General features: G+C 41.6%; 1 protein-coding gene across 4 annotated transcripts; it reads left to right on the top strand.

Moving 5' to 3' along the window:
• Positions 1-36,219: 36,219 nt before the first annotated feature.
• WDTC1 (WD and tetratricopeptide repeats 1) lies at positions 36,220-95,381 on the top strand. 4 transcript variants are annotated; one of them, XM_074377076.1, is made up of 17 exons: positions 36,222-36,548; positions 37,091-37,393; positions 50,547-50,694; positions 52,145-52,228; positions 75,510-75,556; positions 76,009-76,120; positions 78,810-78,997; positions 81,329-81,511; positions 82,257-82,351; positions 82,764-82,879; positions 84,154-84,229; positions 84,845-84,953; positions 85,725-85,898; positions 88,991-89,226; positions 90,656-90,884; positions 91,821-92,013; positions 93,388-95,381. In XM_074377076.1, the coding sequence occupies exons 3-17, from the start codon at positions 50,647-50,649 to the stop codon at positions 93,583-93,585; spliced, it is 2,088 nt and encodes a 695-aa protein (XP_074233177.1). In that variant the 5' UTR covers positions 36,222-36,548; positions 37,091-37,393; positions 50,547-50,646; the 3' UTR covers positions 93,586-95,381. The 4 variants fall into 4 exon arrangements, with proteins under 4 accessions (XP_074233178.1, XP_074233177.1, XP_074233176.1 ...); XM_074377075.1 differs by having other exon boundaries at positions 37,086-37,393; XM_074377077.1 differs by lacking the exon at positions 37,091-37,393 and having other exon boundaries at positions 36,220-36,548; positions 84,848-84,953.
• The last annotated feature ends 6,504 nt before the right edge of the window (positions 95,382-101,885 follow it).

The following is a 101,885-nucleotide window of genomic DNA, read 5'->3' as shown; positions in this document are numbered from 1 at the left end:
CATTAAAAATAAATAAACCTAATCCCCACCCCCTCCAAAATTAAAAAACTACCATTGCCTGAGACCTTCAGAGGTTTGTATCCACTTCCTCCAGATCAGTGCCCAAGCACTATGGATAGTTTTTTAGAAGGCCCCCCGCCCCCAGTGATTCTAATGTATAGCGAGGGTTGAGAACTATTGAAATTACTGAAATGCCATCTCTGTTTTGCAGAAGAGTAAATCAAGGCCAAGAAAGTCAAAGTGACTAGTTCAAGGTCACAAAATGATTTCAAAGGGGTTCAGTTCAGTTTAGCAACTCTTGACAAGGCTTTGTACTGGGCTCTGGCAACACAGACATAGGCATAGGTAGGAAGGAGGTGGTGGTGATTGGGAGGGGCCACAAAGTGGGTACAACAAGGGATTCTAGGGTGTGATAATGTTTTATTTCTTTACTGGGTGGTGACTACAAAGGTTACACAGATGTACTTGTTTTGTGATAACTCACTGAGCACTTTTTTGTGCATAATCTGTGCACTTTTCAGGAGATATACTCTCCTTTCACCCGGAAGCAGATGAAAAGAGAACATCAGCTACAATGGAAATAGCCAAAGAGAGGAAACCATTTAGGGCAAGGATCAGAATAACAACAATATGCCTCACAATGGTTCAGTCCTTTATAGTTTACAACCAAATGCCCCAGGTTTATTGATGATCCAAGTCCTGGTGTTCAATAGTAGCTCTGATTCTCATTTTTATTTTACTGATGAAAAAAACTAAGGCTCAGAGACATGAAGCCATTTGGCCAAGGTCATACAGCTCTTAGATAGCAGATCCAGGACTTAAGTCAGTTTTCTAATGTCTTAATCCAGAGCCCTTTCAAAATACCACAGGTTCAGTGTAGAAGAAAGGTAGGGGAAGACTGGGGCTAGTGGAGGGACTTTGCACAGGTGGCATGGGTGCAGGACTCTGAGACCTATAGTCCTTTCCTGTCTTGAAGGCAAGATTCCCTGGTGTTCTCTGATCCTCTGTCCTGTCTGACTCTTCCTCACTCCAGTCCGCAGTCAGTCCTTGAGTACCAGCCTGGGAGGTAGCAGATCCCACATAGACCAGACCATGGAAATATCAGCCCTGAGATCCTCCACCACCTGGAGAAGGTTATAACAACATGACAGTGTCAGGAAAGAGCCATTGAGAGAAACAACCTGGAACAGCCCATGGCCATGGCCCAGCCTGGACCAGACGGTATAGCCTAAGAGTTGAGATTAAGAATTTAGCCACATTGTCTATGTTCAAATCCCAGCACCATTACTCACTATAGAAGACCTTAGGTAAATCAGTTAACCTCCCTGTTCCACAGTTTCTTCCTCCATCATATGGGGGCAACAGTAACACCAGTCTCAGGGGGCTCTTATGAGGGTCTTAGCCAATAGAACTCAGGGCAGCACCCAGCAAGTACCACATATATTCACCATCTATATCTTTATTGACATGTACTGAGGGCCTCAAATGCAGACTTTTGGTGTTAGGGCCACATGGAGTTATACATTCAGTCGCAGAGGCACAGGCTAGAAAGAAGTCCCTCCCATCTGTGAAACTGGTCCCACCATCAGCCCGCACCACCTGTGTGCTATGAATTTAATCATTTTAGATAAATTATATTGCTGTGTATTATGCATTTTAAAAGCACAATCTTGGTAAAGGCAATCAGTTAAAATATGCTGCAATATTTGTAACCCTGTTATGGCAAGTCCTTATTTTTTAACTATTGCAGGCCCACACTGCTCCTGACTCAGAGGGCCCAGGGCTCTGCAGACTCTCCTCTCTGTAGATCCCATGATGCCTGGGTCTGGGTGGCATCTCCCTCTGCTTGGGCCATGTCTGCTCCTCTGTCCCCCTCACTGAATCCTTTTGCTAAAAGTAATGGGAATTTTATGGAATAAAATAGCTATATCTATGGCTGATACATAGTAAACAATGTGTGGTACTTGGAAAGGATCCCCTGGGCCTCTTCCTAGCTGTACACCCTAAGCAAGTCATATTTTGTTTCTGTCACTCAATTTGTTCATGTGTATGAAAGATGGATGAAGTCGTAGTACCTGCCTTTGAGGTTATGGCAAGAATTAAGTGGCTGATGTAGGTCAAGCTCAGTTTCTTACACATTGTTGTTCATTTCCTTCCTTCCTTTGTTATATAATGTCACCCACTGCGAGGCCCTCTTCTTCCAATCTCCCCATCACTCCACTTCAAGCATGCTGCCTCCTCGCTATTTCTCAAACACTGCCAGCCACAATTCTGCCTCAGAGCCTTAGCACTTGCTGTTTCTTCTGCCTAGAACACTCTTCCCCAGATATCCACTTAACTCACTCCCTCACATCCCTTAAGCCTTCCTGCAAATCTCCCTTCTCAATATGGCCTACTACGTGGTAACTTTAATAACGATGCTTTCCCCACCTGACCACCATGACCACTACCACTCAGTCCCAGCCCTCTCTCTGCTCCTTTTTTTTCTTTTCTCTATAGCAGTTTTTACCTTCTCACATATGGTATAATAAACCTATTTACCATATTTATTATTTAAGGCCATCTCCTCCTTAGGATGTGAGCTCCAGGAGAGCAGGAGAACCCAAATGAATGAATGAATGAATGAATGAATGAATGAATCAGAGGGTACATTATTGGAAAACCAAGACTCCAAGAGCAGAGTCAGTTGTGGCCAGAGAGCTGGAAGAAGGGGAGCCAGGTGTGGACCTAAGTCAGTCTGACTCTGAAGTCCAGGCTTTTCTCACCTTTCGGAGCTGATAATCACCATGAAAACGCATGCACGCCCTAGGCAAAAGGAGAGAACTGGTAAGGAGGTAGAATTTGGGATTCAGTGAATGGCTTTTAAGCTAAAATCATGATTCAGTCAATAATTCATTCATTTAATACCCACTATGTGCAAGTGTCTGTGCTTCCTCTGCAGTGGGAGACTCTATGATAAATCTGATAAACACCCAGCAGTGAACTTGAAACTCTTGTGTCCATTCACAGGCTGGAAGTCCTATGGGCACCTCCATCTCCACAGGTACTAAACATAGCCTCCCACCCCCCACCTTCCCCTGAACTTGCTACCACCCCACGTTGTCAGATTCAGACTTGCTTGGCCCTAACAGAGACATTAGGACTTAGTAGGCTGGAGAGGAAGGGCCCAGGGTTTGAATTTTATTAAGTGTACTTGGGAGATTTTGATGCAGGTGGTCCTGTCTACACTTTGGAAGGCTCTGGCCTGGACTATTAAAGTAAATTTTTTATTGTTCCCACCTCCAGTCTGCCCTACACACAGCTTTCAGGGAGAACTTTCTGAGCCACGGTCACCCCCTGTTTAGACAGCTGCATGCCCCATTCCTGACACAGCACTTCACACATTCAGGCCTACAAACTTTTTCCCCCTAATTATAAGAAAAATTTAAAGTATTAAGTTAATATAACAAACACCAGAATTTTTACCTTTGTGAATTATCAGCTGTTACAGTTTGTTATATTTGCTTTAAATTTTTTTTGTATTTGATGCTTTTATTTTTTTCTTATAGATACCTGGCCTGTTTTATCAAATTTTAAAGTCTCTTTGAACCTTCATTAACATCAACTCTTATCATGAATGGAATGTACATCAACCTCTGTCAATGACAGCAACTTCTATCATGAATGTAGTACATTATTTTGACACTTTAACACACATCTCTTCACCCTACACTTGCTTCCAGCTACTGCCAAAAACTTGAGAGAGCTGACTGTACTGCCAGCACCATTTATCTCCCAATCTTTCAAATCTGGTTCAATTAGATTTTCACCCTCATATGCTGTACCTAAACTGCTCTTGTCAGTGTCACTAATGACCTCCTTAGGGGAGGAAAACTTTCACCCTCTACTCACCTTAGTTTCTCCAGCTGGGGCCTGCTATATTAGACTGACCAAAGACAGATTATCAAGAGAGAAACAAACAGAAGTTCATAAACATGTGCATTGTAGACCCAGAGATGAGTGACTCAAAGGTTTAGTCAGAACTCAGGTTTACTTAGCATCTCAGCAAAGGAAAAATAAACTTTTAGAGAACTGACAAGACAAAGGAAAAGGACCCAACTCTAGGGGAGGCAAATTGAGGGATGGCAAATATATGGGTAATGATGGTAGATAAAGGTTAGTTAGTAAAGTTTGTTATATAGATTCCTCCAGTGGGGACTCCAGGCTGATACGGGTCTAAAGTTGTCTCTGTGATTAACTTTGTCCTTCCGGGTAGATGTTTATAAACATCTGGGTAGGCGTTTATAAAACATTATAAACATTGTGTCCTGCTTTTATGCAAATTAGAGAAGAGCAGAGAGCACTTTCTTGTATTTCCTTCTTCTCAGTTGCCTTTAGCTCAACATAATTCTTATGCCAAAGTGGTATCTTTGGGGATGGCACATTCTGCCACCCTACACTTCCATGTTGCTCAATCAAATGGTCATTTCTCGGTCCTCATCTTTACCTATCAACAGCCTTCAACATCTTTGATCACTTGATCCTTCTTGAAACACTTTCTTCAGTTAGCTGGCTCTCTCTCCTGGCTTTCCTCCCACTTCACAGGCAGTTCTTTCTCAGTCTCCTGTTGCTGAATCCTTCCCCTTATCCTCTTCCTCCTCCTCAGCAGCAAACTCTGAATGCTGGGGCCCCCGGGTTCAGTTCTCACCTTTTCACTGCTATATGTCTGTATTCATTTCTCTGGTGATCACGCCCTTTCTTGTGGTTTCAAATAACATGTATATGCAGATAATACATAGATTTTTATTTACTCTGCTCGAAACTCCAGACTACTACGTCCAACTGAACACTCAACGTGTCCACCTGGTTGTCCAACAGAGATCTCAAACTCAGCATGTCCAAAACAGAACTCCAGGCCTCCCCACACCCTCCCCAGACCTGCTTGTCCCACTGGCTTCCCCATCCAGGAAACAGTCCCTCCGTTTTTCCACTTACACAGGCCGAAAACCTGAGTCATCCTTGACTCCTCTCTCTCTGTCATATCAACCCTCAGCAAACACAGCCAATTTGATCTTCAAGATACATTCCAGAATCCAACTGCTTCTTACCACCTCCAAGCCATCACCATTTCTTGTCCAGATTATTATAATAGCTTCTGAGCAGTCTTGTCTCAACAAAATAGCTGGAAGGATCACTTTAAAGGCTGCATCAGATATTATCACCCCCTGCTCAGATCCCTTCAAGGTCTGTATGACTTATAAGGCCCCACCTAATTTAGCCCCCACATCTCTCTGGCCTCATCTCTCTTTGCCTTATTTCCTCTTATTCCCTCTGCTTCAGCCACCTTGGCTTCCTTGCTATTTATTTTTCAAACACTCCAGGTTTACTGCTTCCTCTGAGCTTTTGACCATGCAGTTTCCTCTCTCTGGAATGCAGTTACCCCAGATATCTGCATGGTTTCCTCGTTCATTTCCTTGGGATCTTTGCTCAGACGTTATCTCTCAATGAGGCCTTTTCTGACCCCTACATCCTCTCTCTAATTTGAAAGGATACATGCATCCAATGTTCACAGCAGCACTATTTACAATAGCCAAGACATGGAAGCAATCTAAATGTCCATCGACAGATAAACAGATAAAGAAGATGTATATAATGGAATACTACTCAGCCATAAAAAGAATGAAATAATGCCATTTGCAGCAATATGGATAGATCTAGAGATTTTCATACTAAGTGAAGCAAGTCACACAGAGAAAGACAAATGTCATGTGATATCACCTATATGTGGAATCTAAAAAAATGATACAAAGGAACTTATTTACAAAGCAGAGATAGACTCCCAGACATAGAAAACAAACTTATGGTTACCAAAGGGGAAAGGGAGGGAGAGATAAATTAGGGATATAGGGTTAATAGATACACACTATTACATATAAAATAGATAAACAACAAGGACCTTCTGTATAGCACAGGGAACTATATTCAGTATCTTGTAATAATCTATAATGGAAAATAATCTAAAAAAGAATATATATACAGTATATATAACTGAATCACTTTGCTGTACACATGAAACATTGAAAATCAACTATACTTAAAAATTTTTTTAATTTTAAAAGGTAATACCCTGACCCAATGTTCCCTCTTTCCTTCTCTTCTTTATTTTTCTCCACAGCTCTTTCACTGTCTGACATACTACACATTTATATGGCCTATCTTGTCCTCATTAGAATGTAAGCTCCATGACAGCAGGGATTCGAGGCAGAGACCATAATGGCTAGTAGGACAGTCTTGGAGCCAGGCTGCCTGGATTTGATTGCTATCTCTACCACTGTCTCACTATGTGACCCTAGGCAAGTTACTTAACTTCACTGCACCTCAGTGTCTTCATCTGTAAGTTGAGTCATAAGGTGACTATGAGGATTAAATGAGTCAATGCATGTAAAGTGCTTAGAATCATATCTCTATATAGTAAATGCTACTTAAGTATTTGCTACTGTTATTTTCTTTAATTGAAATAAACTCAGTTATAATGTGTCAATTTCTGGTGTACAGCACAATGTCCCAGTCATGCATATACATACATATGTTCATTTTCATATTCTTTTTATTAAAAGTTATTACAAGATATTGAATATAGTTCCCTGTGCTATACAGAAGAAATTTTTAAATCTATTTTTATATATAGTGGCTAACATTTGCAAATCTCAAACTCCCAGATTTATCCCTTCCCACCACCCCCTTTCCTCTGGTAACCATAAGATTGTTTACTATGTCTGTTTCTGTTTTGTAGATGAGTCCATCAGTGTCCTCTTTTTTTCTTTTTTTTAGATTCCACATCTAAGTCATATCATACGATATTTTTCTTTCTCTTTCTGGCTTACTTCACTTAGAATGATGATCTCTAGGTCCATCCATGTTGCTGCAAATGGCATTTTTTATGGCTGAGTAGTATTCCATGCTATTCTTATAATTACTGCTATTATTACAGAAATGCTTGGCTCCTAGTAAGTCCTATATAGTTGTTAGCTATTGTTTTTCACTGCTGTATCCTCAGAAGTGAGACTAGCATTTGGCACACAATAATGTATTCAGGAAAGATCTGTTAGATAAATGAATCAGGGTATGTGTACGCATAAACAATATACAGTATCTTGGGGTGTCTTTTAAATTTATATCAATGGCATCATATATATATATTCTTCATCTTTACTTTTTCACTCAATATTACATTTTTAACATCTAGCCATACTGATATATACAGACCTCATTCTTTCCTTTTAGCTGCTATATAGTAAATATTCCATCATACTAATATATCTCAATCATTATATCTGCTCCCTAATTGATAGATATTCAGGTTGTTCCAATTTTATGTTATTGTGGACAATTTGTATCAAATGCTCTTATAAATATCTCTTGGTGTACATGTGTGAGAATTTCTCTCCCTATATATGGATATTCAGGAATTTCTAAATTTTTATTTTTACTTATTTATTTTTTATTTTATTAGAAATTTCTGGATTGTAGGGTTTGAACATTCTCTGCTTTCCTAGACTAAATTGTTTTCCTAAAGTACCTTTGGCCCTTCTACCTGCAAGCATGAGAGAACCATTTTTCCCATATCCTCCTCAACACTTGTTTGAGTCAGATTTTTTATTCTTTATTAATTACATGGGTAGAAAATAGCATCTTATCATTTTTTAAAATAAACTTTTTACTTTGGAATATCTTTAGATCTACAGAAAAGTGACAAAGATAGTCAAGAGAGTTCCCATACACCCCTTACTCAATTTCCCCTAATGTTAGCATTTGTCATTACCATGACAGATTTGTCAAAATTGAGAAGCCAATATTGTCTTATTGTTATTAATCAAAGTCCAGAATTTATTCAGATTTCACCAATGTCCTTTTTCTGTTCCAGGATCCCCTCCAGGATACTAAACTGCATTTAGTCCTCAAGCCTTGTTAGTCTCCTCTGGTCTGTAACAGCTTCTCAGTCTTTCCTTGTTCCTATGACCTTGAAAGTCTTAAGGAACACCAGTCAGATATTTTTGCAGAATGTCCCTCAATTTAGACTTATCTGATGCTTTCCTCATGGCTAGACCGAAGTTACGGGTTTTGGAGGAGAGATGAAGTGCCTTTCTCATCATATCTTGTCAGGGGTCACATGTTACCCACATGACTTCTTACTGGTGATGTTATTACCTTGAATCACTCAGTGGAGGTGATGTTTCCACGTTTCTCCACTACGAAGTTATTGTTTTTACCCTTTCCATATTCTTTGTACGTGGTATCTAATCATTTTAATTTGTGTTTCCCTCTGCAGTTGGGAGTTCTTCTTATGAGAATTGCCTCTTTGTCCCTTGCCTGTGTTTCAACTTGTTTGCTTGGCTTTAGTTCTTACCAATTTCTAGGTGTTATTTATATGTAAATTGCAATTATCTTCTCCCAGGGAGTCATTTAGTATTTCAGTTTTGTTTATGGTGTCTTTTGCCATTTATAAGTTTTTAATTTGAACTTAATCATATTTACAAATGGTTTCCTTTATTCTTGGTGCTTTCTGAACTACCTTTTGAATACCCAGCCATGACTCAGCAACTCCCTAACAACCATCAGCTCTCCTGACTTGATTCACGTTGCTCCTTTGCCTCAAATGCCCTTCCTCCTTTTCACTGCCAAGCAAGCTCCTACTTATCTTCAGTGCCGTGAACCAAATGAAACTTTCTGTAGGAAGCCCCTCCCAATTCCCCCAGGTAGAGAGTTGGCTGCTCTCTCCACAATGCTCCCACAACTTGTCTACATCTTTATTAAAGTACATATCACATTGTTGTCTTGCTCTTTGCTTCATTGTGTGTCTTCTTTCCCACTGGATTATTACTTGAGGAGCGGGACCCCATGTAATTCATCTTTCTTTTCTTTTTTTAAAATTGTGTTAAAATATATATATAACATTTACCATCTTGTTTTGTTTTGTTTTTGGAGAGGAGGGGAGGTAATTAGGTTTATTCATTCATTCATTATTATTACTTTTTTAGTGGAGGTGCTGGGGATTGAACCCAGGACCTTGTGCATGCTAAACTCAGACTCTACCACTGATCTATAACCTCCCCACTGAACCATTTTTAAGTGCATATAGTTCAGTGGTATTAAAAACACTCACACAAAAAGAATAGAAAAAGAAAAAAAAATTTTTTAAGAAAAAACATTTACAGTGTTGTGCAGCCATCACCACCATCCATCCAGTAACTCTTTTCATCTTGTAAATCTGAAACTCTATATTTATTAAACAATAGCTGACCCTTCTCCCTTCCTCCCAGCCCCTGGCAACCCCTATTCTACTTTTTGTCTTTAAAGCACCTTATGTAAGTGGAAACATTTGTTCTTTTGCAACTGTCTTATTTCACTTAGCATACTATCTTAAGGGTTCATTCATGTTGCAGCATGTGTCAGAATTTTATTTTTTAAGGCTAAATAATATTTCACTGTACGAATATGCTACACTTTGATAATCCATTCATCAGTTAATAGACACCTGAGTTGCTTCCATATTTTAGCTATTGTGAATAATGCTTTTGTGAACATGGGTATACAAATATCTCTTTGAGACCCAACTTTCAATTTTGGGGGGTGTATACTAGAAGTGGAGTTGCTGGGTCACATGGTAATTCTATGTTTAATTTTTTGAGGAACTTCCATACTACTTCCCACATCTTCTGCATCATTTTACATTCCCACCAACAGTGCACAGGGGTCTCAGTTTCTCCACATCCTTGCCAACATTTGTTGTTTTCTGTGTTTTTGATAGTAGCCATCCTAATGGGTATGAGGTGGCCATTTAATTTATCTTTGGTATCAAACACTGGGCATGATGCAATGTTTATTGAATGACTGAATGAGGCTATAATCGGAAACAGCGGTCTTCAGACTTTTTGCTCTTGTGCCCCAGTGAAAGAATTTTTTCAAATTCTGTATTTGTGAGGATTTCAACATGAAACAAACAGTGCACTCAAAGTAAGACAATTCATGAAGGTCATATATACCAAAGGGCTAATTTAGAAGGTGTAGTCAAGGTGTAGGGAAATCACAAGGAATTAGGCACGAAGCTGGGAAGGTCAGCAGCCAGGCTGTTACCACCTAAGGCTAAAGCGGCAATTTCTCTGCCTTAAGAGGATCACTAACTTTCTGCCCAGGACCAGGGCCAGACTGACTAGGCTTCCAGGGGTGGGGACAAGGGGAACAAAGACCTTAACCTCACTTTCTTCCCTCCCTCCTGTCTCCTGGCAGGACTTCCCATTGACCAAACCCAAGCCAAAGCTAGAAAGCACAGAGTCATTGATGTTCTCCATCCAAGCCAGCCAATCAGGGGAGAGGAAGGGAGGAGCAGAGCAGAGAATAGATCTGCTGGTCCACATGCATGTTATCGGGCATGTTTTTAAATTGACAACTAAAATGTTCATCTTAAGTGTAAACCACTGCAAAGGATATGCTTGCTAGCACACTGAAAATATTTTAAGTAAAACTGTTCCATCCACTGAATGTAAGTACCATCATGATTTGATACACGCTAGCACTCAAGAAAATAGCAGAACAAGCTCTACTTTAACAGGCAGAAATGCTACATCACTATTTTTTAATCCTTGAATGTATGGCTACATTTTCCTTCCTTTCACAGAATGTTGTCCTGGGGTAATATACTTTATACTGAAACGTCTGTTATTGATTATGTAATTCATACTCCAACAGAAATTTACATATAAAATTGCAATTTAAGAAACTTTGAAATTTTAATAATTTAAAATTTCCTTTGATACTAAGGGTCTATGTTTTTAAATTTCTTCTGATCAAAGTATCACCATTATTATTATATAGTACACAATTGACCAAAGCAACACAACATTTATCTTTTGAAAAATGATTATTAAACAAAGAGTAAAATAATATTGGAAATGCATCTCCTACTGAAATAGATTTTTTCAATTTTTTTCATGTATTTATGGGTAAATGTTACTTATTGCTGAGTGAAGCTGGGTTCAGCATCAATTTTATATCTATTTATAATTTTTATAAATAGAATCTCTGAGGAGCCATGTTCAAACAAATAAGTAGATAAAAATGGAGGGAGTTTTGTTACAACAATGTCACCTAATTATTTGAATTCTTTTGGAGTTACACGCCAAAAAATTACATAATGACCTGTCATCAAAAGTTATTTTCAATGACAACAAAATCAGAACCTCCTTTAACTCTATTGAAAGTAAAGAACTGGCAACTGCCCCACTTGCAAAATGCCTTATTAACTAGTCATTAGAGTTCTTCACATTTGGTTGGTGCCCTGGGGGTGTCTGCCCACCCAGGTAATGCTGTAGGTAAAATTCTGGGCTGAGAGACTTTTGCAGAGTGTGAGCAGGGGAAGTGGGAAAGGAGAAGACAGACCTGGACCTCACAGCATCTTCTCCAGAAGATGGGTCTTAGGAAAGAACACAAATAGAGTCTGAAGATCTGGATGTCAGTTCTTGGAAGTATCTGTGCCACAAACCCTTGCCCTCAAGGCACTTCCCATTTGGTAGGGGAGAGAAGTCAGCAAATTGCCAAAGGACAAAGTGTACTTAGAGTAGTGCTGTAAGTGTTTAGGGAGTTTATGTCCAGCTGGGGGGGGGGGGGGGGGCGGGCGGGCAGGAAAGGCTTCACGGATGAGGTGTCATGCCAGTTGCTTTTCAGGTTGGGAAGGATTTTGACAGAAGAGATAGTGGAGAGGACATTCCAGATGGAGCACACTGAATGAACAGAGGCTCAGAGACAAGAAGCCACAGGGCATGTTTATGGAGTGAGAAGAGTGTAGACATATGTAAAGAATGGGAGAAAAGGCAGAGCCATAGAAATGTAAAATCTCAAGGCTAAAATCTTAAGAATCACCTAATCCAACCTCCACTGTTACCACCACCACTCCACCAAAATCCACTCAGTGCTCAAAAACATCTAGTCGCCACCATGAAAATACAATGTAGGTCACATACATAATTTAAATTCTTCTGATAACTACTAAAGAAAAAAAAACAAGTGAAGAGAAATGGGTGAAATTAAAGTTTTTTTGTCTTCTCAGAATTGTTAAATCCCCATTATTAATTTACATGCAGTAAAATTAACCAATTTTAAGTGTATAAGTTTTGTCACATGTATAAAATTAATTTCAATAATGTTTTATTTAACATATCTAAAATACTATCTTAACACGTAATCAATATAAAAAACAGTTATTGAGAAATTTTGCATTTTTTTTGTACTAAATCATCTCAATTCGGACTAGCTACATTTCATGTGCTCAATGGCCCTATGTGGCTAATAATGAAACACAGATCTAGAGGGAACCCATTATGTCCTTTGACAGCTCTTGGTAGTTATAAAGTTTTTCCTTAGATGGTAGAATAATGCTGGCTTGGCTTCTTCTTTAAACATCTGTATCTTCAACTTGTTTATCAGGAACACATATTAATACAGAATCAGGACAGAAATAAGCACTAGGTGTTACGGTTGTTCCTGTGAGGGGCATCCCGTCCTGACCTTGCAGTTCAGGGGAAGGTTTCAGGAGGAAGATACACAGGAATGGACATAATTAATGCTAAAAACAGATTTGATTATGTTCAGCTTATAATTATCCTTTAAACTGTACTTACATGTTTGATGTACTCTTCTGTATATATTTCACAATTTAAAAACATAGGTCTACTCCCCAGTAGCAACGAGCAATGATCCAGCATCCAGATTTTGGCTTCTAAAAACTATTCTCTGATAGAAGAAACCAGGGATCTTTGGAGAAATAGATGATGTTAGAGATGGGACAGAGAAAAGACAAGATGAGCTCAGAGCACCCTGCAGTGCCAGAAAGTAAGGAAGTGTTCAAAAAACAAAAAGGTGGGGCATGGCAAAGGCTTGGGAGTCAATCTGAAAGAACTCCCAATGTCCAAAGATGGGAAAACTTGAACAACCAAAGAAATAACATAGTGTTGGATTATAAGCCAAAGTACAAAATGTGAGTCTATACTGATAAAAAAAAAATAAATGATTGACTAAATAAATAAATAGGGGAGAAGAGACAATTTTTAAAATTCATCTTATTTAATCCAAGTAATTTATATATCTTCTTCCCCTTCCAGGAGGTGGAGCTTAATCCCACTCCCTAGCCCTTGAATGTCAGCTGGATTTAGTGACTTGCTAAAGAGTAGAGTATGGAAAACAAGGGTGGGGAGTAAGGAGTGGGAGTGGGTAGACTAACTTTACAGTGGCGAAACCTGGCAAATATCACCAAGTGATGGAGGTTAACATCACCAGTAAGAAGTCATGTGGATAACATGTGACCCCTGACAGGGTGTGATGAGAAAAGCACTTCCTTTCCATGCTATTCTTCTCCAAAATGCATAACCTCAGGCTAGTTATGAGGAAAGCATCAAATAAGTCCAAATTGAGGGCCCTCCTGGAAAATACCTGACCTGTGTTCCTCAAGACTTTCAAGGTCACAGACCAGAGGAGACTAAGGAGGCATGAGGACTAAATGTGATGCAGGAAAATGGATGTGGGGCATGAGGAGGGCCATGTCCCAGGTCTTGGTGGAGCCCCTGGGACATGCCCCACCAGGTGTGGGTCCTTGGCTTCGTGCAGGAAAGAATTCAAGTGTGAGCCACAGTTGAGTAAAGGTACATTTATTTAGAGAGATACATACTGCATAGAGTGTAAGGCAAGAGAAAGGCAAGGAAAAAGGTGTGAAATTGGGTGCTCAGGTTAAAGTAAAAGTAGGTACACACTCCATAGACAGAGTGTGGGCCATCTCCATGGAGAAGGGAGTGGGAAGAAAAAGGGCCACTAGGCGTGGTGTTGCCAGTTTTTATGGGCTCAGTAGCTTCACACGCCTACAGGTGGGACCATTCCAACTACCCTGGGGAAGGGGCTGGGATTCTCAGGAATTGGGCCACCACCCATTTGGTCTTTTGCAGTTAGCCCTGGGACTATCATGGCGCCTGCAGTCATATTATCTATCATGCTGTTAAAACGAGCATATAATGAAGCTCAAGGTCTGCTAGAAGTCAAACCTCCTGCCAACTTAATCCTCAAGGCCAACTGAGAGTTGAATCTTCCACCATTTTGGTGTTAAACTGCTGTCATTCCTTGAATGGCTGTGCCCTGCCCCCTTCCCTCCTGTCTCAAATGCAGTGTAGTATCCTGGAGGGGATCCTGGAACAGAAAAAGGACATTGGTGAAATCTGATTGAAGTCTCGGGTTTTGCTAATGATAATGTGTGTATTAATGTTGATTCCTCAGTTTTGACAAATGCACCTTGGTCATAAAAGGCATTAGCATTAGGGGAAACTGGAAGAGGAGTGTGTGGGAAGCCTCTTGATTATTTTTGCATCTTTTCTGTAAATCTAAAACTATTCTAAAGAAAAAGCTTAATTAAAAAAATATATCACATATATACATGATATATGTGTATGTATATCTTATATGAAATCCAGGGGAGAAAGGCACCAGAAAAAAGAAAAGTCTTGCTTACTGGAAGCAGAGGCTGCATTGCAGGGAGCGCGGGGATAGGGGGTGGGTGGAGCTGCAGACCCAACTGAAACTATAGGTTGGGTCAGCGTTAAGACTTTGGGACTTTATCCCATGGCAGTGAGGAACCATTGAAAGCTATTAAGCAAGGGTGTGGCTGATTACATAGTGACTCAGCCAAGGCCACACAGTTTAGCTTCCTCTGGCCCCTTTCTACCCTCCCCTACCCAATGCCCCTTCCTTCCATGTGCTCTTTATTCTTGGCCTTCAGACGCCAAGCTGTGGCATGAATCTAAGTCCCTTGCACAGAGATGATCCTCCACTGCCTACCCTCCCACCCCAACCCTATCCTGGTTTAGCGGTCTTTAAAGGTTCATCATTTAGAATCTCCACATGCCACATCTGGTAAGGGGCAGAGCCACCTTTCAACCTACCCAGCCCAGAGACCCCTGGGCAGGGAGGGCAGGGCGGAGCCCTTTGTAAAATCCCACAAGCTCTAGGTGGAGTCATTTCCACCACACCTTCTCTGCTCTCTCTTCTGTCTCCTCTGGTAGTGATATGAAACCAGTCCCTCGGTGGGGGAAGGGAGCTCAGGGGCAGAAGGAGCTTTGAGACTGAAACCAAGATATCGTGTCACCAGGAAAATTGTCCTTTGTCCATCTTTCTTAGTTGGCCTACTTGAAGGAACAAGTATGTCCAGGTCAGCAGCTAGGGGGAAGAAAAGGGGAGAGAAGAAGTATCTGTGTACAGTCTGCCCTCCATATCCGTGGATTTAACCAACTGCAGATCAAAAATATTCAGAAAAAGAAGATTCCAAAAATCAAAATTTAAATTTGTTGAGCACTGGCAACCATTTAGATTGTATTTATAGTTATTTACATGGCATTTGCATTGTATTAGGTATTATAAATAAACTAGAGATGATTTAAAGTATACAGGAGAGTGCAGGTAGGTTATATGCAAATACTATGCCTTTTTATATGAGGGACTTGAGCTTCTGCGGATTTTGGTATCAGCAGGAGGTCCTGGAACCAATCCTGCACGGATACCGAGGGACAACTACACACTTTTCCTGACAGCAGTTGTAGCAGTGAGAGTTCAATGCTAGAATTTCCACACCTTAATTAAGCCAGTTTTCTCCATCCTGCATCTTTTATCCCTCCATGGACAAAAGAAAACAAAAGGCTAACACTATTGAGCAATCTGTCCTATGCTAGGCACTCTGCATAACTTCATTTGGTCCTCACAGCAATTCTATTAATATACTCATTTTATAGATGAGAAAACTAGGTGCAGAGAAGCTGCTCAAGGTTGTGCAGCTGAGAGGTGGCAGAGGTGGGAGAGAGCAAAACCAGTTGAAGTCTTTAGAAACATGGGCTTGAAAATGATCTAGGGAAGGAAAGGAGAGGAGCTTGAGAGAATGCCCCAGAAGCATTCTTCACTGACTTAGGCTCCAGTGCAGTGTTATCATCTTGATCAGGAAAATAGGTTTATGACATTAAAAGTGGTTAATTTCACCTGTAAAATAGATTCCAGGCCCAGCATACTGAGGGCGAAGGAGGGAATCATTATAGGGAGATGGAAATCAAATTTGACAAACTTCACCAGGAATATTGCTAAAGTCCCAGGAAGTAGCTGTGTCTGACAGCCCTCCCACTCCTCAGCTGTGGATGTGTACAAAGGGGGTCCAGCAAGCTGTTGTAGCCCCTGGGGCTTAGAAGCTCACAGGCCGAGTAGCCCTCTCTTCAGAGCAAAAGCTAAGAGGCTAAGCAAGGCTTTCGAAAACTTTGGCAAAAGATCTATCAAAGCGGGTAGCTGCCTGCCAGAGACGGATTCCATCCCCTCCCTTTCGAAGACCGACCCCACACATAGCCTGGGCCGCTGGCTCAGAGCAGACCTCTGCTGTATTTGTCAAGAAAATGATCTGGGAGGATTGAGGAAGTCAGTATCACTCAGTAAAGCCACTTCAGTACCAAGGATACAACCTCCAGGCTCTGCAAGGGGTTGTTACAACGATATTAAAGAAAAATTTGACAAGCTTCATCAAAAGTATTGCCAAAAATTGCCTCAGCGGACGCAAGCGCCTTCACATACTGGATCATCTCCGGATAAAACTTCGGGACTTCGATGTCAAAAAGAAGACTTAGGAAAATTAAATTCAGACTCTGGCTTCCACGGCACCCCAAAGTTGTCATCATCATCCCCGTGGAGTTTAAAAGAAGTCACCTGGGCTCAACCACAATTGAGGCCCCTCCAACCACTGGTTTTGCTTTGGTTGCCAGGGGTGCCATCAGTTCCCTGCAAAACAAAGCCGACTGTCAAACCTGCAGGTGTGCAGACAGTGGCCCAGACCCTGGGATTTCTCCCCTGTGGGCAGTCCCATCCCAAGGTCGGGGAAGAGATCAGCTCTTTGCAGCCCAACTGGGAAGGGAAAAACAGGAAAGAAAAACATATCTTTCTGGATGGAAGAGAAAAGTGATTTTGTGTTAGAAAAACTCAAAGCTGAAAATCTATAGCCAAGTTAGTTTACAATATATCCCTCTTTCCCCTCTTTGTTTTTGTGTATTTTTTTTAATTCTCAAGAATATGTGAGAACTTGCTTCACTTATCCGCCCTTCAAAGCAAATTTCAATGAAATTGGTTCCATAGAGATGACTCTGAGTTCTTAGTATAGAAACTATTTTAATAAAGTTGCTCACTTAATAACAACAACAAAAAATCCTCGTCTTCTGGAGAGGAAGAAGAAGGCTGCCTCTGAGTTAGGATGCCCCTAGCTCAGGTCCCACCTTTGCCACTTCCTAGTGTGTCACTTTGCTCCTGAGAGATTCAGTTCCCTCTGTAAGATGGAGGTAACAGTAATGTCCACCTCATGGTTGTTGTAAGTAAAATTATAGATGTTCAAAAACAGTGTAAACACTGAAGTGTTATGTAGACATGAGGATGATTATTATCTTTCTTGGCACTGTGCTGCTGCAGCACTCACAGGCCATGACCCACCATTTTGCACTTAATTATACCCTGCCTCCAATTATCTGCTCTTGCTCCTCTGTGGTAGCCTGCTGTTTACAACCAGGGCAGAAGCCAACTGCGATCACATCTCTCACAGCTCTTCTGCATCCCCTAGAGTTCAGAGATCAGTGCTGAGCAACTAGAAGGTGTATTTTATTACTGTGATTGTAACCAACTACTCACTTTATTGATCACCTATTATGCACTAAGTACATATTATTGCTCAGAACTAACCGAATGATAGTTTCATTTTTTTATTTCCACTATGCAAACCAAGGCTCAGAAAAATTAAATAACTTATCCAAGGTCACAGAGCTGTTTTGACCATGGAGGCAGGGCCTTGAGAGTCTTTCTGGAACTGTCCCCAGCTTGATGTTAGGAGGCTCATGCCTTTCTACCTACTGGCTCTTCCCTTGGCCATCAGCTGAGCTCTATCCAGAGAAAGAGAAAACAAAATCAAACTGGAGGCTTGTCAGAGCAGGTGGCTGCCATGTCATAGGCCAGGCATAGGGACAGGAGACTTCTGACACGTAAGTTAGGTATGGCTCCACCAAGAGCAGTCACAAAGCCTTGGTCCTGTGGGTGCAGGGGGTGAGAAGCCATCAGGAAAAGCCCTGGGACATATAGCTGTATCAGCACTGAACAGCTGCCCATGTCTACATGAAGAGAGTAGATAGGAGTGGGATCTGATGGCCAAATTACTCACAGTGAGGGAGAGATCAACTCACAAGGGTTTCTTTCCATCCTCCTTGTCTAAGAATTTGATCCAGGAGGAGGAAATGCAGAGTTCACAGTGCACCACTAGGTGGCACTGTGTGAGGAGGGCACAAAAAACACACAATTAGAACCTTTCAACATGAGTAATTAGAAGGTATTTTAGAGCAAGCAAACGGTAAATACTTCATTTTACAGAAGACATTTGAGGCCCAGAGAAGTTATCCAAATTGCCCAGTTTTGTGGCTGAGCCAGTACCAGAGACCCAAGTTTGTCTGTTTCTAAGTTCAGTGCGCTTCATCTTTAACGCTCATCAAATCACATCTAGATGCCTATTTTATCATGGTGTGCTCCTACTCAAGTCACTGATGTTCTTCTGAGCCTCAGTCTTCCTGTGCATAGAAAGATTAGTCTAGATCCATGATGCCAATATGGCACCTACTAGCTATATGTGGCTATTTAAATTAAAATTAATTAAAACTGACTAAAATTTAAAATTTGGTTATCAGTCACACTAGCCATATTTCAAGTGTTCAATAGACAGTTGTGGACAGTGGCTGTCATATTGGACAGCACAGATATACAGAATTTTCATTATTGCAGATAATTTTAATAGACAGCACTGGCTGGTATTTAAGGTTCTAAGCTTTAGCATCCTACGGATCCTCTGTGAGAGCATTGGCAGATGTAGGATTAAATGCATAAGGTTTCCCGGGTCTCAGCCTGAGTTTTTAACCACATGCCAGCACTGAAGGATACAGAAAAGAATAAGATGGATAAAAATCCTCCCTTAATGGAGATGACATTCTAATGGGCCTAAAGTACTGAGTCCAAAAACCATAGCTCCTGCAATCAAGGTACCTCAGAAACCTGTGTCTTAAACTTGAATATGTATACATATCTAGTTAAAATGCAGTTTCTGACTCAGTAGGTCTGAGGTGGAGCCTATGAACTTGCATTTCTAACAAGTTCTTTGGTGATACCAATGTTGCTGGTCCCAGAGCACATTTTAAGTAGCAGAGATTTGGAGAATTTTGTGCAGGACAAAGTTGGTATGTGTGAGTCAATTAAAATAATGTGTTTATATTGTGGATCTTCCTGGGAGATCTGGGTTCAAACCTCACTCCTGGGTAGCCCTTTCTTCCTGGTTCTCAAAACTAGGTTAGGAAGGCTCTTCTGGGCCTCTGGCATTCCTCACACTTCCCCTAGCCTTGTGCTGTTCCTGCTACATTACTTTTCATTTCAAATCTTTGTCTCAGTCGCCCCCATGGAGCATCAGTCTCCTTCACTTCTATACCCCCAGCATCTAGAACACTGTATGGCAAATAGGAATAGGAATACCAATTTGAGTGCCGAGGGTTATTTACATATCTTCTTTACATATTCTAAATACAAGTCCTTTATCATATATGTGAATAGCAAATATTTTCTCCATCTGTTACTTCTCTGTCCAGTCTTTCATACTATCTTGTGAAGAACAGAGGTCCTTAATTTTAATGAAGTCCAATTTATCAGTGTTTTTAATTATAGATCACGCTTTTGTTGTCATATCTAAGAAATCTTTGCCCAACTCAGGGTCATAAAGCTTTTCTCATCAATTTTCTCCTGGAAGTTTATAGTTTCAGGAATTACATTTAAGTTTATGATCCATTTTGAGTTAATTCTTATATCTGGTATAAGGTATAGATCAGGGATTCATATTTTTGAAAATGGACATTCAATTGTTCCAGCACCATTTGTTGGAAAGACTATCCTGTTTCCATTGAATTGCCTCTGTAACTTGGTTGAAAATCAATTGACCATATGTATTTGGGTCTATTTCTAGATTCTCTGTTCTCTTATATTGATTTTAATAACTATCTGTTTACCTATACCACACCATCTTTATTGCTGTAGCTGTAAAGTAAGTCTTAAAACCAGGTAATGTAACTCCTTCATCTTTGTTCTTTTTCAAGCTATTCTGGTTCCTTTGCCTTTCAATATAAATTCTAGAATCAGCTTATCATATTCTATTTTAAAATCCTGCTGAGATTTTAGTTGGAATTGCAGTGAATGTACTGATCAGTTTAGGGAGAATTGACATCTTAACAAGTCTTCTGATCCATTAACATGGTATATAAATCTCTAGTTATTATCTCTTCTTTTGTTTCTCTCATGATCGTTTTTTAACTTTCTGCATATAAGTATTTCACATAGTTTGTTAGATTTGCCTTTAAGTATTGCCCATTTGTTTATGCTATTTCAAATAATACTTTAAACATTTTCAATCTCCAGTGATTCTATTACTAGTATATTAGAAATACAATTGATTTTTTAGATATTGACTTTATACCTTGCAACCTTATTAAACTCATTTAATAGTTCTAGAAGCTTTTTAATAGGTTTTTAGTGATTTTCTAGTAGACTATTATGTCAGCTATGAATAAAGACAGTTGTATTTTTTCCTTTCCAATCTACATGCCTTGCATTTCTTTTTCTTGCTTTATTGCACTAGTTAAGACCTCCAATATAAGATTGAATAGAAGTGGTAAGAGCAGACATCCTTGTGATATTTCTGCTTATAGAGGGAAAGCAGTCAGTGTTTCACTATTAAGTATATGATATTAGCTGTGGGGTTTTTTTTTTTTAATGCCCACTGTTGGTTAAATAAATCTCCTTCTATTCCTAGTTTGCTAAGAATTGTCATTATTATCATTGTCATTATTGTTAATGGACATTGAATTTAGACAGATGCTTCTGCTGCACCAATTAAGATGATTGTATGGTTTTCCTTAGTCTGTTGATATGGTGAATTACATTGATTGGCTTTCAAGTGTTGAATGAACTTTGTATTCCTAGGATAAATCTCATTTGGTTATGATCTGTATCCTTTCATATGTTGCTAGATTTTATTGTTAATGTATATTTTAACGTTTCTCGCAACTATGTTCATGAAAAATATTGGTCTGTGATTTCTCTTCTTGTAATATCTATCGTTTTTAGTATTAGGATAATGCTGGTCTCATAAAATGAGTTGGGAAGTGATTTCTCATTTTCTATTTTTCAGGAAAAGTTTGTTAAAATTTATGTTATATCTTCCTTAAAAGCAAGGTAAAATTTTTCAGTGAAGCCATCTAGTTCTGGAGAGGGTTTTTTTGTTGTTGGAAGGTTTTAAATACAATTTCTTTAATAGACTATTCTCAGGTGAATTTTGGTAGTTTGTGTCATTCAAGGATCTGTCCATCTTATCTAAGTAAGCAAATTTAGTGGCATTAAATTATTCATAACATTCTCTTTTTTAAATAAAATATTTGTAAGCTATGTAGCTAAGCCCCCTTTTTCATTCCTGATTTTGGTAGTGTCTTTTCTCTTTTTTGCCCTTATCAGTCTGTCTATAAGCTCATCAATTTTACTGGTCTTTTCAAAGAACCAATTTAGGTTTCACTGATTTTCTTTATCCATTTACTTTCAATTTCATTGATACCTATTCCTTTTCTTTTTAGGATTTAATTTGCTCTTCTTTTCCAGTTTCTTAAGGTGGAAAGTTAGGTTATTTATTTAGAACCTTTCTTCTTTTCTAAATTTGATGCTATAAATTTTCCCCTAAGCATTACTTTAAGCTGTGTTCTACAGATTTTGCTACAATGTTTTCATTATCATTCAATTCAGAATCTTTTCTAGTTTCTTTTGTGACATCCTCTTTGATCCATGGGTTATTTAGAAGTGTGTTATTTATCTTATGGCCCCATGTTCCATGAGCATTTGAACTGAACGTACATTTTGCTATTGGTGAGTGAAAAATTGAAATGTTCTATAAATGCCAGTTAGGTCAAGTTGTTTGATAGTGTTGTTCTAATGATTACTCAGAGAGGAATGTTGAAGTCTGCAGCTATAATTGTGGATTTGTCTGTTTCTCCTTTTTGTTCTATCAGTTATTATGTCATGCATTTTGAAGCACTATTGTCAGGACATACATATTTAAGATTGTTGTGTCTTCTTGATAAATTAACCCCTTTATGATTATGTACTGTCTCTCTTTATCCCTGTTAATACTACTTGTTTTGAAGTCTATTTATCTAATATTAGTATAAATATTTCAGTTTCTTTTGATTAGCATTGGAAATAGTAGAAAACAATATTGTTTTCTTTCCTTTAACTTAAAAAAAAAACTTTTAACTACCTAGATCTTTATATTTAAAATGGTTTTACAGTAGACAGAACACAGTTGGATCTTGCTTTCTGAATCTAATATGACAACTTCTGCCTTTCTATTGGGCTGTTTAGGTGTCACTTTTTTAAACGTAATTTTTCGTATGGTTTGATTTAATGTCTTACCACTTGTTTTCTGTGTCTCATCTGTTTTTTGTCCTATTTTTCTCTTTTCCTGCCTTATATATCAGTTTTTTTTTAATGATTCCATTTTATCTCCATTATTGGTTTATTAGTTATACCTCTTTAAAATTTTTAGAGATTACCCCAAGATTTATAATATACATATTCAATTCATCACAATCTACCTTCAAATAATATTCTACCATTTCTCTTACACAGTAAGAATCATTTTTTTTGACATTTTTTATTGGGTTATAATCATTTTACAATGTTGTGTCAAATTCCAGTGAAGAGCACAATTTTTCAGTTATACATGAACATATTTATATTCATTGTCACATTTTTTTCTCCGTGAGCTACTATAATATCTTGTATATCTTTCCCTGTGCAATACATTATAATCTTGTTTATCTATTCTACATTTTGAAATCCCAGTCTGTCCCTTCCCACCCCCCACCCCCTTGGCAACCACAAGTTTGTATTCTATGTCTATGAGTCTGTTTCTGATTTGTATTTATGTTTTGTTTTGTTTTGTTTTGTTTTAGATTCCACATATGAGTGATCTCATATTGTATTTTTCTTTCTCTTTCTGACTTACTTCACTTAGAATGACATTCTCTAGGAGCATCCATGTTTCTGCAAATGGCGTTATGTTGTCAGGTTTTATGGCTGAATAGTATTCTATTGTATAAATATACCACATCTTCTTTATCCAGTCATCTGTCGATGGACATTTAGGCTGTTTCCATGTCTTGGCTATTGTAAATAGTGCTGTTATGAACACTGGGATACAGGTGTCTTTTTGAAGTAGGGTTCCTTCTGGATATATGCCCAGGAGTGGGATTCCTGGGTCATACAATAAGTCTATTCCTAGTCTTTTGAGGAATCTCCATACTGTTTTCCACAGTGGCTGCACCAACCTGAATTCTCACCAGCAGTGTAGGAGGGTTCCCTTTTCTCCACAGTCTCTCCAGCATTTGTCATTTGTGGATTTTTGAATGACGACCATTTTGACTGGTGTGAGGTGATACCTCATTGTAGTTTGATTTGCATTTCTCTGATAATTAGTGATATTGAACATTTTTTCATGTGCCTATTGATCATTTGTATTTCTTCCTTGGAGAATTTCTTGTTTAGGTCTTCTGCCCATTTTTGGATTGGGTTGTTTGTTTTTTTCTTATTAAGTCGTGTGAGCTGCTTATATATTCTGGAGATCAAGCCTTTGTTGGTTTCATTTGCAAAAATTTTCTCCCATTCCGTAGGTTGTCTTTTTGTTTTACTTATGGTTTCCTTTGCTGTGCAGAAGCTTGTAATTTTCATTATGTCCCATTTGTTTATTCTTGCTTTTATTTCTATTGCTTGGGTAAATTTTTCTAGGAGAACATTTTTGAGATGTATGTCAGATAATGTTTTGCCTATATTTTCTTCTGGGAGGTTTATTGTATCTTGTCTTATGTTTAAGTCTTTGATCCATTTTGAGTTTATTTTTGTGTATGGTATAAGGGAGTGTTCTAGCTTCATTGATTTACATGCTGCTGTCCAGTTTTCCCAACATCATTTGCCGAAGAGACTGTCTTTATTCCATTGTATATTCTTGCCTCCTTTGTCGAAGATTAGTTGACCAACACAGTAAGAATCTTACAACAGTATACTCTCAGTGCCTTCCAAGCACCTTTTACACTATCATCATGCATTTTACTTTCAAAGGTGTTATAAATGCCACACAATACATTATTGACTATTTTTGCTTTAGTCAGCCAATTATTTTTGAAAGATATTGAAAATAAGAAAAATGTCTTTTCTATGTACTTTTACCATTTTGAACACTCTTCATTTCTTTGTGCAGATCCAAGTTCCCTCTGGTATCATACGCCTTCTGCCTGAAGAACTTCCATTACCTTTTCTCATTGTTAAATCTGTTGACAATGGATTTTCCCAGCTTTTGTATATTGTTCCCTCAGCTTTCAGCCACCCCTGCACCCAGGCAGGGGTCCTTGTCCTTGCTCTCACCCTCCTCCTCATGGCAGCCTGCTGTTGCTTGTAACTTGCTACTATGCTGGTCATGGTGGCAAGAAGCAGGGTGGATTTCTCTGTTGTCCTGATCCAGTCTGTCTTTATGCATCTGGGCCCACGGCTGGAGCCTTCTCAGCATCCCTGCCCCTTCTCCTGTGACAGCCAAATTCCGCCTTTTGTTTTGGTTGGTCTGCAGTGTTAGCAGACCTCAGCTTGGTATTGCTGTAGGATCCTGGGCCTGAGCTGGTTTCCTACCCTTTCTGGAAAGGTAGAGGGTTTCTGCTTCTAGTCTTCTCCAGCTGCAGCGGGGCCTTGCTTGTGTCGTCGGGTGAGAGCATTTTTTTTATACCCACCACTCCAGGCAGATGGGCTTTGCTGCCACTCCTTTAGAAGCAACAGATCTTTCCTGGGAGAGACCCAGGCATGAGAGGTGGCTTCCTCTACCCTGGAGGCTTAAGGCCTTTGCTTTGTTTAAAAGAAGGAAACATCTGGAAAAGTGTGAGGGACTTTATGTTCATCCTTCAGCAGCAGTCAGTTACCCCCTACCATGATGGGGCTCTCTGGTCTCCTGCTCTGCCTCCAGTCTTTCTTGTCAGCACCCATTGGAGGCCCTTGGAAAAGAACCTGAAGGGAACACAAACTCCTCTTGTGTCTGGGCCTCAGTCCAAACCTATATGCTAGCCCACGCTTGGACTTCAAAATTTTGTCAAAATTTTAGCTAATTTCTTCTTATCAGCTTCTCTGGCAGCCACTTCTTTCTCTTGTGCTTTGACAAAGGCACAAATCTGTGTGTCCCATCTCACCTCTGAGAAGTTCAACTGACTTGGAATTCAGCTGATGTGGTTGCTCTATGGTGGGCTGGGGGGAAAAAACATAACCTTGTAGATTATCTGCCTTTTTCTCATTGTTAAGGTGGGGGTGATGTTCTTTGCCATTTTCTTCATCAGAAGTAGAAGTGAAAGCCTATGGAATTTCTTGAAACTTACCTTTTGTTACTAAACAATACATATTGGGGTGTCTTTTTATGGCAGTAGTAAAGGATTTACATAGTAACTCAAGACCACTCTGGCTCTAATGGAGTACCCCACACAGGAATTTTGCCAAAATTAAATCTTGAACCCTCAGTGGTGGGTCCAACTTTGCTGCATGTCCAGTGTTTGTGCCAGGCACTGTGGGGCAAAAGATCCATTCATTCACTCAGTAAGCATTTACGGAGAGCATTCTGTGAGCAGGTATCTACCAGGCTACCTGCTGGAGATTCTGCAGACAGACATGGTCCTGGCCTTTACAGGCCTCACAATATAGCAGAGTGAATAGTTAAAAAAAATCATGGCAGGTGTGGTAAGTGCCACAAAAGAGGATGCTATGGGAGATTACGACCAGTGATCTAACCTAATCTTGTTCAGGGAGGCATTTCAGATGAGACTTGAAGGGTCAGTAGAAGTTAGCCAGGCAAAGAGAGGAGATATTCCAGTTACTGTGGGTATGTATCAAATTCCCCCAAATCTTACCGGAATTTATTATGATCATAAGTTCTCCGCGTCAGGAATTCAGACAAGGCAGGACAAGATGTCCTCTCTCTACACCAGTATCAGGGGCCTCAGCTGAAAGACTTAAAGGCTGAGACTTGGAATCATCTAAAGGTTCAATTATTCACTTATCTGGTGGTTGATGTAGGCTGTTGGCCAGAGGCCTCGGCTCCCCTCCACATGAACCAGTTTGGGATTCCCCAGATTCCAGGGACAAACATCCTAAGAAAGAGAGCCAGGCAGAAGCAGCACCATCTTTTATGACTCAACTTCAGAAGTCACTCAACATCACTAGTATTATGTTCTATTTGTTGAGGCAGTCAAATAAATCCCACTCAATTTCAAGGGAAGGGGAAATAGACTTCCATCTCTTGATGAGGGACAGCAAAGTTCTGGAAGAGCATGTGGGACAAGAAATATTGCTGTGGCCATTTTTGAAAAACACAGTCTGCTCCAGTGGGGAGAGTATTTCAGTTGAGAGAATGCTTGAACAAGTCTTCCAGTGGGAGAAGGCAGTGCCCATTTAAGGATGAAAAAAGAGACTGGCATGTAGCCAAGAGAAAGAGACCAGTATAAGATGAGGCTTAAGAGGTCAAAAACCAGATGGAAGGTATAGCTCAGTGGCAGAGTATGTGCCTAGCATGTACAAGGTTTGGGGTTCAATCCCTAGTACCTCCATTAAGTAAATAGATAAATAAACAAACCTGTAAAAAAGAGACCAAAATCTTCATCCTTGCCCTTGAGGAGTTTGTCATCTTAACAGCCATAGTGCCTTCATTCTGTTTAGTGCTTTACAGTCAACAAGGCAGTGCCTCAGTTACTTCCTCATCTGTTTCAAGCAATGATCCTATGAGGGATGTATTATTATTTTACAGATGAAGAAACTAAGCATCAGTGAGGTCAAGTGAAAGGCAATGCAGGAGGGGCAGGGGTACTCAGTGATTTTAGTTGACACATGGATAGACATTTTACATGTTAATAGTTAACATCTTTTTCCATAGAAAAATATGTCTAACACAACAAATGCATGCTTTCTCTGATATTATAGTTGGGGAGAAATTTAAGAGGTGAATTGATTTAAAATGGACTTAACGGAGACTTTTAAATGAATAATAGTATAGAAGGCTTGTGAATATGGTAATAATGATAAAGATGGAAGGTAAATGAGGAGAGTTTGAGAAATACTAGTAAAGGAGTAAGTGCGTGGGGTCTGTCTGGAGTCAGATTATATCCTGACCAGCTCCAGGGGCAAAAAAATCCCAAGAGAGAGCCAGGCAAGTTATTTAGCCTCCCTGTGCCTCAGTTTTCTCATTTTAAAAGCAAAATAATTGTATTATTTCTCTTCATAAGATTGCCATGGAGAATAAACTAGTTAATATTCATAAAGTGCTTAGAATAATTCCTGGCACTTATTAAGTGCAATGTAAGTATTTATTAAATAACTAAATTAAATCAACTTACTTAAGCATAAAAGGGACTATATTGGCTCTTGTAACTGAAAAGTTCATTGGTGTCTATTTGTCTTCAGGCTGCATCCAGGGGCTCAAAATATATCATTAGTTCTCTCTCCCTCTACCTCCTTTCTCCCTTGTTTCTCTCTGTCTCTCCTCATCTCAGCCCTACTCTGCTCTGTGTTGACCCATCCTCAGGTGACCTCTCACCCGGTATAAGCAAGGCGGCCACTGCAACTCCAGGGTTAGGGGAACTGGACACAGCTACCAGTCCAGAGAATAAAGACACCTCCTTGCACTGTTGTAGGAAAAGCCCTTGTTTTAGCTCTGATTCGTTCTACTTGGGTCACATGACCATACCTCAACTAATCACTGTGGCCCATAGGGAGGATCCTGCTTGGCCAGTTCAGTTACAAATGCAGCCCTGACTGCAAGAGGTAGAGCGAGTTTCTCCAAAACTTTGGACCGAATGTGTGTGTGTGTGTGTGTGTGTGTGTGTGTGTGTGTGTGTGTGTGTTGAGGGGTGGTGGTTCTCTAAGGAAAATCCAGGTGTTTTTGAAAGAAGAAAAGGATTAGGTACTGGAAGAGCAAACAAGAAAACAAAAAGAAAGTCTTCTAAACTAAGAAATCTTGTAAATTATCTGAACTTGCCAAGCCTAAGTTTCCATGTATGTAAAATGAGTGCAATATGAGACAGTGCCCACAGAATAAAGTCATGGTAAGAATTAAATGAGAATGAACATTTAATACAGTTTAGCACCATACCAGTCATACAGTAGGCACTCAATAAATATTAGTTATCAGTAATACCAATGTCACATGTCACAGAGTTAGTAATGATGGAGTTGGAATTTATACCTACATTTTCTGGTTTTAAAGACTAGTTATCTTTAAACATTTCAATTGGCTTTTTATAGAAGCAAACCCTCTCATCTCTGTAGTATTTTATAGTATATAAAGAGACTTCACCTGCATTTTTCATACTTGATCCTCACAATAACCTCTCTGCCCTATGCAAATGTTACACAGTTGGAGAACTGGAAACTTGAAGAACAATACATTCACTCCACTCACTTCTTCAACAGATATTAAGTGTTCACTATGTTCTATTGAGAATGGTTTCTCCTAATGCTCCAGCTTCCTTCCATATTTCCAATGAAGAGCACTATTTTTTAAGTTGCTGGTCATTATCCACTAGTAGGTCATGAAATCAATTTAGTGAGGTGTTTTAATTTTTAAAATTAAATACAAAACACCAAGTGCATCCCAAATAGTGAACCGGAGTCCTGGTTTGTGAAGCTCTCATTCAATCATACATCTGCATATATATGTGGATACTGAGTCATGATGAAAAATGGAGTTCCCTCTGTGAGACCTTGTTAAAAAAAAGTAAAAGCCATTGACTAGCAGAGGATCTCAAACTTTTTGTCCTAGGACTCCTTTACAATCTTAAAAATTATTGAGAACCTCAAATACCATTAGTTTTTGTAGGTTATATCTATTGATATTTACCACATAAGAAAATAAAGCTGAGAAAAGTATAAATCCCAGGAATACACAGAATAACTTTTTTATGCACTATTATGGATATTGTTTTGAATTTGCAGACCACCTGAAAGGGTCTTGGGGACTGGTTTACAGGATATCTGTTTAAATGTTTCTTTCTTTCTTTTTCCCCCATCTTCCTTCACAGAGGCACTGGATTGAACCCAGGACTTTGCACACCTGAACATATGCTCTACCGCTAAGCTATACCCCCGCCCTGATCCCTGTTTAAATGTTTCTGCCCAATTTCTAACTCACCCTTTTCAAAACATACACACTATTTTCCTCACTAAATCAATAGACCTTCCCAGGGTGCCTTTTTAGTCATTGGCAATACTCTCCTTCAGTGACCCAGGATTCAAACTAAGGATTCTGCTTAGCTCGGTTTTCTTTATCTATCGGAATCAGTACCACCAAATCTCATCTACCTCTTTTCTCTCTTCCACATGGACAAGGTCTGGAATTATTATTTGGAAGGTAGGCTAGTGCAATGATTAATAGCATAGATGTTGCAGTTTACACAGACCTTGCTGCAGTACTTTGGGAAAGTTACTAATGCATGGCAAAATTCAAAAGTACTCAAAAATACAGACTAAAAAGTAAATTCTTCCCTCTCCTGTCCCAGAGCCACCCTGTCCCTCACCTAGGAAGTAGCCACTTCTCCAATATCAGCTCTCAGAGTCTCTAGTTTCATGTCATCCCTTAATTTTTCTGTCTGTCAAACACCAGGCTCACCTCGAACCCTCCTTGGCTCTCCCCTAAGAAATCAGAATCGGTTTCTCCTTCCTGCTGGCAAATGCCACATTAACCTCTACAAACTTACCAAATATATTGTTTTGAACATAGATACATTCATTGATCTTACTATATTATGAGTGAATAAAACAATGCCTTTTGCCTTTGTAAGCCTGATGTCTACCCAATTCAATGCTTAATGCAGTGTGGGTGTTTAGTGAATCTCTGATGACTGAATGTATTTCCTCTGATCAAGAATTTTCAAAGACTCGCCAGTGCCTGTGGGGATACAGTCTAAACTCCTCATACAGGCTTTCCAGTTTTCTCCATTAGACCTCAACTTCCCTATCCAAACTTATCCTGTGGGAAATTAGGCTATAGCCAGGATAGCCTCTTAATTAGAGCAAGTCTGCCAAATTCTGTCCTACTGCCAGGACTTTGCTTGTGCTTTTGACCATAAGCTGAAATTATGAAATCAAATATATATTTCTTAGAAACAGGAAATATATCTATTTACTTATCCAATACGTAAATGTTTAATATTTCTCACAAGAAATTGTCTGGTTTAGAAAGCTGCATGATTATCAATCCCATTGCAGCATTATTTAAAAACAGCTGAAGACATTGGAAGCACCCTAAATGTTTACCAATATAGGAATGGTTAAACATCATTATAGTGTCTTTACTCAGTGACACATTGTATAGCTGTTTAATGAGCTAGCTTTAGATATGTCAAACTGAACATATTTTAAATGGGATTGTATTGCGTGCCTGGCTTCTTTCTACAGTGTTATGTTCGTGAGATACATCTAGATTGTTGTTTATGGCAGTGATTTGCTCCTTTTCCTTGCTATATAGCATTCCACTGTGTGAATATCTTCATTTATTTCTCTATTCTACTATTGATGATCATCTGGGTTGTTTCCAGTTTTCAGTTGCTATGATTTTGTTGGCTGCTATGAATATTCTTGTGCATAACTTGGTATACTTATTATAACATTTGGTATAACATGTAACATCCATTTTTACAACATATAACACATGTTCACAATCCACCTACAGTGAGGATATACATGTATGTTTAGCTTTACTTGATATTGTCAAATCAATTTCCAAAGTGGTTGTACTGTTTTACATTGCTATCAATACTGAATTAGCATTCCAGTTGCTTCACACCCTCACCAAAACTTGGTAATGTCAATGTTTTTAGTGAGATCTCAGGACATTTTAATTTGCATTTCCCTGATGACTGAGGTTCAACAACTTTTCGTATGTTTAACAGCCCTGTGAGTTTTCTCTTTCAGTATGCATCTCTTCAAGCATCTTGTCTGTTTTTATCTTGCCATTTATTTTAAAGTTTGTCTGTCCTTTACGTATTGATTTATAGTAATTCTTCATATATTCTGAACACGAGCCTTTTTCATTTGTGTATATTGAAAATATCTTCTCCCTCTTTGTAGTTTGCCTTTTTATTTTAGCAGTATGTGAGTTTGCCCATCTTTCCCCATCTTTGTCAGCATCAAAATGCAATTTGAATAAGAAACTTTTGCCCCAAAGTATCTCATTGTCATCTTTTTAATTAATAGATTTTATTTTTAGAGCAATTTTAGGTTTATAGAAAATTGAGCATATAGTACAGAGAGGCCCATAATACCCCACTTCCATCCTCCCAGATTCCCCTTTTATTAATAATTTGCATTACCATAGTATATTTGTTACAACTGAGCCAATATTGATACAGTAACTAAAGTCTATAGTTTACAGAATGTTCACTCTTTGTGTTACACAGTCATAGAGGTTTTGATAAATACATAATGTCATATATTCACCATTATAGTATCATACAGGATAGTTTTACTTCTCTGAAAATTCTATTTCATTCCTCCCTTTCTGATTCCTCTTCAAATCCCACTGATTTCTTTATTGTCACTATAGTTTTGCCTCTTTTAACATACCATTTAGTTGGAATAATATAATATGTAGCCTTTTCAGACGTGCTTCTCTTTACTAAGCAATATGCATTTAAGTTTCCTCCATGTCTTTTTGTGGTTTGATGCTTGTTTCTTTTTATCACTGATTAATAGTCCATTGTATGAATTTACCACAGCTTGTTTATCCACTAACCTTTTGAAGGACATCTTGGTTACTTTCAGTTTTTGGCAATTAGGAATAAAATTGCATTAAATATCTGTGTGTGTTTTTGTGTGGGTGGGTTTTTGTGTGGATGTAAGTTTTCTCATTTGTGCAAATACCTAGGAAGGCAATCAGAGGATCAGAGTAAGACTAAGTTTAGCTTTTTAAGGAACCACCAGACTGTCTTCCAAAGTGGCTATGCTATTTTACATTCCCATGAGCAATGAATGGGAGTTAACTGTTGCTTCACATTCTTGACAGCATTTGATATTGTTAGTTTTTGGATTTTAGCTATTCAATAGGTTTTTAGTAGTATCTTATTGTTTTAAGTTGAAATTCTCTAATGACATCTAATGCTGAACATCTTTTTGTATGCTTATTTGCTTCTTATATATCTTCTTTGGTGAGATGTCCAGATCTTTGTCCTTTTTTTTAAACTTCGTCCATTTTTAAATTGGGTTGTTGAGTTTTAAGAGATCTCTGTGTATTTTGAATACAAGTCCGTTACCTGATATGCGTTTTGCAATTTTTCTTTTTCCTGCCAGTGGCTTCTTTTTTGTCCTCTTAAGTGTCTTTTATTTTAATGTTTTTAGTTTTAATGAAGTCCAGGTTGTTTAAGTCTATGATTCATTATAAGCTACTTTTTGTGAAAGATATAATGGCAGTGTCTACATTCTTCTTTTTTTTTTTTTTTGTATGTGGATGTCCAGTCATTCCAGAACCATTTGTTGAAAAGATTACCCTTTCTCCATTGAATAACCTTTGTTCCTTTGTTAATGATCAGTTGACCATGTTTGTGTGGGCCTATTTCTGGGTTCTGTATTCTATTCCATTGATCTATTTGTCTCTTCTTTCATCAATACCACACTGTCTTGATTATTGTAGTTTTAGAGTAAATCTTTTTTTTATTTTGTGTGTGTGTGTGTTTTAGATTCCACATACAAGCAGTATCATATGGCATTTTTCTTTCTCTTTCTGGCTTACTTTACTTAGAATGACAGTCTTCAGATCCATCTATGTTGCTGCAAACGGCATTATTTTATTTTTTTATGACTGAGTAGTATTCCATTGTGTATGTGTGTGTGTGTGTATATATATATATATACCATGACTTCTTTATCCAGTCATCTGTTGATGGACATTTAGGTTGTTTCCATGTCTTACCTATTGCAGACAGTGCTGCTGTGAACACTGGGGTGCATGTGTCTTTTCAAATTATATTTTCCTCCAGATATATGCCCAGGAGTGGGATTGCTAACTAAATCTTGAAGTTTGGTAGCATTAATCCTCTGATTCATTGGTGTTTAAAATTTTTTTTTTAGTTTTTACATTTACATTTACTTTTTTTTTAATTGAAGTATAACTGATTTACATTACCATAGTTTTAGGTGTATGACTTAGTGATTAGATATTTTCATACATTACAAAATAATCACCTTGGTGTTTAAAATTTGAATTCCTTACTTTTAATGTGTTCCACGTGGATATTGCTAATTTCTGCTTGTAACTCTTGTCAAGTAGATGGTGGCATATGGTATGCTCTATTTACACAGGCATAAAAAGGCTAAGTAACCCATCACACTGCCTTGGCTTTTCAGTGCCTCGATGCACTAACCTGCTCCCTGGGGAAGGAACCTTGTTCTAATGTCTGTAAGGTTAACAACTACTCCCCATTATACATTAAAACATTGAAATTCTATTTGATATGTCTTATGTGAGTTTGACTAGCACAAGTCATTACCCTGGTTTTGACTGATAACAGGAACCCTGGCACCATGGAGAGTCTAACCATATAGAACTGGGCGTGGCTCCTGGACTCTGAGTTCTGCCTCAGACTATCATCTTGAAAGGTTCTACTGCAGATACTCCTGGTCTATCCCCAAATCCTTTCATTAATCTCTTTTCCTTTGCCATTTCTTGCAATATAGAGGCTGGAAATGCTAAATAATCACTTTCTGGACTTTTCCAAACCTATCTTGTAGGCAGTTATAAGACATCACTCTGGCAACTGAGATATAAGCAGAAATCTGCTGGGGGCTTCTAAAAAACTTTTGATTTCTTTTTTTTTAATTTAAAAAATTTATTTTTTATTTTTTATTATGTTAGCTTCAGAAGCTTTTGATTTCTGAACATAGATATGATGCTTGGTGCTGCTGCAGCCATTTTGTTACTACACTGAAAAACTGAAATGGAGGATGCTGGAGCAGAAAAAAATAGAAATGAATTACATTAAACAGCTGAACTAATTACAACAGTCACCTACCTCAGAACTTCTTGTTATGTGAGAAAACCCAATCTCATGTGTTAAAGCCATTGCTGGTCAGGTTATTACTTGCAACAGAAAACAGTCTCAATAAATCTGCTAACTTCTAGTGGGGCCATCATAGCATAGACATTTTTTAAGAGCAAAAGGAATCACATGGGCTACCACTTCTGTTACCTCTTACCAAGTTGACCCAAGTCTTTATAGTTTAGGCAAATATCACCTCATTTAATGCACAAAATCTATGTTGCCACAGAGAACAGAGTTGAGACAAATAAGTGGAATAAGAACTTTATTACTAAGAAAAACTGTAATGATCAGAATAGTACAACAAGGAAATGTGTGGCACTATGAGAGAGAACTTGCTGAAGGGCAGAAAGCTGAGTATGCAGAGCAGGGAAGCAAATTAAGGCCCACTTGACTCTAAGATTCAGACCCAAGTTTGGGGCATGAGATTGGCTGACTCATAGTTTAGCTAAGCAGGATTTTTGAGAAGGAACAGAAGATCAGTAAGATAAATGGGTGCAGGAGAGTGATTGCAAGTGGAGGGACTAGCTTGAACACAGGTGTAGTGTGCTCAGGATGTGTTGGGATACTCTCAATGGACCAGTGGGACTGGAGTGAACAATTTGGGCCCTTAACTATTTGTGACTTTAGGCAAGTCACCAGAGTGTTCTAGGCCATAGTTTTTCTCCTTGGTAAAATGATGAGACTAACTGAAATCAGTGGGTCCCATGGAGTGATAAACAGGGTTCAAACACTATAAATGCTAAATACGTATATACAGTCCTTCCTGAGGGTAGGTGCTGCCTGGTTCTCACTGGAGGGACAGGTAATGTTCAAAAGCTCAAACTCTGCAGTCAGGCAGATCTAGGTTTGAATCTCAGATTAGTTCCTTATCAGCTCTGTGACCTTGGGCAAGCTGCTTTTAACTTTCTTATGCCTCAGCTTCCTCTCCTGCAAAACATGTACAGTAATAGTACCTATCTAAGGAACTGTACTCAATACAGTGCTGGCATAGTAAATGCTCAACAAAAGCAAATTGTTGTTATTATCTGAAAGATGGCACCCTATGTGTGAGTGACCAGTTTCCATTCTCTGAAGATGACCATGTCTTCCTTTTCTGACTCGAGGCTCCTCATGGGTGGGACCTGGTCTCTACCTTCAGAAGTTAGGCATGATGATTCCCTTGTGACCTTGGGAACTTCCTTAGAGAGGACGTGTCTCCTCCATCAGACTTGGGACTCCACAAGGCTGGAACTACCTCTCTTTCTCAGAGGTAGGAACAGCCTCCTCCAATCTTGGATGCACCTTGTCTCTCCCAATAAATTGAGGGTTTCCAGAGTGTGTGTGCGGCTGGCTCCCCTCCAGGCCACCCGGTGTAGACTGATACCTTTTATCCTTTTCCTTCAGGCCAGGGAGACAAGAGTGACGAATGTGCCACTTCAGCAGCTTCCCAGAGCAGGAAGGAGTAAGCTGAGGCTTGGCTCTGGGGAGCCCTGGGGCTCCAGTTTGAAGGGTCCCGCAATTAAGAGACTCTGAGAAGTCTTGAGGAGGCTCTTAGGAGAATATGTCGGGATCTGGGGGCAATGGGTGAGGGGAGTGTCCCAGAAACGATGTGAGGGAGCATTTTACGTGGATGTAGGGTGGGAGGTGCGTCCGGGTAACTAATGGCAACTGAGCAGGGTGAGCCCGCGCTGCAGGAGCTCTCCGAAGGAGAAAAACTACGACTCCCAGGATGCCCAGGGCTTGGCCCGGCTTTTCCGCCTGCCCACTGGCTGCCGGTCTGGCGAGTGGCGAAGTGGATTGGTCGCGGCGGTGCGGGGCTTCCCCACTAGCAGGTTAGTAGGCGCCGCCAGCAGCAGACGTTGACCGGGCGCGGGGGTTGGGGGGGGGGGCCTGATCGCCATTCTGGAAACAGCCAGGCGCTGTCTCCGTAGCGTGGCCGCTGGCTGTGAGGCGCGGGGCGGGGGCGGAGACTGCGTGGCGCAGGCGCGGTGCTAAGCTTCTCCTGGGTCCCCAGACAGCTGGAGGAGATAAACAGAGGAGGAGGAGGGAGGGGAGTGCGTGTGTGAGAGCGCGCGAGGGAGTGTGAGTGTGTGTGAGCGCGGGTGTGAGGCGGTGCGCAGGGGCGGGCGGAGGCGCTGTCCGGCCCCGGCCAGGCGCCGGGCGGGGAGCATGGGAAGGGGCTAGAGCTGCCCGGGTCCCCCAGCCCCCTCCCCGGGATCCGCGCCCCCACTCCGGGGAGAGGGGCCGGGCCCCCCGGACGGACATGGGCTCCTGAAGTTGCGACGCCGCCGCCGGTCCTGGGAAGAGGCCTGACAGGTACGGGTAGCCCCCGCCCCCTGCTCTCCGCAGGCGCCGAGGCGAGGACCGGCTCCGGCAGCCCTGGCACACGGGCCGCCCGCTCTGGGCCGGCCCCAGACCTGCTGGCCTGGGGGCCTGAGCCTGCCAGCCTGGGGGCTCCGGGTTGTCCCGAGAGGGGGCAGGCCTCGCCGGGGCGGAGGGCAGAGTGGACCGGGGGTGGGGTGGGGACGGAAGGCTGGCCAGGACGTCGCGGGAAGGCTCTGGGAGTCCGGGGAGGTTCTGCCGAGGGAGAGGTGGAAGTCGTCCCATCATGGGACTTTTTTGCGGAGTTTTTGTTTGACATCTGATCTGGCGCGGATCTTGGGAAGAAGGGGCAGGTGGAAGTGCCGGGAGGGCACCGTTGACCTGACCTGCTCTCTTAGTGTTTCTTTCTCTCTCTCTCTCTCTCTCTCTCTCCCTCTCTATCTCCCTCTCTCCCTCTCTCCCTCGCTCCCTCTCTCCCTCTCTCCCTCTCTCTCTCTCTCTCTCTGTGTGTGTGTGTGTCCCCGTGTCCAGTCCAGGCTTCTGGCAGCCGCAGATGCCTTCAGTGGCCCATCCTGGCACCAGACTGAACTCTGCCAAGGTGTTTCCACCAGGCGACTGTAGCGCCCGTACAAAGGCCCTTTACTTGGGAACTGGCTATTCAGTACCCACTTCAAAGGGTAAATAGGAAGTGTGAAGTAGGAGAGAGACTGCGACCCAGCAGGATCCAGTTCTCGTTGCTGAAAGCTGCAGTGAGACGCCCCCTTGCCAGCCAGGTTGAATTTGCTTAGTGCCCTCTGGCATTGATCTGCAGGTGTACTTTTGGGGCTTCTAGAAAAGAGGTATCGGGACTTATGACTAATGTTCTAACAACCTAATTTGACTATTTCCCCCAAAGCCCTTTTCTTCTATGACTTTCTTTAACTTCCTAAGGTAGTGATGGAGCAACTTTAAAGTCTTCCTCTCAAGTTAGTGGGTTTAGAAGCCTGGCAGGGTGGCTGTAGCTTCCCCATTCTTCCCAAAGATGGGATAGATGATCAGGGTAAAGTGGCAGTGTAGTTTCTCTTTTAATAAAGAAACAGTTTTGAGAAGGAGACTATTGTGAGGGCACCTCTTGACTCAAAGGCTTTATGAAACCCCTACCTAGGGCACAGGTACGCTCAGTGGCCTGCACTAAGCATTTCTGTACCTTACAGTCCTTCTTGAGTGACCAGTCTCTGTTCACTGAGTTAAAGGAACTACTTAAGGCTAATTCTGGTTTGAGGTCTGGCTTATTCTTTTTTGTAGTTCTTGTATTTGTAAAGGGATTGAATTGAATCTTGGTTGTTGAGTATAGTAATGATAAGCTCCTCTATCACAGACCAGGGAGTAATCAGCAGGGCTCCTTTGGGCCGAGTCTGAGACTAATGATGAATTTCTTCATTACAGGTTGTTATATTTCATTGGCAGGTGGGAAATAACTTTTTCTCCTATAGTTTGTGATCATGCTACTTTAATTCTGGAGTCCTACTATCCTTACCTGTTTTGACCTATTTGGGAGCACTTATGTTCAAGTCACATCCCAGTTTGTAGAAGTAGTGCTTTGGGTCAACTCTGAAGAATAATTGAACAACAATCCATATTTTCACCTGGGACTCCTTCCCTTGGAGGTTGCTGAAGGAAAGGGAGCATGTGTAATGATTGTGGTGACAGAGTTAACATTGACGATTTGCCAGTGGTGAGTTTTAGAGTTGTCAAACAGCTGGCAGTTTTCTACCTGGAAAGAGCTCAGAGTATCCATGACTCGTGGGACATCCTATTCAGGATATTTCTACACACCTGGACTTCAGAATCTGGAAGGATTCAACTGAAGAAGCCCCCTACTAAATGTCTGTGGATCTTGAGTGGCTAACTGTTGGGAAGACCCAGAACTGTGACTTTAATTATTCTTTAATTATTTGTATTTTTCTTCTCTCCTTTCTGAATTAAGGAATGTAGCCCACATGTGCAGTCCTGGGTGTCAGAGAGGGAGTCATAGACATGTAATGTGGTGATATTTACCTTTTCTTTTGGGTCACTGGTTTAATGATCCATCCTATTTCCTTTCTTCTTTCGTCCTCACCTTTCCAGATTCTCCACTACATGTTTGGGCTGCCAAACCCATATAACTTGTAGGCTGTGCTTTCTTCTCAGCTACCTAAAAAGAAAGCTCTTCAAAAATCCAAGCCCTGACAGTTGCCATCAGAAACGAATCCCTTGGTGTTACATTTAATTCTGGCTAATTTACTTTGAAGGATATTTACCAATTGGAATACATCCTAAAAGGTGATTGACATTTATTGAAGGCCTGGTATATGTCAGGCTCTGTGGTAGGTAATGTTCTTACTTTATCTAATTTAACACTTATGACTGCTCTGGAAGATGAAAATCATTTTTCCTATTATATATATGAAGATACAGGTTCAGAGAGGTAAAATGACTTTGTTAAGGTCACACAGCTAGTAAGGGAAAGGATCAGAATTCAGAACCAGGTCTGTCTCCTCAGGGGTTGTGACACATGAGAAAGAGCTGAAAGGACCAACGCTAAGACCTGGGGGAACATATATTTGAAGAGCTGTCTTTGGAAAGGGAACTGGACTTCTCCATGTGATTCTGGAAGGCAGCACTAGGATCAAAGGATGGAAATTCCAAGAGGGTAGGCATTGGTTTGATAAGGGAGAGAATTGGGCTTTCTGAAAACAAAATGGGCTGCCTTGTGAGGGAATGAGTTACCCATCATGGAAGGTATTCAAGCAGAGGCTTTGGCACTTCTTAAGGATATGGTAGAGGAGTTTGTACTTATGTGGGTAATTGGACTAAGTGGGTTTTGTTTTTTTGGTTTTTTTTTTAGTATTTTTAACTCTGTTGTTATGTGAAAATGATATCAAATTCTTGTCACTTTGATCTGTAAAAAAAACTAATATCTGTTGAATACTTACTTTGTGCCTGCCATTTGCTAGACACTTTTCCTAAAATATCTCATTTAATCCTCAGAAATCCTCCATGAGGTAGGTATTATTTTTCCCACTTTACAAATGAGGAAACCGAGGGTCCAGAAAGTTGCAAAAAATATGCTGGAGGTTGCATAGCTAGCAGTAGTATGGCTGATAGCTGAACCTATGTCTGCACCATCTTAGCTGTGTGGCCTAGGGTAAATCACGTGTCCTCTCTGAGCTGTAGTTCCCTCATCTGTGAAATGAGACTTAAGACAGCTTACCTTACTTACTACCTTACTACCTTACAATGGGTTTATGAGGACTAAATGATGTAATAGACAATTTTCACTAGACCTCCTTGATTGCCCTCAGGAGCCCGGGGTTTGGAGGTAAAGGGCTACCACTTTGGTTTCTTCAGGGTGAATTCAGGCCTGACTGGAACCCTGGGAGTTCTGGGGTTCATTCCTTGTGCTATTAGTAATAGCTGCTGACTCCTAAAAGGGCTTTGTGGCATTAGTGACTAATACCTTAAAAACTTGAGGCCTGAATAAAGAGGCGGATTCAGCCAACAGGTTGGAGCATTGGAGACAATACCAGAAGCCTTGCAGAAAGAAAAGTCTCACCCTGTTATAGAGTCAGATTCAGGGATCACTGTTTTCATTTTTATATTTAATGTCTTATTTTAGGATGAACAAGGTCACAACTCTAGAGCTATGACAGAGCTGGATGCCAAGAATTATAACCCTTAATCCTCCTGCAGCCATCTGGGGAGGCATTAACCCCATTTTCTTGGGGAAGAGGGCAGAGCAGAATCAGTCCTTGCCCAGGTAGCTCTCCAGAAGCTCTCTGGAGGCAGTGTTAGGATCAGGATGTTGGTAAAGTTTTGTCCTTTTTCATAACCCCCAGATTCTGTTTTCAGAAAGCATAAAATTGTGCTTATTCCTGAACTTTTAGAGAGCCTTTCTCAAAATGGGAGTCAGGCATTTCTGGTCAGGGAGCTTTGTCAGTTGGGGCCTGAGTGTTTGGGTGCTTACCTGGTTCCCTCAAGTTGGACATCTGGATGTAACATATCTGCAGTTGAATTAGAAAGGAAGCATTTCCAAATTGATTGGCTTAGTTTTCTTTGACCTTTCTGCTAAGGAGTAAAGTTGGAGGTGAAACTTAAAAAGGCTTCTCTATGAGAGTTACTTTTACTCATGGCAGGATTCAGAAAGATGCAAGTTAAAGGCAAAAATTGAAGACTGTGGATGCTCTTAAATACAGTGAGAAAAAACGGCATTATCAAAATACGCTTCCATTTCTCTTTCTGTTCCCTTCCACTATCTTAATTGTGGCCTTAGGAGAAGGCAGATAAATTAGCTATGATCACTGAAAAGCAAAGCTCTGAAAACATCAGGGAAATTTTTTTCACAAAGGTCAAATGGCAATACAGAACTCATACAGGGAGGGAAGACATCAAGGTGAGTTTTAATCCAGGGCCTCCCACAAAGTGAAGCATTTCTTAAGATGGCCTTCCACAGAGAAAGCTTCAGTCAGCCCCATATAGAATCATTTTAGCCAGGAGACTCAAAGACAGCAAAGAACTTTTCCAAACATGCTTTGCTAGTGGGCCTGTCCTACCAGCCTCTCCCAGATGTTGTCCTTGTGCCAATTTAGTTCATGACTCTGAAATGCACTCTTTAAGTTTGTGTTTGAGACCAGCAGAGTCCCAGTGATTTTGATTCCTTTGCCTAACCCTAAGAAGTGGTAAGGGACAAAGTTTCTTTGGGGCAAGACTGCATGGACATGGTCTGATTAAAGATAGTTATAGTGACTAGTGGCCAACAGCCTGGGTCCTGGAGTTAAACTATCTAGTTTGACTCTTCATTTGTTAACTGTAACTTTGGGCAAGTTAACTTCCCTGTGCCTCACATCCTTTGTTGGTAAAATGAGGATAATAATAGTACCTCTTTCATAGGGCTGTTGTGAGGAGTCTGTCAGATAACACTTGTGAAATACATAGAATTTGCAATAAATATTATTTACCAGGCTCACTGTCAGGCCCTTCTATTCTTTATCACTATGGGATGGTAGGCTTTATCATCCCTGTTTTATGGATTAGGAAACTGAGGTTTAGAAATGCTGTCACAAAGAAAGTAGGTGGCAAAACTGGGATTTGAACCTTAGGTCTGTCTGACTCCACAGCCCAACTGTTTTTATTTTTTTATACTAGTTCCAGTTACCTTTATGCATTGGAAGTACATTTTTTTCCCTCTTCTGTAGAATTGCTTCAGTAGGAAAACCACACCAAACAGAGTGAAAGGAAACTTCTTTTGCATAATTCAAAACGTTGAAAGGGGGTCAGTTGTCACTCAGCTGGGGGCACCTTGCTGCAGTGGGCAACAGCAAGGCCAGGGGAAAGAGAATACAGATGACTTGGGTTCCATTTCCACTTTACTGCTACCTAGCAGTGTGTAGAATCGTGGGATAGTGGCATTGGAACAGGTTTTGTAGCTCTTCTCGGAGTCTACCTCTCATTTTACAGATGGAGAAATAGGCTGAGGGAATGAAATGCCTTACTCAAAGTCACACAGCCGATTAGAGGCAGATCTTGGCCAGGACCACAGGACCCTAGACCCCAGTTCAGTGCTTGTTCCTTAGTACCACATAGCACTGTGCTGCAGTTCTACCTTGTTAAATGGGGATGATAATAACTTTTTAGCTTCCTCGCAAGGTTGTTGTGAAAGTTCAAATGAAAAACATGAACAAAAGTGTTGTGATGGGTATAAAACACTGAATGCATGCAAGGTAGTCATGCTGTTGTTCATTCAGCAAGTATTTATTGGCACCTGCTAAGTCCACATCACTTCTTGAAGATACAAGAGGATTAATAGATGAATCAGATAAAGAGCTGGCCCTCAGGATGCTTTTGGTCTTTTGGGGAAGAGAAGCCACATAATAACTTCTGTTCAAGGTAGGAGACAGATGAAGGAAAGGGTAAGAACTAAATTCTCTGTTCATAAGTTGTGATTTTAAGGTAGAGAAAAGGAGAGTTTTGAGGTTTTTCCTTCTTTGTAATTGAGATATAATTCACTTACCCTAAAATCTACCCTTTTAATGTGTGCAATTCTGCACTTTTTGATATATTCATAAAGTTGTGCAACCATCACCAATATCTAATTCCAGAGCATTTTAGTCACTCCCCCCAAAAGAAACCCACACCCCTTAGCTATCACTGCTCACCACCAGTCACCCCATCTTCTCCTTCAGTCCTCAGCAATTACTGATCTATTTTCTGTTCTATAGCTTTTTCCATTCTTGACATTTCATATAAATGGATTCATAAAATATGTGGCCCTTTGTGACTAGCTTCTTGCACTTAACATAATATTTTCAAGTTTCAACCTTGTTATAATGTGAATCAATACCTCATTCCTTTTTATGGCTGAATAATATTTTATTATATGAATATACCACATTTTATTTATCCATTAATGGACATTTGGGTTGTTCCTACTTTGGGGATATTATAAACAATGCTGCTATGAGCATTCATGTACAAGTTTTCATGTGGACATAAGTTTTCTCCTGGATATATACCTAAGAGTGGAATTCTGGATCACATGATAACTCTATGTTTAATTTTTTGAGAGGAGGCTTTTCTTAAACAATTTTTTTCATATTGAAAACGATACTGGTACTCATACTTAGCAAGTATTTACAGTGTGCCAATTATCCCATGTAATCCTCACAACAGTACTGAGTAAGTACTATCATTATCTCCCCGTAACAGATGAGAAAAAATAGCCAGTGTTTCTTGAGCGCCTACCACATGCCAGATATTGTGCTGAGTGTTTTACAATGCATTATTTCATCACTTTTTCCAATAACCATATGAGATAGATATTATTACATATACCAACATGGCAGGTAAAAAGAAAAAACAAACCCAGGAGCTTAAAAGTAAATAATTTTGTGCAAGAACACAAACTTGTGTGTGGAAAAGCCAGATTCAAACTCACGTTTCTTTCCATCCAAAGCTAGTTCCTGATGGCAATTTCTAAATTATTATAAATAATAACAAAATAATAAGTTTTCAGTAGAATACTTGGAAAATACACAGGAATAGAAAGAAAAAAATCGCTTTTGTCCTACTAGAGAAATGACCACTGGCTAACATTTTTGGTGCGTATTCTTCTTGTTATAGCATCATAGATATGTACATTTTTTGGTTTGTCTTTTTTTCCCTGAGCTTGGAATGGCCATATATATGTCTTGAACCTGATTTTTTTAAACTAATATGACTAATAGTTTTCCATTTCATTAATCAGCCTTCCATGTTTTGAATGATTCTATAACAGGAAGGATTTTTAGACTTTATTAGAGGGAATTCAAAATATATAGAAAGTAAACAGAATAGAATGGTATAATAAATTGCTGTGTGTCCATCATCCTATTTCAGTAACTGCCAACATTCTACCATTCTTGTTTCATTTGAATCTCCCCTGCATTCCACCCTCCATTCTACTTCTTAGGTAAAATTTACATACATTAAAATGCACTAATTTTGATTATATAGTTTTAACAAATGGATATATCCATGTAACCCATACCCCCAATATCCATGAAATCATACTCCCTGCGATATATAGAACTTTTCTGTCGAGTTCTCAAATGTCCTTTCTTGTCAGTTTCCACAGCCCCAGGCAAAACATCTGATTTTTTTAAAACTAGTTCTGCCTGCTCTAAAACTTCATATAAATGGAATCATGTAGTGTGTACTTTTTAAATTTATTTTTTGATTTTTTTAAATTAAAATTTTTTAATTGAAGTACAGTCAATTACATGTCTGGGTTCTGTTGCTCAGAATCCGTGAGATTTCATCCATGTTGCCTGTATCAGTAGCTCCTTTGTGTGTGTGTGGTTTTTTTTTAATATAACTTTATTGTATAAATAGTCCACATACCATATAATTCATCTATTTAAAGTATACAATTCAGTGGTTTTTAGTGTATTCACAGATATGTGCAGCAATTATCACAGTCAATTTTAGAGCATCACCTCAAAAAGAAACCCTGAACCACAATGAAATACCACGGGGATGGCTATAATATTTTTCTAAAGCAAGTGTTGGTGAGGATGGGAAAATTGGAACCCTTTACATTGGCAGTGAGATTTTAAAATGGTGCAGCTTCTGTGGAAAACAGTTTGGCAATTCCTTAAAAAAGTTTAAAGTAAATTACCATATGACCCAGCAATTCCACTCCTAGGTATATACCCCAAAGAATTGAAAACAGGTACTCAGACAGATACTTGTACACAAATGTTTATAGCAGCACTATTTGCAACAGCCAGCAGATGAATGGATAAACACAATGTGGCATGGCAGTGCAATGGAGTGGTACTCAGCCATAAAAAGGAACCAAGTACTGATACATGCTGCAACATGGCTGAACCTCAAAACATTATACTGTGTGAAAGAGGCCAGATGTTAAAAAGCCACATATTGTAGGATGACTGCATATGAAAAATCTAGAATAAGTAGATCCATAGATAGATAAAGTAAATTGGTAATAGCCAATTTGGGAGAAGAGGAACTAGAGACTAACTACTTAATGGGTATGATGTTTTCTTCTGGGATGATGGAAATATTTTGAAATTAGCTAGAGGGGGTGGCCACACAACATTGTGAATGTACTAAATACCACTGAATTGTACACTTTAAAGTTATATGTTAATTGTATGTTATGTGAGTTTCACTTCAATTAAAAAAAAAAAAAAGAAACAGGTATCCTTAACTGTTACTCTTTTATCTCCCATCCCCTCCAGCCTGAAGAAATCACAAATCTACTTTCTATTTTTAAAGATTTGCCTGTTCTGTACATTTCATTTAGATAGAATTATGCAGTATGTGGGCTTTTTTCACTTAGCATAATATCTTCAAGGTTCAACCATGTTGTACCATGTATCGTTTCATCCCTTTTTATGGCCAAACAACATTCCATTGTATGGATATACCACATTTTATTTATACATTCATCAACTGATGGGACATTTGGGTTGTTTCTACCTTTTAGCTGTTATGAATAATGTTGCTATAAACATTCTTGTAAAATTTTTGTATGGAGTTTTTTTTGTTTTTAACAAAGTTGCTTTTTTCCTCCTGATCTTACATTTCAAAGCTAGCAGAGGTGATAAAGATATCCTACTTTCTTTTTCTTTCTTTTTTTTTTCTCTGTCCGCCTGATATTCCTTTGGCCAGGAAGACATCCTGCTTTCTGTGCCCCACCATCCTACACTAGAAGCCCCAATGCCAGCTTTGTCTCTCTGGTAGGGAAGGAAGTATGGGAGGAATATTGCCACCATGCCACTGAGCATAGAAAACAAGAGTTATCAGGTCTCAGTAGAATTCACATTTGGCTGACGTCTCTTAAGCACCTACTGTGATCCAGGTACTGTATTATACTTTCATATATATTTCATCATTTATTCCTCACATTGAAATAGGTTAGCATCCTTATTTTACAAATGAGGAAACTGAAATTCAGAAAGATAAGTTAACTTGCACAACTAGGAATTCAGGCCCAAGTGCCTAAGTATTTTAAGTCTGCTTCTCTTTCTGCTACATTAACCAGAGCCCAAACAAGGACTATGCACACCTGAAATGGGTGGTTCCTCATGTTTGTTTGTATATTACCATTCCATCCTTGGTTCCAGATGAGTAATCTTCTCCAGGTGTACTTTGTTCTAGGGCTTGTTAACCTCAGGCTTTATATTACTGATACCCTTTGGATTATGAAATATGAGATTAATTCCTCTAAATTGAGTTGTTAATTGAATTTTATTTTCTTATTAGCTTCCTTTATAATAGCAGAGATATGTCCATGGAAGAAAGTTTCCCAGAAGCCTAAATTAAAAGTTTGTGGAAGAGATGGTTTTAAGTGTTCGGCATTTTAGAGCTCCAGGAGTAGAATACCTTTTGGGAGGTGTAACATCTGCAGAGCAGCTCATATTTTCTTTGTAACTTTAAGTCATATGTTTTCCCCTGTGCCTTAGGTATTTTTATATTTTTTGTATTCCTGACTCCCAGAAACTGGCTTCCTTCTTCTGGCTTTTCATTGAGTATCAAGTAGAGTTGGCCTGCAATATCCTAAATTACAAGAAGATACCATTCTTAAACCTTTGCATTCTAGCTAGAGAAAGTTTTTATTGAGCTTTTGTGTTCTGTAAACAAATTAGCCCTCAAAGTTATTAGAGCTTTAAGTGTGAAAGTGAGGGTTTATTCAGTTAACTGTACTATCCTTAGAATGAAGAAGACACATTAAAGGTTGCTTGCAGTCTATTAAAGTCCTCATTCTTCATTAGTGAGTTCCCAGTTGTCTCTCTGGCTCTACTGTCATATATTTAGTTTTGTTTCCCCCATTGTCATTTTTGTGCTTTCTTCTAAGATATATGAATAAATTAGTATAAATAAGATTTAATTTATTATTCCATGTTGTTCCTTCTGAATTTACTGTCCTAGTTATTCGTTTTGGTCATTTGGTTAAATTAGCCTTTTTCAGTCCCTCTATGGAGCTCTGATTACAATAGCCTTGGTGCCATTGAAATTCAGTTAATGGCAACTATATTGTGTGCTCTTGAAGAGAAGTGTCTTTATTTGGCTTATTCTTTGCTGTATTTTCAAAGTCTAGCACAGTGCCTGGCATAATAGACATTGACAATTTTTTCTTAAGGATTCTTGAAGTCACTTATTTCAGTCTTTTTGCCTCTTAGCAGAACTGAACATTATGTAATTTGCATAGTGCACCAGAGATAGAAATCCTTTGATGTAGACTTTTATAGGGTTTAATCATATATATTAATATATATATATAACTTCCTTTCATCAATTCCAAATCTTTCATTCATATCATTTAATATCTATGAGTTCTTTACTCTGTAGAATTGACTATTTCAGAACCTTCCTTAAAATAATGCTTTTAAAATTTGACCAAGATTAAATCTCATATTCAAATAACTTTCACTTATTGATCTGATTATTTGTATTTGAGAGACTTTGGCTGAAATATGAAACTAGTTATGCCCCTTGTATACTTGAGGATATTTTCTCTCCTGATATGAGCCTTTTAAACAATCTCTACTTAGAGATTATCTGCCTCTAAAAGTTTTTGGAAAGGCACTGAATCCCTATTTCCTTAAGAGAGGAGAAGGTGGACTGTGCTCTAGAATGAGTTATCTGCCAGTGTGTTATCATTTCTTCTCAGGATGGGAACAGAAATGTTCACCAAAATACTAACTAGATAGTAGGTATATTAAATTTGACATTTGGGGTTTTAAACCTCTGCCTGCCAGTCTGATACTGTTTTAAATGCCAGCTTCCATTTACCATTTACCTGAATTGTAGTGGTTTTTTGCTTGTCTTGTTTCTCTACTTTTATCCCCTCTTGTTCCTTTTAGTATTTCCAAGCCACACACCAATCTTAGCTAAAGCCCCTTGCCTTTGATTCTTTGCTTTCTTAGTATAAGTACTATGTCCTTCATCTCAGTATTCCCCCCTGTCTAGCACAGTGCATGGTGCTTGGTAAAAACCCAGTTAGTGTTTTAAGAAAATTGATGAGTGAGTAGTAAGAATTTAGTTGGCTCTTTTGGAGATTCTCATAGTTATCATTTCTCTAGGAAATTACGTACCATAGTAATTAATTCATATGTACATAGTGGTTAAGAAAATACATACAACTCTGGGTTTGAGTCCATGCTCCAGATCATTTATTAGCTGTATGACACTGTGAAAATTGTTTCCTATCTATGACTCTATAAAATGATGGTACGAATAGCATCTACAATAAAAGCTTTTTGAACCAGCTTTAGCACTGGTTGTTCTCTCTCTCCAGAAAGATCTCCCCTAGTTTTTTGTGACTTGTCATTCACATTTCAGATAAAATGTCAAATTCTCAGAGAGCCGCTCTGTATCAGGCAGGGTTTGTAGCTGTAAGCAACAGAAACCAACTCTGGCTCATTCTTAAAAGGATATTAGGAATCTCAGAAAATATTAGGGAAAGTCTTAAGGCTAGGCTTGAAGAATGGACTGAAAGAAGGGAAACTGGATAGCAGCAAGGACCCACAGCTAAAATTATTCACAGAACCAGTCCATGAGGTCACTGCTGCTGCTTTTACAGCTTACACCACCATCACCAGCTGACTGGACCTTAATGGCAACTACAGCACCCCTTTGTCAGCATGAGCTCTCCATGGCCCTTTGATTCTTTGACAATGGATCCCAATTAATATCTGGGGCTCATGTGTTTGTTGGCATAACTTGAGCTATTTGTACACACTCTAGGTGGAGGGGAGCATCAGAAAGAGAATCTTAGTCTCCACCATTCTCACTTCATAATGAGAGGGTGCTCTGCCTCCCACCAGGCTTCTTAGATGGTGAATTGCCAAAATATAGGAAGGAGTTCAAATGCGGAGCAGCCAAAAACTCCACAATGCTCTGTATCTTCTTTGACCTCACATCTAAAGGTAGCCCATCAACCACTCTCAGATCAACTTGTTTTATTTTCATCATAGCACTTTTCACTGCTGGATATATTCTTGTTTTATTTGTATTATATTTATTATCTATCCCCTCCTGATTGAATATGGATACCATAAGAGTAAGCCTTCTTTTGTAGTTAAATGTCAAAGGAAAGGAAGGAGTCTGTTCACAGATCAGGTGGAGAAGATTTGATTTCAGGAGGATGAGCTCGGAATCTGCAGGAGGCCAACTGGTTTAAAGTGAGAACCAGGAGATCTAGAAGTGGTCTCAGGAGGTCCTGCTGGCTTTAGAGGGTTGGCAGAGAGGCCTGGTGGGCCCTAAGAGCCATCATCACAGCACAAAGGACCGTCATGGAGAAGAAAGACTAGACCTCCTGTGTAGCTTCAGAGGTGGAACCAGGACCAAAAAGTGGAAATAACAGGAGGCAGAACTTTCTTTTAAAACCTGGTGGGGTTTTTTGCTCTAGGTTTGTTTTTTTTTTCTGATTGTGAAATTAATGTGTGTTTATAGAAAAAAAAGTGAAAACATCAAAAGTAGGAAGAAAAAAATCAGTCATACTATTATCCAAAGATGACAATTATTATTTTTATATTTCCTTTTTTAAACATAGCTATGATAATAGTATTTATTGCAAAAGCATCATGTTATTATATAAATATTTGGTGTGATATAAACATTTTTTCCTTCATAAGTAGCATTTCTAATGCTGCATAATATCATATGGCTGTACATTATTTAGCCTTTTCTCTATCATTGGAAACTTGGCTGGTTTTAATGTTTTTGCTCTTATAAAAATCTGTGATGAATATGCTTGAGTATGGAGCTTTTTTATTTCTCATATTTTGTGCTTTCTTATGGTAAATTACCAGAAATGAGATTACTAGGTCTTTCTAGCTGTCAGAGTTGATAACAAAGGAAAAGTTTGCTTCAAGAGGTTCTGAGACTGAAAGCCTACCTATCAGGATGTTGCAGAGGGATTTCTTTATGTTGAACATGGTCACCATTACATTTCCTGCACGCATTTTGATCCTGTGAATCTGTTAGTGGGTTGAGTGTTCTGTCTGTGATACTGATTTGGTTTTGGGGAGAGCCAAGCTGAGAGTCAAGGATTTTTGAAGCATAATAAAAGTTTCAGACTGGTTGCCACAGATGCCTACTGAGCAAGTGAAACTTGACATCTTTCTTGCTGTATGCGTTTTTCTTACTTTCAGAATATGCTTCCGTCTTCCTTCATACTCATTTCCACCCCCCCATCCCCATTTTCTGGAGAAGCACACATGACTACTTCAGTGTTTGTTCCAGTACTTCCTGTGGCTGTGAGTCATTGTTTCTCCACCCTTCTCCTCACCCCCTACTCCCTACAGAGGTTCTTCAACACTATGGAGCAGGGCCAGCCCACCATGTCATAAATCACAGGCAATTGCCAGTTTACTGGCTGGGGTGGTGGGCTGTTTTAGGGGTGAAATCAGGACTCCAGAGCTACCTTATTCCATCTCCCAAGGTTTGATGGTCTTTTTTCCCCAGGTAATTAAATGTGTGTCTTGTGGACCTGGGCTTGGTTGGAATGCTCAAGTGTCCTGAAGATCCTTCTATAGCTTCCTTCTGTTGAATCTATTAAGAGAAGATGGCAAAAGTCAACATAACTAGAGACCTCATCCGTAGGCAGATCAAGGTAAGCAGCCCAGACGTCTGAACCAAAGCATGAGGTCCTTTCTTCCCGACAAATTCATTTTATAGCCAAAGAAACTGAGGACTAGAGTTGGTGACTTGCCTGAAGTCACAGAAGTAATTAGTGGCAGACCCAGGACTAGAATCGGAGCCTCTTGACTCCCATCTTCTTTTACCCAAGAACATGGAATTCATGGAGACTCCACTGTACAAGTGCTTATATCTAGGCTGCTGAGACTGATGGAGTCTGGTGAGGGAGGGGAGCATGTGCATGCACATCTGTGTGTGTGTGTGTGTGTGTGTGTGTGTGTGTGTGTGTGTGTGTGTAGGCATACATGTGTGGTGGAGGTGGGGTGAAGCAGGAGTAAATAGAGCTTCTTCATGTTGTTCCAGCTGCTCAGTTGTACATAAACCACAACCTGGGAGAGTCTTATTCCCAGTTTAGCTTCAGTTCTTTCTTCTCTCCTTTGAGGGTCTCCTATACCAAAGCCTGCACCTCTCCTTTGCACTTTGTACATAGGAGATACTCCAATACCATAAGGTGAATGGATGCCTGGGCAGCCAAGTTCATTTAGCGAGGTAGCCCAGACTCTGTCAGGGAAACCCTCGGTTAAAGGAGCATAGGGGTTTAATGGAAGAGATTCCACCAAGACAAGATATGCTTCTATACTAAGAACCCCAAGCTGGGGTCAGGAGCTTAAAATCTCACCACTGCCCTAATTAACTACCTATAAGACTAGTCATTTTACTTCCCTGGTGCCTCAGTTTTCTGTTGTTAAATAGTAATAATGTCTACCTGCCTGCAGGCTGATCTTGAGAATGAAGTCCAAAAGAACATGAGTAAGTTCTTTGTAAAGGTTAAGTGCCAAAAATCTTTGAAAATTAAGTGACATGCAGCGTAAGCTGTGGTCACCATCCAGCAGGATTGAGTGTATGCCTCTATGTGAGGCACGTTAGTCTGTGTTTGTACATTTTCCCCTGCATCCCTGAATCCTTTTGGAGTTTTGTCCATTTGTGGGTTTTTTTTTTTTTTTTGTGATTTCATTAGACTAGATGGCCCCCCAGAGCAAGGACCAGTTGCTAGAGGCCCAGAATCATAGAGTTGGAAGGACCAAGCGAGTTATTTTTTTTCTTTGTATATACCCCACAACTGTGTGCCAATGATGATGCCCACCCTCTCTGACCTAAACATTGGAAGCATTCCCTATTTGTTGTTTCAAATTTTTCCTTTTTTTTTTGTAACCCAACAAGCACAACTTAGTGCTTAATTATATACTCTCTTCTATTATTTTCTAATCCCTGCCCAAGTAGAGTACAAACTTCTATAGGCCAATTCCTTGTTCTCCTTTCTAGCTCCTATGGTGCCCAGCACAGTATGCTGTATGTGTAACAGGCACATAGTAAACCACGTTGAATTGAACCAGTGAATCTATGAGTTTATTTCTGCCCCCCAGGAGCGGGGTGCCCTGAGCTTTGAGCGGCGCTACCATGTCACTGACCCCTTTATCAGACGGCTGGGCCTGGAAGCAGAGCTGCAGGTAAGAGATCCAATTTGTACCCTAGATGCAGATGGCTGGCTCTCTATTCTCTGCCTGCAGAGAATCCTCTTGGTACTATTCAAGGCATAAACAGTTTTTCTCTGTAGGCTGTACCTGAAGGTTACCTCTCCTTTACAGCAGTTTCATTAGGCAGACAAATCTGAATCAAGGTTAGTGATCGACATGGTCACGCAGAAATTATTTTTTAGTCATATTGCTTCCTTTGTGCTTGGAAAAAGACTTGAATTGCATACCCACTGTTTTTACTGTTGGCTTGGACAATAGTGATTCTTACCTTTGTACAGGAATTTAGAGTTTACAAAGTGTTTTCATACACACATACACAAACACAAACACACACGCTTTCTCATTTTAGCTTCGAAGAAATACTGTGTGGAGGTAGATAGGGAATAGGTATTTTTTAAAGAAAGGTTTAGAAAAACCAAACACCTTGGTCCATGGAAAGCCAGGCCTTCAGTCCAGAAATTCAGCTTTTTCATTGTGTCTGACACAGAGACACTCCATAATGTTAATTCCATCCCTTTCCTTTCTCATGATCATGTTATGAATCCAACTTTTAGCTGTCCTGTCCAGCTTAGTATCATCTTCAATTTGAATAAGAATTTTCTTTGGTTCCTTCACATTCGGTTTGCAAGTGATTGTATTGATCTTAGAAAAAAACTAGAAAGCAATTTGTTGAATACTAAGAGTGTTATTTGAGGTAATAAAATTAGAGATGATTTTTATTGCTTTCTTTTAATTATAAACTTTTATCCATTATCAAATAAAACTACATTAATAGTAAAATGGAAAAAATAGGTAAAAATTACTACTTAGTCCCACCTCCCTAATATACTTACTATTAGCATTTTGTATACTTCCTTTTATTTCTTGCATATTTCTACATAATTGTAATCATACTTTACATTGAGTTTTGTATCTCTTCTGTAATAATTCTTTTCTCCATGTTACCAAGTAGTCTTCACAACTTTCACTTAAAATTTTTTTCTGATTATAGAAGTAGTAAATTTCATAGTATGGAATAGAAAAATATAAAGAAAACAACATCACTGTTAATTCTACTCTCTGGAGATAAGCATTGTTAACGTTTGGTATACTACTTTTTTGTATTATGAAACAGAATAGTAGTTAAGAGGTGGGCATTGGAGCTGGATAAATTTGGTTTCAAGACCTATCTTCTCTACAGCTATATAGCCTTGTGCAAGTTACCCTAGTTTCTTCATCTGTAAAATGGAGCAATAGCTGAGAATTGTTGTGAGGATTAAATGAGATGATTTTGTGAAGTGCTTCATACAGTGCCTAGATCATAGTAAGCTAGTTCAATAAATAACAATTATGAGTCTTAAGTATTCGAGTTTTTTTTTTTTTATGCTTAATGTAATTTTTTTTTCCCCTCCAGAATGGGGCTCATACCATTTACAGTTTGGTAAACCCTTTTATACTTTTATAAAATGATTGTTTTCCCATATCTCTAGAAATTCTTTGAAAACATAATTTTTTGATATAGTGTATTATTTACCCTTTACTCATATTTCCTTTGGAACATAACTCGAAGTCCATCCCTCTAGTGCAGTTGAGGGTGGGGCATAGAATGTTTTACCTCCAGTGGGACATTTGGCAATGTCCAGAAACAATTTTCGTTGTGAAAACTAGAACTAGAGTAGGATAGAGGGTAGGGATGCTGCTAAACATCCTACAATCACAATACAACAAAGAATGTGCAACAAAGAATTGTGCAGAGCCAAGTGCCAATAATGCCGAGGCTGAAAAACGCTGCCCTGGTGGATGCTGAGTAGACAGTTACTGCTAGCTGGCTGGGCTTCTCCTTTTAGCTGTGCCTCCACCCAGCCCACATTGTCTCCATCATCTCTTCCTGGTGTGATAACTTTGTTCACAATAGACGTGGAAACTTCTGTGAACACAAAACAGAATCCTACCTATTGTTTCCAAAGTTTGGAACTCAAGTATAAAAATATGTTAAGGTAAAGGAATTGTTTGAGTTTGCACTTGGCTAAAGGCCACCTTGGGAAGGACCTATAGTAGCAGTGCATAGTATGAAGGAATGCCCACAGGTTTAGATGTTAAAAAAAAAAAAAGGACAGTTTAAATCCCAGCTTTGCTACTTGTGAGACTTAGAGAAGTTAGAGCAGCTGGAAAGAAGACTGGGAGAAATTTATATGGTTTATTAGAGAATCAGGGGTTGAATCTGTTAAGTTTGGAAGCCTGGGTTGAATAGCTTTGTGGAGATGTCAGGTAGGCAGTTGACAGTACTAATCGGGGGAGAGCTCTGGACTGTAGAGAGAAGCATCCATGGAGCCTTGGAGAAGAGGGTCCAAGATTTGGCTCTGGAGACACTCTAGTTTTCAGAAATTGATTATAAGCTAAGGAGATAAAAACTTAACCAAGAAAGAGAGTCAGTGAAGTAAACAACCAGGAAAGTGTCAAGGTCAGGTAATGAGAGTATTTCAAGAAAGAAGGAGTGGTCAGTTCTACTCAGAGCTTATGAGAGTTTGAGTAAGTGAGGACAAAGCAGTGGCTGTGGTCTTGACTGGAGCAGTTTTGTTGAAGTGGTGAGAATAGACACAAAAATTGGAGGGAGGGCTTGAGGAGGGAGGAAGAGTGAATTGGAGGTGAAGCAGCAGCAACAGGAAGTAGACAAGTCTCTCTTTTATTTTATATTTTTCAAAGAGGGTGATGGGAATTTATTTTATTTAGTTATTTAGTGATTGCAAACTTTCCCCCTAGATGAAAGGAAAGATAGGATATAAGCAGTAAAAAGGGTAAACTATAAAAGATACCTTCTCTTGCTCTACTAATGTGCTCTTCACCTTTTCTTCAGCTCATTACCTGGGCAGCTGACTTTCACAGATGTATCAGTAGTCTCTCTTGTCTTCTGTCTTCTTGTTGGCTTTAACCAGTGGGGAGTCATTTCAGGAGACTGGGGGAAGAATGACATCTTTTTTATTTATGATGCTTCCATCCTTCAAAGTCATTTTGTTTTGTTTTTATTTTCCAGCTTTATTGAATTGTATAGACAGCTCTTGAAAGACTTTGTTTACAAAGGAAAGGAGAGAAATGGGGCAGTAACTGGAGGGGCCTATGGGATCAAGGGAGGGATTCTTAAGAATGGGAAGAAATACTAGAGCTTGTTTGTGTGTTGATGAGAGAGAGAGGGATTGCTGATATAGGAGAAGAACAGAATGACTGAAGGAGCAAAGTGCTAGGAAAGGCTGGAGGGGATAGGATTCAGAGTTTAAGTAGAGAGCTTGTCCTTTAATAAGCACCAAGACATTTCTTTCACTGTTACAGGATCCAGTGGGTCTGAGACAAGGAAAGAAGCATAGACTGGGATTAAAACTAGAAAGTCATTGTAATGGTCTATAGTAGCAGTTTTCAGAGTGTGGTCTACAGATCCCTAGGGATCCCCACAACCTTTTCAAGGGAATCCATGAAGTCAAAGCTACTTTCATAGTAATACTAAGACATTATTTGCAAAAAAAGGGAAACAGTGTCCTTGATGTGAAGCAGAATAGTTATTAATCAGCTATTATGGAAAACAACTTGGAGATTCCTGAAAAAGAACTAAAATTAGACTTACCATATGACCCAGCAATCCAACTACTGAGTGTATATCTGGAGGGAACTCTAATTCGAAAAGATACATGCACCCCATTGTTCATAGCAGCACTAGATACAATAGCTGAGACATGGAAACAACCTAAATGTCCATTGGCAGAGGACTGGATAAAGAAGCTGTGGTATATTCATACAATGGAATACTACTCAGCCATAAAAAATAATAAAATAATGCCATTTGCAGCAACATGGATAGACCTGGAGGTCATCATTCTAAGTGAAGTAAGCCAGAAGGAGAAAGAAAAGAACCACATGATATCACTCATATGTGGAATCTAAAAAAAGAGAAGACACTGATGAACTTACCTGCAAGACAGAAACAGACTCAGACGTAGCAAACAAATTTATGGTTACCAGGAGAAACGAGAGTGGGAATGGGTAAATCAGGAGTTCAGGATTTGCAAATATTAACTACTGTATATAAAATAGATTAAAAAGAATTTCTTCCATATAGCAGAGGGAACTATATTCAATATCTTGTAGTAACATAATGAAAAAGAATATGAAAACAAATACATGTATATACATACAAATATATGTATGACTGAAACATTATGCTGTACACTAGAAATTGCCACATTGTAACTGACTATACTTCAGTTTAAAAAAAAAGGAAAAGTTATTAATTTTAAATACACATCTTAAAAATACACATCTTTTTAGTATTCTGTACCATGGGATGGGAAGAATCCATAAAATTACTATTGCTGCATACTGAACTATGATGGTCTTGAGGAAAAGTACGTGTGCAGTTGTTTGAGTTGCAAGCTCAACTAGTTATTTTTTGTCATGGAACCATCTGAAAGAATGGCTAGCAGAGAAAACTGTGGTTATTCAGACATGGGTATTTGGCAGACATTTTCTTAAAAATGAATGAAGTAAGCTGTCACTTCAGGAAAAATAACTGACAGTATTTGTTGCCAAGGATAAAATTTGAACTTTAAAGAAAAAAAAATATATAGGAAAACTTGTATCTGCCATCGTGAGCTTGATAGCTTCTCAGTTTCTTGATACTTCTTAAAAGACTTGGATGCAATCTGTGGTAATATTAACAGATGTCAACAATATTATGTAATAAATGTTAATGTTTGATGATGATCCAATTCAATGAGTCACTGTTTTCAGAACTAAATCATATATGTGTAAAAGACCCAGGCATAATGCAAATTGACTAATGTATTTTAATGTAGCAGGATACCAAGAGCTGACTGATACAGTTTCAGATTCCACATTGTTTAAAATTGAGAAACCATTATTTGTCCAGTTTTGGTGCAGAATCCAACAAAGATATCTACAATTATCTGAAAAGGCCACTAAAATACTCCTCCCTGTTCTACTTATCTTTATGAGGCTGCATTTTCTTTTATACTTCAACCAAAATAACATTGCAACAAACTGAATACAAAAGTAGATATGAGAACCCATTTGTCTTCCATCAAGATAGACATTAAAGAGTTTTGTAAAAGTATAGAGCAACGCCACTTTTCTCATTAAATTCATTTGTCTTGGGAAATAGTTACTTTTTATTTAAAATGTGTTAACCATATTTTATTGTTATTTTTTAATGAAATTAATCACTTTAATTTCATTAAATTAAAATTATAATTAATAATCTTAATTTTAAATGAGATTAATATTTCAGTTTTAACTTCTAATATGGTGAATATTGATAGATAACCCATATAAACAAAAGCTCTTTGGGATCCTCAATAATTTTTAATAGTGTAAAGGGGTCTGGAGGCTAAAAGGTTTGCAAACCAATGATCCATAGGGCCATGAAACTAGATGACTAGATAGTATCAATGAGAAAGAAAGTAGGAAGAGAGAGAGTGTTCAAGACCAAGAACCAAGGTGTTTCAGCATTTAGAGATTATCTGTTTCTTCTCTTCCTCTACCCACAGGAGACAGAATAACATAGAGAAAGGAGCACATGGTATCATAGAAGCCAAGGAGGAGAGAAAATTCAACTGTACTGATTTTTACAATCCTAACTTTCAAAAGGCTCTCTTATTTCCCTCTTTTCCTAGTTTGAAATTGGAGGGGATACCTTTTTTTGACATGCCCCTCCCCACAATAGTAATAAAAATGCCATTATAAGCCATATGACCTTGGATAAGTCCTTTAACTTCTAGGCCCCATTTCATCATCTGTATAATAATCCTGTTTGTCTCTTAGGTTTGAGAGGTGGAATAAATAAGTTAATTTACGTAAAGTACTTAGCACAACACCCTGTATATTATAAAATTCATGGTGCATAGCACTCAAATATTAGCTGCTATTACTGTGGTTATTTATAGAAAGCTCTTAAGGTTTACTAAGATGCTGTTCCTAAGATGCTGATTTAATGGGATCTAACTTTTTAAAATGCTTTATAATCATTTTCTTCCCTTGTTTTATTTCTCACCCATTGTCACACATGGACCCCATTTCAGTTAACGACAGCTGATTTTTGGCATTAAGAAGAAGTGATTTAATAAGGGTTGGGAGTGGGATAAAATAGGTAAAATCAGCAGTAAACACTCTTACCTTTTTGTGGTTATTGATTATAATGTTTTCCTCTTTATTATCTGGGGGAATTTTTCCCCTGGATTTCCTAATTTATTACTTTGTGTACTTTTGAAAAATACAAAAGGAAACTTAAAGAGAACTCTTGGGACCTAGTGGTGACCATTTAGTAGAGGCTCACTAAAAAGCCTGTTGGTTTGATTGGCTTTTTTAATTTTCTGTATTAGAGTTAGCTTAAAAGTTTAAAAGATTGTCTACTTTTCACTTTTTTTCCCAGCCACCAAATTCACTTACCTGAAATCAACTAATGTATTCAGTTTCATCCAGAGAAATTTTATGCATAAAATCCTTACCTTTTTTTTTTTACAAATATTAGCCCAACATATTTACTACTTTGTACCTTACTTTTTGAATTTAAAATGTACTTTCATGATTTTACCATATCAGTACATAAAGATATTTCTAATGTCTAATTCTTTCATGGCTTCAGAGTATTCTGTTGTGTGAATGTACCATAATTTATTTAAACTATCCCTGTTGATGGATATGTGGGTTACTTACAATCTTTTGAAGGTACAGTGTTACTCCTTGCAACATAATTTGGCGTATGTGGGTGAATAGTTACAGAATAAATACCTACAAGTAGAATTAATATAGGTCAAAGGGTATGATATATGCATCTGTGATTTTGATAAATAGTAACAAAACTGCCTTTCATGGAGTTTGTACCAGTTTATACTCTTAATCACACTTCTTCATTCTAATAAACATAGTGCTAAAAAAACGTTTATTCTTTCCCCAGCCTCAACCTCTTCTCCCTGATGTGTCATCATTATTCTAAGAAATTTCACAAATGAGTAAAACATGATGGGCCTGAGAGATCTCAACTTGGCTCTTAATAGTAATGTATTCTAGACTATACCTGAAAGATAGATGAGAGGAACTAGTTAGATTTGGGGGAGATAGGGAGAGAAAAGGTTCTAGGTTGGGGGAACAGCATATGAGTGATGCAAGAGAGAGTAGCAGGTACTCAGTTCAAGAAAACAGATGAGATGGTCACGGAATACTCATGGAAGAATGATGGCAGATGAGGTTGCTGAGGTGAATGTGCTTGGGATGTTCATAATGATGGATATTGTGAGCTATGTTGAAGACTGTCAATTTTACTCTAAGGGCAGTGGAGAGCCACTGAGTGGTGTTTACCATGGGAGCATATGATCAGGGTTAAGGTTTTTTTTTTTTTTTTTTTAAATTAATCTTGGCTTCAAAGTGAAGATTGCAGAGGGTTTGAACTGGGGATAGCCAGACCACTTAAGAGGCAGTGGCAATGATTCAGGGAGAGGTGATGTGTTACCTGAACCTAGATAATGGTAATCTGGATGGAGAGAAGTCAGTGAATGTTTTTGTTGTTTTGAATTTTTTTTAAATTGAAGTATAGTTGACTTATAGTGTTGTGCTAGTTTCTGGTGGACAGCATAGTGATTCAGTCATTCATATATTTTTTTCATATATTTCTCATTATAGGTTATTACAAAATATTGAATATAGTTCCTCATATTATACATTAGGACCCTGTTGTTAATCCATTTTACATATAGTAGTTTGTATCCACTAATCCCAAATTCCTTATTTATCCCTCCTCCCTCTTTCCCCTTTAGTAACCATCCGTTGTTTTCTATGTCTGTGAGTCTCTTTCTGTTTTGTAAATAAATTCATTTGTATCATTTTTTAAAATTCCACATATAAGTTATATCATATGATACTTGCCTTTCTCTGTCTGATTTACTTCACTTAGTATGATAATCTCTAGATCCATCCATGTTGTTGCTAATGGCATTATTTCATTCTTCTTTATGGCTGAGTAACATTCCATTGCATAAATATACCACATCTTCTTTATCCAGTCATCTGTCGATGGACATTTAGGTTGTTTCCATGTCTTGACTATTGTAAATAGTGCTGCTATAAACATTGGGGTGCATGTATCTTTTTGAATTAAAGCTCCCTCTGGATACATGCCCAGGAGTGGGATTGCTGGATCATATGGTAAGTCTATTTTTAGTTTTTTAAGGAATCTCCATACTTCTTTCCATAGTGGCTGCACCAATTACATTCCCACCAACAGTGTAGGAGAGTTCCCTTTTCTCCGCAGCCTCTCCAGCATTTATCATTTGTGGACTTTTTAATGATGGCCATTCTGACCAGTGTGAGGTGATATGTCATTATAGCTTTGATTTGCATTTCTCTGATAATTAGTGATATTGAGCATCTTTTCATGTGGCTATTGGCCATGTGTATGTCTTTGGAGAAATGTCTATTTAGGTCTTCTGCCCAATTTTTGATTGAGCTTTTTTGTTGTTATTGAGTTGTATGAGCTGCCTGTATATTCTGGAAATTAAGCCCTTGTTAGTTGCATCATTTGCAAGTACTTTTCTCCCAGTCTGTAAGTTGTCTTTTTGTTTTGTTTATAGTTCCCTTTGCTGTGAAAAAGCTTATACATTTGATGAGGTCCCATTTGTTTATTTTTGCTTTTACTTATATTGACTGGAGAGACTTACCTAAGATAACATTGCTATGATTTATGTCAGAGAGTGTTTTGCCTATGTTCTCTTCTAAGAGATTTATGGTGTCCTGTCTTATGTTTAAGTCTTTAAGCCATTTTGAGTTTATTTTTGTGTATGGTGTGAGGAGTGTTCTAACTTCATTGATTTACATGTGGCTGTCCAGCTTTCCCAACACCACTTGCCAAAGAGACTATCTTTTCTCCATTGTGTATTCTTGCCTCTTTTGTTGAAGATTAATGGACCATAGGTATGTGGGTTTATTTCTGGGCTGTCTATTCTGTTCCATTGATCCCTATATCTGTTTTTGTGCCAGTACCGTGCTGTTTTGATTACTGTAGCTTTGTAGTATTGTCTGAAATGTGGGAGGGTTATGCCTCCAGCTTCATTCTTTTTCCTAAGTATTGCTTTGGCAATTTTGGGTCTTTTGTGATTCCATATAAATTTTAGGACTATTTTTTCTGATTTTGTGGAAAATGTCCTTGGTAATTTGACAGGGATCGCATTGAATCTGTGGATTGCTTTGGGTAGTATGGCCATCTTAACAATATTAATTCTTCAAATCCAAGAGTATGGATGTCTATTTCTTTAAATCATCTTTAATTTCCTTTGTCAGTGTTTTATAGTTCTCAGTGAATAAGTCTTTTACCTCCTTGATCAGGTTTATTCCTAAGTATTTTTTTGGATGCAACTTTTAAAGGGATTTTTTTTAACTTTTCTTTTCTGATATTTCATTATTAGTGTAAAGAAATGCAACAGACTTCTGTAAGTTAATCTCATGTCCTACTACCTTGCTGAATTCATTTATCAGTTCTAGTAGTTTTTGTGTGGAGTCTTTAGCATCATGTCATCTGCATATAGTGACAATTTTACCTCTTCCAATTTGGATCCCTTATATTTCCTTTCTTGTCTGATTGCTGTGGCTAAGACTTCCAATACTATTTTGAACAGAAGTGGTAAGAGTAGGCATTCTTGTCTTGTTCCAGATTTTAGCAGAAGGCTTTCAGCTTTTCATCATTGAGTATTATGTTGACTGTAAGTCTGTCATAAACGGCTTTTATTATGTTGAGATGTGTTCCCTCTATACCCACTTTGGTAAGAGTTTTTATCATGAATGGATGTTGAATTTTATCAAATGCTTTCTCTGCATCTATTGAGATGATCATGTGGTTTTTGTCTTTTCTTTTGTTGATGTGGTGTATCACATTGATTTGCAGATTTTGAACCATCCTTGTGATCCTGGAATGAAGCCAACTTGATCATGATGTATAATCTTTTTTATGTGTTATTGGATTCAGTTTGCTAATATTTTGCTGAGAATTTTTGCATCTATGTTCATCAATGATATTAGTCTGTAATTTTCTTTTTTGATAGTGGCTTTGTCTGGTTTGGGGAACAGGGTGATGGTGGCTTTGTAGAATGACTTTGGGAGTGTTTCCTTCTCTTCAGTCTTTTGGAAGAGTTTGAGAAAGATTGGTATCAATTCTTTGTATGTTTGGTAGAATTCCCCAGTGAAGCCATCCAGTCCTGGACTTTTGTTTGCAGGGAGTTTTTTTTTCTTACAGATTTCATTTCAGTTCTAGTGATCAGTCAGTTCAAATTATCTATTTCTTCTTGATATGATTTTGGTGGACTGTATGCTTCTAGAAACTTGTCCAATTTTTCTGGGTTGTCCAGTTTGTTGGTATATGATTGTTTATACTATTCTCTTAATGATTCTTTGTGTATCAGTGGTATCGGTTGTTATTTATCCTGTTTCATTTCTCATTTTGTTTATTAGGGTCCTCCCTTTTCTTCTTGGTGAGCCTGGCCAGAAGTTTGTTGATTTTGTCTACTCTTTCAAAACAACCGGCTCTTGGTTTTACTGATTTTTTTCTATTGTTTTAAAATCTCTATTTTATTTATTTCCTCTATGATCTTTATTATTTTTTCCTTCTGCTGACTTTTGTTTGTTCTTCTTTTTCTAATTCTTTTAAGTGGTATGTTTAGGTTGTTTATTTGAGATTTTTCTTGTTTTTTGAGGAGGTCCTATATCACTGTGAACTTCTGTCTTAGGACTGCTTTTGCTGCATCCCACAGATTTTGTGTTATTGTGTCATTTGTCTTAAGGTGTTTTTTAATTTCTTCTTTGATTTCATCATTGACTCATTGGTTTTTTAGCAGCATGTTGTTTAGTCTCCATGCAATTGTTTTTTTCTCATTTGTCTTTCTGTGGTTGATTTCTAGTTTCATACTGTTGTGGTCAGAAAAATATGTGTGAAATAATTTGTATCCTCCTAAATTTGTGGAGGCTTGTTTTGTGCCCTAGTATGTGGTCTATCCTACAGAATGTTCCATGTGCACTTGAAAACAATGTATATTCCGGGTTTGTTTTTTGGGTTTTTTTTTTTTTTTTTTTGATATAATGTCCTAAAAATATCAATTAAGTCTAACTGTTCTATTTTGTCATTTAGGATCTCTGTTACCTTGTTGCTTTTCTGTCTGGAAGATCTGTCCATTGATGTTAGTGGGGTGTTAAAGTCTCTGCTACTATTGTATTCCCATCAATTTCTTCCTTTATGTGTGTTAGTATTTGTTTTATGTATTTAGATACTGCTAGAAGTCAGTGAATTTGAAAGGCCTTTAAGAGATAGAATTAACAAAATTTTTGGTGATTGAATGTGGAAAGTTATGAAGAGAGAGGAGTCAAAGATGAAAGTCAAGTTTCTGGTTGGCTGAGTAAATGATAGTGCCATTCACTGAGTTAGGGTGCACTGGAGAAGGAATAAGTTAGAGGGAAAAGATGAAAAGCTTGGTTATGGATGTTCTGGAGCTTTCTAGATAAGTAGTTGGAATATTTAGGTCTAAGTTTAAGATAGGGGTACCCACTGGAGATGTTGATTTGGGAGCAGTAAGCAGCATATAGATTGAAACAATGAAAATGAGTTGTGATTGCCTTTGAGGAGTGTGTAGAGTAGGAAGAAAGCCTAGGATAGAGCCATAAAAAAAGACCAATATAAGAGCCAGGTAGACAAAGAAGAGTATGCAATGGGTATCAAGAAAGAGCAACTAGAAGAGTAGAAAGGAAAACAGAGAGGATGATGCCACAGAACCCAGAATAGGAAAGTTTCATTGAGAAAGAATTGGTCAGCATTATCAAATACTACCAGGGACCAAGTAAAATGAGGACTGTGAAGTCTCCCATTGACTTACGGCAAGGAAGTCACAATAATAACCTTGTCAAGGGCCATTTTTGTGTTATAGATAGAATTGGGTTGAAGAATTATTGGGAAGTGATGAAGTGAAAATATTGAGTATGGACTATTCTTTCAGTGTGGCTATGAAGGAGAAGAGAAATGGAAGGCCATAGCTGGATGTGGATTTGCATCAAGGGAGGATTTTTTCGATTAGAGAAACTTGAGCATGTTTAATCCCAAGGAGAAAGAGTCAGTAGAGAAGGAGAAAGCTGATGATACAGGAAAGCTAGAAGATCATCTGTGGTTGGGGTTTTGTCAGATGAATATTGCAAGAGAATGATTCTAATAATGAATCATGGATTATTAGGGGGTTAGGGAAGGAAGTGAAGGCATGAGGTAGCATGTAAGGAGAAAATAGACTGTCTGAACTTGGAGGACTTGTTGAGGATAAAGAATCATTGAGGAATTAAATATATTCTCTTTTTTCTCTTAATATATCTTGGAATCACTCAAATCAGTTAATGAGAGTTCTTTTTCACAGCTGCATAGTACTCTATTATGTAGATGAACGAAGATTTATTCAATTAATTTCCCATGTATAGACTCTTAAGAGTTCTTTCTAATAGTTTGTAATTATAGTACTATAATGAATAACCTTATGCATATGCATATGTATTTTAGTATTGCTAGAGATGTATCTTTAGGGTAAAAACCTAGAAGTGGGAGTGCTGGCCAAAGAGTAAATGTATCTGTGGTTTTGTTAGATATTGCCAAATTTCCCTCCAAGGAAATTGCAACATTTTGCCTTCCTGGTAACAATGCATAAGAGTGCCTGTTTCTCCATAACTCACCAACAGACTGTGTGGTTAAGCTTTTGAATTTTTTACTATTCTAACAGATGAAAAATGGTATCTCAATATAGTTTGTTACCTTTGTGTTATGAATGAAATTGAATATCTTTTCCATATATTTAAGGGCTATTTTATTTGCCAATTTTTATATGACAGAGAGTAAGAATTTATATATGTACCTACATATCCTTGCAAACACAAGCATAGAATGGATTAGCAAAGGCTAATGAAGTTGGTCACTTCTGAGGGATAGAAGGCATAGAATGGAGGGGTAGAGAAAAGGGAATAACTCTTCTGGACCTTTTTGTAGAGTTTTTACTTTTATAACCACATTGAGGTTTTGCACATTCAAAAAGTAAAATTAAATCAGCAACGATGGGGATGGGGATGCCAACTGACTCATAATTGGATATATATATTCTTTGAATTTATGTATTTTAAAAGACAAAATAAACTAAAGAAATCTTGACTGAACTCTAGTTAGTAGATTTGTCATCTGTACTAGTATTGCTGCAGTAATTCTGTAACTGTTTTGTGTGTATTGTAGAATTGAGCAAATGAGTAAATATGTCCGTGCTGCTGGTATAAATATATCAATGTTAATATAAATATAACTTAATATTGATATAATAGATATATCAATGTTGTTCCCTTTTCACTGGGAGAAGGAAAATTCAAATGTGTAACAGGGAAAGGCAAAGAAGGACTCAGGTATTGGATTGGCATTAGCAGTATCAGTATGAGCTCATGGTTTAAAAAATACATATATTTTAATATATTCTTACATATTATTTCCAGCTCTGTCTTCTCAAAGAGTCCAGAAGGAATGATACCCAATTAGCTATGAGTTACTGGTTTCTAAATGCCATTCCCCAGTAGAAAGAACCAGGGGTCCTTGGAGGAATAACCAATTCAGGTCTGGGAGAGCGAGTATACAAGATGAGCCTACAGTACCTTGTGGCAGAAGATCAACAGAAAATAAAGAAATAAAAATGATAGGGACATATCATAAGGACACAGAAGCAAGCTTGAAGGGCATGCTTCTGGCCAAATTCATGACAATTTGCATGTCTGAGTTTGCACTGATAAGAGAGAAGGAAGGAAAAAAGAAGGGGAGGAGGAGAGAGAGAGCAAAAAGCACTTCATTCTAGTAGACTGCCAACCACTAAATGAAGAAATGATAAAGTTGGAAAAGTCACCATTTTATCATCCCACGTCATACCAGTAATTGACTCAGGCAAGTATAATCAATGAGTGATTGAAACCACTGGGTAGAAATTTGATGGAGGACAGTATACTTGCACAATGTAAAAGTCACAGATAGCAGAGAGGAAAATAGTAACATTAGAGTAGAGAAACCTGATCGATACCACCTTAACATCAGATGCCAGCTGACAGTGTGCACCGAGGAGGACACAAAATCACTTAGGTGGCATTTCTGTCGAAATGTGTTACCTAAAACTAATCATGAGGGAGTAATCTGAAGAATCCAAACCGAGAGACATTTTTCCAGAGCAGCTGACATATTCTTCAGAAATGTCAGTGTCACAAAAAAATGAAGAAGGGTTTAAGCACTCTTCCAGATTAAAGGAGACTAAAAAGAAAATGACAACTAAATGCAGTGTGGGATCCTGGATTGGATCCTGGGTCAGCAAAATCAAAGGGATATTATTGGGGCAGTTGGTGAAATGTGAATATGGAGTATATATTGAAAGGTAGTATCATATCAGTGTCAGATTTCCTGATTTTGATAAATGTGCTCTGGCTAAATAAAAGAATGACCTTGTTCTTTGAAATACATGAAGTAGTTAAGTATGTAAAGGTTCCTGAAGTCTGCAATTTACTCTCAAATTGTTCAGGAAAAAGTGTGTGTGTGTGTGTGTGTGTGTGTGTGTGTGCACGTGCGTGCGTGCGTGCATGCGTAAAGAGCGAGGAGAGGGAGAGAAAGCAAGCAATGTGGCAATGTTGACAGTTATTTAGGGGAAAGGTATATATATGGGTATTTTTGTACTATTGTGCCTTTTTTAATACATTTGAAATTGTTTCAAAATAGAAAATGTTAAGAAAGAACAAAGTGTTATAGTGGCAGCAACTGAGTAAGAGAGCCAGAAAGGAGGTTGAGATTAGAGGATTTAAGTTTAATGTTAATTAGGATAAATTCTAAGGTGGGGATATAGACCAAACCATTTCTCTGTATCCCTTGGACATCTTAGCTGCAGGTTCCTAGTCTCCCTTTAGTTATATCTGCTAGTTCATCTTGTCTCAGTGAGTTTTATTGTCATAACCAGACAGAAGCCAAATATCCTGGGATTTCAGTTTGTGGCCTGCAGTCCTTTGGGGGCAGCGGGGTACTTGCTTTCAACATCACCAGGATCTTCTAAGTCCACCTTAAAGTTCTGATCACATTTTGATCCATCCTATTTCTCTAACTTGTGGGATTTCTTGGCACAGTGTCAGGCATTAACATTGAGAGGTAGAGGAAGAGAAAAGTAACCTTACTTTACAAATAAGGAGAGTAAAACTGAGCACTTCCAAGGTCACATAAGTGGTAGAAATAAGATTAATAAGACTTACATCAGGCCTGTCTGGCTTCAGAGTTCATATGCTTTCCACCTCAACCATGTGTCCACTTTTTTAAGGGACTTAACAAAAAATAGTTCTTGGCTTGGTGGATTTATTCTCTTGCCTTATTAGTTTTCTTAATATTTTCCTTAAACAAGTTGCAAACATTATGTATCTTACCTTCATAATCTGGCTTTATTGCTTTTTTTTTTTGTTTCTATTTTGTTTCTTGTATACTTTGAGCGTAAGTACATTGGAAACAAGTCAGGTCAAACTACATTGGTTTTCTTTTTGAATACAGTTGGTATGGTAGACCAGGACAGTTTCATAGGTAACCTGATTCTAACAAAGATTTGTCAGAGTTGTTTTTTTTTTTTTTAACAATATCAGTTTAGAGAAGTAAATTAGATAACAAATTAATTAAATAGTCACCCTCAAAGGAAAAGATCGAGCAGAGATCTGATTTTCTGAGAGATTTCAATGACTGTCCTTTAGATCAGGGATCAGCAAATTAGGACCTGCAGGCCAAATCCAACCTGCCACCTCTTTGTCGACTTGGTTTTTTAAGTTTATTTTTTATTTTATGTAAGTGGGTTTTTAAAAAATATATTCACAAAGTTGTGCAGCCATCACCATTATCTAATTCCAGACATTTTCATAACCCCAAAATAGAAACCCTTTACCCATATGAGCAGTTACTCCCCATCCCCTACCCCTGATACCACCCCTGGCAGCCACTAATCTACTTTCTGTCTCTATGGATTTTCCTATTCTGGACATCTCATATAAATAGGATCATACAATATGTAGCTTTATGTATCTGACTTAGCTTTGTGTATTCACTTAGCATGATTCTTCTATACTGTAGCATGAATCATACTTCATTCCTTTTTAGGGCCAGATGACATTCCATTATATGGATATACCACATTTTGTTTATCCACTCATCAGTTGGTGGACATTTCAGTTGTTTACACTTTTTGGTTATTATGAATAATGCCGCCGTGAACATTTGTGTTCAAGTTTTTGTATGGACATATATTTTCAGTTCTCTTAGGCATGTACCTAAGAGTGGAACTGCTGTGTCATATGGCAACTCTAGGTTTAATTTTTTGAGGAACTGCCAAACTATTTTTCAAAGTAGCCCCACCATTTTACATTCCCACCAGAAATGTATGAGGGTTCCAATTTATCCATACCTTCACCAATAGTTATTATCTGTCTTTTTTTATTATAGTCATCCTAGTGGGTATGAAGTAGTATTTCACTGTGGTTTTGATTTGCATTTCCGTAGTGACTAATGATGAGCTTCTTTTCATGGGCTTATTGGCCATTTGTGTATCTTCTTTGGAGAAATGTCTGTTCAGATCCTTTGTCCATTATTTAATTAATTTATTTATCTATTGTTGAGTTGTATAGAGCCAGGATAGGATATACAAAGAAATATAGACCCTTATCAGATATGTGATTTGAAATTTTTTTCTCCCATTGATTTTTTCTCCTCTATTGATTTTCTCACTTTCTTTTTTTTTTTTAATTGAAGTATAGTTGATTTACAATGTTATGTTAGTTTCTGGTGTATAGCATAGTGATTCAGTTATACATATAAATTTTTTAATATTCTTTTACCATCATAGGTTATTATAAGATATTGAATATAGTTCCCTATGCTAAACAGTAAGACCTTGGTTTTTTTCTAGTTTGTACATAGTAGTATCAGTTTTTTCACTTTCTTAATAGTGCCTTTGACACAACATTTTTAATTTTAATGAAGTCCAAATTCGTTTTTTTCTTTTGTCATTTATGTTTTTGGTGTTATAGTTAAGAAACCACTGTCTAATACAAGGTCTCAAAGATTTACACCTATGTTTTCATCTAAGAGTTTCACAGTTTTAGATTTTATATGTATGTCTTTGATTCATTTTAGGTTAATTTTTATATTGGTGTCATGCAGGGGCCCAGTTTCATTCTTTTGCACATGGATATCTAGTTATTTCAGCACCATTTGTTGAAAAGACTATTCTTTTCCCCATTGAATTGTCTTGGCACTCTTGACAGAAACCAGTTAATCACATAAATATCAAGATTGATTTGTGACCTCTCAGCTCTATTCCATTGATCTAAATGCCTGTCCTTTATATCAGTACCACACTGTTTTGATTACTGTAGCTTTGTAGTAAGTTTTGAAATGGGGAAGCGAGTCTTCTACTTTGTTTTCTTCTTCTAGATCATTTTGGCTATTTGGGGTCCCTTGAATTTACATTCAAGCTTTAGGTTCAGCTTGTGAATTTTTTTAGAGAAGGCAGATGGGATTTTGATAGGGATTGGGTTGAATCAATTGTCATCTATTTTTATAAATAAAATTTTATTGGAACACAGCCACACTCATTCATTTATGTATTGTCTATGGCTGCCTTAGTAATTCAACAGCAGAATTGAGTAGTTGAAACAAAGATGGTGTGGTCTGCAGAGCCCAAAATATTTACTATCTGACTCTTTACAGGAAAAGTGCCAACCTCTGCTTTTGATGCTAGAGTAAACTCAATGTTCTGAAGCACCAGAGGGCAGAGCTAGGAGTCATTCATAATTCATTCATATGTTCAAGCATATATTGAGCACCTACAATATACAACATGGTAGTTGTAAAGTTTAATTCAAAGCATAAATGAAGGGCACAATGTTGCCTGTGGTACATGGGGAGATAGTGCTTAGTATATATTAGCTACTACTGTTGCTATTATTATTATTACCTTTTTCCCCTCTCTTTATTGAGGTATGATTTACATAAAAATAAAGTACATAGGTCTCAAATATTAAGTTAGATGAGTTTTGACACTTGAGTGACTATCACCCACAACAAGATAGAAAAAGTCATTACCCTAAAAGTTCCCATGGTGCCCTTTCCAGTCATCCCTCCTACCTCAGAGCAACCACTTTTTGGCTTCTGTCTCCATAGGTTAGTTTTGCCTGTTCTTGTACTTTATGTAAGTGGAATTATATAGTATATATATATTTTTTGTATTTGGTTTCTTTTGCTTAGCATATGCTTTTTCATCCATGCGATTGCGTGTGTCCCTGGTTAGTTCCTTTTTATTTCTGAGTAGTATCACCCTGTATGTATACAGAGGTCACTGCATTTTGTGTATCCATTCTCCTGTGGATGACCATTTGGTTATTTCCAAGTTTAGGGCTTTTAAAAATAAGGCATCTATGGATATTCTTCTGCCAGTTTTTATGTGGGCAAATGTTTTCATTTCCCTTGAGTAAATACCTAAAGGAATGGAATTGCTAGACAGATGTAAGCTTAACTTTATATGCAACTGATAAACAGTTCTCTAAGGTGATGGGAGCAGTGAAGTCTCTTTTTAATAAGAGTGGCATTTGAGGTAGTCCAGCACAATTAAAGAAATACTTTGGAGTCATAGAGATCTGGGTTCCCATCTGGGGTCTGGTGTTTACAATTTGTGTGACCCTGGATAAGTTATTTAATATCTGAGACTTGGTCTTACCTGTAAAAAGGGAGTGACAATGAGATCACGTATATTAATATCTAATATTCTACCTAGCAGTGGCATATCAAGGTGGGGGCAGCAGTGCAGGCTTGTAAGGGGATGCAAAGTCTGTAAAGAATTTAAAAGCAGTAATAAAACCAACTAAAAGTCCTTTTGCTTTTTATCATCATTATGAACTTACAGTTCTAAGCAGAGTCAGTGATAAAATGCTTCTCCCTGCCTCCTTTTCCTCCCATACACCATGCTACCTAGCAAATTATAGGGTCTTATAGTAAATAGAAATTATAATCAATATTCAATGAAGTTAAGCAGGAACTAGAAGTTAGATGTAACTGGGAACTTAAGTGAGATTTGGAGCTTTTATTGCAGGTTCATTCTCTGTGCACTTTCAGTTTCCTCCAGGTCCCTGGTGTGCAAGGCCCACCTTAAGTAGAAACATTTCCAGGGTTCCAGGGAGGCACATGGAAGTCTGCTTCTCTCTGGGAGCCATCTGTAAACAGTCCCTCCTCTAAATTCCTTTAAATTTTGAGGTTTTCTCCCCTTCTTTTTGAAACCCACTGTTTAATTCTATGTCATAGGCATATTTTGTTCCATCGTATTCTTCAACGTACTTACAGATCATGTACCTATATCTAAGCCAGCCTTATTTATCAAGGCCAAAATAAATCCTCTTCAACACTCTGTGGCTTGTAAAGTAGCTGTTCAAACACATATTGTAACTTATAAAGCCCTTTATTAATATTTTTTCTCGGTAGTTACTTTGTATTTTTGTAGAATCAGGTTTGAGTCTTCTGTCTATACTTTTCCAACTTACCTGCCTCTTGAGCTATTTTTTACTATGTAAAAATGTATCATAAGTATTATATTTGTCAGTAGCCCTACTGGATGGGCTACTGATTTGAGGACAGATAGGGTAATTGTAGAAACATTCATGCAGTTTTCAGACAGCTCTTGAGAGCCTGAGCTCTTGAGTTAAAACCCCACCTCCTGGCACCACTGCTACCTGTGCCACATTAGGTGTGTCCAGTTATGTGGGTATTTTTTCTTTTACACCACCAAGCAACTCTCCAACACCAGCTGGGTTCCCTACAATTTAACTCAGTTCTGATACTATCTTCCTAAAGATAGCATCCAATCTCACACTTTAAGAGTCGGTCCTGTAAGACTAACCTGCTGCTCCCCACCCCTCCTTAAGATGCCAATTGCAAATCCAAGTTGTCACCTGTGATTCTGATCAATCGGCTATAGATTAGGGGTTCCAACCACCTTCTTCTTGGGTTCGATTAATTTACTAAAGTGGCTCACAGAACTCAAAGAAACATTTTTTACTTACTAAATTGCCAATTTATTATAGAACGATATAACTCAGGAACAGCCAGATGGAAGAAATGCATAGGGCAAAGTACGTGGGAAGGGGTGCAGATCTTCTGTGCCCTCTCCAAGCGTGCCAGTCTCCCCAAATTTCCACATGTCTACCAACCCAGAAGCTGTCCAAACCGTGTGCTTTTGGGTTTTCTATTACATCAACATGGGTGATTAAGTTATTGTACATTGGTGATTGGTTCAGCCTTCCCTGGAGGTCAGAGAAGTGGGACTGAAAGTTCTAACCTTCCAACCATGTTTGGTTGCCCAGCCACCAGCCTCCATCCTTAGGTACTTTCTAGAAATCATCTCATTAACATAAACTCAGATGTAGTTGAAAGAAGTTTGTTATGAGTATCACGACACCTTTACCACTCTTATTACTTAGAAAATTCCAAGGGTTTTAGGAGCTCTGTGCCAGAAATGAGGATGAAGACTAAATATATATTTCTTATATATAAATATAAAAATGTGCTATATCACAATATAGCAACAGATTACATAACCTCTCCAAGCACTGTTTTTCTTATTCGTGAAATGAGTAATGATACCTGTTTCTTAAACAACATAATGGACGCAGAATGCTGTATTAGTTTCCTATTGCTGCCACAACAAGTTACCACAAACTTAGTGGCTTAAAACAACACAAATTTATAATCTTACAGTTCTGTAGATCAGAAGTCTGACATGGGTCTCACCAGGCTAAAGTCTTGACAGGGCTGTGTTCCTTCTGGAGGCTGTAGAGTGAGTCCATTTCCTTGCATTTCCCAGTTTGAGGAGACTGCTGCATTTCTTGGCTTATGACCCCCTTCTTCCGTCTTCAAAACTAGCAACAGCAGGTCAAGTCCCTTTCAAATCTACATCTCTCTATTCTCTGCAGCCAGGAAAGGTTCTCTGGTTTTCAGGACGTGTGTGATTATATTGGGCTTACCTGGGTAATCCAGGATTCTCTCCCCACCTCAAGGATTTTAACCTTAATCACGTCGGCAAAGTCCCTTTTGCCACCTACCACAGCATACTCATGGGTTCCAGAGGAGCAGGACGTGACATCTGTTCTGCCTATTGCAAGCGCTAGGTACTGTGCCTAGCTCTTTGTAAGCCCTCAGTAAGTGGCAGTCATTCAAGGCCCTCAATACTCTGGGAAACTGCAAGCTGAAGATGTGACCTCTGGGCACAAGTAATTTAAAGACTAGCGGGAAAATAAGAAGGGTGAGGACAGAAATGATTCTGATCCAGAAAGTGATGAGAGCCATATGTGGGGCTTCAACCAAGTGCCGTGAGAAAGTGAGAGACCTCAGGTCAGCAAGTGGTCTTGCAAGTTTGAACAGAGTGAATGTGTCAGTTACTGTATTTAAGTGCAGAACCTGGAAAGAAATGAGGTTCAACCGAGATGAGAATCTTTATAGGGTAAGAGGGAAGGAGAAGGCAAAAGAAAAGCCTCTTCTGACTAGAGAGTCGGGGAATTAGATTTGTTTGTATCTCTTGATTCTTCCCACTAGTCCCACTGGACTGATTTGTTCATTATGCAGCAGGTACGTGCCAGGCACTGCACCTGGCCTTGGGGATACAATGAACATAGTACACAAAGCCCGCTTTCTCAGTCTGGTGAAGCAAGGAACCATGTCGACACAGAGCCCTAATACAGTGTGACAGTACGAGCCCACAGGAAGGGCGTGCCTCCCTCCCAAGTTTATAGGACAGGAAAGGCATCTTGAGGGAAATGCCTGTAAACTGAGACCTGAAGAATGAGTTACTCAGGATGCTTTGGGCCACAAGTAACAACCCAATTCAAGTGACCTTAAACAACAGTGAATAGACTGGCTCCTGAACTGAAAGTCCAGGAGTGGAACGGGCATCAGCGTCAGTTACTCTGGTCAGTCTGGCCCCATTTTTCTGTGATTCCCTTGGCTGGGCTTTCCTCTTCATGTTTATTTTACTCTCAGGCTGGCTTCCCTCATGGTGACAATTCTAAGAGTCACAGAGGACACCCAGCATCCAGAGAAAAAAAGGCATCTCTCTCATAGACTCTGTCCTGAGAATGAGAAAGCTCCTTTCCACACACTCCCAGCACCTGTCCCCCTTGCATCTGGCTGAGGTCACAGGCTCATTTCTGAGCCAATCCCTGTGCCCGAGTGAATGCTGTGTCAGATTGGCTTAGGCCTGAGTTCCCGAACCTATCACTGTGGGAAGGACCATGGACTTACACTTCCTGAAACATATGGTCTGATCTGGGGCAGGCAGATAATGAAATGAAAATCAAGGTGCCTTTAGGAATGAGGGATGGTGGGGGAGCAGAAAGAACAGTATGTAGAAATGGAAGAGACTTGTTCTCTCCTCCACCCATGTAAGACTCATTTCTGCCACTTTATACCTTCTGCTTTTTATGGATTCTGTTTCTTTGTAATTGTAGCTTTGCTGTGATTACTCTCTGTGCATGCTTTCAACTTAGGCATCTGTTGTTAACTGCCTCACTCCTCCATGTTTCTCAGTTCAGATCCCCAGGCTCAAGACTCTGGCCCAATTTCCCTTACTACACTGGGCTCCATCTACTTGAAGTAATCTCCAGAAGATTGAGGACTTTGTTTTGTAAACTGCTGTACCCCCAGCATCTGAACAGGCATGCAGTAGTGCTGGTTAAATTAAATATGTGCCAAATGAATGAAAGATCTGCCTTCTAGATGATTGACTGCCTTCAGTCAGAGGCTCCTCTGAGCAAATTTTCTGTGGCCGAGGGGATGTCCCTCAAACGGACTGTTGACATGTCCCCTCTAGTGATAGGAGCAGTGATTTGTTTGGATATCACTTCCACTACTGTTATCTGAACTTAAGTTTACTTTTCTGCAAAGTAAGATCAATGAAATCTGCCCTTTAAGGCTCAGGGGTGTTCAGTACCACGTGAGATCATGAATATAAACATACTTTATATATTGTAAGGTGCCAGGCAGTTAAATTCACTTCTGGTCACTTACATACACCTGGAAAACATTGACGATGGAAAGGCTGCTGTACCTGTTCAGTTCGCCTTCTTGGTGTTGAGTTCTCCAGGAGAACCTCTAACTGGCTCTTTCCTTGTCTCTCTCCATTTGCTCCCCCAGGGTCACTCAGGATGTGTCAACTGTCTGGAGTGGAATGAGAAAGGAGAGTAAGTACGAGCTCCAGCACCTGGAGGGGCGCTGAAGAAGAGTGTGGGGAGGCTGGAAGAAGGGCACTTTCCTAACTCTTTGTAGATCTAAGGAAAAAAGGGGACCCAAGTGAGGAGAGACTGCTGCTCTCTACTATATACTGAAGTTTAGTTCATCATTATCAGTACAGAGTTAAACAGTGAATCCCAGGTAGAAGGAAGGTTGGATGACCATCCAAACCCTGTTTTGTTTGGTTTAGTTTTTGATAAGCTAATACATTTAAGGAACAATGGAAAATTTCTCAGGGCAAAATAGAAGAAAATCAATCAGCGTTTACACGATAACCTTACATTCTGTGACATCTGCCGTTCTCCAAATTCTGTGTGGCCTACGTCCTTATCAACACAGGGAAGGGAGAGGGGACCCAGGATCTTGAGGAGAGGTCAGAACTGTTCCCTCGCTCTGCTTGCAGCTTGCTGGCCTCTGGTTCTGATGACCAGCATACGATTGTGTGGGACCCGCTGCACCACAAGAAGCTGCTCTCCATGCACACAGGACACACTGCAAATATCTTTTCTGTCAAGGTGAGCAGTTTAAGCCACAGAGAAAGTGAACGGTGTCACCGGGCTGTGCGCACGATCATGTTTGCATGTGTGTGTCCCATGTTCCCCTTGGGGTCACAAACATCTTTGTGATCTGAGCATCTGCTGATGATTCCTCAAACTCCATCTCTTTTCCACGCTCTACTTCCTCTTTTAGAGCCAAGAGGCCAGCTCCAGATGAATTTGTATTTATGTGATGGGAGGTATGATTCTGAGCATAAACTTCAAAAGCAGGCAGACCTGTGTTTGACTCCTTTATCTGCCTCTTGGAAGCTGTGTGAACTAGGCAAATCACCTGACCTCTCTGAGCCTGTTTACCTGTCTGTGAAAATGAAGTAGCTAAAGAAAATTCCCCACATTCATGAATAAATGAGGAAATAATTTAATTTAAAAAGGAAGTAACAATCCACAGAGTTGACATTACATTTCAATGAGATAATTGATTAAAAAAAGCACCTGACACAGGTACTTTTAGCTGTTCTACTTTTCGTAGGAAATGAGTCTGCTAATTTGTTAGTGGGGGGGAGTTGAGCTGAAGAGAGGGAGGGAGGGGACTTACAAGTGTCTTCAGACCTCTGAAGCCCAGTTATGTGGAAGTGATATGAACTTGTCACTTTTGGTCCCACAGAACAGACCTAGGACTAGTGACTATAAGTCTACAGAAGCAAACGTGGACCTGATGAAAGAAAGAATTGTCTACTGCTCAGAGCTATTTGAAAAAAGTAAAGTGGGCCTTCTGAGGATGTAGTAAATGTCTTAGCACTGAGGTAGTCTCCTCAGTAGGAATTTAATTTGCCAGGTTTAAGGGTGAAGGAAATGGCCTTTTAAGTGTTGTTCCCAGCTCTGAAATTCTGTAATGGATATATGTGAGAGTGAGACTATCCTTTGGAAAGCCTCACTAATGTAAGAAATATTTTTCTAGTTACTATCAAGAAGAATTACTAGGTACCTGACAAAGAAGATAGATTGAAGAGTCAATCTCAACTTACTTCCCTAAACCCTCCTCTTTCCCAAGCTCTGATTCTTATCTTCTGCTCCAGGGACCAATCCAAGATGAATTTCTGTGATTTGAGAGACAGAATAATGCTGATTCACCTCTTGCGTGGTGAACGATTGCTTTCTACCCCTGAAAAGTGTTAATCCAGTTTAAATCTGTGGGGTCAGATCTGGGGAAGGGACCTACCGAAGCCATCAGTTTGGCATTGTAGAGCATAAAAGGTTGAGTTCAGAGTCTAAAATTTCCAATACTCCCTAATATTAAGACCTTGGATAAGGCACTTGCATTCATAGACCCTCAGCCTCCTCTTCTGTTATTTAAAAAAAAAAAAAAAGTGTGGAAAAGGGTTCCTCTCTCTCCTGGTAATAAACCACCACAGATATGTTCGTTTAACCCACGATCTCCCCCTGGTGGCAGGAGTGTGGGACAAGTATGGCAGCAGCCACAAACTCTTCCTAAAGGCTCTCCTGTTCATCTTTGTTGTTGTCTCAAGATGGGATTAAAGACTACTCATTGTCCCTAAAAATTGTTAAATTCCGTCTGTTTAATCTAGCCCTCATCCTGGTGAGCCATTAGAGAAGCGTATGTGGAAAGAGTAAATTGTTGCTCTTGCATGAACTTTTAAGTAAAGCGGGATTTCAGCTATTTAAATGCAAAATAATGCCCCCTACCCCTCCAGCACCATTTGGCCTTGCTGTGGGTTGTAGGGAACTCTTTAATTAATTTAAAAAAAAAAAGATAATTCAATCTTTTGAACTCAAGAAAAGAAGAACTCACCTAACATCCCAAATATTTCTCTTCCTCAACGCTTGGTGAAAGAACTGTATACTTTCATAACTGTGAGTCAGAGTTGTGTTTGTGGCTATTTTATCCTTTTCATATATGATCTAAAGTATTTTGTCCTCAAGTTCATCAGAACGATTGGGTTCTCATTCTGTATAATAGCTGCATAAAGTTGTATTCTCTTGATGCTCAGCCCTTGCCCAAGGTCTGACATTTGAGCCATTTCCAGCCCTTGCCCTTGTAAGGAGTGCTACTCGAAGCATTTCTACACTGGTCCCTTTCTTCTTTTAGAATTATTTCTCAGAAGTAAAAGTTTTGGGTTGAAAGATAGAAATTGTTTTTATCTTTGTTACCTTTTGGTGTATTGTTCTCCAGAAATATTTGAACCAGTTTAAAACACCCACTCCCTTAAAACAGTGAAAATCCTTTTCATTTTAAGATTAATTTATTACTTAACCCTTAGGTTATTAAATAGTCATAATTTATGGGAGGCATATGGGAGTCAGACAGACTTGAGTTTGAACACAGTCCTGCTGAACTTCAGTTCTTAATGGGGTTATTCTAAGTATCAGTAAATTACCTGCAGGATATCTAGCACATGGTAAATAATTAGTAAATGGTAACAGCTCTGATTATTATCCTTTTAGCTCTTACCTGGGAAGAATCAGAGGAAGAGGGTTCCATAGGTCAGGACCACTCTGGCAAAGTAAAGGTGTATGTCCCGATTTTGACCTTTAGGCCTGTGGGCTGATGCTCGAGATCCTGTTTCCTTGGTGGATTGTCTTGCTTGGGCTTCTTTTCTTATCTGGTTTGAAGAGGGAAAGAAGCTACTAACATTTCATGACCTGCCCCCACCACCTGCTGACCTCTTCTTCAATCTCTTTTGAGCAGTTCCTTCCTCACGCTGGGGACCGAATCTTGATCACAGGGGCAGCTGACTCCAAGGTGCATGTCCACGACCTGACAGTAAAGGAGACGATCCACATGTTTGGAGACCACACCAACAGGGTGAAACGCATCGCCACGGCACCCATGTGGCCCAACACGTTCTGGAGCGCCGCTGAGGATGGGCTTATCCGGTAAGGGCCTGAGGCACAGAGTGGGGCCTGTGCCTCCCCTGCTCCCCTGCGTGTCTGTGCCCCCATCCCGTCTGCCCTACCAGTTCTTTCCATAGACCTGGCTCCTTCCCTCCAGCAGAGTTCCAGCCTCATTTGTCTGCCCAGGATGGTTGTCTGTGGACAGATTCAGCTGGGAACCTTTACTTACACTATTCTTCACCTTCCCCACTCCTTACCCTGTCCTGAACCACGTCCAAGCCCACTGGCCTTCTCACCACCTCAGACACAGTCTGCTGCCTCTGGGCTTTCACGCTTCTGTTCCTTCTATCCGTTTTTCTCAGTCTTTGTCACCCTAAGGAAACAGCTTAACAGTTACCTCCTCAGATGCACCTTCTTGGACCATCCTACCTAAAGCAGACCCCCACCATTATTCTCTGTCTCCATACCCTAAGTGTATCCTCTATAACTCTCATCACCATCTGTAGTTCTTTCATTTTATTTATTTGTTGGTTGACTTTTTTGTCTGTATCCCTCACTGAATAGTAAACTCTATCAGAGTTTTGCCAGTCTTCTCCATCTTGTCTGTGTCTATCTTGTCCTTGGTTGTGTCCCTAGAGCTGAGCACAATGCCTGGCACATAGAGGTACTTGATAAATCCCCCTTGATCAGTTGGTCAGTGGGCTCATACCTGGAAGGGGGGTAGCCAGCCAGAAATGGTTACTGTCCCCCTTTGCATTGGCCTGTATTGTCACACCTCTGCCTCTACCTCCCTTCATCTTAAAGTGGTCTCATTGCCCTCCTTTAACTCCTTTCTTCAGATGTGACCTTAGAACTTCCTTATCTCCCCAGTCTGCCTTACTTGCCTCCCTTGAGATACTATGGGACTTTGCACCCTCTTCCTTATTAGAAAGGAGGAGGGGTATCTAAGTAAGTTATGCATGAACTATAACTCGGGTAGACCCCCCTGGACCACAGTTTCCTTATCTATAAAATGGGAATTATCATAGTATCTCTTTTGTTGTCCTGAGCATTAAAATTGAGATAGTACCTGTAAAACTTTAGCTTCGTACTTAGAAGACAGAAAGCACTTAGTTGGTGGTAGGTCCAGCTCTGTGTTGCACTTGCTGACCTTGACTGACCGGACTGTGCCTGGGCAGCAGGTAGAGGCTAAACATCCAGGGCGTTCAGTGGGGGCCTAGTACTTGGAGCAGGTGCAGCCAGGGAGGGCGCCCCAGCAGAAGCTGAGCCTTTCCAGAGAGGGGGTTTGGAGGATTTGGGTTGGCAAGGAAAAGCAGAGTGGACCCCCAGCCTGAGCAGAGTGTGTGAAGGCAGGGATAGACGTGCCACATACAGGCACAGAGTCTGTAGGTGTAACTGACCCACACTTAGAAAACTGAGGAACAAAGTTGGAGAGGTGTGTGAAATCATGTCTTGAAAACTAGACTGAGGAGTTTGACAGACGTGAACTAAAAGTAAACTCATGCTAAAAGTGTTGAGGAGTCTCTGTAATTTTTTGAGCAAGAGAGTGATGTAACAAAATATTTTAGGAAGAGCAATCTGATGAGAATGGCTTAGAAAGGTAAAGTGAACAATGAAGAGATTATTGCAGAGGTGGGTGAGCATGTGGGTGATGCCCTCACCAGTGCCTGAATGTGCCTGTGTCCCGGCAGTGGGAGTGTGCTGGGGCCCGTGGGACATTGTGGCATGACCTTTACCACCAGATGGGACTCGTGCTTGTCCTGGCAATGGGTATTTCTACGTAGCTCTTAGATCACCAGATTCTCTTTTCTGTCACCTCCATACTTCTTTTGTTTCCCCTAAGAAACTAGATTAAGAATAGCATTAAGAATTAGAATCAAGGAGCAAAGCAGAGCGGTTAAAGTGCAGTCTTCCCAGCTCTGCACTGTCTGCAGGGTCATCCAGGCAAGTTATTTAACTTCTTTGAACCTCAGTGTTCTAGTGGTACCTAGGGATAGTATGAGAATTTAATTAGATAATACATGTACAACACTTAGGGGCAATACTGGACACAAAGCAATTTCTCACTAAGTGTTAGTAGTCACTAGTAATAGTACTTAGTAACAATAATATTGAAATTTGTTTTTTAAAAAAGCCACAATAGTATCCACCTTAAGGAGTAATGTTAGAATAAAACAGAATGTGTGAGAAGCCTACTACAGGTGCCTGGCACACAGTGGGCACTCAAGAAATGGGAGTGGTTTTGACATTCTTAGTATTTACAAACAGGTCCAAAGCCCCTCCCAGTTCCCTTACACAGGAGGCCTTGGCTTCTCCCCTGCCCTCCACCTATGGACACGACCCCCCATCCCCTAACTGTGTCCTCTCTCACAGCCAGTATGACCTTCGGGAGAACAGCAAACACTCGGAGGTGCTGATTGACCTGACAGAGTACTGTGGCCAGCTGGTGGAGGCCAAGTGCCTCACTGTCAACCCCCAGGACAACAACTGCCTGGCAGTAGGGGCCAGCGGGCCCTTCGTGAGGCTCTACGACATTCGCATGATCCATAACCACAGGTATGAACAGCGTGGCCTCCCGTGGGCAAGTCCCTGCGAGCCTGCAGCCCCTTCCCCTCACCATCATGCCCTCTTCTTTTTAAAGCGGGTTTTTAAAATTTTGTGATTTTTGAAAAAAAAATTTAATCCATGCTTGTTTTCTAAGATACGAAAAGTATATTGAAGAAATTACCCATCATCCATCACCTGAAAGAAATCACGATGTATAATATTTTCTGCTTGTTCTTTTACTATAAGTGTATGTACAGAGTTATAATCTTGTACATGTCATTCCTTTATTTGTACGTGTGATTTTACTTTACTCTTTTTTTTTTTTAAACAAAAGACGTCCCAGACCTGAGCAGCTCCACCAGCCTAGGTGTTCAGTGGACTCCTGGGGCAGGTGCAGGGACTTCTGGCCTGCTTTCCTTCCATTTGTGGATTTGGGCCACTGTTGTCGCTCCTCACACACGACATGACTTAGCATGGACCTTGAGCCTTAGCCTCCTCATCTGTAAAATGAGGCTAACAGGGTGGCCATGAGGACCAAGACAGTTGGCAGGACATACTTAACAGAGCACTGTAGTGTATGTGTCCACAGCTGTCTAGCTGCTGGACCTTTAGGGGTGCTGGGGTAAGGAAGAAAGGTACCTCCTCCCACATCTCTCCAGGGATAGAGACTTAGGGTTTTCTCTAAGGAATGCGGTCTGGTCTAGCCAGGAGAAGTGTTAGGCATTATAACCTATATGATTTGCTTTCCTACCAGGAAAAGCATGAAGCAGAGCCCTTCAGCAGGTGTGCATACCTTCTGTGACCGGCAGAAGCCCCTTCCGGACGGTGCAGCCCAGTATTACGTAGCAGGTAGGGCTCAGCCCAACTCTGGCCCCAGACCCTTGGCTGGGTGCTGCCTCTCTCTGGGGCAGTGCAAGGAGCCAGCATGGCGCAGTGATCAGGAGCAAGGGGCTTAGAGTCAGACAGACCTGGGCTTTAATCCTGCCGACCTTTGACCAGCCATCATGCGACCTTTGGCAAATTACTTACCCATGATGAGTCTTCATTTCTTTTCTGTAAAATGGGGTTGTAATGACTCGATGAGATAATGCATGTGAAACAGTTGGCCCAGTGCATATAGTAAGGACTCAACACTTGAAGCTGCTTTTACGATGACGATGATTGCTTTCATCATTGATGTGGCTGGCTTCACACAACTCCCTTGCCCCTTCTGGGAGGGACTGGGAGCCTCACACTAGGATGACTGGGCTGTTCCCTGCAGGTCACCTGCCAGTGAAGCTGCCTGACTACAACAACCGTCTGAGAGTGCTGGTTGCCACTTATGTAACCTTCAGCCCCAATGGCACAGAGCTGCTGGTCAACATGGGAGGAGAGCAGGTATGGATGGCTGCCCACGGTGGCTCTGCCTGACCCTGCTCCTATTACCCAGCAGCCAGGGCTGTGTACCCCACATCCACCATCATGAGACAGACAAGAAGCCTCGTTGTAAATGACATTACAGTGAAATGTGGAAGTGACATGACATCCTTGGAATTCCCAGAACAGTGCCCTGACCTTGAGTGTAAGCTTTAGAATTGACAGACTTACCTCCAAATGCTGGCCTCCTGTTCACTAGCTGTGTATTGTGACATTAAACAAGTCTTTTCATTTTTCTGAACATTGGTTTCCTCATCTGCTATTTTCCTAGGAGGAAATCCTGGGGCTGAGAGCATGCAGCCAGGCTGTAGTTAAAGCCAAGTTTGGGAAGTATTTTTTGATAATAGGAGGTTGCTTAACCTTCTGTTTACATGCTCTCAGTCAGGATATGTAGTAAGCCTTGCATGAGTTCATTTTCTCTACAAACACTGAGTACTTACTCTGGGAGAAACATTATCATAAACATGAGGGAGACAAATATGAAATACGACCCCTCCTAGGCTGATGGGAGAGCCGTGGCAAGCGAAACTGTTGATGACATTAAAAGGCAAAGTGTGATTTTGTAGAAGAGAAATGGGATGGAGAATGGGTGAGCACCTGAGTTAGAAATCAGACTCTGGCTTCAGATTGCTGAGCTATCACCTGGCGTAAAGATAGCAGAGTGGTTTGGAGCCAGACAGACTTGGTTTTGGGTGCTGGCTGTGCCACACTGTTGCTTTTGTGGCCCTGGATAAATCAATGAAACTCCAAGCCTACATTTCTTCATCTATAAAGGAGGTGATGATAATAGTACCTTTTTGTGGGGTGGTTTTTAGAATGAAATAAGAAAAGTCATACAAAACACTTAGCAGAGGTCCTGGAGCAAAGTAAGAATTCAATAAGTGTTAAGTAACAATAGATAATATTTACCAAGGGAAGTAACTAGCAGTGTTACTTTGGACAACTTGCTTCCCTTCTCTGAGGCTTCAGTTTTCCCAGCTGTAAAATGAGACCTCTGAGGGCTTTGTCAGCCTAAACACATGATTCTAAGTAATGACAACATTTCAGGCCATCCACTCTAACAGCCAGGAACTGGAATGGCTTTCCTGCCTGAGGTTTGCTCAAGAGAAACCCCTCCTGCCTCAGTTGAGGGTTCCCTGCTCAACACTCAGCTGTGTTCCTGGAGCCACCTAGGTGTGGTCCAGCCACATTCCTGCCTCACAGTGTCCATTCTTCTCTTGACCCCTCCACCCTAGGTCTATTTGTTTGACCTGACTTACAAGCAGCGGCCATACACCTTCCTCTTGCCTAGAAAATGCCACTCCTCAGGGGGTAAGTTCTCTCTTCTGGTGTCCTTGAGGGCAGCTCTGCTGGGGAGCGTGAGTGCGCGCTGCCTCTGCTGAGAAGCCTGCCCCTTCCCGTGTGCTGTGGCTGTGATCCTCCAAAAGGAGTAGGTTCTCTGAAATAACACTGTACAGTAAGAAGGAAGGTAACACTGGGTCGGAGAGGTCTGTCAAGGGGATTTGCTTTACAGCCCTTCTCACTTCCCTCTGAAAAAACAGGTTCTTTCCATGGCTCGGCTCTTGAGAACCTGAAGTAGTTGCCCTTCCCTTCTCGCCCTGGATCAGTCTCCTCACTGACTTCTTGCTGAGGCATACGGTTGATTTAGGCACCTCCTCACCACCCATTCCCATCCCCACCCCCAGCCAAGGGTAATGCCAAGTTGAAGTTGTGTCCCTCTCCAGCCAGCAGAGGGCGCACAGGCTTTTCTTTATGTCCTTGCTTGCCTGCTTGTCAGAACTTGCTTTCTGGGAGTGGATCTTACCCTGGGAGGATAGCCCCACAATGGAACCGTCAGACCCTGTGATGGAAGCTGGAGGGCTGCCGAGGGGAAATGGAGACCTCCTTCTAAGTTGTTGCTGTTCCTTTCTCCCCATGCCCTGCCAGAAGTTCAGAATGGCAAGATGTCTACCAATGGTGTGTCCAATGGCGTGTCCAATGGCCTGCACCTTCACAGCAATGGCTTCCGGCTCCCGGAGAGTAGGGCACATGTCAGGTGAGGCCAGCATGACTTACCAACCCTCCCAGCCCCAGTTACACCTTACGGACTGGAGGGAAGGGCATGTCCTGTAAACCTTCCTCCTGACCCCCTCCCAGGCACATACCCCAGAGTCAGGGAACTGGGGCAAAGAGGCTTCTGGAATGTGGCTAGTGGTCCCAATGCCACTTCTACTTGGTAGGACTCCAGTCATGTTCAACTGAAGCTCTGGTCCCTTGATACCAGTAGCTGGGATCAGGACCCAGGGGTTAGCTCCTGTTAGCACTGGGCCCCCTCCTAAAGAGGTCCCACACAAATGGGCCTCCCCCATTTTATTTTCTCTATCCATAGCATCTTCTGGCCTCTGTTCACTGCCAGGCCCTGTGCGGGCTTTGGTTTCAATGTGCCCAGATCCTCTAGCCCTTGAGAAAAACAGAATTATCTATAAAGAGATCCACAGGAGGGACCTGGGTGGAAGCTCAGCACGGAGGCAAGTGGTGTCAGCTACTTTCATGCCCAAGAATTTGATTTAAGAATTCCCCAAACCTGTCCAGGATAGCTTCATTTCTGCCTGTCTGGTTTTTTCACTGGCTCAGAGCATCTGGAATTGTGACCATTCCCTCTCACAGTAACCCAGGCCAAGGATACAAATGGAACCCTCTTCTAGATGACAGTGCAGATCCCAAGGTCCAAGAAAACCTGAGTGGCCTTCAGGCAGGGCTACAGACTTCCTGAGGGACTTCTCTGACTTTCCTTGGTTGGCCTGACTTGGCTCTGCTTCCCCCATAGCCCCCAGGTAGAGCTGCCCCCATACCTGGAGCGCGTGAAACAGCAAGCCAATGAGGCTTTTGCCTGCCAGCAGTGGACCCAGGCCATTCAGCTTTACAGCAAGGCCGTGCAGAGGGCCCCTCACAACGCCATGCTCTACGGGAACCGAGCTGCTGCCTACATGAAGCGCAAGTGGTAAGTGGGCCTGGGCCAGGACGAAGGATGAAGGCAGTGGGCCTGATGGAGCCAAGTTGCTGAGGCATCCAGGAAAGTAGCAGTAACATCCTGCTGCCTCTTAGGGCTTCTTAGGCCCAGGCTTCTCCATCCCACCTCCAGGTTGGTGGTGGGTTGGCGCCTGACCTGTTAGTCAGGAAGTCTCAAGCACCAGGAAAGCTCACAGTTAAGTGGAACATGTTCACGAGAGGCATCAACATGGTGCTTTGTTATAAAGTGCTATGACCACTGGGGAAGTGGGAATTGAGAGAATGATTAATCCCAACTCTTAGAGAATTCGGCCCTGAATTGGACTTTAAAGGAGCAGTAGAGTCTTGCTAGATGGAAATGAGGCATTTGGTGAATTCAGTTTGTATCTATTTGAAATGATTCTTCAGCTCAACCCTGGGGTTTGCTTTCCTGTGCTCTTGGACCCTTTAGACCAAGCACAAATGAGATCCCAGATATCTGAAGCTGGCTGTGGGTCTTGCTGTGTTGTAGTGGCTAGTGGTAAAGGAGTAGGTCCATATCCTGAAGAACCTTTATCTTTGGAGACCATAAGGGCCCCCAGCCCTTCTGCCTGCAGCACCAGCAGGCAAGCAGGCAGGCAGACCCCATACCCCAGCCAGGGCCAGGACGGGAGATGGATAGAGCTGGGCCCACAGCCATTTCTGCTCCGTCTGGCATCCGTCAGCTCTGCCCAGACAGACAGGCCAGCTGGTGTGCCATCGTCTGGCTGCAACTAGGCAGACCAGAGAGAGAAGCTTAAGAAACCCACCCAAGTCAGCAGGATGGTGGATGGGGGTTTGGGAAGATGCTGTCCCCACAGACCTTAGCTCAGGCGTCAGGAGTTTGCCAAGGGCTCAGATGGCAGCCAAATCCAGGAGATGACAGTTTGGGGGCCATCCTGAGATGTTTTGCCTCCCTGTCCCAGAAAGTGGGTAGAATGCAGTGGTCTTCATCCAGGCTCTATGCTGAGAGCTGTCTCACTCCTGCATTCTTGCTAAGGGAGACTAATGATTTCCCAAGCCATGTTCTATGCACTAGGACCTAGGGACACAAAGGTCTGTCACTTTCAGTTCCTGTGCTCCAGAGTGCCCAACCTTTGGATGGAGGATAAAGATGTGGACATGGTTCATCACCAAAGAGGCAGGAAGCAGTAAGTCTTTAATGGTCAGGTGAAGTGCTCTGGGCATCAAGGAAAGTTAGGTCACTTTAACTGAGGATCAGGAAAGCATCAGGAAGATGTGATGTCTAAATGGGCTTTCAGTGTGGGCAGGCTTAGACAAGGAGATGAAAAGAGGAGGGGACTGTGGGGGAAGGACATTCCCAGGGAGATGCAGTGGTGTGAACAAAGGCATGGGGGTGGGGGACTGACTGGAGAGCTTGTTTGCAGAACAACAAATCCATTTGGCTGGAGTAGAGGGTTCGGGAAGGGACTGGCAGGAGATGAGTCTGTGAGGTAGCCTGGGGCTGGCCTGGGAAGGACTTGGAATGCAGAGCGGTGGTGTTTTGGCCTTAATTCAGTGGATGATGGGCAGCTACTGAAGAGTTTTGAGCAGGAGAGGGATGTGCTGAGGGCTGTCTTTTCAGGGAGATCGATCTGGCAGTATGTCTGGATGGGTGAGCCTCCCCATCCCCACTTGCCTGCCAGTGACCCCTAGAATGTCACATTCTGTCCCAGGCCAGTCTCCCCAGGGCTGCCATCTGCTCCTGGATGCAGTGGGAGCTGTCAGCCTCCGGCTCCTGGCTGGTCGCTGGTCTGGCTCTCCCCAGGAGCTCTGAGGGGCACCTTGCAGGCGGTAATTGGGTTTCCAAACAGCGCCTGCTCCTTCGTCACAGCCACTCGTTCTGATGCAGGCCATGCTATTGAAGCACTCTGTCTCCTGCCTGCCCCCACAATGGCTGAGTTGCGTGTCCTAATCTGAGCATGGCTGCTCCAAGGACCAGATGCTCCCTCTGAGTGCTGTAGGGGAGGAGGGTTAGGAGGACATCTCCCATGTTGGGCCTTCTCTGGCCCCACTCAGGAGGATTGTGAGCCATGCCTTCATGGAGGGACCACCAGCTCTGGGGAGTGCTGCTTAGGACAGCTGGGTCCTGGGCCCACCTCAACCCAGCAGGAAAAAAAAAAAAAAAGAAAAAGAAAACCAGCTCCCAAAGGAGAAGTGGCTCCTAGGGACCCATCCAGCTCTCCAGTTGAGAGGTGGGAACTGGTCTACAGAGCTGGGGGAATCTGTATCTTACATTCTGGCCCACAGTGGGAGAAGGAGGGGCTTCTCCTTTGCCTCCAACCCCCAACTACTCCCCCCAAAGAAAACCATTCCCACTTCCCCATATCTATTGCTTTGGGGGCTTGGAGAAGTGAGTGTGGACGATTTGGAGCTCCTGGCGTGCAGCAACCCCCCCCCACACACACAGCCATCAGGTTCCAGAGAACTGACTCTGCCAGACTGTCAGGCCCCATCCTCCAGCCCCGGGAGGTAGAGGCCACAGCTGCTGTGGATCAGTCAGCCAGGACGGAGGGGGGTCTGGCTGAGGGCTTGCTGCCTGCTGGTCAGACCCTGAATCCCCAGCCTGGCACTTCTGGCTTCACCAGACCACAGAACTGTCCTTGAGGGCCCCCTGCCTCAGACGTGGCTTTGAAGGCCAGCCGGGGGTGGGGGGGGATCTGAGGAGGTGGATGGAGGAAGAGAGAAGGAGGGCTTGGGGAGCCTGAGGCGGGCAAGATGCCAGGCCTTCTGCTGCAGAGCTGCGGGTGCCTGGGGTGAGCGGATGTGCAGTTGCACGCTGTGTCCAGCAGAGGGCAGCTGGATACTGGTTTTTGCCACCACCTACCTCCCATTTCCTACCTACCCAAGACCTCAAGGTTCCTGGCTTGCCTCCTTAACAAACCCCTTCTTCTGGGGAGCAAGGCCTGGGCTGATCCAAGATTCTCTTCACCACCCCCCCAGTACCTTTGCCCTGAGATCTCTCAAAGGTGGGGTGGGGTGGCCACTGAAAGTGAAGGAGACTGAGTGGAGACTCCTGCATGCCACATGGCCCCACCTCCAAGCCACGTTCCCTTGCTTTTCTAGGGATGGTGACCACTACGATGCTCTGAGGGACTGCCTCAAGGCCATCTCCCTAAATCCATGCCACCTGAAGGCACACTTCCGCCTGGCCCGATGCCTCTTTGAGCTCAAGTACGTGGCTGAGGCCCTGGAGTGCTTGGATGATTTCAAAGGGAAGTTCCCGGAGCAGGCACACAGCAGCGCTTGTGATGCATTGGGACGTGACATCACGGCTGCCCTCTTCTCCAAAAATGATGGTGGTGAGTGGGTACTGAGGGGGGGTTGCTGTCACTCTTTCTATTTAAGGTGCTGCATGACGTTCTGGAGAGGATGTAGTTCTGGGGTTGGAGATACTGATTGAGAAACCATGTGACCTTGAGATAGTTACCTGGTCTCTTTGAGACCAGGATTAGCAGTAACATGTTGAGGCACCTGGTGTAGTGCCCGCAACTTAGGATAAAAGTCAGCTGAACCCAGTGTGCCTTGCAGGTCATTCTCTCCTGCTCACAGACAGTCCTTGGCCACTCCATTGGGGTCTAAGTTCAGGGTAGTGGCTGGAGTGAGCTTGCTTCTGTTTGCATGGGTGCAGAAGAGACAGCAGCACAGGACAGTAGAAATTCCTTGGGCACAGATGTGGAGCTTCAGTTTCCAAGTTCAGCTCTGCCACTTGGTAACCATGTGACCTTGGGCAAAGCACAGCCTCTGGAACCTGCTGCCTTACCTGCATAGAGAGCATTTGAGGTCCTGCATGGCTCACCAGGGTAGCATTGGAGAGTGAGCTGGGTAACTGTGGTCTGTGAACGTGAGCGGGGAGCTCACTGGGGACAGGCATGGATTCTCCCACTCTCCTTTGCAGTTTGCTAACCATGGATTGATTCATTTGTCTAAATAGTGCCAGGCACTGTGCTGGGTCCTGGGAATACAGCTGGGAATAAGTCAGGTGGAATTTCTGTACTCATGAGTTTATAGCCTTGGGAAGGAACCAAGCGATGAAGGAGAAACAATGCCCTGGGGACCTGACAGGGTGTAGGTGTCGGGGGAGGGCTCGATGACAGACTCAGGTTCTTGAGGAAGAGACATTAAGGCTGAGGTCTTGAGGATGAGGAGGAAGAATTAAGTAGATACAAAGTGTAGCTGGGGCAGTAAAGAGTCCTGGCATAGGGACCAGCATGTGCCAAGGCCCTGAAGCAGGCAGGAACAAGGCACTGAGAAAACTGGTATGATTTTACCCAAGGCATTTAACCAGTCAGTACCTCAGTTGGGATCCATGATAACTTGTCCTCTAGAGAAGGGGGCTTGGACCTTACTGCCTTCAGAGCTATGAATCTCTTTAGAAAAATCACCCCCCCTCAAAGCTTTCTCAGCAGTGCTTTACCCTCCCCTCTCTACCTCTCACCTCCACAGAAACAGACGTTGGGCCTGTGCCTCCTTGGGGCTTCCAGACATTATTCGGGGACCTGAGCCAGGGCCTACCTGGCATCAGAGGTCTCCTCTTGAACACCCTCAAGGGCCAAATCCAAAGATGCTTCTTCCCCATAGTTGTTCTCAGTTTTCCAGGGTAGGGGTGGAGGCAGGTAGCCCTCCATTTCTTACTGCTTGGACTGAAAACAGTGTGGAGTGGGGATGGAGGGGAGGTGGGGGAGGGGAGGGAGGAACAGGACTCTCACCTTTCCTGTTCTCTTTCCGCAGAGGAGAAGAAGGGAGCTGGTGGTGGTGGCGGTGGCGGCAGCGGCGGCGGCGGCGGCGGCGGCGGCGGCGGCGGCGGCGGCGGCCCCGTCCGCCTCCGCAGCACGAGCCGCAAGGACTCCATCTCAGAGGATGAGATGGTGCTGCGGGAGCGAAGCTACGACTACCAGTTCCGCTACTGTGGCCACTGCAACACCACCACGGATATCAAGGAGGCCAACTTCTTTGGCAGGTCCGAGGCCCTGAAGAGGAGGGGGGCACAGCCCAGTTGGCAGCAGGAGGTTGGGAGGGGAGGTGTGGGGACATAATGCTTTCAGGAAAGAGTCTCAAACCCCAGCCCTTGGGCAAGTGGCTTCACTTCTGTGGGCCTCAGTTTCTTCATCTGTAAAATGAAACCAGCCCATCCTACTAAGGGGCCATAACAAGGACTAAGAGGTAATCCAGAAAGCATCCAGCGCAGCGCCTGGACTCACCCTTACCCCCCACCTCCTGCTCCCTTTATCTCCATGTGCTGGAGCTTGGTTTCTTTATCTGGATTCCTGGAGCCTTCCTCTGCTGGGGGCATGAGGCAAGAGCCCTGAGAGGCTGGCAATCTTATGTTCCTAGAACTGTGCCCCCAGTACTGAGGGTCATGGCCCATGTCTCAGAGACCACTGCCCCCAATCCTCCTTTGCAGATGATGTGCTTGCTTTGGATAGATTAGGTACATGACTGTGAATCAAGAATCTCCCTCAAGATCCCTTTTAAATGTCAATGGTGTGTGAGGGGCAGATGTGCTATAGGATTTTGGGGTCTGGATCCAGGAAAGCTAGGACTTCTGAGGAAAGCCTCAGGCAAGAGTGTTTTCAAGAGTTTTCCCAGAGACCTAAGAGATGCAAGATCCTGGTACCCAAGGACCTTATAATGTAGTTTGGGGGAGAGTAAGTTGGGTGGACCCAAGCAGTCCCTGACACTGAGGTTAAGGGAACACTTGAGCAGTGACAGGGCTCTGCAGTGTGGAGAGAATGGCCATGTACGTGGGAGCTCTGAGTCAGGGGAAGGCCTCAGAGTTCGGAGGGCTGATGGGCTTCAAACGTTCCTGCTCCCCCTTTCCCTGAGCCGCACAGCCTCTACTTGAGGCTGTAGGGCAGTACCCCACCTGACCTCCCTGCCCTTTGCTCCCCGCCAGCAACGCTCAGTACATCGTCAGTGGCTCTGACGATGGCTCCTTCTTCATCTGGGAAAAGGAGACCACCAACCTGGTCCGCGTGCTCCAGGGGGACGAGTCCATCGTCAACTGCCTGCAGCCACACCCCAGCTACTGCTTCCTGGCCACCAGCGGCATTGACCCTGTTGTGCGGCTGTGGAACCCCCGGCCAGAGGTGAGGGTGTGGACAGGTGGCAGAAGCTAGACAGGAAGGAGGGTAGGGATGGTCCCTGCAGCTGAGCCTGTGAGGGTTGGAGAGGTCACCTGAGTTACGCAGAGGCCAGAGGCTGCTAGAATGAGTGAGCTCTTACCCCAGGGCCCAAGGCTGTGTCGAGGTGGGGAGTCAGCAAGTTCTGAAAGCTCCAAATGAAGTGGGCAACTCCTGGGGCATGTCCTTGAGCCAGCTGCAAAGATGAGACTCACGTACAGTGAACTAACCACGGACTGGGTGCAGGAGGGCAGGGAGGGAACGGACCAGCTCGAACACCACCTCATGAGAACGGTACCTCAGAGGCTCCCTAGGTGCTCTGCCCCTCATAAACCACTGTGCCGTGTCCCCCAGAAGCTGTGCAGAGGCCAGTCCCTCAGTCACATGAGAAGGATGTAGGCTTTGGAGTCTGGTGGGCCTAAGTTTGAATCCTGGTCCCCTCACTCACTGCCTGAGGGACTTAACCATCTCTGACTCAGGGTTTTATCATCTGTACATTGGAACGGGAATGACAGCACCACCTCAGAAGGTTGCTTTGAGGATTAAAGAAGTGATGCCTGTGGTGTGTCCAGCCCACAGGGACACCTAGGACAGTGTAGTCCCCTCCACTTCCCCCATGGGTAGCCAGGTGGACCAGCCTGAGGCCTCCCCAGGCCTCTACCCCGCCTCCCCCTCTTCCCAGCTGGCAAACAGAAGTCAAGAGGTGTATCTAATTCCAGAGGCAATTTTCTATAAATTTTAAGGAGACCCCTACAGGACCCTCCCTTGACGGGAGAGGAAAAGGAGGATAAAGGAATCCTAGTTGGCAGTGGTAGCAGAAGAGTGGGGTGGGGGGAGTTGTGTCCATACCCTTACCCCAGGTGTCTAGTATGTGTGCCCAGCATATCCTGGTGTGAGTCCTCCCTCATTTACGTCCATGTACGGGCCCCCATGTATGTAACCCTGTGTAGTGTGTCCCCCATATATGTCTCCATGTGGTATGTCCTCATTTTCCCAGTGTGGGGCCTCCGATGTACACCCTGGTGTGTGTACTCCCCCCAGTAGGTATCTATCCCAGGGTGTTGTGTCCCCTCCTGGTGTGTATTACTGTGTGGGCCTCCCCAGCATGTATAACCCGTGTGGTGTGTCATCTCCCTCACACATGTCCTGGGGGGTGGGGGGGTCCCGCATACATCCCAGGATGTGTTCCCCTCCAGCCTTATACACATGTGGGTACACCCGGGTGTGTACGTGTCCCCCCACATGTACCGCTCAGCTCTGTGTGTGTGGCCTCTGCACACATATCCCATAATATGTGTGCCTTCCCCTCCAGTATGTCCTGGTGTCGTCCCCCCCGCCCAGAGTGAAGACCTCACAGGCCGCGTTGTGGAGGACATGGAGGGCGCGTCCCAGGCCAACCAGCGGCGCATGAACGCGGACCCGCTGGAGGTGATGCTGCTCAACATGGGCTACCGGATCACGGGCCTGAGCAGTGGGGGCGCCGGGGCCTCGGACGACGAGGACAGCTCCGAGGGCCAGGTGCAGTGCCGGCCCAGCTAGAGCCTCCCGGCCTTGGCCCAGCCCCTGCTGTTGCTGGATCCTCGCCTGGGCAGGAGGTCAGGGGGTTCTGTTTTAGTTTGTCTTCCCCTTCCCTCCATTTTTTCATTTTCCCTGTTTTGTTTGTTAGTTTGGCATTGGGGTGGGGGTTGCTACAACTTGCTGGCTTTCGGACTTTTGGGCGGATTGGCCCTTGACTGGCCCCAGCCCTGAGCAGCAGAGCAGGAGGGGAAGCTCCTCCATATGCCCCCCACCTCCCACTTCCCTGTCCCTGGAGGGCACTGGCCTGTGTCAGGTGGGGAGGCAAGGGCTGAAGCTGTCTTCAAGGACTGCCCGACCCTTCAGTTGGCAGCAGGACGAGGAGTGGGATTCCCAGGCTGTCAGGGCTAGCCTTGACCACTTGCTGCGTTTGCTCCTGGCGGGCAAAGCTAGCTCCTTCGTGGTCTTCAGGGAAGGTTTGGAAACAGGATAGGGTCCCCTCCCTTCCTCCAGAGCCACTGTGTCAGGGTGGAAACAGAAGTAAGGATGTGTGCCCTGGAGCAGGCATGGCCAGGCCACTGCCTCCTTGCAGTACAGCATCCTTGCCCTCGTCCCAGGCACTGGCTCTGGGTCCTGCGCCTGCTCTCAGGGGCTCAGCCTTTCCCAAGGGCCCTGGCAGAGGGTGGGGCACCGCATCATACCCCACCCATCTGTGCCAGCCCTTCTGCACTCGCACTCGGAAGGGCCACTCTCCTCCCTCGGGGCGGGCGCTCTTTGGCCTCACTGTGACCTTCCTGCCAGAGCTCCCAGCCAGGCCTACTCTCGCTGAGGTGGCACTCCCTGCTAGGGCCTTCCAGGCCCTCTCTGCCCTCCCTCCCACCCCACATGCTGAGCCGCCACAAAGACCAAAGAAGTGATGGCTTTTCTAGTCCCCTGCTGCTCTGGGGGGAGGGGGTGGGTCTCCTGAGCCACTCGGATGGGAAAGTCCTAACTCAGCCCCCTCCCTCCTCAGCAGCCTGAGCTTTACACTGGATGCAGCAGTCACCCCACCACTCACCAAGCCTCCCTCTTTACCCCCTTGGCTCTCAGCTCAGGGGCTGCTCCCGGTAGTTGGTTCAGCCTTCCTCCCCTCTCCCTCCCCTTTCAGCGCTCACTTGGCTCCAGCCCTCCAGCTGCAGCCTCTGGAGAGAAGCGGCCTCCCTCCCTCCCTCCCTCCCTCCACCCTGTCTCTGCCAGGTGCCTCCTCTCAGTCAGGCTTCAGAGAAGCCCTGGAGACCGGAGGACCATGTTAAAAGCTTTTTCACAGTTTTAAGAAGATGAGGGGTATGAGGGGTGGTGAGGATAGTGGTGGGGGGTCTGGCACCATCTAGTCATTGCTTTAATCCCAGCAACACAGGTGGCAGCTCCTCCCCCTTCCTCTCCACCCCATCCACCCCTCTCTTCTAGCTTGGTAATGAAGTATATTTATTGGTGAAGGAAACAGCTGCTGCTGCTTCTCCTGCTGCTGGGACTTGCTCCCCATCTCTTCTCCAAGACCTTTCTCCAGCCGGGAGGGGAGAGCGGGAGCACTGGGGCTGGGCCCTGGGGCCCAAGGACCAGCAGGGGCCCCTTTGCTTTCCTGTGTTCGAGCCACGCCATTTCCTCTCTCCCTGCCTCCCACCCTCTTCCCTGCCTCCTGCCCCTGCCTGCCCAGCCTGGGCCCTGCAGTGTGGAGAGACACATAAGCCTTACTGTCCTCTGGGGGCAGGAGCCGAGCCTTTTTGTTGCTCCGCTCCCAGGAGAGTGAGGGTGACGCAATTGATTAAAACCATTTTGTTCTAGGTGTGGCTGGTGGCGTTTGTGGGATGCAAATGGGTCTTGGGATCAAAGTGAGGGTATCTCACCTCTGTGGCTCTGAGACTTTGTGTAACCACAGCTCTACCAGGTAGAATGAGGCCTCCCTTGGAGGGTCCCTGTGGACAGCAGCCACTCAGCCTAGCAGGGCCAAGGGCAGAGCCAGGCCTGGTGGCTGTGATTTGCAATAATCAGCTTTCACTCTCTGGGTTGTTTTCCCATCTGTAAAATAAGGAGATTGGAGTCTTAGTGGTTTTTCAGACTTTTAAAATCAGAACCCAAACAGGAAATAATATATTTTACATTGAGACCCAAGATACTCCTAAGTTTATTATGTAAGAATCTTACACAATAACATTTACCCTTGGTACATGCAATGTGTTCTATTTACCATTCTATTTTATTAAGGAGGAAAAATGCTGATTATAACCCACGAAACCTACAGTTTCTTGATGGGCCCTGGATTAGAGGAGTTCTTAGAACAGAGGTTCCGAAACTTTCTCAGCTCACTGAACCATTAGTGTCTCAGTAGTTTTTCTCAAGGACCCCCTAAGCCAAAAGAAATACCTTGTTAGTTAAGCCCAAATCACTTTAAGAATTAATGTCCTACCAAGTTAGTCATTTAAAAAAAATACATATAAGTTAGAAGAAACTATTTTTATTTCATTCTTAAATAACTATAATAACTAATCGACTCTGAGTGCTTGTTGGGTGCTGTAAAACTTGTCAGACTTTCTAATCACATTGGACACCACCATCCTCATTTCCTTTTCCACATGGGCTTTCATTTGCTTTGTATCACAGGAACCACTAAAAACACAGCCTCTCAAAGATGACATAATCAAAGGAATGTAGTGCAATCTATTGATGAAACTGTGAACCACCTTGAGCTAGAAGTTCTCTCGGTAGCCAACAGATGCTGAGTGTCCCTCAAATTTAAAATACCCTACTGTGCTGACTTTGCTGTGGCACCCTAAGGTGCCTTGATGCCCAGTTTGGGAACTGTAGTTCAGTACTATGGGAACAGTAGTTTCACCAGTGAAATTTTGTGATTATTCTGTTTGCACATTTGGAAAGAACCAGGCTGAGGCCAGCAGGGCATACTCAGGTTAGTACAGAAGAACAGACAGGGAAGAGATCCTATCGGAAGCACAAGAGGTGATACTATAAAGCAGGTGCTGTGGGCTGGTGTCATTCTTCCAAAATTGAAATCTGCAGAAGCTTCTTCAAGACGTTTCCAGACCAGGCAAGGAAGGGACGATGTACCAGGTGCTGGAACAACTGGACATCTACATGCAAAAAAAAAAAGGATCTAAACACTGACTTTACACCAGTCACAAAAATTAAAATGGATCATAGAACTAAATGTAAAAAACAAACTGATAAAATTTCTAGAAGCTAACATAGAAAACTAGGTGACCTTGGGTTTAGCAATGAGGTTTTAGATACAACATCAAAAGCACAATCCATGAAAGAAAAAATTGGTAAGTTGGGCTTCAAAAACTTACGCTCTATGAAATCACTGTTAAGAGAATGGAAAAGACAAGCCAAGGACTGAGAGAAAATACAAAACTCTTACAACTCAACAATATGAAAACAAGCAGCCCAATTAAGAAATGAGCAAAAGATCTGAATAGACACCTCACCAAGGAGTCTATTCATGTGACTAATAAGCACATGAAAAGATGCCCAGCGTTACATTACTAGGGAATTGCAAATTAAATCAACGGAGATACCACTCTCCGGAACTCTCATTCATTGCTGGTGAGAATTCTTCCATTTGGAAGACAGTTTGGCAGTTTCTTACAAAGATATATATAGTTTTATCATGGGATCAAGCAATTGGTCTCCCTAGTATTTACCCAAATGAGTTGAACTTACGTCCATGCAAAAACCTGTACACGAATGTTTACAGCTTTATGAATAATTGCCAAAAACTGGAAGCAACCAAAAAGTCCTTCAAAAGGTGAATGGATAAACAAACCATGGTACAGCCATACAATGGAATATTATTCAGTGAAATGAGCAATCTCAAGCTACAAAGACATGAAGGAAGCTTAAATGCATATTGCTTAGTGAAAGAAGCCAATCTGAAAGAAAAGCCTGTGATTCCAAATATTCTAACTGGAAAAGGCAAAACTATAGACAGTGAAAAGGTCTGAGGTGCTCCAATTTTAATGTGCTTCCGCAGGTGTGACCCAGCCCTGCTGAGAGAGCCTGGGGCTCAGATAAGCCCACAGGGTGGACGTAGAGCAAAACAGACATTAGAATTGGAACCCCTGTGTTTGTGGTGGGTAGGTGTGGCCCCAGGGGCCTGCTGCCAGTCTCTGTGCTTAGGAGCATGCTGAAATGTGGTTGCAGAACTTGAGATGAGACATCACCTAGCTCAGAGGTTCTCGGTCCTGGCTACACATCCAAACCACCCAGGTTACTTTAAAAACTACTAATGCCCCACTCCAGAGATTCTGTTTCAGCTGGTCTGAGGGGATGGGGGAGGGGGCAAACATCCATCCATTATTTTAAAGCATCCCAGAGTCATTCTAATGTAGGGCCACAGCTGAGAACCACTGATTTAGTCCTATCTCCACATTGTACAAATAGGGACAATGAGTTCCAAAGAGGGGCAGGAAGAGGGAATGGGCTGCCTAAGGACCCCAGTGAATTAGATGCAAAACCAGGACTGGATCCCTAATCTTTGATTGCTAGTCCAAGTCCTTAAGAATCATTTAATGTCAGGATGCTTCTTGAGCTCCTGTTTGCCTGGCACTGGCTTAATGAAAAATGCATACAACAGGTTAGTCCCCTCTGTCCTGGGCCCCTCCCCCCACATTACCTGGAAAATGTGGAATAGCAAATACAGGGGTCGTACACGGTCCCTGAACATTGGATTTCACTAGAAATTGTGAGTCCTTCCCCATACATTCTGCTGTGGAGTCCCCGGTTGCAGGCCAGGCTCCAGGACTGGCAGGGCAGGTGGGCAGGTGGGCAGGAGGAAGGCATTCTGATGGATGTGATGGCAGGCCTGAGGCACTGTTGTTCGGCCACGTTCTGCCTCCTGCATGTGACCCATTTCTTTTTATATATATAAAACAGGTCCTGTCCTAATGAGGCTATAGCTGGCACCCTTTTTTTTGGTGATTTACAGAATCTCAGGTCTTGGCCTTATCACCCTTTAATGACCCTAAAAGGGCTCACCAACAGAGATTGCCCAGGGTCCAGGTTCAAAATCCCAGCTCTGTCTAATATACGCTTAGACTTTGGGAAAGTTCCTAAACCTTTCTGGGCTCTTTTTTCTCATCAAGAAAATAAGCGCCACAGTATCTGCTCTGACTACTTCACTGCATTGTAAGGAGGCTCCAAATCATAGATTATGGTGCATCAACGTGCTTTTTAAGTGGTTAAGAGTCCTATGATGGTGAAGAGTGGGGGTTTTTTTTTAACATTTTTTTATTGAGTTATAGTCATTTTACAATGTTGTGTCAACTTCCAGTTTAGAGCACAATTTTTCAGTTATGCATGAACACATGTATATTCATTGTCACATTTTTTTTTCGCTGTGAGGAAGAGTGGTTTTAATTGCTGTAATAGCCAACATTGAGTGTTCATATTGGGCCAGGAGCTATTCAGCTATAGCCTATCAAATAGACCTTACAATTATCCTGCAAGTATTTCCCATTTTAGGGCCAAGGTAACAGATCCCCCTACAGGGTCAGTTACTTTCCTAAGGTCTGACAACCACTGACAGAGCCAAGGGTCAACCCTGGACTTGCTGGCTGACTCCTGAGGTCACATGCTTAACCATCGTGCTTTACTGCCCTCCTGGGTGTAGCCCACTTAGATTCTGGTCCTAGCTGTGCTTTCTATAATCCTGGGTAAGTCTGCTGATCTACAAAATAGAATGGAGAAGGAAGTCATTTTGTAAACTCTGCTGTCTAAAAGGGGTCAGAGGGTCTGTTCTCAAATGGTTTCTTGCTTTGTATCAGCCCCATTGGTCCCCTCCCCACCATGGAAAGGTTTGGAGCCATCCAGGAAGACAGTTTAGGGTTTAATGGGGGGAATCGGAATCGCAGTCTCCAGGAGCCCGGGAAGGTAATGAATGGAGCAGAAGCAGAAAGGCTGCAGAAAGAGGACACTGAACTCACACACACACACACACACACACTGCGTCACACCCAGCAGCTCTTCCAACTTGCGCTGTGATTGCCCCAGGCTCAGCCCTGCTTCCCTGGATTATTGATTGAGGTGATTCTTCCTCAGAGCCCTTAAGGAGACCATCTATGGTCAACAAATAGCTCTGGTGCCATACCCTGAGCACTTCCTATCTGCCAGGGGCCATGCTGACTACAGGATCCAGTGGATCCAGTCAGTCCCCTTCTCAAGGAGTTCACGGTCTTGGGGGAAACAGACATGTAAACAGCTAATGCTAATGCAAGTACACATGAATATTCAGTAGGTAGAAACAGCCTTCGTGCTCTGGGAGCAAAGAGGGAGGATTTGCTGGAAACCTTGAAAGTGGTGGAGAGCAGGGGAAGGGCACTCTGCTGAAGGAACAGTGCGAGCAAAGACTTGAGGTGTGAAATGCAGGGCTCATTCTCTGAAGGGCAAACAGCCCAGAGGTGTTAACTCCAATTAAGTCCTGAGGGAGACAGATGAGGGTGGAAAAGATGGTTGGGGGTTAGGGCCGGACCATGGGAGCCTTGAATGCCAGGATGAGAAGTGAAGGCTTGTGGAAAGAATATGTGAGCCCTGGGGACTTACACCTGCAGCCGATTGAAGGGGTGCCCTGCCTCCCACCAAAAGAGGACGTGCCCCAAGTTCACCCTTCAAAAAGCAGCATCTTACCCTCCAAGCTTTCCTAGCTTGATGGTTACAGCTCTGCCATCCTTCCCTCCCCCAACCAGTCCTATAAGTGGATCCAGATGGTCATTCCTATTTTAGGTCGGGTTGTGTGTTGGGGGAGGGGTAGCCATGAGCTCTATGAATCCTTTCCTGAGCTCTCTGTCATAGGAGCTTCTTCCAGGACCCTGCTGGGATCCTCTGAGCCTGGAAGGGAGCGTTAAGTCTTTGGTGGCGATTTCCCATCTGTCTGTGGGTGACAGGGGTGGCAGCAGCAGAGGAAGCAAGGACACAGGCCAAGGAGGCTTTTACATCAGGTGAGAGAACCAAGGTGACATGTACACGTGAGAGGGGTCCTGTGCATGGCTGTGATCGGGACAAGCCTGGGAGAGAGGCTCCAAGAGGAGTCAGAAGGAACTGGTTTCTCCCTCCAGGTACTGGCCCTCCTCATGCCCCTGCTTCTGCAGCTGCCTGGGCCAAGGATAGAAGGATGCAAGCCATAGGGAAGGGGGCTAGAGCTCTCTGGTCAGACCCTACTCCTGAGCATTGTGCCTGCCAACATCCATGGGCCCCTTAAAAAAACTTTGGGGGCACTGCAAGGTAGCAGGTGACAAGCTAGGTTCCTGCCCTCAGACTGTCTGTAGCTAGCATATGATACCAAGCTTATATGTTTGCCATTCATTCAATTTAGCAAACATTTATTAAGCAGATGCTATGTGCTAGACACTACTAAGCACTGGGTTTACAGAAGTGAACAAGACAAATACAGTGTCTGCTCTCTAGGAGTTTCCAGCCTAATGAGGGAGTCCAACAATACAGAGCCACAGACGTGCTATGAAGGGAAAAAACGGTATTCCAGGGGAGATTGGGGGCTTTCTAATTGAGATAAGGAGGCAAGGAAGAGCTCTCTGAGAAAGTGACATTTAATCTGAGACTTGAAAGATGAATGAAAGCTAGCCAGTATGGTGGGGAAAGGGGTTCAAGCAGAAGAGTGTGTGCCAAGTCCATGGGGTATGACAGCATGGCACATGAGAGGAAATGAGAAAAGGCCAGGGTGGCTGTAGTACAGTGAACAAGTAAGAAAAAGAGTATAATGCAGGGACTTGTAAGCCATGGTATATCTGTGTTTTATTCAAGTGCAGTGGGAAGCCTGCAAAGATTGCCAGATTAAATGTGTACTTGTGTTAGTACTACCAAATCTGTGGCAGACCCTAAAAAAGACTTTGGTTGTTTATGCATTCATACATGCAATAAATGTTTAAAGGGCACACTCCAGCCCTTTGCTAGAATTATGGGTTGACAGTGACAGCAGAGGAATGTCTAAGGTATAGACCTTCCATGGAGCCTGTGATCCAGAAGAGATGAGACAGCTATAGTGATTGAATCAAAATGTAATTTATTCACTCAACAAACATATACTGCACACCTAATCTATTTCATACTTATGCCAGATGCTGGTTGTTGCCCTTCAATGATCATACACTACACATGGGTTACAGGAGAGGGACAAACATACTCAAAGAATTTTGGGTTAAAATCATTTTCAGCTGTGATATCTGTGAAGCCTTTATAAAACATCCAATCGGTCATTCAGTAAATCAGCAAACATCTAGTGGGCATCTGCTCTGCACTAGGAACAGTGCCAGCTACTGAAA

This window comes from Camelus bactrianus, chromosome 13 (assembly GCF_048773025.1).
Source record: "Camelus bactrianus isolate YW-2024 breed Bactrian camel chromosome 13, ASM4877302v1, whole genome shotgun sequence".
Classification (NCBI taxonomy): Eukaryota; Metazoa; Chordata; class Mammalia; order Artiodactyla; family Camelidae; genus Camelus; species Camelus bactrianus.
Note: the sequence above shows the minus strand (reverse complement) of the source record. Positions and strands in the feature narration are given on the sequence as shown.

Excerpts from the sequence above, each read along its gene's own strand:
- WDTC1 (XM_074377074.1), top strand. The coding sequence starts at position 50,647 with ATGGCAAAAGTCAACATAACTAGAGACCTCATCCGTAGGCAGATCAAG. Across the intron at positions 50,695-52,144 it reads TCATCCGTAGGCAGATCAAG|GAGCGGGGTGCCCTGAGCTT; the intron begins GTAAGCAGCCCA and ends TCTGCCCCCCAG. Across the intron at positions 78,998-81,328 it reads GCTGAGGATGGGCTTATCCG|CCAGTATGACCTTCGGGAGA; the intron begins GTAAGGGCCTGA and ends CCTCTCTCACAG.